The sequence below is a fragment of the Mya arenaria genome, chromosome 10, assembly GCF_026914265.1.
Source record: "Mya arenaria isolate MELC-2E11 chromosome 10, ASM2691426v1".
NCBI lineage: Eukaryota > Metazoa > Mollusca > Bivalvia > Myida > Myidae > Mya > Mya arenaria.
Window position 1 is genome coordinate 8,984,270 of NC_069131.1, and position 144,179 is coordinate 9,128,448.

At 36.8% G+C, this 144,179-nt stretch overlaps 4 protein-coding genes across 4 annotated transcripts in view; all 4 read right to left on the bottom strand.

Annotated features, from left to right (window-relative positions):
- Positions 1-15,300: 15,300 nt before the first annotated feature.
- LOC128204297 (clumping factor A-like) lies at positions 15,301-16,446 on the bottom strand. The gene is made up of 2 exons (XM_052905707.1): positions 16,268-16,446; positions 15,301-15,784 (listed from the first exon to the last, which is right to left on the bottom strand). Exons 1-2 carry the CDS (start codon positions 16,444-16,446, stop codon positions 15,301-15,303), a joined length of 663 nt encoding a protein of 220 aa, XP_052761667.1.
- A 49,535-nt stretch (positions 16,447-65,981) lies between these two features.
- LOC128206555 (uncharacterized) lies at positions 65,982-113,970 on the bottom strand. The gene is made up of 3 exons (XM_052909114.1): positions 113,420-113,970; positions 110,751-112,346; positions 65,982-67,559 (listed from the first exon to the last, which is right to left on the bottom strand). The coding sequence occupies exons 1-2, from the start codon at positions 113,809-113,811 to the stop codon at positions 111,437-111,439; spliced, it is 1,302 nt and encodes a 433-aa protein (XP_052765074.1). The 5' UTR covers positions 113,812-113,970; the 3' UTR covers positions 65,982-67,559; positions 110,751-111,436.
- An 11,627-nt stretch (positions 113,971-125,597) lies between these two features.
- Positions 125,598-131,035, bottom strand: LOC128204298 (C-type lectin domain family 10 member A-like). Its single transcript, XM_052905708.1, has 7 exons — positions 130,987-131,035; positions 130,120-130,329; positions 129,245-129,324; positions 128,844-128,937; positions 128,292-128,423; positions 126,006-126,108; positions 125,598-125,616 (listed from the first exon to the last, which is right to left on the bottom strand). The coding sequence occupies exons 1-7, from the start codon at positions 131,033-131,035 to the stop codon at positions 125,598-125,600; spliced, it is 687 nt and encodes a 228-aa protein (XP_052761668.1).
- Positions 131,036-135,666: 4,631 nt separating this feature from the next.
- The window catches only part of LOC128207006 (uncharacterized), a gene marked incomplete in the record, with an annotated part of 33,529 nt that continues 25,016 nt past the window's right edge, over positions 135,667-144,179 (bottom strand). The window contains 5 exon segments of the mRNA XM_052909790.1: positions 135,667-135,861; positions 136,463-136,600; positions 139,815-139,908; positions 142,004-142,083; positions 142,582-142,833. Coding sequence (XP_052765750.1) covers positions 135,752-135,861; positions 136,463-136,600; positions 139,815-139,908; positions 142,004-142,083; positions 142,582-142,833 — 674 coding nt within the window.

Below are 144,179 nucleotides of genomic sequence, written 5' to 3' on the forward strand. Positions count from 1 at the left end.
GGTAAAAGTGGGGTTATACCGCTTTCTGTTGATATTGAAGGTCAAAGACAAAATTACTATATATAAACAACACTACATTGGTGTATTCTATTCGATTTACCCATGAGTATAAATTTCGTATCATATACGTAACTTTCATAATTAAACTGGATGGTTTTATCAACTTCTAAATACTTATTTTAACAGCTTACATTTTATATTTAACACTAGATTCACTTATCCGCTATAAAATATTTACTTACTTATAGAAACTACAGAACGTTGATGTCAATGATAATAATGATGGTTTACAATCTATTCTGACTATTCTAAAAATAGATGAAGATTATGTTAATAGTATAGTAATTTGGTCATGTCTTCGTGCCCAGTGTTCAATTTAAAAATGCTTTCCTGCATAAACTGTTATACACCAGTCAATTGTAAACACGCCTCCTCACCCCAATAGCGGGGACTTTCGGTCAAGCCAATCCCAGGTAAAATCTCCGCCCAGTGGGGACAAATTGCTGTTCAAGAATGAGTTAATAATAAACTATAAGAAAAAAACACACTTGGAAAACTGATTTTCCACGAATGACAGTAACGTCAACAGCGCAAAACCTTGCGTATAAATCCTCCATCAAGTAGAGGCGTAGGAAAAACACTTTTCCTTTATCTATTTTTTAATAAATTAAAAAACAACAACAACAAAGCTTCTAATATAGGCAGGAAATTTGTTGATTTCAGTGTGAGTTCGTATTTAAATTCACTCGTGGTCATTGAAAAAACAATATTTTCTATTACACTCGTGAAATAAAATACGATCTTTCACTGAACAACAATTTTCCATGGAAACAAGGCTCGAATAATCATACACCAAACATATCGTTATTGTCTAGTCTTTTCGCTATCAGGCGGTAGAGTAAGAAGACGTTTTAAAGACGCCTGGTGAATGATGCTTGTCTTTAAGTGCTTTTTTTATTTTTTATAAATCTCTCGTTTAATACGCCCAATATGTGTACATACAGGTATTGGAGGACCATTTAAAGGTCGGCGAGAGTCGTTTAGAAATGTTTTTTTTATAATTCTACTATAATATATATTATATACAAATATTGTTTAATACAAATTGTAATAACAATAAATGACTTTAAAATATAATTATATGAATGTGTTTGTGAAACGTTGTCATGCCCGTGACCGCCGAGCGACCACTTTTAGCCTATCTATTCTTGACAATTACGTTTTGTCCACTTTAAAGCTGCACTCACACAGATTTAACGTTTTGACAACTATTTTATTTTTTGTCTTGAAACGAGCCAATTTTTGTGAAAATCCATGACAATCAGTTATACAAGACTGCTGACAAAAAATCAGATCGCAGATTTTAATACATGTATTTAAGTTCAAAATTTGATGTTTTATGCATTTTTCTTAAACCGTTAGTAGCGGTTTAAGCCATATAACACATTACTTTTCGAACGGAAATATTAAAATCTGCGATCTGATTTTAAATCTGAACTCTGCCCATTCGTTTAAGCAGAGATAGTGGGCAATTTGGATGGACAACAGTTTGAACAATGTTACTATCGTCTTTGTATAAATGAATAATAAATGATTAACATACACGCGAAAAATATAAGGAAATAGATTTTTCAAATATTTAAAGAAAAGACAAATGTTAGAAAACGGGTTTAAAAGGTGTCTGACGCATTCCTATACAGCTCACACCCAGCCGAAAATGATTCTAAATATTTGTAAATAAATCTTGCTGTATTTTGTTTAAGATCGTGGGTTATTCCGTTCCTTAAAGCGATAAGTTAACTGTCCCTACTAAACGAACACTAACAGCGTTATCTGACGTTGTCATGAGAATATTTACACTTATAAATGGTCAAAAATGTCAGAGGCATGCCTCCGGGAAACTATACAACAGCAAAAAGAGGCGTAATCGATATTTCTTATGTTATTTGTTTGAATATTTATCTATTTGTTTTAAAGAGGGCGTAACCGGTATTTCTCGTGTTATTTCTTTGAATATTCATCTATTTGTTTAAAAAAAGGGCGTTATCGATATTTGTTATGTTATTTGTTTCAATAATTCATCTATTTGTTTGAAAAGAGGGCGTACCCGGTATTTCGCGTGTTATTTCTATGAATATTCATCTATTTGTTTTAAAAAAGGGCGTTTTCGATATTTGTTATGTTATTTGTATGAATATTCATCTATTTGTTTTAAAAAACGGCGTTATCGATATTTGTTATGTTATTTGTTTGAATATTCATCTGTTTGTTTGAAAAAAGAGCGAAACCAGTATTTCGCGTGTTATTTCTTTGAATATTCATCTGTTTGTTTTAAAAAAGGGCGTTATCGATATTTGTTATGTTATTTGTTTGAATATTCATCTATTTGTTTTAAAAAAGGGCGTTATCGATATTTGTTATGTTATTTGTTTGAATATTCATCTATTTGTTAAAAAAGGGAGCGTAACCGGTATTTCGCGTGTTATGTCTTTGAATATTCATCTATTTGTTTTAAAAAAGGGCGTTATCGATACTTGTTATGTTATTTGTATGAATATTCATCTATTTCTTGTAAAAAAGGGGCGTTATCGATATCTGTTATGTTATTTGTTTATGTACGTGAAGTTAGCGGCCTAGCGGCCTAGCGGCCTAACGGCGTGAAGTTAGCGGCCAAGCGGCCTAGCGGCCTAGCGGCGTGAAGTTAGCGGCCTGGCGGCCTAGCGGCCTAGCGGCGTGAAGTTGGCGGCCTAGCGGCCTAGCGGCCTAGCGGCCTGGCGGCCTAATTATTTTTTCTATGTCCAAGCAATTGTTAATGCGTTTTTTTTTAAAACAATGAGAGCATTTTAGGCCGCCAGGTCGCTAGGCCGCTAACTTCACGCCGCTAGGCCGCTAGGCCGCTGAAGTGCTCGATCAATTTTTTTTGAAAAAAAAACAACAAAAAAAACGCTTTAGAGTGATAATTTGTGCATAAAAACAGCAAATACATCATTGTTTTAGAAGATCAGCCATGTTTAATGCTTTGAAATAGCTGACTGCTCAATCGACTTTTTGAAAAAAAAAATATGTTGATTATCGCTAATAGCTTCAAAGTGTTAATTTGTGCATCCAAACAGTTAATATGTCATTGTTTTAGAAGAAAATGCATGTATACATGGTTTGAAATAGGAAACCATTTTAGGCCGCTAGGCCGCTAGGCCGCCAGGCCGCTAACTTCACGCCGCTAGGCCGCTAGGCCGCTAGGCCGCTGAATTGCTCGATCGACTTTTTTGGAAAAGAATTGAAAAACGCTTCAGAGTGATAATTTGTGCATAAAAACAGTAAATATATCATTGTTTTAGAAGAACAGGCATGTTTAATGCTTTGAAATAGCTGACTGCTTTATCGACACTTTTGAAAAAAAACTGTTGATAATCGCTAATAGCCGCTAGGCCGCTAGGCCGCCAGGCCGCTAACTTCACGCCGCTAGGCCGCTAGGCCGCTGAAGTGCTCGATGAACTTTTAAAAAAAAATAAAATAAAAAACGCTTTAGAGTGATAATTAGTGCATAAAACAGTAAATATATCATTGTTTTAGAAGATCAGGCATGTGTAATGCTTTGAAATAGCTGACTGCTTAATCGACGCTTTAAAAAAATGTTGATAATCGCTAATAGCTTCAACGTGTTAATTTGTGCATAAAAACAGCTAATATGTCATTGTTTTAGAAGAAAATGCATGTATTCATGCTTTGAAATAGGATACCATTTTAGGCCGCTAGGCCGCTAGGCCGCCAGGCCGCCAACTTCACGCCGCTAGGCCGCTAGGCCGCTAGGCCGCTGAAGTGCTTGATCGACTTTTTTGAAAAAAAGTTGAAAAACGCTTCAGAGTGATAAAGCCGCCAACTTCACGCCGCTAGGCCGCTAGGCCGCCAGGCCGCTAACTTCACGCCGCTAGGCCGCTAGGCCGCTTGGCCGCTAACTTCACGCCGCTAGGCCGCTAGGCCGCTAACTTCACGTACATTATTTGTTTGAATATTCATCTATTTGTTAGAAAAGGGAGCGTAACCGCTATTTCGCGTGTTTTGTTTTTGTTTGAATATTCATCTATTATTTTGTTTAAAAGGGGCGCAACCGGTATCTCTTATATTTTTGTTTGTATAGTAATCTATTTGTACCATTGACGCCATCAGAGAAAATTTAACTTATCGAGTTACATAATTATATTAACGTCCACAGAGAGGCAGTTCGCCTTGTGGCGCTATGTCAGTGGCAATGCATGTTACACAGCGAGGCAGTTAGCCATGTGGCGCTATGTCAGTGTCAATGCATGTTACATATATTAACGTCCACAGCGAGGCAGTTAGCCATGTGGCGCTATGTCAGTGTCAATGCATGTTACATATATTAACGTCCACAGCGAGGCAGTTAGCCATGTGGCGCTATATCAGTGGCAATGCATGTTACCTATATTAACGTCCACAGCGAGGCAGTTCGCCCTGTGGCGCTATGTCAGTGGCAGCGCATGTTACATATATTAACGTCCACAGCGAAGCAGTTCGCACTCTGGCGCTATGTCAGTGGCAATGCATGTTATATATATTAACGTCCACAGCGAGGCAATTCGCCCTGTGGCGCTATGTCAGTGGCAACGCATGTTACATATATTAACGTCCACAGCGAAGCAGTTCGCACTCTGGCGCTATGTCAGTGGCAACGCATGTTACCTATATTAACGTCCACAGCGAGGCAGTTCGCCCTGTGGCGCTATGTCAGTGGCAACGCATGTTACATATATTAACGTCTACAGCGAAGCAGTTTGCCCTGTGACGCTATGTCAGTGGCAACGCATGTTATATATATTAACGTCCACAGCGAGGCAATTCGCCCTGTGGCGCTATGTCAGTGGCAACGCATGTTACATATATTAACGTCCACAGCGAGGCAGTTCGCCCTGTGGCGCTATGTCAGTGGCAACGCATGTTATATATATTAACGTCCACAGCGAGGCAGTTTGCCCTGTGACGCTATGTCAGTGGCAACGCATGTTATATATATTAACGTCCACAGCGAGGCAGTTTGCCCTGTGACGCTATGTCAGTGGCAATGCATGTTATATATATTAACGTCCACAGCGAGGCAATTCGCCCTGTGAAATAAAAAAAAGTTGTAAAAACGTTCAATCTGTGAGTGTGTAAATTTCACTTAAAACAAAAAGACAACAAAATAAAATTAAACGTTAGCTTATCCGGCCACAATCATGGATTTTGTCTATATACACCATACTTAACCCATTGGACGTATGTCCCCATTATATATTCTTTCTACTCGTTTTCGTTATTAATATAATTAAGAACTTAAAGAACTGATTACATTCCTGACCGTCTTTCAAAACACGTTAATTCCGTTTGGAAATGATTTAATTTGAGTAAAACGCAAATGTGGCTAAGTGAGCATTTCTCATCACGTGTAATGTATGTGTAATGTATGTGTAAAGTATGTGTTATGTATGTGTAATGTATGTGTAATGTATGTGTTATGTATGTGTAAAGCATGTGTTAAGTATGTGTTATGTATGTGTTAAGTATGTGTTATGTATGTGTTATGTATGTTAAAAGTATGTGTTATATATGTGTAATGAATATGTAAAGTATGTGTTATGTATTTGTGATGTATGTGTTGTGTATGTGTTATGTATGTGTAATATATGTTAAGTATGTGTAATGTGTGTGTAATGTATGTGTAATGTATGTGTTATGTATGTGTACTGTATGTGTAAAGTATGTGTTATGTATGTGTAATGTATGTGCATTGCACGTGTAATGTAACGGTAAAGTATGGGTAATGTATGTGTAAAGTTTGTGTAAAGTTTGTGTAATGTGTGTGTAATGCGTGTGTAAAGTATGCGCAATGTATGCGTAATGTATGTGTTATATATATGTATGTAATATATGTGTAATGTTTGTTAACATCACCAATAATGCAGTGACTGAAAATTTCATTTAATACAACACAAGTTGGATCAATACTATGTTGGTTGCCTTCTTCGTATATTTTATGCAGCAATTCATTATTTCTATTGATATTGTTTACACTTACAAAACAAAATCCTATTAATTGGATCGCCCAATGGACTGTTTTTTTCTTAATTATCTTAATTATTATGCAATTACAACGAATGCTATTTATATAAAATATTCATTTATAGTTTACAATCTACCTGAACTTGTTGCGTCTGGCGGTATAGGTACGGAGCTCGAATGCTTCTGCGCATTGCTCCCGGCAGACAACATCGTAGTCATCACATTGTACAAAACATTCCACACAGTCTTCGTCGTCGCAGTCATTTACACTGAATCCCCGCTCCTAAAACAATCATGAGAAATCCATGGTAACTTGTATTAGATATACAAACGGTGCGTTCAGTGATAGCGCTGGGGCACAATTCAACTAATGCTTGATTCCTACTACCTAAGCCATCTGCATTCTTTTTTCTTACAAGGATGTGTTTTAAGTGTTTCGATATAACAGTTTATAGAGACGCTATATGCCCGTGCAGAGATAAGTTTGGACAGACAATATGTGCCTCTAGGAGAAGTGAATCCTGTCAACACACACTAGTGCTAGTGATATTCGTTTTGGGGAATCTTATTCAAAAAATGCTTTGATTGCCATCTTGTTCACTGAACTGGAACCATTTGAACAACTTGAAAAAAAGTTTAATACAGTTAAACATATGAATTGTACATAATACATCAAGTATTAGGGTGTAACCCTCTCCCCTTTGTGTACCAAATACTCAACCATTGTCTATCCGAATCCTGCATATCAAATTATATTTTATTAGTCAAAGAGTATGTGTTCCAAAAAATGAATAATTTAGAGTTTCTGCGTACCGCGTAACACCTTCCTAAGTCCCAGAGGCCTTTGAAAACCGCCTTTCAAGAGGTGGGGGTGGGTGGGGGGAGGTGGGGGTGACCCGTGTGTGTAGCACAACAAAAATATTAACAAGTATTGAATTCAGATTTACTTGGCAACGATTGTGAAACAAGTTACAACATTATATTAACATTCTCGTTAACATGATACGATACGCGAGGGAGAAAATAGAGTCCCGGACAAGACCCACTCGTCCGATTTGGTAACCACAAACCAAACTCACATGTGCAAAGGCCAGTAAGCGAACCAGGACCCTTATGGTCGAAAGCAAGTGCGCTAACCACTGCGCTAATCGGATATTCTAGTATAAAGTGTTTGTTGTTACCTCTGGGGCATTGATGTCAGTCTCCAGTGCCCTTTCGACAGCTTCAAGAATTTCGAAATCCGTCAGCTTATCTGAAAATTACGCAATTTCAATGTATACATACATATCGTTCAAATAACTTTGATTGTAATCTGTAAGAAGTTGCCCCGTGCCCCGTACACGGTCTACAATGTCCAATATCTTTTTATCGTCCTTCGATATGATCGAGTATGGTTGAATAAACATTGAAATACAAGAAATCACGACCAGGGGCGGGTCCAGGATTTGAGGTTGGAGTGTCTGCTGGTTTGGAGTCAATTAGGTGTTGACTTATACTTCATCAACAACAACAAAATTATAGAATTGAATTGAATTGAATTGAATTGAATAATAATAATAATAATAATAATAATAATAATAATAATAATAATAATAATAATAATAATAATAATAATGATAATAAATAAATAATAATATTAATAAATGTCCCGATTTGATATTTTTTCACACCATACTGCGATAGCACTCGGGTATCGGCTTGAGGTGTTAATGAAGCACACTGAGCGCTTGCTGAAGAATGAAATTAAGCCCGCGTATGTAACAAATATCAGTAATATTGTTAATAATTGTTTATCCGAAATATCGTTATTCCGATTTTTTTTTATCTGGGTCTCGACAACTTCGGATTTGTTTAAATATAATAATAATAATAATAATAATAATAATAATAATAATAATAATAATAATAATAATAATAATAATAACAACAACAACAACAACAACAACAACAACAACAACAACAACAACAACAACAACAACAATAACAATAATTATAATAATAATAATGATAATAATAAATATAAATATAATGATAAAAACAAATGCTGAAATATCAAATTAGTTATAACAATTGCATACGAAAAGAAAGCAGTTTTTACCGTATGTCCTGGCTGAAGGGATGGTAACAAGCACCAAACCACAGAGCCCGAGAAGGAGTAAGCGTAACATTGCCTTTTGAAATTGTCCGCACAGAATGAGCCAACCCCGTTCTCAAATTGCTTTATATACAATTTGATAACCTAAAATTAGACGTAAATGGAATTAGTGATCCATTATGATTGATGTTCAAAATCGAGATGTGGAAAGCAGATACATGTTGTTTATTGAGGTCAATTTAAAGTATGGCGCATTTACACTGCCCACACACTATTTTCAATGCGACCTGCCTTTTAAACTTACAAACCTAACAACAACACGTGGGCGATTAGGGAATTGTATATATATATATATATATATATATATATATATATATATATATATATATATATATATATATATATATATATATATATATATATATATATATATATATATATATATATATACATATATATAAGATGCAACATAAGATATACTTTTGTCTTAAATTTTGCTAAATCAACCAATTCAAACATACTTTTTAAGGACTCATTCATTATGAGGCGACTAAGTGGCCACAAAAGAAGACACCACGGACAACAACAACTATGTAAGACAAAAAAACATTAATAGTATTGTCAGTGGCAATGGATGTTACATATATTAACGTCCACAGCGAGGCAGTTCGCATTGTGGCGTTAGTGGCAATGCATGTTACCTATATTAACGTCCACAGCGAGGCAGTTCGCATTGTGGCGCTTAGTCAGTGGCAATGCATGTTACATATATTAACGTCCACAGCGAGGCAGTTCGCATTGTGGCGCTTAGTCAGTGGCAATGCATGTAACCTATATTAACGTCCACAGCGAGGCAGTTCGCCCTGTGGCGCTATGTCAGTGGCAATGCATGTTACCTATATTAACGGCCACAGCGAGGCAGTAAGCATATATTAACGTCCACAGCGAAGCAGTTCGCCCTGTGGCACTATGTCAGTGGCAAAGCATGTTACCTATATCAACGTCCACTGCGGGGTTGTTCGCCCTGTGGCGCTATGTCAGTGGCAATGCATGCTACCTATATTAACGTCCACAGCGAGGCAGTTCGCATTGTGGCGCTATGTCAGGGACAATGCATGTTATCTATATTAACGTCCACAGCGAGGCAGTTCGCATTGTGGCTCTATGTCAGTGGCAATGCATGTTACCTATATTAACGTCCACAGCGAGGCAGTTCGCCCTGTGGCGCTATGTCAGTGGCAATGCATGTTACCTATATTAACGTCCACAGCGAGGCAGTTCGCCCTGTGGCGCTATGTCAGTGGCAATGCATGTTACCTATATTAACGTCCACAGCGAGGCAGTTCGCCCTGTGGCGCTAGTGGCAATGCATGTTACCTATATTAACGTCCTCACCGAGGCAGTTCTCATTGTGGCGCTATGTCAGTGGCAATGCATGTTACCTATATTAACGTCCACAGCGAGGCAGTTCGCATTGTGGCTCTATGTCAGTGGCAATGCATGTTACCTATATTAACGTCCACAGCGAGGCAGTTCGCCCTGTGGCGCTATGTCAGTGGCAATGCATGTTACCTATATTAACGTCCACAGCGAGGCAGTTCGCCCTGTGGCGCTAGTGGCAATGCATGTTACCTATATTAACGTCCACAGCGAGGCAGTTCGCATTGTGGCGCTATGTCAGTGGCAATGCATGTTACCTATATTAACGTCCACCATGAGGCAGTTCGCATTGTGGCGCTTAGTCAGTGGCAATGCATGTTACCTATATTAACGTCCACAGCGAGGCAGTTTGCATTGTGGCGCTTTGTCAGTGGCAATGCATGTTACATATATTAACGTCCACAGCGAGGCAGTTCGCCCTGTGGCGCTTAGTCAGTGGCAATGCATGCTACTTATATTAACGTCCACAGCGAGGCAGTTCGCCCTGTGGCGCTATGAGCATTTCTCATCACGTGTAATGTATGTGCTATCTATGTGCAATGTATGGCTAAAGCATGTGTTATGTATGTGTAATGAATGAGTTATGTATGCGTAATTTATGTGTAATATGTGTGTTAAGTATGTGTTATGTGTGTGAAATGTATGTGTCAAGTATGTGTTTTGTCTGTGTTATGTATGGGTAAAGTATGTGTAATGCATGTGTAAAGTATGTGTAATGTTTGTGTAAAGTATGTGCAATATATGTGTAAAGTATGTGTAATATATGTGTAATGTATGTGTTATATATGTGTAATATATGTTTATAGGTATATAAGCTAAAAAGTTATATTCAGCAAAAAACCCAATAAGTACCACAGCTGTAGTTTTACCAACGGTATACGTTTTGTAAAGTGTTTTTTTTTCTTATTTAAAAAAGCTTAACGTACAGCGAGAGTAACGAACCGGACAATTTGAGAGTGTTTATGCTGTGTTCCGAAAAGATTAAGCTCGACAAGTAAGGTAAAATCCGGGTTCATTATTTATACAATATTCTTTAATGTTCAAATTAAATCAGATTGCTTCCCATGAATTCACCTTGTTTTTCACAAAATTTAAACTACTATCAGAGCATGTTAAAGTTGATATTAGAACATGTAATTAATTAGCATAATTCAATGAAATGCCACTTTAATAGAAACAACTGTTTTGCAAATATTACTGATTTTGCCATTCTTCATATCAATACAGAGTGGTTGATTGTGAGCGGATCCGTGGTCTAGTGGTAACACACATGACTGTTAATTCAGGGATCCTGCAAGTTCGATTCCCCGCCTCACCACTTAAAAATACTAATCGTCTTCCGGGAGGGACGGTAATTGGGGGTCCCGTGTGACAGTGCTATACACTGGTGCACGTTAAAAAAAAAAACAGGATAGCTGTAACCAGGGTAACATTCTGTTTGTGTACTATGCTCCAAAACCTAAAATGACTAACAATCTTATTGGAGCACTCGCCGAATGGGCAAGGCTTACACACACGCACACGCACACACACACACACACACACACACACACACACACACACACACACGTGATTGTATCATAGGCGACGTGTAGCCTAGGCGCACCTTGTGCCATTCGTGTGATGATATGGTTTTCGGTAGCTTTCGTCTTAGCAAACGAATGTTAAATTTTGTTGTTAAGAGTAAAGGAAACACGAGTTGTGCGAAAAGCTGAAGCTCAAGGCTTAGATCAACCTTAATATGTGAGATCAACCTTAATAAGTGAGATCAACCTTAATAAGTGAGTGTTTGGTTCGAACTTCGGATGAGATGTCGAATCATTCCGGTTTTATTTTACAAAACAAAGGCTTCGTTGCCCACGTGAAAACATTTTCTATTTTGGCCGAACTTGAAGCCTTTCATTGAAAATTGTATACATTAAATCATTAACCATAACAATCCGTTCATGTGTCAAGTCCCATCACTCGGATTAAACAATTTGACAAGGTATGCCCCATTCTTCGAAAAGCTGACGAGCTTTTTAAATCGCTTGCGGTACTTTAGTATTTACACTTTTCACTCATGCTTGATCAAGAACGCATGCATTAAGCAGTGTCATTTAATTGCTTTCATCACTTAAGAGACTTATATCATTTTCCTTGCATCTCTTTGCTGTTCACTCGAGCATTGTTAATGCGAAGGTTTAAAATAAATAAACAAGTTTGCTTTATTTAAGATACCCGGATTTCGCTAAATGTAGAGAATAAAATTAAAACCTAATCAACAGTGATCTTAATAGAGCTAAAAAAAAATATGAGCACTTAAAGGTTCGTATTGATCAAATTGTACGAAGCAGAAACACATACTGTTTAAAAGGTAGGACACCATTTTAATGGAAAATTAGTATTGAAAAATAACAACAAATTAGAAGTAAATTGATTGTGACGCCGACGGTTACTTACCAAAACGTTCATGGATGGCCGGCATTACATTAACTTAACATTGACAAGAGCGCCAACCAAGCATTAGCTTTTCATCAATGCGTTCCGGGTTTTTTCGTCTAAGCGTTCTTAAATTGGTTTGATCACTGGACAATCAGGATTTTGATGGTATTTCGGTATTCTCCCTAACACAAAACTACAAACACAACGTTTACAATGAAGTACAGTTTCAGCAACGGTATAGGAAAACAATACGACCCAATAGGCGATATCGTAATTACATACTTGAGTTTATTTTGACTCTAAAATAACTTAATTATTTGGATGAACGTTACTGCTTTTTCTTCCCCGATTTGTTTTGTTTTTATTTTTATTTTGGGACTACTTTTTTGTAGAGTAACAAGTTTTGATTGGTTAAAATTGTTGTTTTTATTTTTGACGCGAACTCAAATTTTCTTCATTATTTTTTCTTTACATATCTTCATTATGTATTCTGCTAAATGTTAATGTTGATTATTGTATTTGTGATTCTGTGTAATGAATTAATCTTGAATAATATTTCCATTAACTTGTCTAACTTGTTTTCTTTATAATATAAGTGATTACATATAAGCATGTTCGTTGAAAGCCGGCATAGTCACCTAGTCAATATAAATATACGCACGGAGTCCTTATACAATGTTTAACTGGTAGCGTCCTAGGCATTGTACAAGATACAGAAATCTTTATTCAAAGTCGGATATATGATAACAAGAAACATTAGGTTAATGAGCTATTTTCCGACATGAATAACAAACATACATAATGTAACACAACTTAACAATGGACTGGTGACCTGAAAATAAAAGTATTTAGTTTTATATAGGAGAATATACAGAGGCAGTTTCTTTTAAACAATTACAAAAAGTACGATGTATTAGAGCATTTTAAACAATGATGACATCAACTTGTATTCCCGGCTGTACGGCCAGTCCACACGCGCACAGGTCCGCAAGTAAACATACCACTGTAGAATAGTTTGTTCATCGTCCGCCATTCAATCAATGGTGAATGTTGCGCAGCGGGTCTCAACATACCCTTAACAAAAACATAAGCAAACACACACTGCTTATGAGACTCGTTTATTTTGGGCAACAACAGATACATGGGGGTGACAACAAAACAGTAGCAAAACAAATGCTTGAAAAAACATGCATACACATATCCGACTGTCAAATATTCCGATCAACTATTATAAATAATAATCACCCCCAAACTGAGCATGTCACGATTTTATCAGAATAAAAAAAACATGGTTAAATAAACTTACGCCATGCATTGTTTAGTGATAAGATCGAATATGTATCTCTGGATTACTAGCCGCCCAGGTAAAACCCCGTTTTTGTTTTTTAAATGGACGAGGAAACCTGTGTTCGTAACAATGCGCGAAACAATTAATGTTTCTTAGACTAACCCTCCAAATATCAGATAACGCACATATCTCAACATGCTCCATTTTACAAATACAAATATGATTTTATCATCTATATAATTCTCCTTCTCGCCTATATTTTACAATAATATGAATTTGAATGTTTTAAAAACTTGATGTTCCCAAGACGAATGTCTCCGTAGAAATGACACGCAAACACCCTTTCCCACCTTTCAATTATAGCTATCACGTGACTAAAACTGCCCAAACCAGTTTTGAAATGGCCACGTTGAGACAAAGGTTCTCCCCGATACGATGTAACGTGGAGAACTTTATTTCTTTGCTATTGGTCTCAATATCTGAGTCTATTCAAGGTCAAATTTGATACAACATAACTTAATAGAAAAAGATACTTACATTTTGTTTCATTTTTATCAGCTTTAGATTCTGTTGTTCTTATCAAATACATACTGTATGCTTGAAAGCTTTTTATAATAAAATAAGACGATGTATTATCATGATTAAAGTTAACTTCCGTCATCTGTATATACATCACTACCGTCATCAGTACACACGTCACTACCGTCATCAGTATACACGTCACTACCGTAATCAGTACACACGTCACTACCGTCATCAGTACATACGTCACTACCGTCATCAGTACACACGTCACTACCCCCATCAGTACACACGTCACTACAGCCATCAGTACACACATCACTTACCGCCATCAGTACACACGTCACTACCGTCATCAGTACACACGTCACTACCGCAATCAGTATACACGTCACTATCGCCATTAGTACACACATCACTTACCGTCATCAGTACGCACGTCACTTACCGTCATCAGTACACACGTCACTATCGCCATCAGTACACACGTCACTACCGTCATCAGCATACACGTAACTAACGCCATCAGTACACACGTCACTATCGCCATCAGTACACACGTCACTACCGTCATCAGCATACATGTAACTAACGCCATCAGTATACACGTCACTACCGTCATCAGTATACACGTCATTTACCGTCATCAGTATACACGTCACTAACGTCATCAGTATACACGTCACTACCGTCATCAGTACACACGTCACTTACCGTCATCAGTACACTTGTCACTACCGTCATCAGTACACACGTCACTACCGTCATTAGTAAACACGTCACTACCGTCACCAGTACACACGTCACTACGTTCATCAGTACACACGTCACAACAGTCATCAGTATTCACGTCACTTCCGTCATCAGTACACACGTCTCTACCGTCATCAGCATACACGTAACTAACGCCATCAGTACACACGTCACTATCGCCATCAGTATCGCCATCAGTATACACGCCATCCGTCATCAGTATAAACGTAACTAACGCCATCAGTATACACGTCACAATCGCCATCAGTATACACGTCATTTACCGTCATCAGTATACACGTCACTACCGTCATCAGAACACACGTCACTACCGTCATCAGAACACACGTCACTTAACGTCATCAGTACATACGTCACAACCGTCATCAGTTCACACGTCACTACCGACATCAGTACACACGTCAATACCGTCACCAGTTCACAGGTCACTACGTTCATCAGTACACACATCACTACCATCATCAGTATACACGTCACTTCCGTCATCAGTATACACGTCACTACCGTCATCAGTACACACGTCACTACCGTCATTAGTATACACGTCAGTGCCGTCATTAGTATACACGTCACTACCGTCATCAGTATACACGTCACTACCATCATCAGTACACACGTCACTACCGTCATCAGTATACACGTCACTACCGTCATCAGTACGTCACTACCGCTATCAATATACACGTCACTACCGCAATCATTACGTCTCTACCGCCATCAATATACACGTCACTACCGTCATCAGTACGTCACTACCGTCATCAGTACACACGTCACTACCGCCATCAGTACACACGTCACTACAGTCATCAGTATAAACGTCACTACTGTCATCAGTATACACGTCATTACAGTCATCAGTATACACGTCACTACAGTCATCAGTATACACGTCACTACCGCCATCAGTACACACGTCACTACAGTCATCAGTATACACGTCACAACCGTCATCAGTACACATGTCACTACCGCCATCAGTATACATGTCACTACCGCCATCGGTATACACGCCACTACCGTCATTAGTACACACGTCACTACCGTCATCAGAACGCACGTCACTTCCGTCATCAGTACACACGTCACTACCGTCAGTAGTATTTACGTCAGTGACGTCATTAGTAAAGACGTCACTACCATCATCAGTACACACGTCACTACCGTCATCAATACACACGTCACTACCGCCATCAGTACACACGTCAAGTCAAGTCAAGTCAAGTCAATATTTATTTATTGTCGGGTACTATCATCAACAGTTTAACATAAGCTATGAATAGCGGTCATCAGTACACACGTCACTACCGTCATTAGTATTTACATCAGTGACGTCATTAGTAAAGACGTCACTACCATCATCAGTACACACGTCACTACCGTCATCAGTACACACGTCACTACCGCCATCAGTACACACGTCAAGTCAAGTCAAGTCAAGTCAATATTTATTTATTGTCGGGTACTATCATCAACAGTTTAACATAAGCTATGAAAAGCGGTCATTAGTACACACGTCACTTACCGTCGTCAGTACACACGTCACTACCGTCACCAGTACACACGTCACTTACCGTCATCAGTACACACGTCACTACCGTCATCAGTACACAAGTCACTACCGTCATCAGTACACACGTCACTACCGTCATCAGTACACACGTCACTTACCGTCATCAGTACACACGTCACTACCGTCATCAGTACACACGTCACTACCGTCATCAGTACACACGTCACTACCGCCATCAGTACACACGTCACTACGGCCATCAGTACACACGTCACTACCGCCATCAGTACACACGTCACTTACCGTCACCAGTATACACGCCTTTGCCGTCATCAGTAAACTCGTCACTACCGTCATCAGTACACACGTCATTAACGTCATCAGTATACACGCCACTACCGTCATCAGTACATACGTCACTACCGCAATCAGTACACACGTCACTACAGTCATCAGTATACACGTCACTACCGTCACCAGTATACACGCCACTACCGTCATCAGTATACACGTCACTACCGTCATCAGTACACACGTCACTACCGTCATCAGTACACACGTCACTACCGTCATCAGTACACACGTCACTACTGCCATCAGTATACACGTCACTTCCGTCATCAGTATACACGTCACATCAAAAGGCCACCACAATTGCCACAACGATGTCATGACATCGTTGTGGCAATTGTGGTGGCCTTTTGTACCACAGTTTTACAATAAACATTCGAATATGTTTATAACAGTTTAAGTCAAATATATCATACACTGTTGCTCTACTTTCACGCGGTTGCAAAATTCTGAATAGACTAAAATCATCGTCTGACAAAGTTCGTGCTGACCATAATGAGGTATCTTTCAATGAAACAATAGTTTTAGCTATATGTTTCCATTGACGTCTACAGGGAATTCGTTCTGGATTAACTAAAGCATTGTTGATAAAGCTTTGAAGCCCATATGTACATAGGATTTTACATATATCAGGAATAAAACCTAAAGAAACATTTCTATCTGTTACAAACTGAAAGTATCGTCGTAGAAAAATATTCTTAGTGGTGCATTTAGAGTCTAGACAAAGTATCAAATGTAAGAATAGCAAGTTCTTAATGATCACCGATGAATACAATTTATGAAGCCCAAGCATTGATTCACACATGAAAAAATGAAATCCCTGAATTTTCTTAACCATAAAATGCTGTAAGCGATTAACTGAAGCTATATCGCTTTGTACAATATTATTCCATAATTCACTACAAAAGAGAACAATTAGCATTATGATTTTAACATAGAGATTATCAGAAACTAATTTATTAAGACCATGTGAATGTACACCTTGAGCAGTCATTGCAAAAAATGCATTTTTAGCTTTTTGGCATCTCTCTTCAATTTGTGCTTTGCACTTCATGTTAGAAACTTGTTTCACACCCAGGTGGTTCGCACTATTAGTTTGAGGGATTATCTGGTCACCATACATTATTTCTGACTTGTTTACATTCATGTCTATTCGCCATGACTTACAGTAGCGATATACAATGTCCATCATTTTCTGAAGATTCAAGGTAGATAGCGCCAACAGGGCAATATCATCGGCGTATGCAGGATTGCCGGACTTGGTTGAAAGAACACAGCAGCCTTTGTTACTGATCTCAAGATCTCTCAGAAGGTTGTCGACGTAGATTAAATAGTAAAATGTAGATAAAACACCTCCTTGGCGAACTGATTTTTGTATGTTTATGCTATCTGATGTATCGCCATTAAGCTTAACAACGCATTTAAGATTGCTATAAGATGCTTTGACTCGGAGGGACTACCAATTGGTTGGGAAACATTTTGCTCATTTCAAATCTGTCACATATTGAAGGCGAGACGAGTCATGGTTTTTCTCTTATATATTTTACATCGGTGTTATTTCCCTTGGGTAGTGTGTTACATTGAATTCATTTTTGGCTTCCGGCCGGTGGCAGGCAACATATCGTGCATGTGAACAGTTACACACACATATACATTGGTTTTCAGGACATGAGGTTCTAGTTTACGATCAGCAGTCTTATGAAGTCTGTCCTCGCAGTAGTTTGAAAAGAATATGATACACGAACGAATTTGACGAACGAACCTGCCGTGGTATGTTGCCCTTGACGATGACCCATTTAGGGTGTTAGAACGTCACGGTCATGCAATTCTTCAGATAACTTGATCCGTGCAATAATACGAGGACGATTTATGTACGACTATGATACTTGGGTGGTGGATTGCCCTGTAATTGAGATGAACCAAGGAACAGTGTCTATACCACGTGATAAATTGCGTCATAAATGCTTCGTCGGAAGGCTATATTTTGCTTGGATTGAAGACTTTAAACAAAGATAACTTCACTATTTCTTCACCATTTTAAATACAACATTTCGTAGTCTACGCCGCTTAAATAGCCCCGCATTCGGTCTTTTCCCAGAGTTTGATTGAGAGTTAAGTTTCTTAAAACACTTCAACAAACCTTTTCACAAAACGGCCGTCTGACGGAGCACTGTCAAAATATAATTTTGGAAACAGGTTTGTCCAAGTGTTTGATGAAACTAATCACCTTATCAAACTTCGGTAATAAAACAAAGGCGGGGCTCTTTAACCGGCATAGACTGTCCTTTGTTTTATTTAAAATGGTGTAGTAAAGGAAAAGTTATCTTTGATTTAAGTCTTTATTTTAAGCTAAATGTTGCCTTCCGACGTAGCATATATGACGTAATTTATCACGTGGTATACACACACAGAAGTAAGTTGTCACAGATCGAAGTCTCACTTCAACAGTCGGTGACCTGTTATTGTGTCCGGATCCATTTTAAGGCTTATATATTTGAAAACTGTGCAACTATTAATCCATGCATTTCTTAAAACACCTTGTTTCCGACAAAGTGGCACTTATTATTTTTTTATTTGACTAACATTTCTTTTTGATTGGAGAGCGACTTGATCGAGGACCATGTAGTTGCATTACTAGAGTGGTTTACATGATCTGTGCATGACCCACATTTTATTCCGAGTAAATAGTTCGAAATTTAAGGTCCAAGTGTTGTTTTGAAAATCAGAACACATATATGCAAATAATTCGAGAACGACTTTACCATTCAAATTCAATGGCATGCTGGACTTGACCACTTGATGCTTTTGACAAAACGGCATATAGGGGAACATTATATTTTAATAAAATCTTTTCAGCAACATAATTTGATGATATCTTTGCGACGTTTCAGCTGCAAATTTAGCAAAACTGAATTATCTTTTCTTACTATGAAGATAGCAAACGTCTCTTTTGAGTTCGAACCATTTTAACGACGTAAACTGATAAAATTTTCTCCCACCTTAGATAAGTAGAAAATTTGGCCGTGCTGGAAATTCTTATCACCCACCTCAGATAAGTAGATCCAAAAATTTGGCCATGCTAGAAATTCTGATCTTGCCCCCTAGGGCAAAGATAAAACAAGTACTCGTATGGAACTTTTTTATTGTCATCCCACAATAACCTCCCTTGTTGAAGACCGTCGTCAGTAGCATCCATTCGGAACTCCTCGGCCATTTTTATCGAAAACAACATCGGATGTTTATGGACGGTTTACAAAGTCAGAAATCGGTACACTTTAAGTCCGCTGCAAATTTAGCGCGTAGAAATTTAATTTAGCAGTTAAACTTAATGAAATATTGGGAATCTTGAATATGTTTGCAATAATACACTTCACTGGCAATCAATTTAAACTATGATCAATAAATTCAAGCTAAAACACTACATATAATTATTAACGATATAATTCAAAATTTTACTACTTCTACTGATGTACCGGAATCCATCCGAGGTTGTTTTCGATAAAAATGGCCGAGGAGCTCCGAATGCTGTAGCATCATGGAAACCGTGTCTTGGGGCAATATAAAAAATCCAAATTCATTATTTCTCGCTTCAAAAGGCATCGTGAATTTTTTTCGCGCTCCATTGAGGAAATAATGCTGTATATATATATATATAATCTATATAAATCTATACACACATTATTTTCAATACGCATAAAAGAGTTCCAACGAAAAAATACATTTTTATTTTGTTAAATTGAGGTAGGAGAAAAAGCGTGGCCAATTTTTATGTATCTTCTTATCTGAGGTGGGAGTAAAACCTTTCTTACACTATTGGCCATGGAAGATACTTATAATCTTGTATTAGGACATTCCGGTTATAACGTTAGCTAACCAAATCCCCACAATTGTTACGTAATGGTGATTTGTTTAATATGAACTGATCACATTTCAATGTAAATGCAACACGCTTAAACATTGCCAATTGGTAAAGCATTTGACTAAAATTAATCCCCGCAAATTTAATTTGACCTATACACTCGGACATACACCGAGCCGCTCGTGTAAGATAGGTTCATCCCGACCCTCGCGCAGGGTGTTGTGTGGAAACTCGGTAATACTCGTTTCCGCGAAACACCCTTCGCTTGCGCTGGGATAAACCATTGTTGAACTTCTCCTATTGGTATTTAAAAGTATTTGACCAAAATTAATAACCGCTTTGGTAAAGACGTTTAAGAATGATATTTATAAGATTTAACTTCGCTCTGAAACAGATCAACAACCAAATTGCGGTACACATTATGGCAATGAAGCTTTTGTTCGTTTTGACTGCAGACGTTACGAAATGCAGCGTTTTGGTAAAAAATATAAACATATTTTCAGGACCGCAGGTAAACTCGTCCCCATAGCTAAAAACGTTTTCACGACGTATAAATGACGTTTTGACAAGCTGGAATGTTCTGACTATAATGGTAACAAGTATAAACATCCCCCATTACATAAAGAAGTTGAGCGTGTGTGAGTGCGTGCGTGTGTGCGTGTGCGTGTGTGTGTGTGTGCGTGCGTGAGTGTTTGTGTGTGTGTGTGTGTGTGTGCGTGCGTGTGTTTGTGCATAAGAGTACATTATAGGTTTCCTTTTATAGATTTAGTCGAACTAAATGTCTATATGGTGTTAATGAAATATCTCCCACGATGTTATTACTCGCTAAGATTCATACACCGCATTTGCTATGTGTGTGAAATTCGCAGTTAAACCCTGCAATTGTTAATACATATAGTCAACACCTCCATAGCTGGCAGTATGGTATAGGATGGTGAACAACATGATGTAGAGGAATGAATTAAAAAAATAGAGTTTGTTTCACCAATCCTGACCACTGGCTGTTCAGGTTAAAACGTCGCTAATTATACACCTAAAACCAAGATCGTGTTGGCAAAATCGTAAAGGCACCAAAGGAAAACCCGCCATAAAAAACGCTTTATAGAAACACAAAAAGGCGCCAAACGACAAACTCGCCTCATGGAGATTTCCAGGCGTCTTAAACAATTATTAAGGGTATGGTATAAGCGCACGAGAACCTACTATCCTATCACACAAAATGTTTTGTTAGAAACTTTAAATCAAGTTCTTGACGTACAACTTCTTTTACTTATTTCAATTTGACTTATATATTCTGACATACACCTTAAGACTTATGACTAACTGTATGAAGGTCATAAATGATTATACTAATAAACATGAACAACAATTTTAGAAATACATTTACTGCGTTTGTGTAAGCATCTGACCAGTCAACTAAATACACATCATATTATACACTTTTAGAAACAATTCACACACAGTAAATACATTTGAGAATTATAACAAAACAGTAAGATCTCTATGATATACATAAACAATTAACGTTTGAAAATATATACAATTCTATTTAATTTTGTATCATATTTCTTATTTAGATAAGCAATCGAACATGATCAATTTACACAAAAGATCCATCAAAAACTGTTGTTGTTTTTTCAACTATTTAAAAAATAGCCAAGTCTTGCCAGTTCCGAAAGTGAATGATCAATTCACTGACCAAAACCACATTTCCTCGTGCTGACTTACAGTGCCACATTGCTTTCATTATATTTAATTTGGGAAATTAATTTTCATCTAATTCGAAAACACAAACTAATAGAATAACATTTACATAAGCAAACTCTACATAAGAGCTAAGGTGTTGCTTATAAATAACAGTTAAGCCAAAGATGTTCCAAGAAACCTTGGAAACCTTGATCTGCTGCAAGCCCCAATTTCCGGAAACATCTTCAGCGTAACAAGATTAAGTATCATATTTCATAATATCATAATGGTTTGACCTCAATTCTATAATCCAAAAGATAAATTTTCAATATTATTTTTAAACTTAGTGCCATGGTAAGTCTCAAACTCGTTAAAAGCAGCTAATTTTGTTATCTACTATGTAATTGAGTGAAATTTTCTTTCACATTTAAATAAAACTTGTTTACACAGTTCCATAAGATATATATGAATTTCGACTTGGTCGTGTACGGTCAAATTGTTGCTACATCCATATATGTGTACATTGTAACCTCTCTTGATGGAGACAATCTTTAATCTTCATGGAACTTTCACAGAACGAGTGTAACAAAATCATATTGCTCGACCCGAAGGCGCGTCTATAGGGATATATGTTAAAGTGACACATTTATTCAAAATCAATATATACACATGTATAACAAACATCAATTTGACAAATAATATATTTATTGAAAACATTAAGTACTGATAACAAGATTGTAAGGGACGCAGTGCCGAAGCACTTTTTTGCTGACATATTTAAATATTGGACAGTCCATTCCTCAAATATTGGGCAGTTTAAGTAAAAATAAAGTACGGGACGCAGTTCAATAACCAATTACAGTACAAAAAGAACAATGGATGACGTCACAAACAAGTTTTAAGAATAACTTTAAGATTGTAAGAAGAGTGAATACTTTTCAATAACACATTTCCTGCAACTCTCCGACAACTATGTTGTTAAGGAACCGTTTGCAAGTCTATGAAAAGATAAACCACCGATATTGTATATATATATAAAAGGATAATTTTGTTGTTATAGCCGTCTGGCGAATAAGAAATATTAGCCAGACGGCTATAACAACAAAATTATCCTTTTCATTTAGACTGGTCGCCGGTCAGACGCAGTGGTTATTTCCCTTTGTCAAGTGAAAGCAATGTGCTTGAAAATCGCAATTTACTCACCCGCATACCGGTCGTAGCTTTTATCGATAGTAACCACATGGTTCATGTATAGCCCTTAGCGTTATACTCAGATTACTGAAATAGGCAAACATTAGGCGAGCACACACCTGGGCCCTGTTTCAGTAATGATCGTAAGGCTTAAGATCATAACTTATAGTAATTTACATTTTTTCTGACCGTTCCAAGGCGGTACCTAACAATCCCTGATAAACACACCTAGCGTTTTTATATTTAAATAGAAAATTTAAGAATTGCTAATTTAAACGAGATTATGGCAATAACTTGAGAGGCAAATGTTGGGTGAAATACCTAAATATATGATGACGTTCAAACGTTTACATTATTGATTTATTCGGGATTGTTGGGATAAGAGTGAGGTTGTGCACACAAACTGGTTTAAATCCCCAGTAAATTTACATTTTACTGACCGTTCCAAGGCGGTAACTAACCATCCTTGATAAACATACCTAGTTTAGATATTTATAGTATATATGCACTGTACTGTTTGTGGAGTTTTGTGCTGTTCTTCCATGTTTCTTGTTTGTGATTTTATGTTCTATGTCTTTGGCGTTTACCCAATGCCATTAAACCGGGTTTATGTTTAAACTTTTTGCTACTGAGCTTGTTTCTGTAGCTTTTCGTTTAAATATTAGGTTTCAATAAAAATATCGCAAGGACATTTATTGCACAGATTCTGCCCGTTACTTTACGACTGGACCCGAGCACTCTTAAGCAGCGTAAGATATCGACTAAGATTTCTTATTGAAACAGGCCCATATATCAACCTTAAGTGTATCGAACATATCTTTTAAAGTGTCCCTAATTGTATCACTTCTTAAAAGGTTTAAACGTTTGTTTACATTCATTGGAATTATGATACATATATATATATATTCTCATGTAAGCCTATTCCGCCGCGTGTTTGATGTCGTGCATCAAAATTGTGGTCGTTTATATGTCCTTTCTACGTAAAACGTTGGACAATAGGCCAATTGTTTGAAAACCATATTCATGATTGAGCCAAAAGTTTTCCCGTGTCTTCATGGAACTTTCACATATGTGTCTATGCTTTGTACTGTACGTCAAGTTTGATTAAAACAGATCACCAATACAAATATTCGAAATATATTATTAGGTAAATTTCGTTTATAACCTACATTGCAAGACAATGAAATTGCTTATCGGCCTCCGATAAATTCCACGCATAATCAGAAAGCACGCTTTGATATTTATAATACGTGTATGTTCTATCTGCTACAAGATACAAGAGTCAATTGTGGTTCTGTTGTTTTACCCATCAAACAGAGCACAGATCCAGATTTATTTCGGAGTAACATACAACACGGCAAATATAAAACAGAACAGAACATTAATTTATTTCAGTTCACACTATCAACATAATTACATACAATGAGAACAGAACTGAACATTAATTTATTTCAGTTAACACTATCAACATAATTACATGCAATGAGAACAGAACAGAACATTAATTTATTTCAGTTAACACAATCAACATAATTACATGCAATGAGAACAGAACAGAACATTAATTTATTTCAGTTCACACTATCAACATAATTACATACAATGAGAACAGAACAGAACATTAATTTATTTCAGTTCACACTATCAACATAATTACATACAATGAGAACAGAACAGAACATTAATTTATTTCAGTTCACACTATCAACATAATTACATACAATGAGAACAGAACAGAACATTGATTTATTTCAGTTCACACTATCAACATAATTACATACAATGAAATCGATCAACATGCATACTCATGAATATCTTTACAACACATATTACAATAATATCTCATTAAACAAATAACTAAAATGAAATGAACACTTGATAAATATGTCACAGAATAAAACCAACGAAACTGTATTGTACATATTGTTTGAGTTTAGTTTCTAAATTTAAGCAGAAAAAAATACTTCACACATGATGATTATTCAGGGTAACAGGGGGCGACTTAAGGTGTCTGACTCACAAGTAGACCTGGGGCCTTAATACAGAAGCATCTTAAGATAAGATTTTACCTTTTCCTTAAATTCAACAATGTTCTTAACTGTATAATTACACAGGTAGAAAGTGTTATGCATAGTATCGATTCTGCAATTAAAATATGGACACTGAAAAATTCATTTTAAAGAATCATTTTTTTGCAGGTTTATAACATTTCCAAATATTATACTTAAGTTAAAATATGTTAGAAATTACTGAAGATGCTTCTGTAATACAGACCCAGCTGTTCTCTAAAATCTTTGTTTACCTGTTTGTTAAATGTTGATTTCTGACTACCCTGTACAATGTTGGTATCTTTTGAAACGTTTGAAAATTGTGGCTTATCCACCCCGGGAAAAACCTACGCGCTGTTTTAGAATATAATATTAATTGATAATGATACTAAATTAAATGTTTAACGATTTAGAAGAACAGAGTCAGAACGATGTACATAAAAAAATATGCTCAGAAAATAACACAAATTATTGAACGTAAACACGTTTGCGTTAACAAACAACTTTGCACGCGTAATTATGAGGAATATATAAAACAGTTCTAACATCGTCAAAATTGCACTAATATTTATATTTTCGATATGCAAGATTTTTTTTGTTAACATGAATGCGGGATAGATAAAAATAAATCGACCTTCGGGTACGATGCGAGGCCGGTTACTCGGCAAGCTTAGTTACCGGTTTCTGCACGTGCCCTCGTGTCGGATTTTCTATCCGCCCGCATTCATGTCAAAGATGAAACATGAAGCTGATGATTTTGACACAAAATTGCCAAATAAATGAGCGAAAGTACATCAAATATACAGTTTTAACAGATGTGTGTGTTTGCTCTTTACTTCATTTAAATCGCTGAAGGCCAAAAAGTGTTTGACTTATTTTCCACGCACAGACCCCTTTCAAATAACAAGCTAAACCTACAAAGATCACATCAGAAAGTATTATTCCAAAAACAATAATGTCTGAATCAAATATGAAAATATAGAGACATACATGGAATTGTGAATACAAGTTAAAGACATGCGATAAGTTGGAACGGCTATTTTGTAACAATACAAGTCTATTTTATTCAAACATTCCAAAATATTCAAAAATACCAACTGATAAATATCAAAAGAGTCGAACGAGTGAACTGTATGCATTTGTAGATTGGTTTTCTTACATTATACAACTATTTTTCGATAATACATGTCATAAATTGTTTTGCTAAATAATAGAGATATATACAAGAGGTGTCAATAAAATTCTCAATTGTTGGAAACATTCATAGCAATAAAAAGAGTCATCCATTTCTTAGCTGAGCTCAATAGTGACTCGCGTTTTAGAGTTTTAAAACTCGTTAGTGTTCATACCAAAGCCTCAGCCAATGGGATCGCCGGATAGATTCACATATAACCATTTAGATGAGCTCTGACAACTAAAACACCATTCTGCCATTACATAACGAAAACAACAGCCGAATTCCCATCGGTCATATATTGGCTTTGTTATATGAGTCATTTTCTCATTTGCTGGTATAGAGGCATTCGCGAGGAATGAGATCGTATTACTAGACAGTGGCATTAGATCGTATTACTAGACAGTGGCATTAGATCATATTACTGGACCGTGGTAATAGATCGTATTACTGGACCGTGGCATTAGATCGTATTACTAGACCGTGGCAATAGATCATATTACTGGACCGTGGTAATAGATCGTATTACTGGACCGTGGTATTAGATCGTATTACTAGACCGTGGTAATAGATCGTATTACTAGACCGTGGCATTAGATCGTATTACTAGACCGCGGTAATAGATCGTATTACTAGACCGTGGTAATAGATCGTATTACTAGACCGTGGTAATAGATCGTATTACTGGACCGTGGTATTAGATCGTATTACTAGACCGTGGCATTAGATCGTATTACTAGACCGTGGCATTAGATCGTATTACTAGACCGTGGTAATAGATCGTATTACTAGACCGTGGTAATAGATCGTATTACTAGACCGTGGTAATAGATCGTATTACTAGACCGTGGCATTAGATCGTATTACTAGACCGTGGTAATAGATCGTATTACTAGACCGTGGTAATAGATCGTATTACTAGACAGTGGCATTAGATCGTATTACTAGACCGTGGTAATAGATCGTATTACTAGACCGTGGTATTAGATCGTATTACTAGACCGTGGTAATAGATCGTATTACTAGACCGTGGTAATAGATCGTATTACTAGACCGTGGTAATAGATCGTATTACTAGACCGTGGTAATAGATCGTATTACTAGACAGTGGCATTAGATCGTATTACTAGACCGTGGTAATAGATCGTATTACTAGACAGTGGCATTAGATCGTATTACTAGACCGTGGTAATAGATCGTATTACTAGACCGTGGTAATAGATCGTATTACTAGACCGTGGTAATAGATCGTATTACTAGACAGTGGCATTAGATCGTATTACTAGACAGTGGCATTAGATCGTATTACTAGACAGTGGCATTAGATCGTATTACTAGACAGTGGCATTAGATCGTATTACTAGACAGTGGCATTAGATCGTATTACTAGACAGTGGCATTAGATCGTATTACTAGACAGTGGCATTAGATCGTATTACTAGACCGTGGCATTAGATCGTATTACTAGACAGTGGCATTAGATCGTATTACTAGACCGTGGTAATAGATCGTATTACTAGACCGTGGTAATAGATCGTATTACTGGACCGTGGTATTAGATCGTATTACTAGACCGTGGTATTAGATCGTATTACTAGACCGTGGTAATAGATCGTATTACTGGACCGTGGTATTAGATCGTATTACTAGACCGTGGCATTAGATCGTATTACTAGACCGTGGTAATAGATCGTATTACTAGACCATGGTATTAGATCGTATTACTAGACCGTGGTAATAGATCGTATTACTAGACCGTGGTAATAGATCGTATTACTAGACCATGGTATTAGATCGTATTACTAGACCGTGGTAATAGATCGTATTACTAGACCGTGGTAATAGATCGTATTACTAGACCATGGTATTAGATCGTATTACTAGACCGTGGTAATAGATCGTATTACTAGACCGTGGTATTAGATCGTATTACTAGACCGTGGCATTAGATCGTATTACTAGACAGTGGCATTAGATCATATTACTGGACCGTGGTATTAGATCGTATTACTAGACCATGGTATTAGATCGTATTACTACACCGTGGTAATAGATCGTATTACTAGACCGTGGTAATAGATCGTATTACTAGACCGTGGTATTAGATCGTATTACTAGACCGTGGTATTAGATCGTATTACTGGACCGTGGTAATAGATCGTATTACTGGACCGTGGTATTAGATCGTATAACTGGACCGTGGTAATAGATCGTATTACTAGACCGTGGTATTAGATCGTATTACTAGAACGTGGTATTAGATCGTATTACTAGACCGTGGTATTAGATCGTATTACTAGACCGTGGTATTAGATCGTATTACTAGACCGTGGTATTAGATCGTATTACTAGACCGTGGTAATAGATCGTATTACTAGACCGTGGTAATAGATGTTATTACTAGACCGTGGTAATAGATCGTATTACTAGACCGTGGTAATAGATCGTATTACTAGACCGTGGTAATAGATCGTATTACTAGACCGTGGTAATAGATCGTATTACTAGACCGTGGTATTAGATCGTATTACTAGACCGTGGTATTAGATCGTATTACTAGACCGTGGTAATAGATCGTATTACTAGACCGTGGTAATAGATCGTATTACTAGACCGTGGTAATAGATCGTATTACTAGACCGTGGTATTAGATCGTATTACTAGACCGTGGTTTTAGATCGTATTACTAGACCGTGGTATTAGATCGTATTACTAGAACGTGGTATTAGATCGTATTACTAGACTGTGGTATTAGACCGTATTACTAGACCGTGGTAATAGATCTTATTACTAGAACGTGGTATTAGATCGTATTACTAGACCGTGGTATTAGATCGTATAACTAGAACGTGGTATTAGATCGTATTACTGGACCGTGGTAATAGATCGTATTACTAGACCGTGGTATTAGATCGTATTACTAGACCGTGGTATTAGATCGTATAACTAGAACGTGGTATTAGATCGTATTACTACACCGTGGTAATAGATCGTATTACTGGACCGTGGTATTAGATCGTATTACTAGACCATGGTATTAGATCGTATTACTACACCGTGGTAATAGATCGTATTACTGGACCGTGGTATTAGATCGTATTACTAGACCGTGGTATTAGATCGTATTACTAGAACGTGGTATTAGATCGTATTACTAGACCGTGGTATTAGATCGTATTACTAGACCGTGGTATTAGACCGTATTACTAGACCGTGGTAATAGATCTTATTACTAGAACGTGGTATTAGATCGTATTACTAGACTGTGGTATTAGATCGTATTACTAGAACGTGGTATTAGATCGTATTACTGGACTGTGGTAATAGATCGTATTACTAGACCGTGGTATTAGATCGTATTACTAGACCGTGGTAATAGATGGTATTACTTGAACGTGGTATTAGATCGTATTACTAGAACGTGGTATTAGGTCGTATTACTAGACCGTGGTATTAGATCGTATTACTAAACCGTTGTATTAGATCGTATTATTAGAACGTGGTATTAGATCGTATTACTAGACCGTGGTAATAGATCTTATTACAAGACAGTGGTTTTAGAGCGTATTACTAGACCGTGGTATTAGATCGTATTACTAGACCGTGGTATTAGATCGTATTACTAGACCGTGATATTAGATCGTATTACTAGACCGTGGTTTTAGATCGTATTACTAGAACGTGGTATTAGATCGTATTACTGGACCGTGGTAATAGATCGTATTACTAGACCGTGGTATTAGATCGTATTACTAGACCGTGGTATTAGATCGTATAACTAGAATGTGGTATTAGATCGTATTACTACACCGTGGTAATAGATCGTATTACTGGACCGTGGTATTAGATCGTATTACTAGACCATGGTATTAGATCGTATTACTACACCGTGGTAATAGATCGTATTACTGGACCGTGGTATTAGATCGTATTACTAGACCGTGGTATTAGATCGTATTACTAGAACGTGGTATTAGATCGTATTACTAGACCGTGGTATTAGATCGTATTACTAGACCGTGGTATTAGACCGTATTACTAGACCGTGGTAATAGATCGTATTACTAGAACGTGGTATTAGATCGTATTACTAGACCGTGGTATTAGATCGTATTACTAGAACGTGGTATTAGATCGTATTACTGGACTGTGGTAATAGATCGTATTACTAGACCGTGGTATTAGATCGTATTACAAGACCGTGGTATTAGATCGTATAACTAGAATGTGGTATTAGATCGTATTACTAGAACGTGGTATTAGATCGTATTACTGGACCGTGGTATTAGATCGTATTACTAGACCGTGGTAATAGATCGTATTACTAGACCGTGGTAATAGATCGTATTACTAGACCGTGGTAATAGATCGTATTACTAGACCGTGGTATTAGATCGTATTACTAGACCGTGATATTAGATCGCATTACTAGACCGTGGTATTAGATCGTATTACTAGACCATGGTATTAGATCGTATTACTAGACCGTGGTAATAGATCGTATTACTAGACCGTGGTATTAGATCGTATAACTAGAATGTGGTATTAGATCGTATTACTAGACCATGGTATTAGATCGTATTACTAGACCGTGATATTAGATCGCATTACTAGACCGTGGTATTAGATCGTATAACTAGAATGTGGTATTAGATCGTATTACTAGACCGTGGTAATAGATCGTATTACTAGACCGTGGTATTAGATCGTATTACTAGACCGTGGTATTAGATCGTATTACTAGACCGTGGTAATAGATCGTATTACTAGACCGTGGTATTAGATCGTATTACTAGACCGTGGTATTAGATCGTATTACTAGACCGTGGTATTAGATCGCATTACTAGACCGTGGTATTAGATCGTATTACTAGAACGTGGTATTAGATCGTATTACTAGACCGTGGTATTAGATCGTATTACTAGAACGTGGTATTAGATCGTATTACTAGACCATGGTATTAGATCGTATTACTACACCGTGGTAATAGATCGTATTACTGGACCGTGGTATTAGATCGTATTACTAGACCGTGGTATTAGATCGTATTACTAGAACGTGGTATTAGATCGTATTACTAGACCGTGGTATTAGATCGTATTACTAGACCGTGGTATTAGACCGTATTACTAGACCGTGGTATTAGATCGTATTACTAGACCGTGGTATTAGATCGTATTACTAGACCGTGGTTTTAGATCGTATTACTAGACCGTGGTAATATATCGAAATACTAGACCGTGGTAATAGATCGTATTACTTGAACGTGGTATTAGATCGTATTACTAGAACGTGGTATTAGGTCGTATTACTAGACCGTGGTATTAGATCGTATTACTAGAACGTGGTATTAGATCGTATTACTAAACCGTGGTATTAGATCGTATTACTAGACCGTGGTATTAGATCGTATTACTAGACCGTGGTATGAGATCGTATTACTAGACCGTGGTATGAGATCGTATTACTAGAACGTGGTATTAGATCGTATTTCTAGACCGTGGTATTAGATCGTATTACTAGACCGTGGTATTAGATCGTATTACTAGACCGTGGTATTAGATCGTATTACTAGACCGTGGTATTAGATCGTATTACTAGAACGTGGTATTAGATCGTATTACTAGACCGTGGTAATAGATCGTATTACTAGACCGTGGTATTAGATCGTATTACTGGACCGTGGTAATAGATCGTATTACTGGACCGTGGTATTAGATCGTATTACTAGACCGTGGTATGAGATCGTATTACTAGACCGTGGTATGAGATCGTATTACTAGAACGTGGTATGAGATCGTATTACTAGAACGTGGTATTAGATCGTATTACTAGACCGTGGTATTAGATCGTATTACTAGACCGTGGTATTAGATCGTATTACTAGACCGTGCTAATAGATCGTATTACTAGACCGTGCTAATAGATCGTATTACTAGACCGTGGTATTAGATCGTATTACTAGACCGTGGTATTAGATCGTATTACTAGAACGTGGTATTAGATCGTATTACTAGACCGTGGTATTAGATCGTATTACTAGAACGTGGTATTAGATCGTATTACTAGACCGTGGTATGAGATCGTATTACTAGACCGTGCTAATAGATCGTATTACTAGACCGTGGTATTAGATCGTATTACTAGACCGTGGTATGAGATCGTATTACTAGACCGTGGTATGAGATCGTATTACTAGACCGTGCTAATAGATCGTATTACTAGACCGTGGTATGAGATCGTATTACTAGACCGTGCTAATAGATCGTATTACTTGAACGTGGTATTAGGTCCTATTACTAGACAGTGGTATTTGATCGTTTTACTAGAACGTGGTTTTAGGTCGTATTACTACTAGACCGTGGTATTAGATCGTATTACTAGACCATGGTATTAGATCGTATTACTAGACCGTGGTAATAGATCGTATTACTAGACCGTGGTAATAGATCGTATTATTAGATCGTGGTATTAGATCGTATTACTAGACCGTGGTAATAGATCGTATTACTAGACCGTGGTATTAGGTCCTATTACTAGACAGTGGTATTTGATCGTTTTACTAGAACGTGGTTTTAGGTCGTATTACTACTAGACCGTGGTATTAGATCGTATTACTAGACCATGGTATTAGATCGTATTACTTGAACGTGGTATTAGATCGTATTACTAGACCGTGGTATTAGATCGCATTACTAGACCGTGGTATTAGATCGTATTACTAGACCGTGGTATTAGAACGTATTACTAGACCGTGCTAATAGATCGTATTACTAGACCGTGGTAATAGATCGTATTACTAGACCGTGGTATTAGGTCCTATTACTAGACAGTGGTATTTGATCGTTTTACTAGAACGTGGTTTTAGGTCGTATTACTACTAGACCGTGGTATTAGATCGTATTACTAGACCATGGTATTAGATCGTATTACTAGACCGTGGTATTAGATCGTATTACTAGACCATGGTATTAGATCGTATTACTACACCGTGGTAATAGATCGTATTACTTGAACGTGGTATTAGGTCCTATTACTAGACAGTGGTATTTGATCGTTTTACTAGAACGTGGTTTTAGGTCGTATTACTACTAGACCGTGGTATTAGATCGTATTACTAGACCATGGTATTAGATCGTATTACTAGACCGTGGTAATAGATCGTATTACTAGACCGTGGTAATAGATCGTATTATTAGATCGTGGTATTAGATCGTATTACTAGACCGTGGTAATAGATCGTATTACTAGACCGTGGTATTAGGTCCTATTACTAGACAGTGGTATTTGATCGTTTTACTAGAACGTGGTTTTAGGTCGTATTACTACTAGACCGTGGTATTAGATCGTATTACTAGAACGTGGTATTAGATCGTATTACTAGACCGTGGTATTAGATCGTATTACTAGACCGTGGTAATAGATCGTATTACTAGACCGTGGTAATAGATCGTATTATTAGATCGTGGTATTAGATCGTATTACTAGATATGTTTCGACTCCGACGCTTCCTCGTACAGTTTAAAATTTTTGTTCATCTCAATTTGAAGGAACCCCAAGGCTTGAAGGTGCTAGCTAGGTTTAGCTTGTGCAAATGCACACCAATTCGGAACAGAGCACTGCATCACTCGCACAGCGGCAAATGCTTATAACACTGGCCATGATGGCGTTCTTCTTCAATGTTTCCGCTATCCCAGTGTTGATCAACATCAGAATGCTGTGTATGTTTTGCTCAACAGCTGTTAGCTAATATATATGAAGCGCTCACGAGCAAAAACCAGCAAGTCAATTGTTCACAGATCTATAATTCCTATTGTTCTTGGCCAAAGTTAGTCAATAGGATTAATGATTGACCAATATGTATCCAATAATTATTATATAAATGGGCAAACTGTCAACAGAATAACATGTGTACAACGTATCTAAGTTGTGTAAATTTGGCTGCGGTACTACTACCTGTGTCATATTTGAGAAGCAATTAGAACATACCACTATCTAGATCCAGCCTATGACCTCCAGCACTTCATGAACAAATACACATCACTACACCATCCAATTTCATATTTTATAATTCCAATGTTTCAGCATGTTCAACTCTATTACGACGAAAACATGAATGAAGGAGTTCACCGACTTTGGATCTTACATACCGCGCATCACTCGTGACCAATTGTTTAAGATTTCTCGCTCTTGTCAGGACAATGAGCGGACTGAACAATGAGCGGACTGAACAATGAGTTTGAATAAACAAACCACGTTATGAAGGCACTGCTTTTGTTGATATCTTCGAAACCAATGAACATACTAAGAGGGATGTTGGTCAACACTGGGATAGCGGAAACATTGAAGAAGAACGCCATCATGGCCAGTGTTATAAGCATTTGCCGCTGTGCGAGTGATGCAGTGCTTTGTTCCGAATTGGTGTGCATTTGCCTCCTAAGCGATCTGAATGTCAAAGCAAGTAGAACATTGGTTGCACAGAGAGCAACAATAATACAAGACATTGCTATGCCAGACATTGCAAATTGGGCAGGAGTACTCGTAGCCACTTCACTGGTAACGCAACGTTCACTAGAATAACCGGAGTCTCGCGTGACAGCCAAGATAAAGAAAACGCAAAATATTGCCAGGCCAACTAGTAGATTGCCAGCTGTATACGATGTTTTCCAGCTTGGAGTCGGCATGAATGCTTTTTAGATATCACTTATCTCTGTATGCAAGCGGACAGCATTCATCTGACAAGAGCAATTGAAAGAAACAAGTAGGAACACGACTGGCATGCGGACGCTGAGGGGACGTTGGTTGTAGTTATCAAACTGGCAGTCAGTATCAGTGTTCACAGAATGGCGTCATTTGTTGAAATGTAAAACAGTTAGATTTTGCTTCAGAGGGTGTTCTTCCTTTCATCGATCGAAAAATGAACACCACCGTCAGGATGTTCAACTGCATGATGACGCTTCCATACAGTCGTTCAATGTATTGTTTTTGAACATCGGATAAAACAGCGTCTGTGGCGTTCTCGGACATTTTTTGTCGTTACTGTCTTCAAAAAATTCAGAAGAACATAATTTATTTCAAGATACACCATTCATGCACACCAGACAGGCATTTCCGGTGAATCTAGCCCGTGTCGGCAAATTCCGTCTAGCACCCCAATGCCAGATGAGTCACGCGCGATAGCGTTTCACTGTGAAATTGAAATTGGATTGAAATAGTTTTTATTCATATTTCGCCTTCAACATAAATGATGCAACACAATTGATCCAGGACTGGTCACGAGGTAACCAAATTTTATTTCATATTTGGTCACCAATTTTATATCGTACCAAATTGACGTCTATTTTCCGATTCCGATGAATACAATTTTAATGAACTATTTAAACATGTTAACTGGTTGTCGACGTGATATTTACGTTACGGGGTAGGTGACCCGATATGAGATATAGAATATACGGGGTGCAGTAAACCATATTCGAGTTCGAGCTTCGCTCTCACCTGATATGGTTTTCTTTGCCCCGTATATCCCATATCCGGTCTCCTACTAACCTCGTGACTTCTAATACGATGTTAATATATCAGCATGTTTCACGTGTACAGGGAAAATTGGTCCATAAGGCAATAGTAGATGGGATGAATAACTTTGTGAAAACATGTGTATTACAAAAGTATTTTCTTGTAGAAGCAGAAATGTGTAGATTATAGGATGTAACATTATGTACTAAGTTTGGGACAATAATTGAGAGATAAGTTGGTGTCATGGAATTTATCATCTATAGAACAATGTGAGTCTGTGTTGCTCTCAGCGTGACTTAAGTGGTTTTAACCCAGTCTCCATATAAAACTTATTAGTATTAACAAGTTTAGTGACATCGGTGATGATTATGAGTGCTTCTAACTACGGAACTTGTTCGAGTAGATTTTCATCGTGAAGGGTTTGATTTCCCCATACAATATCAACATAATCCAAAGTCAGTCTTATCAACGTCTTGTACATTATTTTAAGGGACTTCCTGAGAGCATGTGCTCTCTTCCAAGCCTTCTCTGCAAAAGCTAAAATATGGTTTTGCCAGGAGCCGTCATTTGAAAAAGTGATCCCGAGATATTTGTGTGAGGTAACCTCCTGTTTGTGAATTCCATTCATTAAGAAAGGAGGATGAAATGGTTTGTTATGTTTACGTGATATGATGAGTGATTCTGTTTTTAGTGGGTTGAATGAAACTAACCATCCGCAGCCCATTGGAAGATTTTTTAATAATAGCATTTAGAGATACGGAAGTAGTAACGGGGTAATCAACAACCACGTATAAGCTAGTATCGTCGGCGAAAAGACGTTTTTACTTGATTGAATTTTAGGGGAAGCTGAGGCAAAACCGAGGCTTCAGGCGAGGAACGTGTTTGCTGTAGTTGAAGGTAAAAAGCCACTTTCTTAGACGAATATACGATTTATAAAGATATCCAAAGGAAAGGTAATTGTCCCAAATAACCTATGTAAATTTGTACCTTAAAGTAAACTGGAAAACGCCACAAGTTTATCTTATGGCCATACATCATTGACACTATTCACTCCATAATTCAGTAATTAGTAACCGGTAATCCGAAAAGTTACATAGTTCTTAGACCCAATTAAGGCCAATATTGTATACCAGCCGGATTATTGTTTTGGTTATGTTTTGAAACTGTACAGCCATTAACCAATGCATTTTTAGACACATTGATTCAATCTTCAAATGTTTCTGACAAAGCGGCACTCGGGGAGCTTAATGATCATTATTTTTTTAAATAAGAGCGATTTGATCGAGGACCTTGTAATTGCATATCTAGTCAATTGTTCGTGAGTTAAGGTCAAATTTTGTTTTTCTGGAAACAAAATATATCTGCAAATAATTCGAGAACGATTTTACCATTCAAATTCAATGACATGCTAGACTTGAACACTAGATTCTATTGACAAAGCGGCACATAGGAGAAAATAATATTTTTCCAACCTTTTCAATGAAATAAAACCTTTAAAGCAACATATTTTTATGCTTTCTTTGCGACGTTTTAGCTGCAAATTTATCTTGATTATCTTGTATAAGGTCGTTCTGGTTATAAAAGTAGAAGACGAAATGCCCCCATTCTTACGTAATAATGATTTGTTTCAAATGTATTGATGACCTTTCAACGTAAAGGCAACACGCTTAAACTTCCCCAACTGGTAAAGCATTTGACTAAAATATATCCCGCTTTGGTCAAGATGTTAAACGGTGTATTTTAAAAGATTTAAGCATCATAGGGGCGTTTCGCTCTGAGGCATTCTGAAATCGGTCAAAATAACCATATTTCGGTAAACAATATTCCAATGAAACTTTTGCTGGTTTTGACTGCAAACGTTATGAATAACAAGCAGCATTTTTGTAAAAAAAACACTTGTAAAATCATTTTCAGGACCGCAAGTAAAACTTCCCCATAGATGAAAGAAAATTCACGACGAATTTATGATGTATTGACAAGTTGCAATGTTCTGACTCTAATGGTACCTTGTTGTGTGCGTGTGCGTGCATGCGTGTGTGCGCGAGCGAGTGCTTGCATTAGTGCGTACGTGCGTACGTACGTTAGAGTTCAGCACATGTGTCCTTTGATAGATTTAGTCGAGCTAAAGTTCTTTATGGTTTTAATGAGATATTTCCCACGATGTTATTACCCGCTGCGATGCATACGCCACAATTGCTATGTGTGTGAAATTCGCAATTAAAACCTGTAATTGTTTGTAGATAAAGTAGACACCGCCATAGGTGCCAGTATGGTATCGGGTGGTGAACAACATGATGTAATGGTATGACGTAAAATAATATACCTCGTTTCCTCATTCCTGTTTGATACCTAGACCACTGGCTGTTCTGGTTCAAACGTCGATTAATGTACTCCTTAAAATAACCAACGTCGTGCCGGCATAATCGTAAAGGCAACAAAAGAAAACCCGTCCCGAAAAAATGCATTATAGATGGATTTCACTTAGACCATGGCTGACTGAACAGCTTATGAATTATTTAGTTGGGGCAAAAACGCTCTGCTGCTGATAAGCCCCCAGTAGTAAATTCAATACATTGGTGTTTGCATGGTCAGTTTATACATGTTTTCTGTAAGTAAAATTGGTGAAATGGTTTATAGTGTATGTGTTGTTGGGTGTGCAAATAGACAAAACAAAGAAAAGGGAATATCTTTGCACAGATTTCCTAAATACCCATTGAGTAGACACATTGAATACATGTGTAGGCTGTTGCAGACAATACAGAGAAAAAAAGATTCTGAAGTAACATATGACAATATAGACAACACCAAGGTGACATTTTTTACAAGTAGATCCCTTGATTTATTTGTGTGGATATATTCTCAGATAGAACCCTATGTACTTAAAGTTGCACTCTCTCCCCCAAATAAGATTTATCACAATTAATATAAATGTTTTGATATACCAAAAAAGATAAATAAATGTCAAAAACAATGTTCTACAATGTTCTTATGAAGGATACCGAGTTGAGTTTGAAAGAAAGGTGCAGAAAACACAGGATTTCTACCTAATTAGACAAAAGAAGATTGCAGTAAATCTTTTAGCACTCACCAATCATTTAATATTTTTGCGTTTTCAGATATTAAATACACGGTTACAATCTTATTATCAGTTATGAATATTTTTCATAAATGCATCATTTAGTTACAAGTTAAAGGTTAATCGCTCAAAATTTAAGTTTGTTATACATGTGCATGTATTGATTTTGAATCAGAGTGTCACTTTAAAAAAAGACTGGCAAGACTTTCACTTAAAGACCACCTCTTGATTGTCCTAATGAAAATTGGAATAGGTCTTTCAAACAAAGACATATCATATAGCTTAACACTTTTGGGGGCAACAGTTCCTCGAATTTGGAACACATTAGTACCAATTTTAGCTAAATGTTTGAAACAATTAATTGTTTGGTCAGAGAGGGAGGTGGCACAATCAAATATACCTGAGGCATTTGAACCTGGTTACAACAAAGTTATTTCAATAATCTATTATTTATTTTTTTTATTTTTTATTGAAAGCCCGCATACTCTTACAACAAGAGCACAAACATGGAGCAACTACAAACATAACAATTCAATAAAATATTTGATATCTATATCGCCGACAGTAAATTTAATTACTGATGGATGGGGTGGACGTGTGTCGGACAAGCAAATAACTTTGGAATCAGGATATATGTCCATCTTTTTGCCCGGTGATGAATGGTTGACAGATAGTGGGGTCCTTGTTGCCGAGGAAATGGCAGCCTCCGGCACTGTACTGAGGATTCCTTCATTCACCGGGCAAAAAACAACTTTCTGGCAATGAACCGTCCAGAAAATTGTCACATGTGAGAATACATGATGAGCGTGTCATAGGGAGAATGAGGAAGTTTCTTATACTGGACTCAAGTATTCCTGTTAATCAACTTACTTTATTGAATGACAATTTGATGCCTTCAACTATTACATAGAACTAGGTGTTTATATCTAACAAGAAACGCAAAGCAAATATTTGTGGTCTTTATTGTTTATTTTATGTTTATCGCTATAAACTGCCAAAATTACGACTTTCTATTTTCACTCTTTTCTGTTTATATACTGTCATGAAAATACAAATACTGAAAATAGTTTAAGTTTGACTCAATTTTCTTTATTATCCCTGGGATAATATCTGACACAAACACTTTCATTTCCTTGCATAATCTGATAAATCATCTTGTTTAAATAACTCAAATCATTGATTTCTGCCATAACTATCTATCATGTAAACTAGACCATTGAACTATATTGTACTATATAATGGATTAACCTGGAGGGGCTTATCAGCAATGTTTTGCCCCCAGCTTGTACACGTGGTCAGTTAATGATAAGCAGAATCTATTTTTAGGTTATCTGAAATCCATCTATAGAACACAATCAGGCGCCAAACAAAAAACCCGTCTCACGGAAATTCTCCAGAAATATTTTTTAAGTGTATGGAATAAGCGCACGAGAACTTTCTATCCTATTACACACTCTGTTCTGTAAGAAACTTTTGATTCAAGTTGAGAGCTAAGGTGTTATGCTTTAACAGTTAAGTCAAAGATGATCAAGACGTTCCAACGAATCATGTTGATCTCCTGCAAGCCTCCAATTTCAGATTTAAGTATCATATTACATTTAGTCAAATTATCTTCCTTAAACTTAATTTTAGTTTTTCATAATTATCTTTCAAATAATTGCCTTAAAACTGCAATCTCACAGATTGGTTGTTTGACAGCTTTTATTTTCGTCTTCGAATGAGCCAATTTTGGCGTAAATGTCTGGAAACCAGTGATAAACGACTGTTGACAAAAGAGCAAATCGCAGTTGTCATATTTACGTTTGCAAATTGATGTTTTTTTACTAAAAGCCTTAACAACTTTTGAAGAAAAAAATCATCGCTCAGAAAACCAAAATAAATTCACTTGCTATTGAATAAAAGTTCACTCTTTATGGTTTGAAAGATACAACATTGAACATGAAATTATTTAAAAAGAATATTCAAAATCGAAATACGTTAAAGGGACTAATTAACAGATTAAATGTCGGCAATGCTTGAAATATTTCAAAATTGGTAAAAATACTTGCTTCTATGATATAACATAATCAAATGTTCAAATAGGAGCATATGATTATGTTAATAACTATTTAAAAATGTGACTCAAAAGTAAGTTAAATAATGCCTTTTGATTGTGACTGGTTCCCGATCAGATTCAGTGGTTATTTCCCTTTGGCAAGTGCAATCACTTTGCGTAACATATTTACGCGCATAGCGCTCGTAACTTCTATCGATATGAACCACATGGTTCATGTAGATGGCTTAACGTAACGCTCCGATTACTGAAATAGGCAGGCATTATGCGAACACATACCTGGGCCCAGTTTCGATATTGATCGGAAGGCTTATGAGGAGAAACTCTGTTTTGAGCGTAAGTTCGGTTTCAATAAAAAAAAACGTGGGGACATTAATCGGATAGATTGTGTAGAATCGCTCGTTTTAATCTTAATATGTTCTAACTGATACATAATACAGAGTCAACAGAGCAGAGTTGCAGATTTATTTCGGCGTTACATACACGCAAAGATACATACTCATGATTATCTTTACAACACATACTACAATATCTTTACGGTAAATAAACAATTAAAATATAATGAACACTTGACACATTTATCACATCCAACAACAACGAAACTGTAACGTACATATTGTTGATTGAATCAAGTTTCATAGTTTAAGCAGAAAAACTCTCACAGATTTACCGTTTTTCAACTTTTTTTATTTTTTGCCTTTGAATGAGCAAATTTTTGCGTAAACATCTGCAAACCAGTGACAAAAGACTGCTGACAAAATACAAGATCGCAGATTTGCATATTTTCGTTGTAAAAATAATGTTTTATGGCTAAAACCGTTACTTGCGGTTTAAGAAAATATATAAAACATCAATTTTTGAACGTAAATATGAAAATGCTGCAATCTAATGTTTTCTTAGCAGTCTTATATTACACATCAACTATACAGTTTTGATATTAAGACTTCATTTAAATTGCTAAAGGCCAAAACTGTTTGACATTTTTTCTCGAATAATTGACCGCTTTCAAATTCATTGTAATGTTGGTCACGAAGCATCCGAAATAGCATAATTATATGGATTTGTAAATACAAGTTAAAGAAATGAGAAAAGTTTGAACGACTATTTTGTAACAACTGAAGTTTACTTTATTCAATCATTCCGATACATACATTCATACATTGGGTCGAACTAGTGAAATGTATCCATTTAAAGATTTGTTTTCTGCTAAAAAATATACATTTGGACGTCTAAACTATCAGTAGACTCCGGCTGGTGCCCGTCCTGCCGACATCATCGTTCAGAAAACCAAAAATATTCACTTGCTATTGAATAAAAGTTCACTCTTTATGGTTTGAAAGATACAACATTGAACATAAAATTATTTAAAAAGAATATTCAAAATCGAAATACGTTAAAGGGACTAATTAACAGATTAAATGTCGGCAATGCTTGAAATATTTCAAAATTGGTAAAAATACTTGCTTCTATGATATAACATAATCAAATGTTCAAATAGGAGCTGATGATTATTTTCATAACTATTTAAAAATGTGACTCAAAAGTAAGTTAAATAACAATTTAACTTACTTTTGGGTGACATTTTATTTGAATCACATCTTACTTGAACATTTTATCATGTTCTATCAATGAAGCAAGGATTCTGTTCACATTTCACACGAACATTCTATTGCTTATGTATTACCCTGTACAACGTCAATGAGTCCCATTAACAGGCATGTTATGATACAATTATTATTTGTCCATCAAGCAATATTAAGTAAAACATCTGGGGTGGTATTCAATATTCAACTTGAGTCAACCTAATGGTCATACATCATTGACTTCACTCACTCAATAGGAACAAAACAGAATAGAACAGAACATATTTTTTTACTTAAACCAGTACGGTTTCTCATCATATTAAACGATATACACAATATATAAATACAAATGTTAAACAATATACAATAGACGAGTATGAGTTGTTACATATGACATATCAAGGGAATGATGCTTAAATATAAGGCAATGCATGAGTTCATAAATATGAACACAAGTGAACAAATACTAATAGTTCATGAAATCATGAATTTACTATGCAAAGGAATACACAGTTTTGTTAAATATGTTATTTCTAATTTGATACGCATCTCTTATATAGGAGGCAGGATAATTAAGCTCGTTTATTTTTTATAATGAAGCAGTGAAATGAACCTGAAAACTGTGTATTTCACCAATAAAACGTTGTAATGTGTCTTCGTCGTTTTCCATAAAAAGCACATTTAAACGAAAAAAGGAACTCCTCTTCAATGTCCATTGAGTTGCACACTTGGCATACACGTTCATGTTTTTCAATACGGCTTCGTCTGTATCTTCCGGTTTTTATTCTTAACCGATCTGAAGAAGTTCTTATCTGAACGACTATTAAACGTCTAAAGGTCAGTTCTTAACAACCAGTAATCCGATTAGCTACATGGGTCTTGGATCCAACTAAGGCTTTATTGAATACCGGCACAGTTTTTAACTATCAGTATCCTTAATTGTCTCTAGTTTGAATGCATAAGGGTACATCCTAAAATGATATCGTTGGATTAAAAAAGATTACACACGAAAAGGTAATTCATCTCTGTTATTTCTGCCAAGCGTTCATTTAATCACCCTATTGTCGTAACCAGTCTCAATTGTAGATCTTGATTTCTTGTTCTCAAATTATCTTTTATTATTCTTTTAAGTTATGTCGAGATTTTAAATCAGATGATTTAAAATATATAGCTCAGTGCCGAAATTTCGTTTATTCTGAGGAACGTTGCTTTAAGGTATTTAATATAGATGTAAAATAATGTGAAAATGTAAGATGTATCACAAAATAAGGAGTAAAATGACCAAGTTCTCCACGTACAACAATAACAGAAATGGTGATTTTTATGTATAGCTTAGATCGAAACGGTCCAGTTTAGATATATTGGTACTAATCCATGCACATACACTTTATGTAACATTTCTATTTTTAAAATAGAATCCGTATATGACCTGGATTAAGTAAACCTTCAGAGACTTGGAAACCATTTGGAAAAAGGTTGTCCCCGTAGCTGTTTGACTACTTTATAGTTTAGATAAGGGTTTGAGATGTGCATTTTATGTAACCCCAGCACTGTCATTTCATCTATAATTCGATGTGAAATGATCAGATGGATTATTTCCTGTCTTTTTAACAAACGGGTTAAGGGGTCTTACATCGTATTATTAGATTTGTTAGAACTCCGACGCATCCTCGTACATATTGAAAGCTTTTTGTTTATTCAAAATAGAAGTAGTCCCAAAGTTCAAATGTGCTAGCAAGGTCTAGCTTGTGCACATGTTTTGTATGTTTAGTTCAATTGAAACAGCTGTTAGCTAATATATGAATCACACTCGAGTAGAAACCAGCATGTCAATTAAACAAAGATATATAAATTCTATTGTTTTAGTTAAAGTTAGTCAATAGGATTATTGATTGGCCAATATGAATCCAATTGTTATTATTGAATAATCAATCTTTTATAAAAGTGCGATTTGTGTAAATTTGGCTGCGGTACTAATACCTGTGTCATATTTGAGAAGCAAATAGAACATACCACTATCTAGATCCAGCCTATGACCTCCGGCACTTCATGAACACATACACACCACCATCCAAGTTCATATACTATAATTCTAATGTTTCAGCATGTTCAACTCTATTACGACGGAAACATAAATGAAACAGTTCACCGACTTTGGATCTTACATACCGCGCATCATTCGTGACCAATTGTTTGATATGTCTCGCTCTTGTCAGGACAATGAGCGGACTGAACAATGAGTTTGAAAATACGAACCACGATATGAAAGCACCGCTTTTGTTGATATCTTCGAAACCAATGAACATACTAAGAGGGATGCTGATCAACACCGGGAGAACGGAAACATTGTAGAAGAACGCCATCATGGCCAGTGTTATAAGCATTTGCCGCTGTGCGAGTGATGCAGTGTTTTGTTCCGAATTGGTGTGCATTTGCCTCCTAAGCGATCTGAATGTCAAAACAAGTAGAACATTGGATGCACAGAGAGCAACAATAATACAAGACATTGCTATGCCAGACATTGCAAATTGGGCAGGAGTACTCGTAGCCACTTCACTGGTAACGCAACGTTCACTAAAATAACCGGAGTCTCGCGTGACAGCCAAGATAAAGAAAACGCAAAATATTGCCAGGCCAACTAGTAGATTGCCAGCTGCTAGCCAGTTTGTATGCGATGTTTTCCAGTTTTGAGTCGGCATGAATGCTTTCTGAGATATCACGTATCTCTGTATGCAAGCGAACAGCATATTCATCTGACAAGAGCAATTGAAAGTAGCAAGTAGGTACACGAGGACCTGGCATGCGGACGCTGATTGGACGTTGGTTGTAGTTATTAAACTGGCAGTCAGTATCAGTGTCCCCAGAATGGCGTCATTTGTTGAAATGTACAACAGTTGCAGATAATAACTTGCTTCAGAGGGTGTTCTTCCTTTCTTCGATCGAATGATGTACACCACCGTCAGGATGTTCAACTGCATTATGACGCTTCCATATACTCGTTCAATATATTGTTTTTGAACATCGGATAAAAGAGCTGCTGTGGCGTTCTCAGTCATTTTTGTCGTTACTGTCTGCAAAATAATTCAAGAACATATAAGATACACCATTCATGCACACCAGACAGGCATTTCCGATGAATCCAGCCAGTGCCGGCAAATTCCGTCTAGCACCCCAATGCCAGAAGAGTCATGTGCAATAGCGTATCACTGTTATTTGTTTGGGTTTAAATAGTATTTATTCATATCTCGCCTCCAGCATAAATGACGCAACGCCATTGGTCCAGGACTGGTCACGAGGTTACCAAATATTTTTCCATATTGTGTCACCAAATTTATATCGTACAAAAAATGACGTCTATTTTCCGATTCCGATGAATAAATGAAATATTTAAACCTGTTTACAGGTTGTCGACGTGATATATACGTTACGGGGAAGGTGACCCGATATGGGGTATAGGATATACGGGGTGCAGGAAACCATATTCGATTTCGAGCTTCGCTCTCAACAGATATGGTTTTCTTTGCCCGTATATCCAATATCGGGTCACCTACTGACCCCGTAACTTATTATATGATGTTAATATAAGAGATAATATAAAGCAAATATTAAGAGTGTTCGCCTTATTTATATCATTAATACATCGATATGGTATAGACAACTTATAGCAATACAGACAAAGATACATGAAGTAAGATGGTCGGAAATCACAAGTATCGTAATGTAGAAAAATAGCGTACACACTGATATACTTTTATTCGTAATCGAAATTTACTCAATTAGGAAAGAAACGGTAGAAAGGATAGAATGCAAAATCGGAGCAGGTATTAGGGTTCTTTATTCGGAGTTTTGGCGGGAGAGAAAGGAGTTGGCAGGAGAGAAAAAGGTAGTAGGAAGTAGGGCATGTGAACTGGTTTGCGCTCATGGTTCGGGAACAATCTCGAGTAGGCCTTTAAAATAAATTACGAAAACCTTTTCGAGGCTGAGATTAACTTGTGATCAAGGAGAAATAAATTTCGGATTGTAATAGCATCAACTTAAGGACTACCAAATAAGAGTGTTTTTAAATTTCCAGGTTGGGGTAATTGGATATTTTGGAAGAGAATATTCTCTTGATGCGATAGAGGTTACAGTGGAAGAAGTACTGTTCGGTCGTTTCTATCTGACCGCACTGACAGTAGGGGTCTGAAAGTATGTACTAAAACAAGTGCTCCTTTAAAGAACTACAACGGGTTCTTATTCTACAGTGCATTTTAGAGTCGACACGATTTTCTTCATAATAATAGGTTGGTAGGTTCGATATTTGATAACGTTTCCGACTTTCGGATATTAGAAGGAAATCGTTCCATAAGGCAATAGTGGATTGGGATGAATGACTGCAAAAAACCTGCGCATTACAAAAGTAATTTCTAGTAGAAGTAGAATTCTGTAGATTATAGGAAGTAACTGTTTTTGTGGGTTGAATGAAACTAAGCATCCGCAGCCCATTGGGAGATTTTTTGAATATTAGCATTTATACGAGATACGGAAGTAGTAACGGGGTAATCAACAACCACGATTTAGCTTGTATCGTCGGCGAAAAGACGTATTCCTGATTGAATTTGATCAACAATGTCATTAATGGAGACAATAAATACTACATAATAACGGCCCAAGTAAAGATCTTTGCGGGACACCAGCTTGAAGCTTCAGGAGTGTCGACTCTATTCCATAAATAACAACTCTCTGTGAGCGGTCTGAGAGTTAGTTCCAGAACCAGCGGAGAAGAGAGCCTGTAATTGCTTTAGATTGAAGTTTATGTAAGAGTCTTTTATGCCAAACCCTATCGAAAGCTTCTGAAATATCACAAAATAAATACTCGACCCTCTTTCCCCTGTTAATGGATAGCTTAAGTTAATTACAACAAAGCGTAATAAATATATATTGAATTAACACTCTCTATTAAAAACACAAACTAATAGATCCCACAAAACGTGTTTTTTTAAAGTTCAACATTGATAAAAAAAACTACTACGTTTCATGACGCCCGTAAACATCGTCGCACTCGCTTTTTGGTGTTTGTTCAAAACTGCGTGTTCTACGCATATTTCGAAAAATAGTTTAGGTTATGCACGGTAAATCTAGCTACCGGCTTACGCTCGTGCCCTCGGGTCAGATTTCCGATCTGGGCCGCAAACAATTCAAGTCAAAACAAGTCAAGTCAAGAGTTTATTTTGTAAATAAAGGCCTCCGGCCCAAAATACATTTCAAAATAGTAAATATCATAATTATGCAATGCTTAAAGTTGTGTCATAATACATTGATACATGAGATAAAAAAGTGTACAAAAAGTATAATTATTCTCATTCCATGATACAATTCATCAGATGAAATATGTACACTGCTAATTTTCTTATGGTGTTAAAGTCATTTGTGGATAGTAGGGCATAAAAACTATTCAGATCATCACCAGATTCATACCAATTTAACAAATATTGATTCCTTATATGTGTATATTTTTTAACATGATAGGTAGTATAAGTTCAATCGTTCATTCAATCGGAGGCAGAACAAATACAACATGACCGTTAACTAATTTTAATGCTGAGACCCCTTTATTGATTTACATCGCAAGTGATCGTGTGTTTTAATGTAACTGGTCAGCGCATTCCAAGTTCAGGCATGGTAAATTTGGTGTAGCTAATTTAGGTTAGCAATATATTACATACCAGGAGCTATTCAGATGCTGTGGTTTTACATACAAGTTTAAGTAGCATATATATTCATATTTTTCTTTGCAAACCGTTTTTTTAATACAAATTCACATTTCATTTTTACCAGTAATGAGGTCCGGTTAATTTAAAAAAACAACGCAATATAACAGCTATTCATATTTGAATCCTCTTCGTGCAGTATTTTGCAAAACCTTAAACAGAATCGTTCTATGATTATTCGATTTCAGAACAATACTAGTAATAAATATCATTTGTTTCAGGTCGGTCCGGCGCGTCGCGTGGTCTGTAACTCGACATTATAAGTATCTTCCATGGCCGAGAGTGTAAGATAGGTTCATTCTGACCCGAACGTAGGGTATTTTACGAAAACGAAGTTTACCGAGTTTCCGCATGAACCTATCTAACACGAGCGGCTATAGTAGATGCTTCTTGTCCAACCTCAGTTAAACAAAATTTAGTAAAAATGTATTGTTTTGCAGGAACTCTTTTGTATGGGATAATTCGTGGTTGTCATGGATATGCGCATAGTGATTCATATTATTTGAATAAATAATGAATATCGTGTTTGATGTCATTATCGGGGTTATAAACGGAGTTGTACTGGTTAAAGTAAGCGTAGAGTCCATCGGGCACCACACATTTTAAACAGTTTAACTATTTATTACAATAAATAGCATTCTATTGTTTGATTTGCGTCACAACTCTAAACAAATAAACAATTTGTTGAACGGTGTTTCTTTAATGTATTGTGGCCGTTAGCGTTTAAATTTGAGTAAAAAAGGGATTTTATTTTAGGACTATTTTTGTCCGTAGCAATTATATGTGCAAACAGGTCGGGTCGTTCTATTTACAGCATGGGTAAGAAGGACTTCATGTAAGGTTTTCTTTAAGGAAAGTTAGTATTTTATTTATAGTTTGGTAAAGAAATAATGAAGTATGAGTGTATAAATAGTAATGAATGGCGTGATTGATGTCATTATCGAGGATATGAACGCAGTTGGGCTCGTTAGACCGTGTGGAATCCGGAGTTCTTTATTTGACAAAAAACATTTGAGATTATGCTTTTTATGAAATGCGTACTATGTGGGGCAAGCTACATTGCAATTAAACGCAATGTGTTATCTATTGCGTTAATTCAAACTCGATTATCTTTAACTAAACCTCAACAATGTGTTTTACAGTACCTAAAGTTGAATAAAATATGTAGCAAAATAAAGCAAATATTACACACAGAAAATGTACGACTAAGATCGACTTAGATCTTTATTTGAGATATTTATAAGTTTTGCAAAGGTTAAAAATAACTGGAACTTTATGACTGCTCGGATATAAAAGTTGTGCAAAGGTTAAATCAAAAGGAGCTTTATGACTGCCCCTGATGTATAAGCTGTGCAAAGGTTAAACTTAAATGGAGCTCTTCGGCCTCCCATTATATTAGTTTCGCAAAATCAAAATTAAACTAGGAAAATAGCTGCTGTAAAAATTATACCGAAGCACGAATAATTGAACAATATCTTACTTGTCCTTAAGTTGTCCTGTTCCTCCACACCGTTCCTTCCCAGCTACATGTGTACCACTGAGCTGGCGTTGATACATATACAGTTTATATAACAATATTTCAAAAACACACGCTGTTCAGTGTCATGAAACCGCTGCATGATTTTGCAACATTTTGATTAATTGAATAACTGTAACAGGTGCGTTGAAACACACGTGTATCGTACTATTAAAAAAACATCACTGGTATGCCTAGTAGTTAAACACTGACTTTGATGAGGCTTATAAATGAACTTTTAAATTCTGTAATAACTGATAAATAATGAGACAAATGTGAGGTTATGGGTACATAAACTGGGTTAAACAACCCAGTAGACTCGTGCTCCTGTGAACGTGACCAACGAGACGTTGAAAAGCGATGATTTATTGATAAAGCTATTTTGATGCATGTGTGATCTGTTTGTGGTGCTTGTACATGCTGTGTCTTCCGTATGTTGTGGGTGCCACTGAATATTTATACTTAAAAACTGAACAACAGAGCTTGTCCAATGGATATTGAAAGCTTACGGGGTCCGCTTGATATTCTTTGATTCTGCTCTCGAACATATTTAACGATATGTCCGGTTTTCCAGTCTTCGTGCACCGAGTGTTTTCCGTCTGTTCGGTATCTCCGTGTAATCGAGGCTCGCCATGCACGTGTAAACATGAAAGTCGGCGATACAATTTAATTTGACAAGTATTCTTAATTGATTTTAATTTCATAGTAGGCTATATTTTGTTTTTATTTTATTGCAGGAATATTGCAGATTTTTTTTAATCTCGAACAGAATATCAAAGCTGTATGCCGTTTTCACACAATCAAATATGCGTATGGCTTGTCAGAATCAATGTAAAGCTGTAATGATCTGTATGGCCTAAGGTGGAAACAACGTGAAGCTATGATAGTTGCAATGATTTGTAATTGGGCCTTGGTTATAAGTATGGCGCCCTTTGAATCCACTGGATTTTTTTGCATTTCTATAAAACAATGTTAGTGTTAAAACATCGCTCATATAAAGATATCAATTCAAACAAGTCAAGTCAATACTTTCATTCGTTCAAATACATGTACAACATGTAAACATTGACGTTCATATTAAAGTCAATGAAATAAAGAGGCTCAAATCAGATATAAGATGAATATATATTTGTGATAACGTTTACCTTCATAATGTTTAACATAACTATTTAGATTTGATACTTATAAGAAGTTAGAGCATACTGTTATGTTATATTCTTGTCATAATTCTATTTTACAACAATGGGAGAATCTATTTTTAGTAAGGAACAAGAACCCCCCCCCCCCAAAAAAAAAAAAAAAAAAAAAAAAAAAACAACAAGAAAAAACAAGAATAATACAACATTGAAGTATATGAGTTGGAGAAAATAAATGCATTTTCTTACAGATATATCAATACAAGATATAATTGGAAATGTAAACATCAATGATAATATATACCACAACATACCGCGCTTACCTATTTTGTATGAGAATAACATTTGCCATTTTGCACAGATTTAAGAAATATTTAAGCATTATTAAACAATTAATCGAGTTTATAAATGTTTGGATGTCTGTCTGTGTGTGTGTGTGTGTGTGTGTGTGTGTGTGTGTGTGTGTGTGCGTGTGTGTGCATGCGTGCGTGCGTGCGTGCGTGCGTGCGTGCTTGTTTGCGTGCGTGCGTGCGTGCGTTTGTGTTATTTGATGAGTCACATAATTTCTTCTAAAAACCTGCTACGTCATACAAAGTGGGCGAATCCATTTGACAAAGCTAAGTGTTATTCGCTCGAACATTACAATATGCAAATAGCCGAAAGGGACGCAATTAGCAAATGAGGAACACAAACGTAAGTTTAACAGTTGTATCCCTTTAAATACTATGAATATTAACAACTTTTAACGTTTTTAGGACATTTTAACTAAAATGGTGACGTTTGCTTTTGAAAAGAAGCTCCGTGAAACGTCACAACTTCGATCAAAACATTTTATACGCGTTCTTGCAAAACATGTATATGCTTCATAATATATTGAATAGAGACATTTTGACCAGCTACCGTAAGGCGACACGTTTCCGTTCAGATTAATTAGTCACTAGTACATCATTGTTTTCTTTACTAAAACGAAGGCCATTTGAAATGCTAAGTCCAGTCAATGTCGTAGGGCAAATCGTCCCCATGTGAATGTGTCATAAATATGTTTTTTAATAAACGTTTTTTTTTAATTATAGCAAAAAAAAACTTGTTTAAATTTTTAAACAGCAATAGGGACGTTTTCGTGTGCTAGCCTTTCTGAAAAGCAGAATGTCTCCCATTGCTACATTGGAACGTTTGTACGGGGACGTTGCGACTGCTTATGCACAAATCAATTCTAACCACGCCCCCCACCCCTCAGGTCCGGAGGTATACCGGGGATAGCCAGGAAAGCCGTGTTTGTACCTTCCAATTGGCCCACAGTGCCTGGGAATGCGGTGGTTTTGTCTTCGCGCCAAAAATAGATGAGAATGGGCCTTACCTAGGGTCCCTGGGGCGCGGCGGCATTTGGTGGGGATTTTACCAGCAGTTCGTTCCCGCAGTGCGGGGATTTTACCTGGGCTTGGCTGGACCGAAAGTCAAAGTACCCGCTATTCCACGGACCTGGGGTACGGTGGTTACAATTGACTTGTGCATTACTTCATAGTAAAATTTCCCAATTAAAGTCAGGACGACACAAATATGTCAATAACACGTTTTAACATAAAATGAGATGTTTTGTTTGCCACATTCGGAATCAAACAGATTGGTCCAATTGTGGATTCTTTTAGGTGGAATCATCTATCCTGATTACGACATAATTTCATTTGTTATGCTCTGAGCTTACCATAAGTGGACCTTTCTTTCCATCCATTGTGTTTGGGGTAGTGAACATTTTGAAATCTGTGTAACCTTGCATTCAAGAAGGTCATTTCTCTATTGAATATACTGGGAAATGATAAGGTTTTATGTTATCTTAACATACTCTAAATACACCGGATGTAGCCTGAAAGCGATAATAAACCACCTACATGTCCATCACGCCAGCAGGCAATTATAGATTTGTCCCCACTTCCGGTGGCCTTTGTTTTTCAGTCAATCTATCTGGAACATCTTTGTCTTCTAGAGTCATTTGAAGAAATCAGCTTGTAATTGTCAGGCTCAGATCATCCCGAAGTGTGTTAATGCTCAATGTGTAAATTAACTGTATTCTATGATCGATGGCGACATTGTTTAGATTGCTGTTAAATAATGACTGCGTACAAAATGGCCGGTTCCTTATATACAAAACACACAAACTTTTTCACATGATTCCTACTGTGTTACGTTTGTCACATGCTACCCTTAATTGTCCTTTATCACTCCCCCTCCCCCTATGCTGTCTTTGTGTCACATGATACCTACTGTGTTACGTTTGTCACATGCTACCCTTAATTGTCCTTTATCACTCCCCCCTCCCCCTATGCTGTCTTTGTGTCACATGATACCTACTGTGTTACGTTTGTCACATGCTACCCTTAATTGTCCTTTATCACTCCCCCCTCCCCCTATGCTGTCTTTGTGTAACATGATACCTACTGTGTTACGTTTGTCACATGCTACCCTTAATCGTCCTTTATCACTCCCCCTCCCCCTATGCTGTCTTTGTGTCACATGATTCCTACTGTGTTACGTTTGTCACATGCTACCCTTAATCCTCCTTTATCACTGCCCCCTCCCCCTATGCTGTCTTTATGTCACATGATACCTACTGTGTTACGTTTGTCACACGCTACCCTTAATCGTCCTTTATCACTCCCCCTCCCCCTATGCTGTCTTTGTGTCACATGATTCCTACTGTGTTACGTTTGTCACATGCTACCCTTAATTGTCCTTTATCACTCCCCCCTCCCCCTATGCTGTCTTTGTGTCACGTGATTCCTACTGTGTTACGTTTGTCACATGCTACCCTTAATCGTCCTTTATCACTCCCCCCTCCCCCTATGCTGTCTTTGTGTCACATGATTCCTACTGTGTTACGTTTGTCACATGCTACCCTTAATCGTCCTTTATCACTCCCCCTCCCCTCCCCCTATGCTGTCTTTGTGTCACATGATACCTACTGTGTTACGTTTGTCACATGCTACCCTTAATTGTCCTTTATCACTCCCCCTCCCCCTATGCTGTCTTTGTGTCACATGATACCTACTGTGTTACGTTTGTCACATGCTACCCTTGATTTTCCTTTATCACTCCCCCTCCCCCTTTGCTGTCTTTGTGTCACATGATACCGACTGTGTTACGTTTGTCACCTGCTACCCTTAATCGTCCTTTATCACTCCCCCCCTATGCTGTCTTTGTGTCAAATGATTCCTACTGTGTTACGTTTGTCACATGCTACCCTTAATCGTCCTTTATCACTCCCGCCCCCCCCCCCTATGCTGTCTTTGTGTCACATGATTCCTACAGTGTTACGTTTGTCACATGCTACCCTTAATCGTCCTTTATCACTCCCCATTCCCCCTATGCTGTCTTTGTATCACATGCTACCTACTGTGTTACGTTTGTCACATGCTACCCTTAATCGTCTTTTATCACTCCCCCTCCCCCTATGCTGTCTTTGTGTCACATGATACATACTGTGTTACGTTTGTCACATGCTACCCTTAATCGTCCGTTATCACTCCCCCCTCCCCTATGCTGTCTTTGTATCACATGATTCCTACTGTCATACGTTTGTCACATGCTACCCTTAATCGTCCTTTATCACTCCCCCTCCCCCTATGCTGTCTTTGTGTCACATGATTCCTACTGTGTTACGTTTGTCACATGCTACCCTTAATCGTCCTTCATCACTCCCCCTCCCCCTATGCTGTCTTTGTGTCACATGATACCTACTGTGTTACGTTTGTCACATTCTACCCTTAATCGTCCTTCATCACTCCCCCTCCCACTATGCTGTCTTTGTGTCACATGATTCCTACTGTGTTACGTTTGTCACATGCTACCCTTAATCCTCCTTCATCACTCCCCCACCCCCTATGCTGTCTTTGTGTCACATGATTCCTACTGTGTTACGTTTGTCACATGCTACCCTTAATCGTCCTTCATCACTCCCCCTCCCCCTATGCTGTCTTTGTGTCACATGCTACCCTTAATCGTCCTTCATCACTCCCCCTCCCCATATGCTGTCTTTGTGTCACATGATTCCTACTGTGTTACGTTTGTCACATGCTACCCTTGATTGTCCTTTATCACTCCCCCCTACCCCTATGCTGTCTTTGTGTCACATGATACCTACTGTGTTACGTACGTCACATGCTACCCTTAATCGTCCATTATCACTCCCCCCCCCCTATGCTGTCTTTGTGTCACATGATACCTACTGTGTTACGTTTGTCACATGCTACCCTTAATTGTCCTTTATCACTTCCCCTCCCCCTATGCTGTCTTTGTGTCACATGATTCCTACTGTGTTACGTTTGTCACATGCTACCCTTAATCGTCCTTTATCACTCCCCCTCCCCCTATGCTGTCTTTGTGTCACATGATACCTACTGTGTTACGTTTGTCACATGCTACCCTTGCTCGTCCTTTATCACTCCCCCTCCCCCTATGCTATCTTTGTGTCACATGCTACCTACTGTGTTACGTTTGTCATATGCTACCCTTAATCGTCCTTTATCACTCCCCCTCCCCCTATGCTGTCTTTGTGTCAGATGATACCTACTGTGTTACGTTTGTCACATGCTACCCTTAATCGTCCTTTATCACTCCCCCCTCCCCCTATGCTGTCTTTGTGTCCCATGATGCCTACTGTGTTACGTTTGTCACATGCTACCCTTAATCGTCCTTTATCACCCCCCCCCCTCCCCCTATGCTGTCTTTGTGTCCCATGCTACCCTTAATTGTCCTTTATCACTCCCCCTCCCCCTATGCTGTCTTTGTGTCCCATGATGCCTACTGTGTTACGTTTGTCACATGCTACCCTTAATCGTCCTTTATCACCCCCCCCCTCCCCCTATGCTGTCTTTGTGTCACATGCTACCCTTGATCGTCCTTTATCACTCCCCCTCCCCCTATGCTGTCTTTGTGTCACATGATACCTACTGTGTTACGTTTGTCACATGCTACCCTTGATTTTCCTTTATCACTCCCCCTCCCCCTATGCTGTCTTTGTGTCACATGATACCTACTGTGTTACGTTTGTCACTTGCTACCCTTAATCGTCCTTTATCACTCCCCCCCCCCCTATGCTGTCTTTGTGTCAAATGATTCCTACTGTGTTACGTTTGTCACATGCTACCCTTAATCGTCCTTTATCACTCCCCCCCCCCCTATGCTGTCTTTGTGTCACATGATTCCTACTGTGTTACGTTTGTCACATGCTACCCTTAATCGTCCTTTATCACTCCCCCCTCCCCCTATGCTGTCTTTGTGTCACATGCTACCTACTGTGTTACGTTTGTCACTTGCTACCCTTAATTGTCCTTTATCACTCCCCCCTCCCCCTATGCTGTCTTTGTGTCAAATGATACCTACTGTGTTACGTTTGTCACATGCTACCCTTAATTGTCCTTTATCACTCCCCCTCCCCATATGCTGTCTTTGTGTCACATGCTACCCTTAATCGTCCTTTATCACTCCCCCTCCCCCTATGCTGTCTTTGTGTCACATGATACCTACTGTGTTACGTTTGTCACATGCTACCCTTAATCGTCCTTTATCACTCCCCCCTCCCCCTATGCTGTCTTTGTGTCACATGCTACCCTTAATCGTCCTTTATCACTCCCCCCTCCCCCTATGCTGTCTTTGTGTCACATGCTACCCTTAATTGTCCTTTATCACTCCTCCCTCCCCCTATGCTGTCTTTGTGTCACATGATAGCTACTGTGTTACGTTTGTCACATGCTACCCTTAATTGTCCTTTATCACTGCCCCCTCCCCCTATGCTGTCTTTGTGTCACATGATACCTACTGTGTTACGTTTGTCACATGCTACCCTTAATTGTTCTTTATCACTCCCCCTCCCCCTATGCTGTCTTTGTGTCACATGATACCTACTGTGTTACGTTTGTCACATGCTACCCTTAATTGTCCTTTATCACTCCCCCCTCCCCCTATGCTGTCTTTGTGTCACATGATACCTACTGTGTTACGTTTGTCACATGCTACCCTTAATTGTCCTTTATCACTCCCCCTCCCCCTATGCTGTCTTTGTGTCACATGATTCCTACTGTGTTACGTTTGTCACATGCTACCCTTAATCGTCCTTTATCACTCCCCCTCCCCCTATGCTGTCTTTGTGTCACATGATACCTACTGTGTTACGTTTGTCACATGCTACCCTTGATCGTCCTTTATCACTCCCCCTCCCCCTATGCTGTCTTTGTGTCACATGATACCTACTGTATTACGTTTGTCACATGCTACCCTTAATTGTCCTTTATCACTCCCCCTCCCCCTATGCTGTCTTTGTGTCACATGATACCTACTGTGTTACGTTTGTCACATGCTACCCTTAATTGTCCTTTATCACTCCCCCCTCCCCCTATGCTGTCTTTGTGTCACATGATACCTACTGTGTTACGTTTGTCACATGCTACCCTTAATCGTCCTTTATCACTCCCCCTCCCCCTATGCTGTCTTTGTGTCACATGATACCTACTGTGTTACGTTTGTCACATGCTACCCTTAATTGTCCTTTATCACTCCCCCCTCCCCCTATGCTGTCATTGTGTCACATGATACCTACTGTGTTACGTTTGTCACATGCTACCCTTAATTGTCCTTTATCACTCCCCCTCCCCATATGCTGTCTTTGTGTCACATGCTACCCTTAATCGTCCTTTATCACTCCCCCTCCCCCTATGCTGTCTTTGTGTCACATGATACCTACTGTGTTACGTTTGTCACATGCTACCCTTAATCGTCCTTTATCACTCCCCCCTCCCCCTATGCTGTCTTTGTGTCACATGCTACCCTTAATCGTCCTTTATCACTCCCCCCTCCCCCTATGCTGTCTTTGTGTCACATGCTACCCTTAATTGTCCTTTATCACTCCCCCCTCCCCCTATGCTGTCTTTGTGTCACATGATAGCTACTGTGTTACGTTTGTCACATGCTACCCTTAATTGTCCTTTATCACTGCCCCCTCCCCCTATGCTGTCTTTGTGTCACATGATACCTACTGTGTTACGTTTGTCACATGCTACCCTTAATTGTTCTTTATCACTCCCCCTCCCCCTATGCTGTCTTTGTGTCACATGATACCTACTGTGTTACGTTTGTCACATGCTACCCTTAATTGTCCTTTATCACTCCCCCCTCCCCCTATGCTGTCTTTGTGTCACATGATACCTACTGTGTTACGTTTGTCACATGCTACCCTTAATTGTCCTTTATCACTTCCCCTCCCCCTATGCTGTCTATGTGTCACATGATTCCTACTGTGTTACGTTTGTCACATGCTACCCTTAATCGTCCTTTATCACTCCCCCTCCCCCTATGCTGTCTTTGTGTCACATGATACCTACTGTGTTACGTTTGTCACATGCTACCCTTAATCGTCCTTTATCACTCCCCCTCCCCCTATGCTGTCTTTGTGTCACATGATACCTACTGTATTACGTTTGTCACATGCTACCCTTAATTGTCCTTTATCACTCCCCCTCCCCCTATTCTGTCTTTGTGTCACATGATACCTACTGTGTTACGTTTGTCACATGCTACCCTTAATTGTCCTTTATCACTCCCCCCTCCCCCTATGCTGTCTTTGTGTCACATGATACCTACTGTGTTACGTTTGTCACATGCTACCCTTGATCGTCCTTTATCACTCCCCCTCCCCCTATGCTGTCTTTGTGTCACATGATACCTACTGTGTTACGTTTGTCACATGCTACCCTTAATTGTCCTTTATCACTCCCCCCTCCCCCTATGCTGTCTTTGTGTCACATGATACCTACTGTGTTACGTTTGTCACATGCTACCCTTAATTGTCCTTTATCACTCCCCCTCCCCCTATGCTGTCTTTGTGTCACATGATTCCTACTGTGTTACGTTTGTCACATTCTACCCTTAATCGTCCTTTATCACTCCCCCCTCCCCCTATGCTGTCTTTGTGTCACATGATACCTACTGTGTTACGTTTGTCACATGCTACCCTTAATTGTTCTTTATCACTCCCCCTCCCCATATGCTGTCTTTGTGTCACATGATACCTACTGTGTTACGTTTGTCACATGCTACCCTTAATTGTCCTTTATCACTCCCCCCTCCCCCTATGCTGTCTTTGTGTCACATGATTCCTACTGTGTTACGTTTGTCACATGCTACCCTTAATCGTCCTTTATCACTCCCCCTCCCCCTATGCTGTCTTTGTATCACATGATTCCTACTGTGTTACGTTTGTCACATGCTACCCTTAATTGTCCTTTATCACTCCCCCTCCCACTATGCTGTCTTTGTATCACATGATTCCTACTGTGTTACGTTTGTCACATGCTACCCTTAATCGTCCTTTATCACTCCTCCTCCCCCTATGCTGTCTTTGTGTCACATGATACCTACTCTGTTACGTTTGTCACATGCTACCCTTAATTGTCCTTTATCACTCCCCCCTCCCCCTATGCTGTCTTTGTGTCACATGCTACCTACTGTGTTACGTTTGTCACATGCTACCCTTAATCGTCCTTTATCACTCCCCCCCCCCCTCCCCCTATGCTGTCTTTGTGTCACATGATACCTACTGGTTCTTTTATCATATCCCACCATTTGGTTCCCTTTGTCACGTGTTTCTCCCTGGTTCCCATTTTAATGAATACACAGCAAGATAAAAAATACACAATACAAGAATCTTTATTTAAAATCGGGTGTATGTTAACAAGAAACATTAACTAGCTCAATGAGCTATTTTTCGACCATTAGCACAACGATGTTGACACATGCGCTATATACAGTGTGTGTATACCACGTGATAAATTGCGTCATAAATGCTACGTCGGAAGGCAACATTTTGCTTCGAATGAAGACTTTAAACACGTAATTTATCACGTGGTATACACACACTGTATATAGCTGCTTCTAATGGTAAAACATATATTAATCCGAACGTTTGTATAAAATTCTGCGAGTGAAAAAAAAGGTTTGTTTAACTGATTGAGTTATTGCAATTCAAACAATTATTTGCGTACTGTTAACATATCGAGCGTTTTAAAACTTGTCTCATTTCCTAATAATCGCTTGGGTGTTTAGTATCTTATCAAGTAATTTACTGATATCGTCAAAAACGTTACATTATCGTTTGACGTCATCAAAACAAGATTGCCGTCAAGATTAAACGGTACGAGCGGTCCATATCAACCAAACTTATGTTTTGAGTCTTACGGGATCTATGAAATAATAGAAAAAACGCTGTTATTCAAATCGATCAGAAAAATAACCCTTTCTGACTACATTGAGGACATAGCGACTGATTCTTAATAGACAGATATACATACTGGAGGCTGGATTGAAGTCCCCTTATATTTTAGGAAGAAGCTTTATTTTTTGTCAAAATATTTAGATCAAAGAAAAAGCATTTCTAAATACATACATTATCATTTGTGTTTTCCATTTTATATTGGCTTAAGGTTTTAGAAAAGAGTTAGATGACATGAATCAAACTCTTTATGATTAAGAATGGGCTGAGCGAGCCCCTTCTTAATCATTTAGAGCTTAATTCAGGTCATCTAACTGACTTAGAATTCAACCTCATTGGCTGAAACATTTTCCACGCAAAGTCTGGCGCAGGCAGTATGTATCGGATGAATGGCAGTGGGCGGACTTTCATTGGCTGTTTATGTAGGTCGTATATTCTGAGAACGTTTTCCAATATTTTTCTAATGACATTTATAAATAACCTTGTATTTCGGTGGCACATTGGTAAGTAGCCTACAATATTGTCGTCAAGCCGGCTGTAACTAATGATGTCGTGTAGCCGGCTGTCACTAAGCTTTCTCATTATAACCCGGTATGCGAATTATTGCTGATAATAACGTTAATATGTAAAATACGCTTTTGTGACGTGTTGCGTCTCAAGACGGCCATTGCGCAGGTACTCCAAAGTACTCAAGGGTTGGCATGGAAGAGTTGTCTCAGCATAATTGGTATACAAACGGGCAATATTTTCAATGTATACAAAAGCGTGTATACGGTTTCACGTTCTATACGATATGCTATTATTGCTCCGCCATCTTTATGCAAGGATTCAATTCTTCAAGAGTATCGGATATCTTTTGTCTTTTAATATACTTTTTTTTTATCAAATATTGCATTTTACAGTCGAACCCCATTGGCTCGAACTCGCTTGGCTCGAATATCTCGCTTGCTTAAACTTGGTGTTAAGGACTGATTTCTTTATACTGAAGGTAAACATTCCCGCTTGGCTCGAATTTTACGAGGCTTGACGTATTTTCGACGGTCACTGTGGATTCGAGCCAACGGAGTTCGACTGTCGATCCGTTTCTATAGCTTTCTTATAAAACCAGCTAAACACTGATATGAAGCCATTCCCAGTACTTTTAGAGGCAAAGAAAACTGACTCTCGCTTCCTTACTAGAATGCTTTTAAAACATATATGTTTAGCTGTTTCATCATTCCCTACTACGAAATATTTAGAATATGTGTTGTTTCAATTTGGTTTCATAACATAAATGATGTTTTATCTAAACATATACTGATAAAGATATCGTAATATGTCAAATATATGTATGTTTCGTGTAGTGATGTGATTCGCTTTGTGTTGAAGCTTTGTTGATCCTTGTTTGGTTTCCACATGCCTGGTCCATGTGGCCTAACATGCTCATGTTGTCTTGGGTGGTATCTCGCGTGTGTTGTCTTGTGTGTTATCTCGCGTGTATTGTATTCTGTGTTGTATTGTGTGTTGTCTCGCGTGTGTTGTCTCGCGTGTGTTGTCTTGTGTGTTATCTCGCGTGTGTTGTCTTGTGTGATGTATTATTCGTTATCTCGTGTGTGTTGTATTTTGTGTTTTGTCGCGTGTGTTGTCTCGCATGTGTTATCTCGCATGTGTTGTGTTCTCGTGTGTTTTTTCGCGTGTGTTGTCTTATGTGATGACTCCCGAGTGTTGTGTTTTGTGTTGACTCGCGTGTGTTGTCTTGTGTGATATCTCGCGTGTGTTGACTTGTGTGATATCTCGCGTGTGTTGTAGTGTGTGTTATCTCGCAAGTGTTACATTGTATTTTATCTCGCGTGTGTTGTCTAGCATGTGTTATCTCGCGTGTGTAATCTCGCGTATGCTGTCTTGGGTGTAGGCTGGCGTGTATTGTCTTGTGTGATATCTCGCGTGTGTTGTAGTGAGTGTTATCTAGCGAGTGTTATATTGTTTTTTATCATGCATGTGTTGTCTCGCATGTGTTATCTCGCGTGAGTTGTTTTGTGTGTAGTCTCGCGTGTTTGTCTTGTGTGTTGTCTTGTGTGTTGTGATGTGTGTTATCTCGCGTGTCTTATCTCGCGTGCGCTGTCTAGTGTGCTGTCTTGAGTGTTGACTCGCATTTGTTGTCTTGTGTGTAAACTCGCGTATGTTGTCTTGTGTGTTGTCTCACGTATGTTGTCCTGTGTGTTGTCCCGCATGTGTTGTCTTGTGTGATGACCTGCGAGTGTTTTATTGTGTGTTATCTCGCGTATGTTATCTTGTGTGTTATCCCGCATGTGTTGTCTTGTGTGCTGACTCGCGAGTGTTTTCTTGTGTGTTATCTCGCGTATGTTGTCTTGTGTGTTGTCTCGCATGTGTTGTATTGTGTGTTGACTTGCGAGTGTTTTCTTGTGTGTTATCTCGCGTATGTTATCTTGTGTGTTATCCCCCATGTGTTGTCTTGTGCGTTGTCCCGCGTGTGTTGTATTGTGTGTTATCTCGCGTATGTTGTCTTGTGCATGTGTTGTCTTGAGTGTTGACTCGCATTTGTTGTCTTGTGTGTAAACTCGCGTATGTTGTCTTGTGTGCTGTCTCGCGTATGTTGTCCTGGGTGTGTCTCGCATGTGTTGTCTTGTGTGTTGACTCGCGAGTGTCTTCTTGTGTGTTATCTCGCGTGTGTTGTCTTGTGTGTTGACTCGCATGTGTTGTCTTGTGTGTTGACTCGCGAGTGTTTTCTTGTGTGTTATCTCGCGTATGTTATCTTGTGTGTTATCTCGCATGTGTTGTATTGTGTGCTATCTCACGTGTGTTGTATTGTGCGTTATCTCGCGTATGTTGTTTTTTGTGTTGTCGTGCATGTTGTATTGTGAATTGTTTCGCGTGTGATGTCTTGTGTGCTGTCTCGCATGTGTTGTCTTGTGTGTAATCTCGCGTGTTGTCTTGTGTGTTATCTCAGGTGTTGTCTTGTGTGTTATCTCGCGTGTGTTGTCTTCTGTGTTGACTCGCATGTGTTGTCTTCTGTGTTGACACGCATGTGTTGTTTTGTGTGTTATCTCGCATGTGTTGTCTTGTGTGTTATCTCGCATGTGTTGTCTTGTGTGTTATCTCGCATATGTTGTCTTGAGTGTTGCCTCGCAGTTGTTGTCGTGTGTGTAAACTCGCTTATGTTGTCTTGTGTGTTGTCTCACGTATGTTGTCCTGTGTGTTGTCCCGCATGTGTTGTCTTGTGTGATGACCTGCGAGTGTTTTATTGTGTGTTATCTCGCGTATGTTATCTTGTGTGTTATCCCGCATGTGTTGTCTTGTGTGCTGACTCGCGAGTGTTTTCTTGTGTGTTATCTCGCGTATGTTGTCTTGTGTGTTGTCTCGCATGTGTTGTCTTGTGTGTTGACTTGCGAGTGTTTTCTTGTGTGTTATCTCGCGTATGTTATCTTGTGTGTTATCCCGCATGTGTTGTCTTGTGCGTTGTCTCGCGTGTGTTGTATTGTGTGTTATCTCGCGTATGTTGTCTTGTGCATGTGTTGTCTTGAGTGTTGACTCGCATTTGTTGTCTTGTGTGTAAACTCGCGTATGTTGTCTTGTGTCTTCTCTCGCGTATGTTGTCCTGGGTGTGTCTCGCATGTGTTGTCTTGTGTGTTGACTCGCGAGTGTCTTCTTGTGTGTTATCTCGCGTATGTTGTCTTGTGTGTTGACTCGCATGTGTTGTCTTGTGTGTTGACTCGCGAATGTTTTCTTGTGTGTTATCTCGCGTATGTTATCTTGTGTGTTATCTCGCATGTGTTGTCTTGTGTGCTATCTCACGTGTGTAGTATTGTGTGTTATCTCGTGTATGTTGTCTTGTGTGTTATTTCGTGTGTGTTGTTTTGTATTTTATCTCGCGTGTCTTGTCGTGTGTGTTGTCTCGCGTGTGTTTTCTTGTGTGTTATCTCGCGTATGTTGTCTTGTGTGTTGTCTTGCGTATGATGCCTTGTGTGTTGTCTCGCGTGTGTTGTATTGTGTGTTAACTCGCGTGTGTTGTATTGTGTATTATCTCAAATGTGTTGTCTTGTGTGTTTGCTCGCATGTGTTGTCTTGTGTGTTTCTCCCGCGTGTATTGTGTTGTATGTTATCTCGCGTTGTTGTCTTGGGTGTTAACCCGCAAACGTTGTATTGTGTGTTGATTGGTGTGTGCCGTATTGTGTGTTGACTCGCGTGTGTTGTCTTGTGTCTCATCTCGCTAGTGTCGTCTTGAGTCTCATCTCGCGTGTGTCGTCTTGAGGCTCATCTCGCGTGTCGTCTTGGGTCTCATCTCGCGTGTGTCGCCTTGAGTCTCATCTCACGTGTGTCGTCTTGAGTCTCATCTCGGATTTGTCGTCTTGAGTCTCATCCCACGTGTGTCGTCTTGAGTCTCATCTCGCGTGTGTCGTCTTGAGTCTCATCTCGCGTGTGTCGTCTTGAGTCTCATCTCGCGTGTGTCGTCTTGAGTCTCATCTCGCGTGTGTCGTCTTGAGTCTCATCTCACGTGTGTCGTCTTGAGTCTCATCTCGCGTGTGTCGTCTTGAGTCTCATCCCGCGTGTGTCGTCTTGAGTCTCATCTCACGTGTGTCGTCTTGAGTCTCATCTCGCGTGTGTCGTCTTGAGTCTCATCTCGCGTGTGTCGTCTTGAGTCTCATCCCGCGTGTGTCGTCTTGAGTCTCATCTCACGTGTGTCGTCTTGAGTCTCATCTCGCGTGTGTCGTCTTGAGTCTCATCCCGCGTGTGTCGTCTTGACTCTCATCCCACGTGTGTCGTCTTGAGTCTCATCTCGCGTGTGTCGTCTTGAGTCTCATCTCGCGTATGTCGTCTTGAGTCTCATCTCGCGTGTGTCGTCTTGAGTCTCATCTCGCGTGTGTCGTCTTGAGTCTCATCCCACGTGTGTCGTCTTGAGTCTCATCTCGCGTGTCTCGTCTTGAGTCTCATCTCGCGTGTGTCGTCTTGAGTCTCATCTCGCGTGTGTCGTCTTGAGTCTTATCTTGTGTGTGTCGTATTGAGTCTCATCTCGCGTGTGTCGTCTTGAGTCTCATCTCGCGTGTGTTTTCTTATGTTCATGTATGTTTTGTTACTTATGTTTTGTTTGTGTATTGTCGCTTGTGTTTACTTGTTTGTGTCTTCTGTTTTACTAGTCTCTAACGCATTCCGCCACTGAGTAAGATCATAATATAATAAGAGTACTAGTATTGGCTTTTTAATCAATTCCTGTAGAAAATGTCTTATTATTGTATCTTGGGGTTACTTGCATCGGTCGACAACATACGATGTGTGTGTCAAGCGCCGGCGACGATGGCGCAATTAGAATGTTACCTTCCTTCCATTTCGTGAACGCGGTTTGCTCAATATCAAATATTCTTGATATTCTAAAATCTTTCGACATTTGAAATACAAATTCGGCCAGGTATTTATAATAGAATGCGGATTCAAAATACTTTAGGGGCGGTAAGGCAACTTACTTCAAAAATTGTGCAATTAATTGGGGATGGTTTTTTTTGTCATGGTATAACGCCTAAATGTCTGTGTTCTTATTTAAATATTTTATGTATTATATCTCCTGAAGCTATCCGGGAATCTACTTAAAGCGTAAATCAAATTACAAGTATTCAAGAAGAAACATTTTGAAAGAAAACGGAAGAAAAAAGAGAAGATGTTTTATTATTGGCATCAAATTAAATTTGAAAGTCCATCACATTTACACGATGGAAAACAGGTCCTGCTTGAACAAGCCTTCGACCAATACAATAATCATCACCAGATGGAATATCTATCTTATTTTTAAGGAGCAACTTCATATTCACCATAAAGCAGGTTTATAAATAGTGTTCATTTTTGAGTCAACCTGATATTTTTTCTGCCCGTTTGTAAGGCGGCAAAAGAACCATTGCTGTTTCATTATAATCATTAATTAAAATTGTGTTCCCGCTCCGCTTAGGCAAAACACAAGGACGTGATTTTTTTATAGATTAAGATTGAACTGGGTGAAAAAATAACAGAAAAAATATAAAAGCTAATGTAAACCAAAGAAATAAGAGGAGAAAATCATGTCAGATGTTACTGATCACATTGTGGCTTTGAGTGTCTTTAGTTTGTTTTCCGCTCTTTGTTACATACGCCAATGTGATATACGTATATAAAATCAAACATTAAATCAGTGAAACATCTAAACAATAGATAAGCTGAGTTTTATGTTTGATTCTTAATACACTACCGGCCTAAATTTCTCGAATTATCCTTGATTTTTACTAAATGATTTTATTTGTTTGTGATGATAATCATAAATATAGTTTCCTTTTTGAAGTCGTGGAAAATATCTTAAGAATGTGAACAATACACCAATCATAACAAACCAAAAAAAAGTGAGCTAAGCTAAATCCTGTTATGTTTCGAGAAATTGGGGCCTAGTCTACAGGTGATACTAACACAATGATATATGTGTTTACCCTCAATAGAAGTTCAATTTAGAAGTTCACAATAAAGTCCGATCTTTCATTAGTTCCACGGTTTCCATCGAACAATTATTTTACCTGTTATAAATAAATATCAACTAGCATCTATAGTTCACACTATAATGGCAAATACGCTATTTATAACAATTATAAATGAGCACATTTTCATTATTGTGTAAAGAATTCAAAGTCATCTCTGTCCATAACATCTTGATCTTGAACGGGCGAATCCACCGTCTCCTTGCTCCGCTTCCCAAGGTCTAGCAGTCTCATTCTGTTGTGAAAAGATTGCGCCTGGACACGACGTCGTCCCTCGGCGGCGAGCATGTTTGCCAGGGCCGATAAAGGGCCGGAGACCGACAGCTGTTGAGTCCGACGTCTTGAAAATGTGGGAGCCTTCGACACGACTGGTTTTCTCAGGAATGAACTACTAAATATTCTGCCAAAGTCATATTGTGGAAAACGCCATGCTCTTTTTGCGTCAATGTGGTCCGGGTGAAAGTCTTCCTTTTTTCTCTGGTTTTGTAATTTTATCATTTCCTGCTTATAGATTATATCCACAAGTGCTTGTATGTCTTTGTCGTATTGAAACGACGGGCCTTTGGTGTTGCCGTTCGTAAATCCAAATTCACTGTCGGTAAAGTCCGTAAATGGGTCGGCGTCATCGGAGCTTAATATCGTATCAGGGATTCCGTCTTCGTTGAGCATGTATTTCCCAGTTGAGAGCGAGATTACTTGAAGGAGAAACATCACAGTCATTATCATGAGCCGGTGTGCCATTGCTGTGTGCATTCTTTCAAACATCCACTGAAAAGATACAAAGAAAGAAATTGTAAAATTAAATAGTAAAAAAAGAACGCATTTTCTATTTATTATAGTACTATTAATGTTGCCACAAACTTCAGTCGAACCCCGTTGGTTCAAGCTCGCTTGGCTCGATTTCCTCGTTGGCTCGAACTGGAAGTAAAGGACCGAATTATTTATACTGAAGGTAATTATTCCCGCTTTGTTCGATTTCCCCGAAACTCGAGGTATTTTAGTCGGTCCCTGGGAGTTCGAGCACACGGGGTTTAACTGTAAATATTTTAGGCTTAACGAAATGGCATAAATTAATTCATTCGAAAATCGCCCACACTTCTAATATTCAATACCAAATCCTATCTCATAAACCAAATCATAAAACCTTAATATAGGAGACGTTAACATAAATATCAATGTCTAGATATTTTAATATTTATTAGATTATCTTTTTGTGTCCTATTGGAACAAAAAGGTGAATTTTTATTCAATTATAAAAAGGGAAAAAAACAAATATGCAAAATGTTGTTTTTCTGTCGCAACAAACGTTATAACGGCGTATAAGAGTCGCTTATTTAAGCTAATTGCTGTGTTTTGTATTTATGTTGCGTAGCAGTGCATACACTGCAAACAGGAAACCATATAAAAAAAATTAAGTCTCCAACGCATTTAGTAAGTTTTTAACTGAGCCCAGGGCTTGAAAATAATTGATAAGTATAGATGGGTTGGGTTGGGCACCTAAAATAGAGAAAAAAAGAAGTGTCTATGTTTATTCTATTTTAAAACAGTCACCATTTTTTTCTATCGATAATGAGCTTAGCAAATATCTTGACAATATCCAGTTTAAGAAGGCCATTGTAAAAAATCGCTCTTACACCAATTAATGGCATTTCTCCATTTATAAAATTGTTGTGTTTAATGTACCTTAGACACTCGAACTGACAGTAGCAGCCACGTTTGAAGGGCAGAAGGATGGGCGTGAGAAACGCAAATGAATGTTGGCGTACGAGATTCTCACTTATAGTGATTCGTATTTTGAGGGATTGGGCTCGAAAAATACGAGAAAAATCAAATGTAGTCCTATCTTAAATTGGGGGAAATCCATAACATAATCTGTTCTCGGATAATTTGAGATAGAACTTGTCTCCATGTTTATTGAATGAATGACGGCTTATCAACCTTATGAATAGTGAAGCAACCATGCTCCAGCAAACAAAATTCTGTGTTTATGTATATCTAAATTAGAACGTAGATAGTTCATAATAATGCATTCAAAACACAAGACGGGTTTATAATACATGTACATCCAAAACTCGAGACGGGTTTAAAATACATCCAAAACTCGAGACGGGTTTATAATACATAGAAACTCGAGACGGGTTTATAATACGTCCAAAACTCGAGACGGGTTTATAATACATCCAAAACTCGAGACGGGTTTATAATACATCCAAAACTCGAGACGGGTTTATAATACATCCAAAACTCGAGACGGGTTTATAATACATAGAAACTCGAGACGGGTTTATAATACATAGAAACTCGAGACGGGTTTATAATACGTCCAAAACTCGAGACGGGTTTATAATACATCCAAAACTCGAGACGGGTTTATAATACATCCAAAACTCGAGATGGGTTTATAATACATCCAAAACTCGAGACGGGTTTATAATACATAGAAACTCGAGACGGGTTTATAATACATAGAAACTCGAGACGGGTTTATAAAACATAGAAACTCGAGACGGGTTTATAATACATAGAAACTCGAGACGGGTTTATAATACATCCAAAACTCGAGACGGGTTTATAATACATAGAAACTCGAGACGGGTTTATAATACATAGAAACTCGAGACGGGTTTATAATACATCCAAAACTCGAGACGGGTTTATAATACATAGAAACTCGAGACGGGTTTATAATACATAGAAACTCGAGACGGGTTTATAATACATCCAAAACTCGAGACGGGTTTATAATACATCCAAAACTCGAGACGGGTTTATAATACATAGAAACTCGAGACGGGTTTATAATACAAAGAAACTCGAGACGGGTTTATAATACATCCAAAACTCGAGACGGGTTTATAATACATAGAAACTCGAGACGGGTTTATAATACATAGAAACTCGAGACGGGTTTATAATACATCCAAAACTCGAGACGGGTTTATAATACATAGAAACTCGAGACGGGTTTATAATACATGGAAACTCGAGACGGGTTTATAATACATAGAAACTCGAGACGGGTTTATAATACATAGAAACTCGAGACGGGTTTATAATACATCCAAAACTCGAGACGGGTTTATATTACATAGAAACTCGAGACGGGTTAATAGAACATATAAACTCAAGACGGGTTTATATTACATCAAAACTCGAGACGGGTTTATAATACATCCAAAACTCGAGACGGGTTTATAATACATAGAAACTCGAGACGGGTTTATAATACATCCAAAACTCGAGACGGGTTTATAATACATCCAAAACTCGAGACGGGTTTATAATACATCCAAAACTCGAGACGGGTTTATAATACATAGAAACTCGAGACGGGTTTATAATACATAGAAACTCGAGACGGGTTTATAATACGTCCAAAACTCGAGACGGGTTTATAATACATCCAAAACTCGAGACGGGTTTATAATACATCCAAAACTCGAGACGGGTTTATAATACATCCAAAACTCGAGACGGGTTTATAATACATAGAAACTCGAGACGGGTTTATAATACATAGAAACTCGAGACGGGTTTATAATACATAGAAACTCGAGACGGGTTTATAATACATAGAAACTCGAGACGGGTTTATAATACATAGAAACTCGAGACGGGTTTATAATACATAGAAACTCGAGACGGGTTTATAAAACATAGAAACTCGAGACGGGTTTATAATACATAGAAACTCGAGACGGGTTTATAATACATCCAAAACTCGAGACGGGTTTATAATACATAGAAACTCGAGACGGGTTTATAATACATAGAAACTCGAGACGGGGTTATAATACATCCAAAACTCGAGACGGGTTTATAATACATAGAAACTCGAGACGGGTTTATAATACATCCAAAACTCGAGACGGGTTTATAATACATCCAAAACTCGAGACGGGTTTATAATACATCCAAAACTCGAGACGGGTTTATAATACATAGAAACTCGAGACGGGTTTATAATACATAGAAACTCGAGACGGGTTTATAATACATCCAAAACTCTTGACGGGTTTATAATACATAGAAACTCGAGACGGGTTTATAATACATAGAAACTCGAGACGGGTTTATAATACATCCAAAACTCGAGACGGGTTTATAATACATAGAAACTCGAGACGGGTTTATAATACATGGAAACTCGAGACGGGTTTATAATACATAGAAACTCGAGACGGGTTTATAATACATAGAAACTCGAGACGGGTTTATAATACATCCAAAACTCGAGACGGGTTTATATTACATAGAAACTCGAGACGGGTTTATAGTACATATAAACTCAAGACGGGTTTATATTACATCAAAACTCGAGACGGGTTTATAATACATCCAAAACTCGAGACGGGTTTATAATACATAGAAACTCGAGACGGGTTTATAATACATCCAAAACTCGAGACGGGTTTATAATACATCCAAAACTTGAGACGGGTTTATAATACATCCAAAACTCGAGACGGGTTTATAATTCATAGAAACTCGAGACGGGTTTATAATACATAGAAACTCGAGACGGGTTTATAATACATCCAAAACTCGAGACGGGTTTATGATACATCCAAAACTCGAGACGGGTTTATAATACATTCAAAACTCGAGACGGGTTTATATTACATAGAAACTCGAGACGGGTTTATAATACATAGAAACTCGAGACGGGTTTATAATACATAGAAACTCGAGACGGATTTATAATACATAGAAACTCGAGACGGGTTTATAATACATAGAAACTCGAGACGGGTTTATAATACATAGAAACTCGAGACGGGTTTATAATACATAGAAACTCGAGACGGGTTTATAATACATAGAAACTCGAGACGGGTTTATAATACATCCAAAACTCGAGACGGGTTTATATTACATCAAAACTCGAGACGGGTTTATAATACATCCAGAATTCGATACGGGTTTATAATACATCCAAAACTCACATCCAAAACTCGAGATGGGTTTATAATACATCCAAAACTCACATCCAAAACTCGAGACGGGTTTATAATACATCCAAAACTCGAGACGGTTTTATAATACATCCAAAACTCGAGACGGGTTCATAATACATCCAAAACTAGAGACGGGTTTATAATACATCAAAAACTCGAGACGGGTTCATAATTCATCCAAAACAAAAGACGGGTTTATAATACATTCAAAACTCGAGACGGGGTGATAATGCATAAAAAACTCGAGACGGGTTCATAATACATTCAAAACTCGAGACGGGTTTATAATACATTCAAAACTCGAGACGGGGTTATAATACATAAATAAACTCGAGACGGGTTCATAATACATTCAAAACTCGAGACGGGGTGATAATGCATAAAAAAACTCGAAATGGGTTCATAATACATTCAAAACTCGATACGGGGTGATAATGCATAAAAAAACTCGAGATGGGTTCATAATACATTCAAAGCTCGAGACGGGTTTATAAAACGTCCAAAACTCGAGACGGGGTTATAATACATCCAAAACAAAAGACGGGTTTATAATACATTCAAAACTCTAGACGGGGTGATAATGCATAAAAAAACTCGAGACGGGTTCATAATACATTCAAAACTCGAGACGGGTTTATAATACATTCAAAACTCGAGACGGGGTTATAATACATAAATAAACTCGAGACGGGTTCATAATACATTCAAAGCTCGAGACGGGTTTATAAAACGTCCAAAACTCGAGACGGGGTTATAATACATCCAAAACAAAAGACGGGTTCATAATACATCGAAAACTCGAGACGGGTTCATAATACGTCCAAAACTCGAGACGGGTTTATAATACGTCCAAAACTCGAGACGGGGTTATAAACCATCCAAAACACAAGACAAATTTACTATACACACCAAAACACAAGACGTATTTATTTTACACTCAAAACACAAAACACACAGAAGACAAGAAGGGTAAACAAAACATTCAAAACACAAGACGGGTTTACCACATTTTAGCCTAAAATGTTATAATTATAGGAACTACTTTTATGCGCAGTCACCCATAGTCGCTTAGGTGTTAATCCGATCTGGTCATTGTTCAGTTTAATTTCGTCCCGTCCATACGTCCAGTTCTTGACTTAAAAAAACAAGGTTTTGTATCCCTGGTATATCTCAGCGCTTACACTGCAAGCGGGGAACCAAAATCGCTAACGTTAGCTATCGTGAGCAACCTGTTAGCATTAACTGAACTCCGGGCTGTGGCCTACAATGTAATCAGTTTGACATATGAGGAAAGATGAAATTGTTATCGAAAAAAACACCTTAAATTAGCATAATTTGTGTTATAAAATTATCAAAGGTGGGAATTGGCAGCCAAAAATATATCGTGGTTCAACAATTGCATAGATGGGCGACACACACTCTCCACCACAGACCGTCACTTTTGTTTAAATGATCAAAATGTAGCTTTGTGTGACATTAATAGGGATGAACGTGATCAAGTTTTAAACACTACATTTTCGCAGTAAAGTAAGAAATGTTCCAGAAAGCGGAAATCCGCTTAATTGTGTTTTGAAACGAGTTAGTTCAGAGGGCGGGCGGGGATGAAAATCAAGCAATTAATTTATAACCGTCTATGGCTACGTAATTAAAATGCATCGCCTTTGCTTCACCTAAGAGAACGCACATTCACCAAATTCAGGTATCAAGTATGGATGAACTATGTCATAAAGAAGCGCATAAACATTCATTTGCTTTATATAATAAATTAAAAGAATATAAAAAATAATCATTTTGGATTTTTTCAGAAATTATTTCTTTAATCTTATTTTTTTTCATATAATTTTTCATAAAATCTGACGTCGCTTGATAATTATCCAAACTGTTCGTGTACAGTTAATGAAAAATCTGTGACATTCTGCTTCCGTTAAGTTCATTAAATTCTATTAACATATCAACGACGATTAAGACTCTTCAGCCGTTATCAAAAGACACTCCGTGGGAAGCTGCCTCTTAATGAAAATGTATCACATAAAAGAATCCCGGCGCGTTAACACGCCTTAATGGCCGATTGTGTGTCTACTTCCGGCTTGTGTGGCGAACTGTCAGCTTTACACGCCATCTCTCCATTTTAGCATGTTCTGGGAAAGGCTGACTTTCCATCCTTATTCTAAACTTTAAAAGAACCTTTTTCCAGCATCTCAGAAGTCGGTATGATTTTATAAAATTTCAATGAAAATTAATTTTCTTCTTTTTAGCAGCTTGTTTAACAGAACTCCTTGAAAATAATTCAGAATAATTCATGGCATAATCAAAATGCTCCAAATCCGATACAACAAACAGCCGAAAATCATACATGTTGACATCATCCACAACATCGAATTAGCGTTCCATTGTAAAAAGGTCTCTTCAATCCCCAGTGCTTCCTCAATTCATATATATGTTAGCTAGAAATAAATATACAGTCGAACCCCGTTGGCTCGAAGTCCCAGGGACTGGCGAAAATACAACGAGCCTCGGGGAAATCGAACAAAGCGGGAATTCTAATCTCTTTATACAGAATTCGATCCAGTATTCGGTCCTTTACATCCAGTTCGAGCCAACGAAGAAATCGAGCCAAGCGAGTTCGAACTAACGAGGTTCGACTGTATTGTAACACTATAATCAAAACTCACATTATATATAAGCACGTAATGTCCGATTTGAAATTACGTTTGAACGCTGCATCCAGTGTAATACCAGTTCACAAAACGAAAATCATTAACACAAGCAACAACAAAATAAGTGAAACGTATGAAATGCTTACGTTTGCTTGTAACGTATTCCGTGTGAATATATAATCCACGGCGAGGTACTTGCAAATGAACAATGAGTTTATTCACATAAGACAGTTGGCATGCGTTTTTATCCGAAAAATTGCCAATGTGTTATAAACGAGAAGATACAAACTGGCATTTCCACGTATGAGAGTTGTTTGTTTATTTCTCACTCATACGAACACGATCCTGGATATGGGGAAGTAGTAGTAGTACGGAACGCAGGGGAAGAATATTGTTAGCGAGAATTCATACAAACTGTCATTCTACGCTCTAAACACAACGAACGTTTGCAAGCACAAGTCTGACTGATACAAACAACCAGCACACGATGATGATTCATTCTAAAAGGAAATCTAAAGGAACATTTATATAAGACCATTTGTTCAGTTATATACATTTCAAGGAGAATCTGATGATTTATACAGATACATAGAAATATTCCAATACGCTTATTTTAGGGTTTAAGCCATACTTTACGAAGGGCAGGTGCTGCAGAAGTTCTTGCTTAGAGCGAAAGGGGCACATTGTAACTAAGGCCAATATGGATTCGACAGGTTTCAACTGCCAAATATGTAGAGTTTTGTATGTTTTTATAACGGTGTGTGTACACCACGTGATGAATTGCGTCAGAAATGCTATGTCGGAAGGCAACATTTTGCTTCGAATGAAGACTTTAAACAAAGATAAGTTTCCTATTTCCTTACCATTTTAAATGAAACATGGCGCAGTCTACGCCGCTGACGGAGCCCCACCTTCAACGTAGCGTCCTAAATAATGTTTTGACTGTGCTCCGTCAGACGGCCGTTTTGTGAAAAGGTTCGTTGAAGTGTTTTAAGAAACTAAACGCTCAATCTAACTCGGGTAAAAGACTGACGGCGGGTCTCCGTAAGCGGCTTAGACTGCGCTATGTTTCATTTAAAATGGTGAAGAAATAATTGAGTTATCGTTGTTTAAAGTCGTCATTCGAAAATGTTGCCTTCAGAGTGTATACAGCACGTTCAAGACGTTCACACAGTGTGTATACCTAAATCTTATACATATACACATACGGGTTTACAAATGCATCATTTCATTTTCACTTTTCTTTCAAATTTGGCAAGAGACATTTTAACTATTTTATTCCACAGATAAAAAGTATCGTGCTTAATAGTTAACCTTTTCAGCGCATTTATCTGACAAATATTACTAAAGTTATACTGCAAAATGAGTAAAAATATTCTTAAGTTGTCTATTAAAGCTATCTGTTATTAGTTCTTATGTAATCTGTAATAGTTAATTGGCTGTTTTCTCACGTTCGAAGTCAATAATTAAAACATGGATGTTTGCCTTGTTGCAAAACAACATCTGCCAGACAAACCGCCTTTCTTAGAACAATACAGCGCCGAAAGCGTCTCGTGACTGATTCACAGCGCTTTAATACACAGTAATGACCGTTTGTTATGTATTTCCGGTCTCCACTTAGTGTTGTCGCCATTATACGCACGGCACTTATTCTGGGTCAGCATTTCAATGATTTGTTTCGAGTAAGGATACCAAGGTTAAAGGAGGAAACAATGTTGAACATTGTAAAAGAAACAGACGTAAAAAAAAACACAAAAAGACAAACGAAATGGCACGTACGACAAAACCTTTTAGGATCATATTCGTTGACGTTTTAAGCTGCACTCTCACAGATTGAACGTTTTGACAACATTTTTTTCTTGGAACGAGCCATTTTTTGCGAAAATCCATGGAAACCTGTTATATAAGACAGCTGACAAAAATCATATCGCAGATTTTTATATTTAAGTTCAAAAGTGGATGTTTCATGCATTTTTCTTAAACCGTAAGTAACGGTTTAAACCATAAAGCATTAATTTACGAACGGAAATATAAAAATCTACGATCTGATTTTTTGTCAGCAACCTTATATCATTGGTTTGCAGATATTTACGCAAACATTTGCTCTTTCCAAGACAAAAAAAAAAAAAAAAAAAAAAGTTGTTAAAATGGTCAATCTGTGAGAGTGAAGCTTTAAATAAGAATCGTGCAGTTTATTAACATTGTAACAAAACACACCTTTATTTTTGTTATTTAAGAGTGAATCAGCCTTATGACAGACCATAATGGGACTGCATTACTCTGTACTGCTACTGAAGATGTAAACAAACTAATAAACTCTTCTTTCGAATGTCAAAGATAAAAAAAATAAGAAAGGAGATAGCTCATAATTTAACATGCTGGTCTTAAGGGAGATATTTGATTATATTTAGGGCATATTAAAGAAGCAGTTTCGAACGACTTTGAGACGTCTGCCAACGGTTATAATTATATAGATACAAAGGCAAGAAACTCTTGAAATAAGCTGGACAAAGATTAACTGACAAAAGTGAATAGTTATATAACAATGGGAACTGTAGGGACACGCCCAGCAGACAAACAATAATGACTACCTCGTTTACAGAAAAAGTTATGCCTTACAGAGTCACAAAACACCACACGGTGGCTTTATACAAATATCGTTATCAATAATGTTGTTTTTTTTAACAAATTGGAACCGCCACGACTTTGAACAGCCATACAAACAGGATATAAAACTGTTAAAGGTTTATAATGGTGTAGTGTTAATATATCCACTTGTCACCTAATACATTTTGGGTTTAAGCCCTAACAAGTTATCTTGGCCACTATCACGGATTCATGCAAACATTACCACCGACTACGATGTATCAGTTCAACGGGTTTTGAGTAACTATTCTCGCCATTCGGAACTCCTCGGCCATTTTTTTTCAAAAACAACCTCGGATGTATGCAGGTACATCAGTTGAAGCAGTTCGTAAAATTTTGAATTATATCATTAATTAATGAAATGTTTTAGAGTTGTATATATTGATCTAAGTTTAAATTGATTGCCATTGAATTGTATTATTGCAAACATAATTAAGAATCCCAAGAGTCAAGTCACAAAGTTTAACTGCTAAATAAAATTACTACGCGATCTACTTGCAGCGGACTTAAACGTACCACTTTTTAAGTATGTAAACCGTCCAAATACATCCGAGGTTGTTTTCGATAAAATGGCCGAGAAGCTCCGAATGTATTCTCGCACTTTCCTGGTAGTAGTTGATTAATAAAAATAAACTTAAGCGTTTATATTAATTGTTCGGACTTAACCTTGTGCCTTTAACCAGTGCATTGGTTAAGTTCCAGCTACTGGGCTTGTCCCTGTAGTTTACATTGTATTTTACATCTTGTCGGAACAAACCTCAAATGTAACTACATACGAAGAAATTGTACTATGTATTTAGACACTATTGTCATAAAAGCGGGAGTAACAGCCGTAGCAGCAGCAGCAGTAGCAGCAGCAGCAGCAGCAACAGCAGCAGCAGCAGCATGACAGCAATATCATAAGCTTAAATCTTGCAGTATTGATACGAGAACTGTCAGTATAGTCATCTACTGAATAAATATCACGTCAATATGTTACGTTTTTTTAATCTTAATTCATATTATTGATGTACTATAGTATAACAGACTCATAGTATTTGGATTTCGTGCTCGTCAAAGCAGGTTTTGTCTCCATATTGGCACTAATTACTTTCATTACAATGCATACCGTCTCGATTGCATCACAGCACGGAAATTAAATGTTTCTTCGTTTGATCGCACGTGGTTTTCGCGACATATGATATGCTTTCCTAAATATGTTCTTTTACCGTGTACAAGTTTAACGGCATTTTGTGGATATATTTATAACTTGTTCAGCCTATTGTATAACACTACGTCAGGAATTGATTAAGAATAAACCAGACTTATTGGTTGAAAAATACTTCATTTTTGAAATCACCCTGGGAAATTCACAGAAATGAACTGAATACAACTATGATTTTCATTGGTCATTGTGAAATAAGTCAAATAAAATAAAGAATATCGTAAACGAGCTCTGTAGATCTCTGATTGTTGAAAAATTATAGTATATGTATGTTCTCGCTAAGTATTTTTCAAGAAAAGTGGGACAGGCTATCTTTTAAGGGACAACACAACGAGTAAAACGTTAAAAACGTATAATCACTGTTTTCGGACTTAGTTTGGTGGTAATACGACCCTGCTTTGACTTCCTACCTTGCGCTGAGACCTACTGCTATATATTAAAGTGCTGACCAATGCGCCGACGATATAGAAATATAGTGATACTGCTGACCAATTGCTGACCATATAGATAAAGAGAAGTGACTTACTAGTGAAATGAAAGCAGTATGAAGAGCTAGTGTATGTTTAATTATGCACTATTAGTTTGTTCAATATTAATTTTATAATAAACTAATTAATCAAGTTTATATTTGTATATTTGTTTGAGTGCAAAGTTGCAAGACACAAGCAAACTGGCTCACTACCTTCAATGTCGATTAGTGTAGTCTTAGACTAAACGAATGTTCCCAAGAACTCAGTTCATGTTGGTCATATATATTTACGCACTAAAATAATCTAACAATACAGCACATGGCGCTTCGAAACCCTTAAAGTGTTGAAAAATGTCCGTATTAAAAAATAACACTTGTTTAGTCAAACATTGCAATACTCTGTAATAGTGTGCATGGCTATGATATGTCTTTTAAAAAGCTCCACTGACTCAGGAATTATCCCCAACAAATAAAACCAAAACAATCTATATTGCATGTCGAACATTCAAATCATTCGGCCACTAGTCATCCCGCTGGTTTAACACGGCCGAGTATATTTTTTAAAGATACTTCTTGTTTTTATTACTACTATTTTCACTTTCATTTACACACTACCCAAACAATAGCCTGTGAACAATGATATATCTACCAGGGGCGGATCCAGGATTTGACGTGAGAGGGAGCGTAACTTAGGAGCGTAAAATTTTGACATGCGCCCCTCCCTCCAATTTTTAGTCCAGAATGGCGCATTTAATTCCTTTTTTCCTCCTATATTGAATAACAAAATCATAAAAAAGTAAAAAAACACATTAACGTTGACGATTTTAGGAAGGGAGCTCGCCGGGTCTATAATCTACCAAGCGTTACCGTTTCATGACTGACGTAATAGTTAGATGACATAAGTGAGCGTAGCTGACTTAATATTCAATCTAATTGGCTGACACATTGACAACGCAAAAGTTTGTGTATAGCATTAGTGGCAGTGGGCATATCTGCAATTTTATTGGCTGTAAATAAAGTATGTATTCTTACAACCTTTTGTAAAAAAATAATTCTTAGTACATAAATGAATTCGAAAGGGCGTACGACAAACTATAAAACGGCAGTTCCAGAACAAACAAATGTATATTCATAAAATTCTGTCGTTGACACGTTCTGTCGTTTTTACATTTAAGAGCCGAAAACCCCATTGATTTCAGCATTTCATTCTAGAGTGTCATGTATTTTTACATGACAACATTTCACGGAGCATAAAACAAACTGAAGGGCGGAAAGCCAGAATATCTTGTGATTCTCATTTTCCATTAAAAATTCATACTCGTAACAAGAAAAGATGGCAAAAGAAGACAACCATAATTAATATAAAAGGACTTAATTTGAAGTGATGGATCTCGTGTAAGGCGTTATAATGACTAACCAATGCATTATACCATTTTCAATATTAAAACAATGGCTTGGATATTCACTGAACACAAGAGAAATCCTACAAAGATGTGCGTCAAAACAAACTTGATCAATTATGTTACTTATTCTAGTTTGACCCCCCCCCCACCTCCGGTATTTTATGAAATGATGATTGTGAGCATTCTTTGACATGATCTTAAGAAGGCATTTTGATACAGTTTCTGTCCATATCCTTGACGATCTTTTGTAGGTAGCAATGCTTTCTACCAAGTTGGTCATTAGTGCGTCTAACTTCTAAGCTAGTAACTGTACGAAGCCTTGCTAGAAATGCATTTAATTGAAGAATAGTCAATCAGTATTCTATCATGTTTGATTTTGAAACATTAAATACATTGCCAAAACTGTCACGTACCCGAGGGTAACGTACCAAATACCTCGATATATAGTGTGTGGACAGTTATTAAGTTTGATCCGATGACACCTTTCCTTAGTAGGAAAAAGGATCACCAAACTAAAACTTAATATGAAAATGAATCGCTAGGAGCTCATTTATATTAATAAACATGTAGTAATTCTTTATCAAGTTCGGTGTTATCGTGGATAAAAGTGTATTCAAATATATTACATAGACACATTTTGTATAAAATCACCATGTACACTACATGGACAATCCCAGTATTTAACGTAAAGCCTATTTGGAGACTCAATATACATACAACATGACATTACAACGTGACATTACAACGTATGTGACATTCCACGAGATACACACAACATGACATTACAACGTGACATTACAACATATGTGAAACGAAGAGATACACTCAACGTGAAATTACAATACGTGTGACATACTACGAGATACACACAACGTGACATTACAACTTGATTGACAAAACACGAGAAAAACACAACGTGACATTAAGAGATGTGTGACATTCCGCGAGATGGCACAACGTGACATACCACGAGATACATTCAACGTGACATTAAGAGATACGTGACATACTACGAGTTACACACAGCGTGACATACCACTAGAAACACACAGCGGGACATTTAAAGACATGTGTGACATACCACGAGATACACACACCGTGACAATATTTTTTACAAAACGAATTCAAACACATAAGTTAATAAATACGTATATGGGGAAATGCCGACGTAAAAAGGGTTTAATTTAGTGAATAATGAGCGATACTTACAACACAATTCCGACGAGGATTTAAGTGTCATTCAGAACAATTCTCTATATCATTAGCAACAGTAAACCCCGTATCAACACTAACAACACAGATCACGTGTCCGTTCTGTGGCCTCGCTGCCGTCGCCATGAATACCGAGGGGAATTCTAACATACCGTTATCCAAACAATTACAGACGAATATTCTTATTACTCCTGGCAATATCATGTTTGAAATATATACATGAAGGTGTGTCAGTAGCATTTTTCTAGATATTATTGCAGCTGCATCAATTTACTAGTGATTAGTCTGACTTTCTGTTGTGTGAAGACGATCTTAGGAAATAGCATCACTGAAAACAATAGTGCCAATGTAGCATATCTATATAACAACGGTTACCAGACACATCAATTGCGCCTGTCCTTTTTGTCCAACTTCTTATAAGATGCATACGATGTCCGTAGCATGAATTTATTTGCAAGAATGTTTGTAATCGCTTTAATTTTTATGCCACTTAAAGGCCTAGTATATTGAATAATATGATACTTTGTCGCCTGTACCGTCAAGCCTATTTGTGTATAGAAATCAAAATCTGATAGGGGAAAATAAAGAAGATAAGGAAACAAAAACAATAATTGTATTGATGTTAGTAACTTCATATCATCACGGACAGATAAACCATATTTTTTTTTTCACATCAAAGGCTCGGTCGTGATTTTCAATTTATCGATGGTTACAAACAGTACCCCTCCGCCATGTGAATGAGAAGTTAGAAAATACGTGTATACACAACGTCTGTGTAGTGATCTTAATTTAAATGTCCTGTGCTGTCTATCAGATCTCAGATCTGAGTGTCCTGCTGTGAAGTACTGAGGTTTCATTAAGGAAATTAACAAAACATCTTATCTTTTAGTATTATGTTGAGAAAAGGAGTAATGTAGTATGTTATATACAATAGCCCCATTAACATGATTTATATTATAAAACAAATGCAATGAAACACGTTTTACTCTTTTTTATTCATCTGTCATATTAAATATAACATTGGTTATTCATATTGTTTATACAAGAATTTGTTATATTAGTGAGACAATGAGATGATCTACTTTAAAAGTGTCAACTCTAAATGGCGCTAAGCCAAAAAGAACAAATACACACACAATTTGACCCCTGTTGTGACACATTTCAATAAACAAGGGATGCACAGCAGGGAATTGACATGACATACATTCCTTAAACTAGGCCTTTAAGATATTCCCTTCTAAGACATCTTGTTTCTACTACATAGATATATGGCTTCGTTTTTGTACTTTTCCTTCCCTTTCAAAATATTGCAGAACTGTTAACATACTTTAAAGAAATAAGTCCCTGAGAGAATCTGTTTTTATGTTTTATGTTCCTCCTGGTAAATGAAATTTATTTACATTCTTAAGTTTATTTCCATGGCAACCATTACAGCAAATTTGCCTTGATTGGTGTGACCACATTTGACGACAGGTACGTATAAAAATGACACTATCATAGCTGAAAGCTGAAAAATCCTCTCCCGACAGGGACGTTAAATGGGGGTCCCGTGTGACAGTGTTATAACGCAGTCGGATGTGACCCCCAATGGCCTGCAGAAACTCTTCGACCGTCTTCTGTCCATTGGATAACTGCTGGCACAGGGTCTTCAACGTCTTCTGGTATCGTACTGTTCCCTTCCTCGCTGGCTTCTTTGATGGCTGGCCTCTCTGGACACGGAGGATCTCTGCTTCCACCATTGCAGCGTCCTTCTCGAAGCAGGAGATGACAGTCCAAAGCGAGGGATTGACGTGGCCGACGAGACACCGGAACCCATTGTTCCAGGCGGAGGGGGGCCAAATGTCCGCCCCCTCGAACATTGAGGGGGGGCAAATGTCCGCCCCCTCGAAAACGGCGGGGGGCAAATGTCCGCCATGGTCCAAAAGGGGGGCAAACATCCGGGGGGGCAAATGTCCGGGGGGGCAAATGTCCGTTTACCCGTTAAAGAACCAGGGTAGCTCTAACCAGGGTTATATTCTGTCTGTACACTATGCTCCAAAAACCTAAAATGATTATTATTCTTAAAGGAGCACTCGCCGAATAGGCAAGGCCCGAGTGCAAGTATAAATAAGTTTACATACCACCACCACCACCTGAAACCTTTTTTAACTTTCAGTATATACATATAGAGATGAAGAATAATTCTTTACGTGGATCTAAAAATAAATAAGCTCTGTATTTCACTCATACATACGCAATGCTCAATGCATTAAACTTAAGTTTCGTTCCGAATTGAGTGGAATTGTGATTAATTTATATCGTATTCTTCTAACGTCAATCACGATGACGAAAACTCAATATCAAATATCATCAGGTAGCTTTAATCAATGACATCATTCTTATATTAAAAACGCTATTGCTGAAATCCAACATTTTTCATAAAATACGTGTGATATGATGTCATACCATTACATGTACTATTGTATTACGTTACGATACTGGTCGTTGGTGATCCTCATTCTTAATTAGGAAGAAGTGTAATTGTATCAAATTTAACTATATATATGATATTTCCTTACTCAATGAACTAATGTAGATTGCAATGAAAACGTTAGAATGGTTTAGTGTTACTAATGAATATATAAACTGTGTTTGAACTTTGATTAATATAGATATAACATATAATTTGGTATAGTATTTTAAAGTGCTGTGGTTTCGTAACGCACTTAAGGTCAACGTATAAACATGTCTTAAAATGTTTATAAGATGATACACTTTCATAAATTCATGGTCCACAAAATTCCACCTAAGGGGGGAAGGAGTGGAAGGCGGTGGTGCAGAACCATTTCCCCTCCTGATAGTCTATATTTAATTAAGGTTGTATTTATAAGAAACATGTTAGATTAATGGTTAAAAAATACCAATCAGAAAATTCCTTCTTATATCATTGTATTCAAGGGTCAAAAAATAAAACCTTATAAAAGGACCAAAATCTTAGGAGAGACAAAGGAGAGAAGAGATATTTGCCTGACACTGACAGCTGGTTAATATTTCGTCACTGTCTCAGCAGAGTTTACCCGTTCAAAATAGCGTATAATGAATTTCTAGTTATATCGAGTAAATATTTAGCATAGAAGAAGAAGAAGAAGAAGAAGAAGAAGAAGAAGAAGAAGAAGAAGAAGAAGAACGTGTATGTAGGTCACGTGATAAGTACAGATACATATACGGATGCTATTTTTAAATTTACTGGAATATACATGGTAGACAAACCCGGTAAATTTCGAGTTGGAAAAATACGCAAAAACTGTGAAAGATGCGTGTGCCGTAAGCGATGAATTAAGAATATTAAATGCGTTGTTCACAACGATATCAATTTTATGTAAGTGTTTGACAATTTTCTTCTTTTTTTCTTGCAAAGGCATCATCTGGTGTCCAGTCCCTTTCACAATATTACCATGGAAACTATGGGGACAGACCCAGTAGTTAAATAATCAAATGAGTATTCTGTTTAGAAGCACATGGCTAGAGCCCAGCAAACACTTAAATAGATATGACACAAGCCGCCACCATACGACTCATATGCATCAAAGCGCCTTTATTATTTACAAGTCAGTAAATGCTACTGACAAAGCTATATATTTCAAACATGATATTGTCAAAACCAATAAGAATATTGGCCTGTTACGGTGTTAATGACGGAGTGTTTTATGACGCCCCTGTGTATTCGCGTAGACACTGGGGAGGCGATATACCACACGTGATATGTATCGTTCGTTTGACATATGGTTTACTCCAGCTAATGATCTAAAAGAACTCTTCTGTCTGCCACTTTTATCCTCTTTGGACATTTTTTGTGGTTATCTATCATAGCTCATTTTACTCTTTGTATTTGGAATACGTAAGAGACCCAATCAATCGTCATCTGTTGTCTGTATGAGTGTAATGAACATTGCATATTATATATCTGCAGAGTAGCGAACTTGAACATGAAGTGCTCATTTTTAAAAAAAATATTTCTGGGTATAATTTGTCCGTTGTCGGGTTAAATAATCGGCTCCTAAATGTTTGAAACCATTTGCAGGCCAGTTTACCAAAATAATCACCAACTCAATATAAAATAGATAGTTTATTAAAGTCTCATCAATACAACATATATACATCACATAATAAATATACCTTAAAACATGTATTGCCACTCAGTGTATGAGTTATAAGAGACTAAAGCACACAAAAAATAAATCTAAAATAGATAAATACATCTAAAATCAATACATACACATAACACATAGTATTGCACACATATTGGATACCATATATCTATTTACAAGTAAGAAACTAGAAACCAAAGCTAATCTTGTTTTAAAACTTAGTTAAATCAAACAAAGTAAAATACTGAAAACATGAACGCGCACAATCATACTTAAGAAATTGGTGTAGAAAATCGATTATCACCCCTGTCAGACCGTAGATGAACTGATTAGCATTTACTTCTAGCTATAGATACATAAAATACCACAAACATGTATGTTTAAAATAACAACGGCATTACTTACACAAATAAAACATCCTATGATTAAGAATATCGTTGCAGGTTTTGGCACTAAATCTTGACAACATGTTATTTGCTAAAATATAAGACAACTTATCTTTATCGGACATACTTTGAAAAACTGGATTAATTGTGTTCGCCCTTTCTAATAATGGCATTCGTATATTATAATACAACAGACAATATAAAAACACATGAATTTCTGAGTCAATAGAGTTGCAACAAGGGCAAAGTCGATTATGAAGAGTAAGTTTTTCATATCGGCCCGTTTCCACTCGAATAGGGGCTACCCCGCATCTAAATTTACTTCACGCTGCCCTATGTTTTGGTGGCATAATCAATTTACAATAATTTTCAACAGAATAATCAGTTTTATACTTGAAATATTTTCTTAACTTATTTCCACCCCTTCCACGCATACCTTCTGGTCTATTTATAGAATCGAGCCAATCATTGGCAAACGCTGACATCATTTTATCATATAATTGGCTTACAACGGTGGATTTTGGTAAATTGTCATTCATATTAGTATATATGTCTAAGTCAAGGCTTATCATTTTCTCATTTACATAAAAAACAAGATTTGTATGTACTACATGTTTTGTTGTTTGCCCAAAGTGCTATTCTTTTATTGATACGTGTCTCAGGTGTATTACACAATCTAGACCAATGTCCGACTATAGACTTCCACTGACGGAAAATCGGTGGTACCCATGCCAATTCGCCTGAAACAACATCATTAGGTGTGTATTTCCCAACGCCGAGAAAGAAACGCATGGCTCTATTATGCACGGCGTTGATGCAGGAAAACGATTTTACACACCAGATAGATGCACCGTAACTTATAATTGGTCAAAACAACAGAGTCATATAATTTAGTAAATGCGTCATACGGCATACCACCAACGCTTTTACATTTAGCAATGAGAAGTCCTAGCGCACGGCTAGCGCTTTGAGCAACGGCTTTAGCAGTCACATTATAATCAAGAAATTCAAGTATAACTAGTATGTTATCGAAATTGTTGTAGAGAGCGCATTTTAAATATTTAAACATTTGGACACCGTAGCTATTTTAATAATCATTTTTTTTTTTGGTTGTATCAGTATTAACTTTTAACCCGGAGTTTTGCCGTATTTGCTTAATTTTCCTAATGGGTTTGAATTCCATCAGGAGATTTGCCTACAATGGCCATGTCTTCAGCAAATAGTAATAAAATCAATACAATATCATCTATATGTAATCCTGAATTAATATAACTTTGCAAATATAACTCACTATCTTCTGCGAAGAGTTAAAACAATAAAGGGGACATAATTTCACATTGCCGTAAGCCTACATCCTAGCTTAAATGATCAGAATATGATGGCACAGGTTGTACACATGATTTTACTTTTTGATGCATGTCCCGAAAAGTTTCCCCCGTATTCCACATTTAGACATGTTCAGCCGTTAACAATATTTTGTAAATAGAATCAAACATTTCATTGTATCTTATTTGGAAAGGAAGTGGTTTAAGGCCTAAACCATAAGCGCGTGAATATCTGTTCACAATTTTATTTTGCGGCCATTTGGACGTTGTTTAACAAAAATACACAAAAAATGCACCTTTAAAACACTATGTCCATGTATTTGTTTTTTGTTATTTTTAAATTCAATTGTCTTTAAGATTGATGCATGGCTCCGATAAAAGATACATACACACTCTTTATTTCCAACCGGAGGTGATTTAAATGTTAAACATTTGAAACATACAAAGAAATCCAGGGAAGTGCTAAGTACAGCCTATCAAGTACAAAATTTACATTATTTTATGATCGTAGTATATTTCGTAAACAAGTTCATGTATATAACTAAATAATAATGAATATTTGATTACAGAATAAAGCTTTTTTAGGCTGATAATAGTATCTTTAAAATGAGAAACATACTAAATTTAGCCATGATAAGATAATACAAGATAATTTACGTAATTGTTAAACCATATATAGAAGTATCATTTGCCGTCCGAAGGCGTCAGGCAGCCTCAGCATTTGTAATGAATTGCAACCGCACGCCTTTAGGAGCGATAAACCTGTCATTTTGGGTGCAGACAAACTTGGGAAATATCATGGATGAAAACAATAATTTGTCCGTAACTTAATTCATTTGTAAATACTGCATCTTATTGATAACGATTACCAGACACATTTATTTATTATTTTTCTCATCTTTGTCTTATTCCGAGCAATAGAAGTCCTGTTATGTCCATAGCATTTATTAATTTGTAAGAAAGCAATCTCTTCAAGTGTGTGTCAAGTGTGTGTATTTTGTAGTTTGATATTCGACTTCTTTTATGCATGTTTATTTTCAAAGTGTTTTTAAATGTTTAGCATTTCTTATCTGACAAAAACAAATCTTATCCTGGTTATTTATCAATTATAAAAGAATAATATAAATTATATAAATTGTTTTGACATATTTGGGAATGTTGGTATAAGCCACGTTTTACCTTTCCTTTAATCTCCAAAAACAACAACAATAACAAACTTAATTATAACATATAACAAAAGCCTATACAGCCACAACACCGGATGCAACTATTTCACTTAAGACGGTCTAAAACAGACTGATGAGTTCCTGTAAGAAGTTCGTACATGTATCTTACCATGATATACTTGTGAACATGGATAACGATTTCTCTATTTTGTAATAATTACACAAATAATCTTATTTTAGGTACTAAATATAACAATAATTCCCACGCTTTCAGCTCTCCTAAGATGCTGATTCGCAGCCAGAATTGCCTAATTTGTTTTACATAATGAAAAACAAACACATTACTGGGTATTGCACAATGATGCTACAAAGTACAAGGAACTAGGAGGTTCGAGTCTAGGAGGAATTGCCTTGTAAGCAAACAATAAGGTAGCTCCCTAACGTGCTATCTCCTTAATTGGAATTACCGTACAAAACGCGTTATTTTGATTATATTTCCCATTTTTGAGGGGATTTGCAGTCAGGCCAAATAGGTATTTTCGGTTTGAAAGTGTCCTTGTAATGAATGGCGTCTGGTGTAGTATGAAGCCACGAATCTTATTAACAGTCTTACCAAAATTACCGTTTTGGAGTCTAGAATCAAATCGTCCTTAGCACAACTGTTGACTTCCGTTTCGTCGATACTACAAAGACCTTATTCTTAATTTTTTTCTTTAATATTGATAAAATTGAATCGGTTACTTCGTTATTTTCAGATGGTTGGTCATTTTAATCAAATCGGTGGAAGAATTTCAAATTTTTCAAACAACCTCTATTTATATTGCAAAATGAGGGCTTAAAATGTGTGGGCTTAAACTGGTTTTGAATGTGTGGGTTAAAAATGTGATAAATAAAACAAACAAAACATGGCCTCACGGTTTTTCTTAAACTGGATGGAATACCTATTAAAAGAGACTTCGACCTTTAATTGCTATACTTCCAACGTTGATGATAAGTGTCATTATATTAATGCATTGTAATAACTTTTTATTGGACAAAACATTAATGGAAATACCATGAAGATTGTAAAAACGTAATTCCACAAAAGGACACATTAAGGTTTAAAATAATGTCAAGTGTAAGCCGCATTTCTTTGTCCAATATTGAATTATGCATGTGCACTATGGGGCATTCACTACATCCAGAGAAGGAGAACGAATACGTTTAAAAATATTTCAGGTTTAAATAAACAGCTGCAATTCTGCTTTATAAACTGACCTTTATATATCAGCACATTAAATTGTATTTAATTAATTACTCCCATAATGTACATATTAATGAACCAATTCAATTATAGAATAATTTATCCAATGAAACAGGAATGGTGTTGATAATAACATGTATTATATAAGTGTACATTATAGTATGTGTCTTGACACGTAGCATGAATATATTTCCTTATGAATGTATTGGGGCGATATTCTGTTGCATTAGCTTGAATGAACTGTTTGTTCTGTTCTGTTCTTCTCCCAGTCTTTGCCGAAAAGCGGACACAATATAATAAACCAAACTTTTCTACGTTTAAAACATTGACTCAAGTACCTGAGCAACAATGCAATATTGTTTATTATGCAATGGTAGTATTCATGCAATGTTATCATTCATGCAAAATAAAAGTTACACAGATTGCGATAATGACAGATTGTGAAAAGACGTACACAAAGTTTCCAGAGGTGTGCATCGCAAACAAGATCGCGTCTTCTTAATATTGCAAACAAACGGTTTCAGATGCTTTCATATGTCCATTTAAATGCCAATACTGTTTTACTTCTCAACAGAACTGGGAACTCTCTAACAGAAAGCAACGTCAGAAGTAATCTGGATCAAAATGTTGTCTAACTGAAAGTTGGAACCCTTTAAGAGTACACGACCAGCTTCGTTATAATATCAGTATATTAATTTTTTACAATTTATCATTATAACTTGCGGTCTATTTCATCCGTCTAGTAATGTGAAAATGAAGACTGGCGATTTAGATATGTTTAATAAAAGCAAATGAGGACCCACTGATTTTCTCTATTTCTGTTAGTTTTTATAGCAATTGGTCTCGCCTTTTCATACTCAATTATATAAAAACTAAAGGCTAGTTGCAACATATATTTCAAGCCAAAAGTACATAAGTACATCTAGTATATAAAACAGACAACGCTTGTACAGTCGCGTAGATCATTAATACTACGTCGGAACCTGTTTCCAAGTTTAACAATGCTCCTTTAGGCGGCCCTTTTGTGAAAAGATTTGTCGAAGTGTTTTAAGAAACTTAACACTCAATCAAACTCTTGTTAAAGACCGAAGGCGGGGCTGCGTAATCTGCGTTATGTTTCAATGAAAATTTTGAATACAAAGTAAAGTTATCTTTGAAAAAAGATTTTATTAGAAGCAAAATGTTGGCTTCCGACGTAGCATTCATGACGAAATTTATTACCTGGTATACACACATTGTTTGTTATTTGTATTGAGGTCTTATTACTTAAACTAGAATTACTTTTAAGACATTTTCCCTTCTTTTTCGCATTGTATCCAGTCACTGTTAAAAAAAGAACAATAGCGAATAGCGAGTCAGATTATCACTTTAATCTTTTGCTGTTATATGTTATCAAAACAGGGCAAAATTTGGCAGGGAACATCATTGTATCCACTTTTGTAAATCCATGGTGATGACAAGCTATCTTCTGTTTGATGTGTTATTAGGGAGACACTAAGGCGATACATGCAGACAATAAGCTTGGCTATGTTTTAACCAATATTTTTCAACATCGTACATGAAAGTCTACTGAAAACGCACATGCGCTTCGTTAATCGGAAGGAGCGGTGAATGTCTGATTTTTATAAACATTAAATGCCTCACATTGGTTTTGCAATATAACTGAAATGTCAAGGGACATTGTTTCTGAAACACTAAGGCTCTAGAGGTTTTGTTCCTATAATAAGTCAATGAAGTAGCAGTTACATAAACAATATAATGGATATTGGACGGACAAGCCAAGAAGTCTAAATAACCAGTTAAAATCACTGGGATCCAGTCCAAACAAGCAATGAACAAAAACTAGAGGGAAAGGCCAAGACGAACGAACAAAATTATATTCAATAAAAGACCTCCAGCCCGTAATACAAGTTACAATGTTTCCAAGAAGTCTAAATAGCCAGTTGAAACCACTGGAATCCAGTCCAACCAAATAGTGAACAGAGACAGTACAGAACATTTATTGTTAACGTTTGTTAACATCACAGTTCATCGTTGTTACAATAGCGTTAACCGTTTGCATGGTTAAATGCACGACAGTGCAATATACATATCGATAAAAGAAACACTTCAAAAAAAAAATGAAAAAGGTACGGTATCTGTTCTATATATTGCGTAAATAAAAGGCATGTTTGCATATAAATACAACTTTGGGAAGGTGCAAATACACCTATCCTACTGGATAAAACAACCTGTGTGACATTCATTCATTTCTCCATAAAGCGTTCGTGTATGCTAATCAGCTGATTAATATTCATAACCGGACTACTTTATTTTAACAAGCTATGCCGTCAAGACATAGTAGATAGTAGGAAGTTGTTTACATTAGTTAGCGCATTTAATATGTGTATTTTCTTCTTAAAATATTTCGGATTAAAATAAAACAACAATTGAACAATAAACCTTATACAAATATTGTTCTGGTTTTATGTTTTATTATTTATAACAATAATTTGATTGCGGAGAACTTTCAGCTTACAGTTCGTCTGCAGCACAGATTCAACATGGCGGGTGATCTGTCACATTTCGACTTGTTTAAAGATGTTTCTGGTAGTTTGGAGTTGTAAGAGCCGAAACTGAGTGACGAAACTGCTGATGCTGCTGAGAATCCTCCAGAAATTGAAGAACTGATGAACATTTTTTTGCATGATTTTACAAATAAAAATGAAAGTGAAAATGAAAGTTTAGATCTAGGTCAACAGCTAATTGAAAGTAATGACATGCCAGCTATTCATGAATATTAACAACAGGGCAGTATGTTAATGGTAAAAGTACTGTCTTAGGCAAGGAATAATGGAAGATACATTTTAGAGTTTAAACAAGTCGTTTTTACATAAATATCATACCTGAAAATTGCTGTTAATCCGTTTCGAAATGGTAAAAATGAGGAGTCGGCAGCCATTACTGGTCTCATTTTAACTAAATTTAGCCCCACGTGTATCCAAGTCGACGATGTATTCATACGCGCGGGAAGGCTACATGCTACTTGAGAATATCGAGTGATGAGTTGCGGTTCTTGGATCATAGCAAAATAAAAATGATCTTTTAATTTTTATAGTTGTTATTATAAGTATTGAATATTATTTTTCTGCGTGTCATTGATGTATGAAGTGTCGGAAAAAATTACACCTAATTTATACATAAAACCTTCGGTGTTTATGCAGGTGTAATTTTTCCGTCACTTCATACATCAATAAAACGCAGACAAATAATGTTCAATTCTTAAACAAAGACATGCTGTATATTCAGAGGTTGATGATTCTACAAAATTAATCATATATGTACATGGTCGTGAATAATGCAATTTATGAAAAAAGGGAGATTCCTTACATCACATGACAATAAAATAATATATAAATATTGAATATCGCTACAATTAGTTGTCAAAGGCGCACACAGAGTTGAAAGCATTATCATGTTTAACTCATTTGATTCTAATGATGGAAAAAAGGTATGATTTAGGTAAAACAATGAAAAGCTACTGGCATAAGTCCCTAAGTTTGTTTCGCCGACAAACCATATTATGGGAAAGTTAAAGCATTGGTGTTGTGTTGTTTTACGCAGAAAATATAATTTGTTGATTTGATCGTATTAATTATGATATGTTAAACATTCGTCACGTATGCGAGAATTATTTATGAACAGTTGGGACATATGGACAACAATACGGTGACTCTGCGAGAGTTTTAAAATGACGACGAAAATAAATGCACACCCTGCAATAAATATGAGTTATCTGCTTCGTGATCTTTGTCATCCAGTTCAGTGTTTGGCAAAACACGTGAAATTATAGAAATTATATTTATTTCTAGTGTGAACTTGGCCTTTTTACTTTGAAATATATATTCAAAATAATAAGTATATTATAACCTTTGATTTCTTTCATTCAGTATCGTTTAGGCGTAGAACCACTTTCTTAAGTCTAGAAAAAGAAAACATAAAAATGCAAAAATAAGAAACAGATTTAAGTTCCTAAAGTAAAATATAAGGAAATTGGTGTACTGGTAGAAAAATTTACTAGTAGGAAATATGCGCCCAAACTTGCCTCTTACAATGTAGCTGAAAATTCTTATCCAAGAGGCATTCCACAACCGGGGTACACTATTTATATATTTGTGTGACTACAAGACAAGACACACTGTTCATCATTTCTTTCTCATTTCTCATTTTACTTCTCCCAAAATCGCCATAAACCAATAGTACGTTAATATCTGCCCAAAAATTATTTTTTGCCTTTCAGGTCATTTGGATGCAGTTTAATTCAAATACGCATTTTGTTGTTAAACGCTTCGTGAAATTAAGAAATTGCATCTTTAAACCTATATGTCCATGTTTTTGCTCTTTCTTATTGGTATACTTATTGTCTTAAATATAGTATGCTGGGTCCGATAAAAGATACATATATACTCTTTATTTCCATCCGGATATTTTTTAAATGCTTAACAATTAAAACAATGATATGAAATATATCCAGCAATGCCAAAAAATCTCGAGAGGTATTAAGAACAAAAATTACACTATTTCATGACCGTAGTAGTATTTCGTGAAAATGTTCATGTAGAGAACGAAACAATAATGACTATTTCATTATAGAATAACGCGCTTTTTAGGCTGAAAATAGTATAATTTTATGTAATGAGAAACGTAATAAATGATTAAAGATATGATACAAGACAATTTACCGAATTGTCAAACCATATATGAAAATATCATTTGCAGTTCAAAGGCGTCAGGCAGCCCCAACATTTGTTATTAATTGCAACTGCACGCCTTTAGAAGCGATAAACCTGTCATTTTGGTGCAGACAAACCTGGGAAATATCATGGATGAAAACAATAATTTGTCCGTGACTTAATTAATTGTAAATACTGCATCTTGTCGATAACGATTACCAGACACATTTATTTATTATTTTTCTCATTTTCGTCTTATTCCGAGCAATAAAAGTCTTGTTATGTCCATAGCATTCATTAATTTGTAAGAAAGCAATCTCTTCAAGTGTGGTGTGTGTCAAGTGTTTGTATTTCGTATAATGATAAACGACTTCTTTTATGTATGTTTATTGTTTTTCAAGTTTGTTTATATGTGTCGCATGACTTTAGAAATGCACAATGTATATTTATTTGACAGAAACAAACTTATCCTGGTCAATTATAGATAATAATAGAATTATATCAAACATATGAATTGTTCTAGAATGTTGGTATCAACCCCATTTACCTAATCCCTTAATCGACATTTTCTTGCAAAAAACAACAATAACAAACTTTATCATTTCATGAAATAAAAGTCTATAAAATAACAACAACGAATGTAACTTTTTCACCTGGGACTGTATAAAGCAGACTGATGAGTTCCTGTAATAAGTTTGCACATGTACTTTACCATAGAAAACTTGTGAACATTGAAAAGGATGTCTTTAGTCTGTTATAATTACACAAAGAATCTTATCTTAGGTACTTATAATAACATTAACATCCACCTTAAATGCTGATTCGCAGCCAAAATGGCCTTATTTGTATTACATAATGAAAATTAAACACCTTACTGGTTATTGCAGAATGATGCTACATAGTACAAGGAACTACTCGAGTCTAGGAGGAATTGACTTGTAATCAAACAATAACGTATCTCCCTAACGTGCTATCTCCTTAATTGGAAGTACCGTATAAAACGGGTTATTTTGAATATATTTCCCATTTGGGAGGAGATTTGCAGTCCGGCCAAAAATCCAGTCAAAGATATATCAAGATAGAACAAACGAGATGGACAGATATATTAGTTCGGTTTGAAAGTGTTCTTGTTATGAATGGCGTCTGGTGTAGTATGAAGCCAAGAATCCTACTTAAAGTGTAACCAAAATTACCGTTTTGGGGTCTAGAATCCAATCGTCCATATCATAACAGCTGACTGCTGTTCCATCGATACTACAAAGACCTGCTTTTTAAAAACCTCTCTTAAATTTTGATGATATTGAACTGGTTCCTTCGTTATTTTTAAATGGTTGGTCATTTTAATCAAATCAATGGGAGAAATAAACAACCTTTATTTATGTTGCAATATTTTATTATTTAACACACAGACTAAACTCACGGTTTTTCGAAAACGGGATGGATACGTACAAAAAGATACTTGGACTTGTAATGGCTATGCTCTCAAAGTAGATGATATTTATCATTATATTAAGGAATGGTAATAAATTTAAATTGAAGTTATACATTTAATCAAAAGCATTAGTAGGAAATAGCTTTCAATGGTATGAACAATTTTATTTCATAAATGCAAAGAGTAAAGTTTGAAATATTTTGTCAAGTGTATTCTGCCTTTGTTTGTTTAATATTAAATTATGCATGTGAAGTATGGGGCATTCACTAAATCCAAAGAAGTAAAACGAATACTAAATGATAACATTTCAGCTGCAATTCTGTAGTATGAGCTGTCCTTTATAAATCAACAAACTATGTTGTATTTGATTACTCCAATACTGTACATGTTGACGCATAACACATTCCAAAGACAAAAATATCAATCTTCAATACATACAAATCAAAGAATGAATTTACCAAAACATAAAATGAAATGTAACTCAACATATTATAACAAAAAACCCGTAAAAACGGGCGCTTACCTTTGTAAACTTTTTCTAAATTTAAAAGCCTTATCTACGTATGTACATATCTTTCTGAGTTTAGAAATATTAGTACTTTCGAAGAGTTGTTTCAGTTTTTGCCATCGACCTGCTTCAATAGACAGATTATGAGATGAAAGAGGTAACCTAGACATTGCGATAGTTAAATTATTATATACGTTACACTTTAAATAATACTGAAAGCCAAAGGAAACAATTGATTTAAAGAAAGTGCTTCTTGGTGAATTTCCAATTCTAGCGTTCAGTTTTGTACATTTGTATGATACAAACGTTGTTTAAAAATACTAACAAACACATTTGCATTACGAACACCTTAAGCTAGCCAAACATCATGAAATCCTTGTGACAATAAATGTTGAAGTAATGTTACCCACGATACCTTATTTGGAAGCAAATCAACATCAGCTTTTAGACAATTTTATAATACTTCAAGCCGTCACTAGTCTTTAGCCAGTACCCTACAATTCTAATATATCTATTGTAGGCTAAATCAAAGCTATCGATTGCACCTTAAACATTCTGAGAGCAGTGTTTTACCTGAATAATGCGTTTACAATACTGTGTATGAACACGTTCGATAGTATTTGCCTGATAAAAAATCCAAACCTCACTAAAGTTATTCAAAATGGGTAAAATCAGTTTGTCAAAAAGGTCGAGTTATAAAATGTTTCATATTTCATGCATATTTCAATAATGCAACTCAAATAATAGGGAAGATTAACAAACTCACTATGACATTTTTGATTTGCAAGTGAATCTCGTGCATAATGCATGGTGTGTTTTGGTATTTTGGTTGATTTTGATCATTGTTAAAAAATCTTATGAAGTAGTTTTTATCAATTAGGAAAAGATAAATATATAAATTCAAATTCCACCGCGTGTGCAGCAAAATAATCCGGTTGATTTTTCACTTACTCATAAACGTTTAAAGTTTCAGAATTCAAAGATTTTCATGTAATTTGTACCATAAAAGAGAAAAATAAACAATTTTGCTGATTGTGTCAGCCGAATTCAATAATGAAAATGTTCGATTTTTTTCTTTAAAACGTTTTGTGATCTTGTGCCACTGTATTTCGTTGTTATTTATACTGAATGACTATGACGTTGCTATAACATCAATGCTGTATAGATTCTAAAAACAAAATGGAACGGAAATGGGCGATATAAAGTCACGTCAACGACAGGAACATGCGCAGCTGCAGCTGCGCAAAAACCGCAAGGCTGTTTGTTATTTGTATTGAGGTTTTAGTACTGAATCGTTACTTATTTTTATAACATTGGTATAGTTCCCATCTCTTTTTTTTTGCATTGTATCCAGTCACTGTTAAAATAAAGAACAATAGCGAAAGTTAATACTAGAAATTTATGAGAAATGTTAAATTAAGTTCCGAGTCAGATTATCACTTTAATCTAACTCTATTATGTAATCAAAATTAGGCAAAGTGAATGTTGTACAAAACTTGCTTAATTCGGCAAGGACAGTTAACAATGGAGGATCATTGTATCCATTTTTATAAATCCTAGGTGATGACAAGCTATCTCCTGTTTGAAGTGTTATTTGAGAGACACTAAGGCGTTATGTGCAGACAGCAAGCTTGGCTATGTTTTAACCAATTTTCTTCAACATCGTTAATGAAGTCTGCTGAAAACGCACTTGCGCTTCGTTAATCGGGATGTGCGGCGAATGTCTGACTTTGAAGAACGTAAAAGGCCTTATATTGGTTAAACAATATAACTGAAATGCCAAGGGAACATTGTTTCGGAAACATTAAAACTCGAGATTTTTTTTCCTAAAATAAGTCAACGAACTTGCAGTTACATAAACAAGACGATAGAAAATAAAGGGATAAGCCAAGAAGTCTAGTGACCAATTAAAACAAACAATGTACATAATCTAGAAGGAAAAGTCACGTGGTCTAAATGATCTGTTAAAATCACCAGGATCCAGTCCATACAAACAGTGAACAGAAACTGGAGGGGCACACCAAGAAGTCTAAATATCCCGTTAAACTCCAGGGTCCAGTCCTAACTAACAATGAACAGAAACTGTACAGAACATTTAGTGTTAACTTGAACATTACAGTTCATCTTTGTGAAAATAACGTTTACAAATGACATGACAATAACAGCTATAGACGAGAAAGTGCAATATACATAACGATATTAGGAAAAGTTGAACACTTGTTAAAAAAAAAAATGTTCAGTTAAAATCTTCAAAGCGTTATATCGCGTAAGTTAAAGGCATGTTTGCAATGTTAAGATATGGAGTATACACCGACATTAATAAGTCTACAAAATATTTTTACTTGGTCGTGCATTATAAAATTTATGAATGAACGAGACATTCGTACCGTCACATGACATTACACATTGTACAAATATTGAATATCGTTACTAGAAGTTGTCAAAAGCGCACAAACGGTTGATGTAAAAAAGTTTTTTTTTTTTTTTTTTTTTTTTGTTTTTTTTTTAATTTGAATGCTTTACCGTGTTAAACTCATTCGACTTTATTGATGCCAAAAGGATATGATCTAGGTACATATATTTTTCAGAACAATTATTAGCCTTCATAAATAAAAAAAATGCTACGATGCCACAAAGTCCAAAGTAAAAGTAGTGATAAAACATTGCTTATGTTTTTATCTGTACCTAAACAAGATGCATTTTTTATCATTTAAGCCAAATGATCATTATTACGATTTATTTTTCATCAACCTTTAAAGTGCACCAGCTTCAAGGAACCGCATTAGCACGGCTAGTTGATACTAAGTTAGACCTGACCCACATGATTTAATCAAACGAACTTGTATTGCTTGAAAATTTACGTGTCAAATTAAAAATGCTACCCACGTTAAGATGAAAATAAATCCGTTTGATGGTGGTAATCATTCAATGGCGGCTTTATTGATAAATTTCCTCAATAAAACACGTATGAAATTTACATCATCAACATCCGGAAGTAGTGATAACATACATGTCTGAATCATTCGGCCGCTCTGATCAGAGTAAATGAGGTCAATACAGTAGACTTGTACCCTGATTTACTTTTCCTCAAAAATATAAAGTTATACAGGTACGCGGCATATGGGTTTTAGTTAACATTAATAGTAGTTGAACAATAAAAACCAAAAATCATGTTGTGTTTGAAAAAGTGCTTAGTGCCATGCAATGATTAGTTAAAAAATAAACTTTGTATCGAAAAGAAAATATCACGGAAACATGCAAATTATGTCGAAAAAAAGAACAGGGACCGACTTCGGATTTTTTTTATTAACAATGGATATCGTTTTTTATAAATAAATACCAACATTCTATACAAAGGATATTAACAATACTTTTTTAAACAAACTTTCCTGGTTGTTTTCTACTTAGACCGCACGCTTTATTCGCTTTACGTATGAATTCACAAGACATTTCGAATGCGCGATGGGCACCGCGGTTATCTGAAACTGGTTTATTTTCGGATAAAAGAGAAAGAGGGTACCAGTCTATCAATACAGAGCATTGAACGGGAAAATTTCGTTGCGTACTTTTCCAATATGTTCATATTCTTATTGCATATAATCTGACCGTATGCAAGAACATTCATATAGTTAACCCGATTAACTCACTCGCTACGTTTGACTTTCTTGTGCTTCATTAAAAGAACATACGGTTAGCTTGAATTGTTAGGAGAACTATTTTTATTGGATTTTTTCATTGTTATCACTTCTGGTACTACTTTGATTATTCAAATTCGCTAACGACAATCCAATCAAAATACAGCGTATGAATACATTACGTCAGTGAACCCCCAGATGCGGCTTGAGAATGCAGATATCGTGAGTATCGCTATGAACTAGGCCACAAGTGCCCTAGTCCAAAAATCATCCTTATCTTTAGACATGCCTAGGTTAAAAAGATTCAGTCCAATCTAAACACTCAGTTTCTACTCTTCAATTTAAGCTGAGTCGTAAAAAGAATATTTGAATATCTTACGAAGGAATTATCGTTTTTATCCTTGTAGAGAGCTGTGTTATCTCTGTAAAAATATTAACTATTCAAACTTTTGAGACAAGTTTGATATTGAAGATGAGTTCCATTTTGTGTGTTTATGAACATGTTATATACTAGTAGTTATTAGGCAGAAATATATATTAACAAAAACGTTGTGTGCATATACGCCCCTCTGTGTTGAATTACCACCGACAAAGAAACTCAATTATTAATGTGCGCTGATTGGGATCTTAAAATAATGATAGAAAATAACTGTGTTTTTATAATGCTAATCTTAATAATTCATCTTAAAGATTTTAGTCCTCGTTACCGCACTGTTTCCCATACTGCAACATTACTGCAGTAAAAGCGTGCTTGTATTTAGACACTTTACAACTTTCCGACTTTGCACTTCTGGTACAACTTCAGTAGATAAAGAACAAACTATTAAGAATTTTACCATATACGAAAGTGTTATGTCTGTTTTCGTTCATAAATGAACTCTTATATCATTATGGAAACCGGAAGCCAGATATATTAACGTGTAATAAGTAACGTGTGGGTAATTAAAGCGTTGTTCTCTTATAAGCACGCTATTTGTTGAACAAGTGTCATTGACAAACAATTACTACACCCGCTAGACTCATTATTGAAATTAAACAATTCCAATACCTCCTCTTTGTATCGAATAAATACAACCAAAGTTGAAAGCTTCTACGGTTCAGAAAATGAAACGAAATTACCATGAACCATGATTGTAATAGAAAAATATATTGCCTTTGAAGAACAATATTTCAAGAGAAGGAAACAAATTCAAGGAGACGTGTATAGAAATGTGACTGTTCAACATTCCTAACGTATTAATAGTGCCACACGGATGTGTCATGCTCTCGTATTTATTAAGATATATGTACACACGATATGCAACATGTCTTGATCAAATACGCTTGTGCGAAATCAAACTCTGTGGTTTTGAACGACATGAAACAGCAGGGGGGATATGCCATTTTGTGATAAACTTCGCTCTTATTGTTAATTGTTGGGACAAGGGCAAGTTTTTTCGTACCATTTAATACCCCATCCCCTCTCCCCGGATCTTTTTTTATTTTACAGACCATGCCAATGCATTGTGAGAGTTATAATGGTTTCATTTTTATACGGCGTTGATTTATCCATGGGTTCAAATCTTTTAGTGTAGTTTCGTCAAATAGAAAATACTCATTTAATGATAATTGTATTGTTATACGAATACAGAATATGTTTGTTGTCTTGTGGCGTAATGTGTCTCATGTTTGTAAGGCATATCAGTGTGCCGTTATTAAAGGTTTGACTAATGGGCGTGTCTCTATAGTCCTCGAAATAGAAGCTGCTTTTTAAATTCAACTATCAATTGAAGATTGATGGAAAACGTGCGTAACACGTGGTATATATCGTGATGTGTTGGTGAATTTCTCACAACCGATTACACGGGAGAGCTACAATCCCACAACGAGCGCATACATCGGTGCTTTCACGTCGTAGACGGTTTATTTTAAGCAGTCACATTATGATAGTCATATTGTGAAAACAAATCCGTTCCTTTGATCAATATTACAGACAAAGAACATGCGTTTTTTCTATTTCATTAAAATACGCTAAAAGTTTCAAGTCAATGAATAAGTCAACGCCATATGCAAAAGAAATCAATTATAATCCCCCAAAATAACGGTTGACGGGCAGTTAAACGTGTTCCCAAATGTATGACGTAAGGATTTACCAACACATTACTGAGTATTGCACAATCATCCTGCAGAAAACATAGAGCTACTCAAGTCTAGGATATTTCCCTGCTAAGCAAACAATTAAATATCTCCCAAACGTGCAATCTACTTAATTGAACGTACCGACAAAACACGTTATTTTGAATATATTTCCCATTTTGGAGGAGATTTGCAGTTCGGCCAAATATCCGGCCAGATATACGTCAAGATAGAACAATAGAGGGATAGACAGACAAATTAGTCCCGTTGTAAGATGTTCCCGGAATGAATGATTTCAATGTTTTTCACTTTTGGAGATTCTGTGTATGAACAATGCTCAGCTTAAGACACTGATATAAATTCAATTTAAGAATAAGCACTAAACCTAGTATTTCTTCTGTTGTCTAACATTATCAATAATACCAAACCAAACATGAAAGCCCAGAAAGCGTCGAAAGGCTGTAGGCGCGACAAGACTGATTTTACTTTTCTCTAAAAGCCAAAAAATATTTTGTGAGGCCGCAAACTGTAGCCGATGCTTGTCATTACCTAAGAATAGTTTATGTAAATTGTTATGTTTTAAACTCGCTAGTTTCATAGCACTGGCCTATATGTATTAGGACATTTAAGCATTGCTTTCATATTACAAGTGTATTGCTAGTGTCATGAAACCCGATATTGGCAGAGGACGTTTTGACGCTTTGTAGTAGGTAAGGTAGTGTCTTTTGTCAACACGTTACCAATTTCTTGTATTGTTATCGATACTTTTCTATTCCAATCGGTTCCTCCCAAAGATTTATTTAAGATTCGTCGAGTTGCTTTAAATGTACATATTCATTGCAATCTAATGATCGTATTTAAACATCAATCATATGTTTGGGGGCAAATTACACCAATGTAGTGAATCAAAGCATGGCTATACCATCTCAGACCATTTGCTTCCTTCCATAATTATAGGTTTAGTGCTTTTAAAAACAGGCTAAATATGCTGGATCTACTTCATCTACTTCTTATTGTTTACATTTTCACCGATTTTTTTGTCCTCGTACACCGGATATGGTCATTTTACAGAATCTATACAGTGGTTACGTTCACCCAATTTAATTTTCTTAGGAGAAACGTACCTTTTTTCTAAGGTTGTTTAATGTTTAGTACAACAGTGTAGCTTTCTCCAAATATATGGTGTTGGGGGTTGTGAAGCACTAGAAATCAGTGTTATCTGACATGCAAATTGGTCAATTGACTATAGAATATGTAGAACATTATTTAGTGGTCTGTGACCTTAAGGTGAAATGTTGTTTTTCTCACTGAAACTTGGAGATTTGTTTTCAACGGCATTTTTTGTTTCTAAATGTCTATCATTTGATCGTGAAATGTTTGTCATGATGATATAATCACAAGTTGGCCCTTGTCCAAGCTTTTCACAATTTAAAGAGTATTATTGCTCAAAAAGTTTATATACACATGTCTATAATTTGACCAGATGACGTCTCTGATGTAGAAGATAGCCTTAACTCCCCAAGAATATGTTTCATTATTTGGTATGAAATTATGCTTGAAAGTCATTTTTGACCAAATACTGACAATAAAATCAATTTCGAACAAAACTCTAGTCACAAAAGCGATCAGTATAGAAATTTCCACTACTTCGGACCGACCCAAAAAGAAGTAAGCCTACTTTAACACCTGATTTTTTACAACGAAATCCTGAATGACTAATACAACTCCTAGACCTTAATAGCATTCTGAAAATATTCTTGCACTGTTCATTTTTGTAAGCACATGCAATTGAATTTACAGTGTGTGTTTTTTAAATGAAATTGAATCAAGAAATTGGAATAAATATAATAGACTCTTAAAGCTGCCTGCGTAAAATGATGCAAACTTTTCATACGGTGAATATCCAAAACCAGTCACAATAAATGTCTATGTACAATTGTAAATGATGTTAAAGTGATTCAGGTATATTATTAGTATCTTTCGTTTGGCGAGAATGTTAGATAGGTTCAAACCAACCTAAGCGTTGGGCGTTTTGGGGAAACGAGGTTTACCGGCAGATGGTAGATGCTTTTACTACCACCCCTCTTGATCAAAATATAGTTGAAATGTATTTAATTATTTTTTACCTTTGCCCGTTGGCAAGATAAGGATTTCTATCCTGGACGAATTTTGATTTTCCAAAAACATATGTCTGTGTTTTATTATGTGATCTGTATGTACTGTTTTGTATGTGGTATGCCTGTATTGTTTGTATGTGGTATGCCTGTACTGTTTGTATGTGGTATGCCTGTACTGTTTGTATGTGGTATGCCTGTACTGTTTGTATGTGGTATGCCTGTACTGTTTGTATGTGGTATGCCTGTACTGTTTTGTATGTGGTATGCCTGTGTTGTTTTGTATGTGGTATGCCTGTGTTGTTTTGTATGTGGTATGCCTGTACTGTTTGTATGTAGTATGCCTGTATTGTTTTGTATGTGGTATGCCTGTATTGTTTTGTATGTGGTATGCCTGTACTGTTTGTATGTGGTATGCCTGTGTTGTTTTGTATGTGGTATGCCTGTATTGTTTTGTATGTGGTATGCCTGTGTTGTTTTGTATGTGGTATGCCTGTGTTGTTTTGTATGTGGTATGCCTGTGTTGTTTTGTATGTGGTATGCCTGTATTGTTTTGTATGTGGTATGCCTGTGTTGTTTTGTATGTGGTATGCCTGTATTGTTTTGTATGTGGTATGCCTGTGTTGTTTTGTATGTGGTAAGCCTGTATTGTTTTGTATGTGGTATGCCTGTGTTGTTTTGTATGTGGTATGCCTGTATTGTTTTGTATGTGGTATGCCTGTACTGTTTGTATGTGGTATGCCTGTACTGTTTGTATGTGGTATGCCTGTATTGTTTTGTATGTGGTATGCCTGTACTGTTTGTATGTGGTATGCCTGTGTTGTTTTGTATGTGGTATGCCTGTACTGTTTGTATGTGGTATGCCTGTGTTGTTTTGTATGTGGTATGCCTGTATTGTTTTGTATGTGGTATGCCTGTGTTGTTTTGTATGTGGTATGCCTGTGTTGTTTTGTATGTGGTATGCCTGTGTTGTTTTGTATGTGGTATGCCTGTATTGTTTTGTATGTGGTATGCCTGTGTTGTTTTGTATGTGGTAAGCCTGTATTGTTTTGCATGTGGTATGCCTGTGTTGTTTTGTATGTGGTATGCCTGTATTGTTTTGTATGTGGTATGCCTGTGTTGTTTTGTATGTGGTATTTCTGTATTGTTTTGTATGTGGTATGCCTGTGTTGTTTTGTATGTGGTATGCCTGTGTTGTTTTGTATGCGGTATGCCTGTGTTTTTTTGTATGTTGTATGTATATGTTGTTTTTATGTGGTCTGCCTTTGTTGTTTTGTATGTGATATGTCTGTGTTGCTTTGTATGTGATATGTCTGTGTTGCTTTGAATGTGATATGTCTGTGTTGTTTTGAATGTGATATGTCTGTGTTGTTTTGTATGTGATATGTCTGTGTTGTTTTGTATGTGATATGTCTGTGTTGCTTTGAATGTGATATGTCTGTGTTGCTTTGAATGTGATATGTCTGTGTTGCTTTGTATGTGATATGTCTGTGTTGCTTTGTATGTGATATGTCTGTGTTGCTTTGTATGTGATATGTCTGTGTTGTTTTGTATGTGATATGTCTGTATTGCTTTATATGAAATATGTATGTGTTATTTTGTATTTGATATGTCTGTGTTGCTTTGAATGTGATATGTCTGTGTTGTTTTGTATGTGATATGTCTGTGTTGTTTTGTATGTGATATGTCTGTGTTGTTTTGTATGTGATATGTCTGTGTTGTTTTGTATGTGATATGTCTGTGTTGTTTTGTATGTGATATGTCTGTGTTGTTTTGTATGTGATATGTCTGTGTTGTTTTGTATGTGATATGTCTGTGTTGCTTTGTATGTGATATGTCTGTGTTGCTTTGTATGTGATATGTCTGTGTTGTTTTGTATGTGATATGTCTGTATTGCTTTATATGAAATATGTATGTGTTATTTTGTATTTGATATGTCTGTGTTGCTTTGAATGTGATATGTCTGTGTTGTTTTGTATGTGATATGTCTGTGTTGTTTTGTATGTGATATGTCTGTATTGCTTTATATGAAATATGTATGTGTTATTTTGTATTTGATATGTCTGTGTTGCTTTGAATGTGATATGTCTGTGTTGTTTTGTATGTGATATGTCTGTGTTGTTTTGTATGTGATATGTCTGTGTTGTTTTGTATGTGATATGTCTGTGTTGTTTTGTATGTGATATGTCTGTGTTGTTTTGAATGTGATATGTCTGTGTTGTTTTGTATGTGATATGTCTGTGTTGCTTTGTATGTGATATGTCTGTGTTGTTTTGAATGTGATATGTCTGTGTTGCTTTGTATGTGATATGTCTGTGTTGTATTGTATGTGATATGTCTGTGTTGCTTTGTATGTGATATGTCTGTGTTGCTTTGTATGTGATATGTCTGTGTTGCTTTGTATGTGATATGTCTGTGTTGCTTTGTATGTGATATGTCTGTGTTGCTTTGAATGTGATATGTCTGTGTTGCTTTGAATGTGATATGTCTGTGTTGTTTTGTATGTGATATGTCTGTGTTGTTTTGTATGTGATATGTCTGTGTTGCTTTGAATGTGATATGTCTGTGTTGCTTTGAATGTGATATGTCTGTGTTGCTTTGAATGTGATATGTCTGTGTTGCTTTGAATGTGGTATGTCTGTGTTGTTTTGTATGTGATATGTCTGTGTTGTTTTGTATGTGATATGTCTGTGTTGCTTTGTATGTGATATGTCTGTGTTGCTTTGTATGTGATATGTCTGTGTTGTTTTGTATGTGATATGTCTGTGTTGTTTTGTATGTGATATGTCTGTGTTGCTTTGTATGTGATATGTCTGTGTTGTTTTGTATGTGATATGTCTGTGTTGTTTTGAATGTGATATGTCTGTGTTGCTTTGTATGTGATATGTCTGTGTTGTATTGTATGTGATATGTCTGTGTTGCTTTGTATGTGATATGTCTGTGTTGCTTTGTATGTGATATGTCTGTGTTGCTTTGTATGTGATATGTCTGTGTTGCTTTGTATGTGATATGTCTGTGTTGCTTTGAATGTGATATGTCTGTGTTGCTTTGAATGTGATATGTCTGTGTTGTTTTGTATTTGATATGTCTGTGTTGTTTTGTATGTGATATGTCTGTGTTGCTTTGAATGTGATATGTCTGTGTTGCTTTGAATGTGATATGTCTGTGTTGCTTTGAATGTGATATGTCTGTGTTGCTTTGAATGTGGTATGTCTGTGTTGTTTTGTATGTGATATGTCTGTGTTGTTTTGTATGTGATATGTCTGTGTTGCTTTGTATGTGATATGTCTGTGTTGCTTTGTATGTGATATGTCTGTGTTGTTTTGTATGTGATATGTCTGTGTTGTTTTGTATGTGATATGTCTGTGTTGTTTTGTATGTGATATGTCTGTGTTGCTTTGAATGTGATATGTCTGTGTTGCTTTGAATGTGATATGTCTGTGTTGCTTTGAATGTGATATGTCTGTGTTGCTTTGAATGTGATATGTCTGTGTTGCTTTGAATGTGATATGTCTGTGTTGCTTTGTATGTGATATGTCTGTGTTGTTTTGTATGTGATAAGTCTGTGTTATTTTGTATTTGATATGTCTGTGTTGTTTTGTATGTGATATGTCTGTGTTGTTTTGAATGTGATATGTCTGTGTTGTTTTGTATGTGATATGTCTGTGTTGCTTTGTATGTGATATGTCTGTGTTGCTTTGTATGTGATATGTCTGTGTTGCTTTGTATGTGATATGTCTGTGTTGTTTTGTATGTGATATGTCTGTGTTGTTTTGTATGTGGTATGTCTGTATTGCTTTATATGAAATATGTATGTGTTATTTTGTATTTGATATGTCTGTGTTGCTTTGAATGTGATATGTCTGTGTTGCTTTGTATGTGATATGTCTGTGTTGTTTTGTATTTGATATGTCTGTGTTGTTTTGTATGTGATATGTCTGTGTTGCTTTGAATGTGATATGTCTGTGTTGCTTTGAAGTTGATATGTCTGTGTTGCTTTGTATGTGATATGTCTGTGTTGTTTTGTATGTGATATGTCTGTGTTGCTTTGAATGTGATATGTCTGTGTTGTTTTGAATGTGGTATGTCTGTGTTGTTTTGTATGTGATATGTCTGTGTTGCTTTGTATGTGATATGTCTGTGTTGCTTTGAATGTGATATGTCTGTGTTGTTTTGAATGTGGTATGTCTGTGTTGTTTTGAATGTGATATGTCTGTGTTGCTTTGAATGTGGTATGTCTGTGTTGTTTTGTATGTGATATGTCTGTGTTGTTTTGTATGTGATATGTCTGTGTTGCTTTGAATGTGATATGTCTGTGTTGCTTTGTATGTGATATGTCTGTGTTGTTTTGTATGTGATATGTCTGTGTTGTTTTGTATGTGATATGTCTGTGTTGCTTTGAATGTGATATGTCTGTGTTGCTTTGAATGTGATATGTCTGTGTTGTTTTGTATGTGATATGTCTGTGTTGTTTTGTATGTGATATGTCTGTGTTGCTTTGTATGTGATATGTCTGTGTTGTTTTGTATGTGATATGTCTGTGTTGTTTTGTATGTGATATGTCTGTGTTGCTTTGAATGTGATATGTCTGTGTTGCTTTGAATGTGATATGTCTGTGTTGCTTTGTATGTGATATGTCTGTGTTGTTTTGTATGTGATAAGTCTGTGTTGTTTTGTACGTGGTATGTCTGGGTTTTTTTTGTATGTGGGATTTGCATGTGGTGTTTGTATTATTATCTGTTTGGCCACGTTCTTGTGTCTCTAAATAAGGCCATCGTTAGAGGTATGAGTACTGGGCTTGTGCCTGTGGTGTTTGTTGTTTTGTTGAAACATTCAGGCTTTGTGCCATCAGTCAGTAGGTACAAGAAACAAACATATGTATTAACACTTTATCAAGTTATTTCGCCTCAAGATACTTTTAGAAAATGTACATCACCTTTTAAAAGCTGTTGTATGTCAGCGATACACCAAGCCTTCTTGTCCATAATATAAACCATAAAATATTGGTTGCTTGGACAAATACTGGAAATAAATTTAAACGTCAGACAGCCTGTCTCTCATGATTACCACATGTTTATGGATGGAGCATGTAGGTGCATTCCGAAAAATGCTTTTAACATGTTATAGAAACAAAAAATAAATTCTATAAATAAAGTCCTTCAATAAGCTAGTTTATTTTAAGTCTGGTCTGTTTTCGCCCAAACTATTCAGTGTCATTTATATCAATTAGCAAAAATAATGACGTAGCCATATGTTTCTGAACACCACAAAGTAAAACTTTGACAATTATTTCAACTATTTAACTGAATTAAGCAAAACACCTCTAAATAATCAAACCTCTATAATCACAAACGGACCCAATTTTTTTGGGTTTTTTTGTAGGGGGGGGGGGGGTCTGGTTCGCCCCTTCCCCCCTAAAATCTAAAGTCTAAGTTTACGTTTTATTTCTAAATGGAAGTTAAAGCGTAATAAAATACACCCAAAATGCACAATTTCGTACTACAAATTGTTAAAATGTTAATGGGGAGTACCCCGTGAACCCATGCCAAGATTTTAAACCAAATAAATTTTGGTTCGGGGGAGGGGGCGCAAGTCGAAAGCTAACGCCCCTAAGTAGAGAAAATAACACAAGTCTTAGTGGTTTATTTCAATATATTACAAAATTAAAGAATTTTACCAGAACTTGTATCAAATTTATTTATCATTTGATAATGACTTGTGCCATAATTCAAGCACGGTGAAACTTTAAGCTTCAATGATGTTTAACTAACGATTACAAGAAAACCATGAGTTATTTCTTTTTGTTATTTTCTTTCAGGTAATCTTTGTAAACTCATCAGTGAAATTAGAATTATAGCTCACTGTTTCAAAACAGCATAAATAACAGTTTGGTATGTTTAACTGTTTAACCGCTCTCACTTCCAAATCAAACGCACCGGTCTTGGGCACAATTTCAACATACCGTTACGTTCACAAACAAGTGTGTCCCTTAATTCTTCTTAAATACGTCAATAAACTGTCATCTTATATCCTATATAGACAAAAAAAACAACAGAAAATAATATTTATTTGAGTGTACGATCAAAATATAGTTCACCGCGTGAACCCAAAAGTAATATTTCACTCTTGGCTACGCCACTCATGGAACATAGCATTTTTGGGGCTCTCTCGGCGAATTACAAAATCGTTCAATTAATCTTAGCTTTCTTTTCGACGCCACTTCACCGCGTGCTATTTTATTTTTTTTTAAATATTTTAGATAATCGTCTCATTGCTTTTGTTAAAACATAAATAAAACCAACTTTCTTGTTTCACTGAAAATGATTAACCTTTATTTGAGATGATTATTTTCAGTGAGACCACGGAACAAAGGTGATCACCTGGCCTGGCCCGCCTTTAGTAAACCAGAGCTTGCGTACTGCAGCACATATGTTATAAAACCAACTACCCATATTTCCTCTATCCTTTACTGAGTACATATTTTGAAACGAATATTAATACACGTAATCCTTGGAAAACTGTGATTAGTATATAAATATAATACAACACATTTTTGATATATGCTGTTTTTAGTTGCTTAAAATTAAATTGCAAAGTAAACATAACAAACCCAATCAAACATGTATTTCACAACGACGTACACTTACCAATAAAATGTTGAAAAATTCTTTATCAAAGCTGTTTATACTGTAAGTCCGTGTGGAAAGCAATGTATTTATGGCTGAATTGTCTTTTACAAATAAAATAAAATAGTTCTATATAAAACTTTCATAAACAAAAATGAAGAACCATTTGAAATAGAAGCTTTAACCAGCCAACGTCAAGATAAACCGTGTACGAGTTTATTGTTATCCATTATCCGGGGACTGCTCATCATTATTGAAGACCTCTCTACGTCATTTCAAGTGGTATTCCTACGCCGAGCGCAGTGCTTGCCACTAACCAATAAGTTCGTTAGCATTGCTAGAATATCCATGCTGGAAAGTGATGCCGGGGCCGAAAGTTGTAATGAATGTGGTATTATTTTGTGGCTTTAAACACGAAACACAATCTTACTGCATTACTATTGTTTTTAATGTGTATTGCCTTCAAATTAAAACTCTGCGGGCCTACTTTCTGGAGAATAAACAAGCCACTTTTAACATATGAATTATCATATTATTGATTGCGACAAGAAATTTGTTAAACTGCTTTTAGATGACTTTGGTTCAAACAACACAACTGGTAGCACCTTATGTTGGTTGAGATCGGTCTGTTTCTAGAACAGTTATCACCTTTGCCTTCCAAATGCTCATTTTCTACAGAATTGTTTCATCCAAATAATATTTCGTGGTTACCTCGTAAAGTAAATTTGGAAAACCCTCAAGTCTGTATTTTCATCCCCGATGATAAGCTGGTCTTTTTCATTGTCGTAGCATATTGCCCATGGTCGATTCAAAATCCCGCTCTCTCTGTCAATAATCTGATATATGCTGTTCCGATTACTGTCCATTGCTTGACATAAAGTGTTTGACTCACTCCCACATATATATAATGACTTGTGTCGGTCAAGGCACACTCCGCGGGGAGTTGTTAGAGCAAGATCGTCTTTCAGTCTACAAAGAATATCACCATTCAAATTCAGGCTTGTTATTATATTTTGCTTACAGTCTGATACAACGATAGCTTGAATGTCCGGGTCAAATGTCAAAAACCATGGCGATGTAAACATTGGGTTATTGTCTGATTGTTGACACAGTGTTTTAACGACACCTCCTTCCATATCAATGATTTCTATCCCACTGTTTGGCTCCTCAAACGATACAATAAAGGTCCCATTGGAATACACTAATCCGTAGCAGTGGCTTCTTGTCTTGATTACTTTATTCCTTATGAAGGTACCATCAATGTCAATGTTCAGTCTATGGATAACACGAACGTGAGGGTAGGTGACAGCTATCTGATTGTCAGACAGTGTAGTGACATCCCAGGGGCTCGACTCGGAGGTCAACGTCTTGATGATCCGGTTGTATTTGAGGTCTACCAGTTTCAATGACCGATTTTTACAATCGGCCGCTACAAGTCGATTATTTGAAAGCAAGGTTAATCCCGATATCCACGGACTTGCATCACCAGGCATTCGGACATTGACATTCCCAGCTTGTTTGACTTTATTTGGACGTTCTACTATCTTTGAGATAGTTCCAACCGAATGAAGGTTTTCTAGTATACTGTTAGATTCTTTCGAAGGAATGAACTGGTACCTGAAAGAAACATTTAACGGCATTCAATAATTAATGCCAATGTAAATTTGACTGAAATACTGAATGAAACAATTCTCGCAATTGTACAAAATTACTATGAAAAATACGATTTCAGTAAGACCATTTAAAATTATTTTTATGCAATGTACTTGTTTACGACATTGTGCAATGTACCTGTTTACTACAGTGTGCAATGTATCTGTTTACTACAGTGTGCAATGTATCTGTTTACTACAGTGTGCAATGTACCTGTTTACGACAGTATGCAATGTACCTGTTTACGACAGTGTGCAATGTACATGTTTACTATAATGTGCAATGTACCTGTTTACGACAGTGTGCAATGTACCTGTTTACGACATTGTGCAATGTACCTGTTTACGACATTGTGCAATGTATCTGTTTACTACAGTGTGCAATGTACCTGTTTACTACAGTGTGCATTGTACCTGTTTACTACAGTGTGCAATGTATCTGTTTACTACAGTGTGCAATGTACCTGTTTACTACAGTGTGCAATGTATCTGTTTACTACAGTGTGCAATGTATCTGTTTACTACAGTGTGCAATGTATCTGTTTACTACAGTGTGCAATGTATCTGTTTACTACAGTGTGCAATGTACCTGTTTACTACAGTGTGCAATGTATCTGTTTACTACAGTGTGCAATGTATCTGTTTACTACAGTGTGCAATGTATCTGTTTACTACAGTGTGCAATGTACCTGTTTAGTACAGTGTGCAATGTATCTGTTTACTACAGTGTGCATTGTACCTGTTTACTACAGTGTGCATTGTACCTGTTTACTACAGTGTGCAATGTATCTGTTTACTACAGTGTGCAATGTATCTGTTTACTACAGTGTGCAATGTACCTGTTTACTACAGTGTGCAATGTACCTGTTTACGACGGTATGCAATGTACAAGTTTACTATAGTTTGCAATGTACCTATTTACTATTATGAGCAATGTACCTGTTTACTACAGTGTGCAATATGCATGTTTACTACAGTGTGCAATGTACCTGTTTTCTACAGTGTGCAATGTACTGTTTACTTCAGTATGCAATGTACCTGTTTACTCTTGTCTGAAATGGATGTACTCCTTGTCCAGTTTCCTTGGCAACAAGATTTAAATCAGTCCTTGATTTCATCATTCGAATAAACAGTTTATTTAAATCAATGTCTGTACCAGGAGAGTTGTTGACTGATTTCCGGACGCTGTCTAAACGTTTGTTCAGGTCAGATGCATTTTCTCGAAGACTTTCATTAACTTGTTCATTTTCACCACTGAACAATTCAACTTCCTTTTCAAGGTCGTCAAACAGTTTTGTAATATGAGCAATTAAACTGTCCCGATGTTTTCCCATTGCTTTTTGTGCCTCGCTCTTGTAAAATGCGATATTGTGTGCTGTAGTATCTAGTTCATTCAACGTGTCCTTCAGAATGGAGGCAGTTTTGTCCATCCTGGTTTTGAACTGAATAACTCTTGGGTCAGAGTCTATATCCTTACATATGTCTGTTATTAGTTTGACATGATGGCATCCTCTGTGTCTAGTACGGTCGCACTCGGAGCATAATAAGGTATCGCAGGATTCGCAAAAATACTTATATTTTCGATTGTCATGTACGGAACAATGATACATGCTTTCCGGATGGACTGACGTTTGATGAGTATTAAACATTCCATTTTCGTCAGCCTCCATTACAGATGAAAAATCGGAGGAATTTTCCAAACTCTGATCTTCCATCATTAGGTCCAAATTTCAAATGTTACTTACTTTAATGACACATACAAATTTAAAGCATCCATATTGTTATACAATTCAAAAGTCAATGTCAATTTCGGTGAGAAGCTGAAATGCGATCCTCATTACTGTGCATATTTATTATGGAGCGACTCGACTCATTTAAAATCAACAAATCATAACCTCATTTTAAGACAATAATTCATTTTATAACAACACATCATAACACCTTTTCTAACCTGATGTTGTCTTATCTACATTAACTGTTATGTACATTAATTACAATATGCAAACAAGTTATCTATTTTCAACCATTGATAAAGGGTAAACCTAAGATTACAGTGTAGTGCAGTATATCTAATTTATAAGTTCATGGCAGGGTGAATAATAGATACAAATGTTATCAATTTTGTTCGTCTTTATACTCTATGATGAATAAAATAATTATGTGACATTTGTTTGTATAATTTATTGTAAAAAGTTAAACCATACATATAAAAGCATAAAATGCTTTTGTGACAAAATCCGACATCTTTCACCTTAAAAGAAAAAAAACAGCCTGTAAACTGTGGTGTGTTGTTTTACACAATGTCACCCGAACATTTCGTATGTTCGAAACAGAACAGAACAGAACATAAATTTGTTCGATACAACCGGTTGGCATTTGTATTTCAGTGATTTAAATTTGTGTTCGTATTGTGAGCGAAACATGCTTATCCTCAAATAATCTTATTATCAGTTTAACACTTGCATCAAACTTTAAGGGTTTGTCCGAAGGTACTACAGCTATCATAAGATGTAGAGAGATTCTTAGATATGTTTCACTCTAAATGCTAAAACAAATTCAGGCGAAAATGTATGTCTAATCTATCTATTGTTGTTTTTGCATTAAAATGTATAGAGAAAATAGAGGTTTGCAAAGAATGCAATCTTGTGTATTGTACGGCAATGCCATATTAACGTATCAACTGCATTACGTATAATGATTGTGATCATAACTGTACATTTATAGCGTAGCATAACGGTGACATATAGGCGCATGGGGCCGGGTTTTCTACTTTTGTCGTTGTCTTTTTCCATTTACTGATATATGCATATAACTCGTGTCACGACGCACACCTACTTATACATGTTTTTGTTAAGATAGATTTTTCATTAACAAGTTTTGTTTGTCTTTCTGGTGTTGGATCTTCTATTTCACACATTTTGACATTTTTCCTAAAATAATTTGTTTCTGTTTTTCTATCATTACATGGTTTGGATCATACGAGAAGTATGCTGACAGGATTCTTCAAATATTATGTTTTGAGTAAAGATTTGGTCTAATTACACGTTCGACGAAGTTCCACTTTTAGTTTGCAGTACAAAAAAACACTATCACCTTGATATTATTTTTATAATAATGTTAGGATCAAGCGAATCTTAGAATCTAAACTCATTCATTAATGCTATGCTAACGCGATACTAAGAGTCTAAACGCATTCGTTACTGCTATTTTAACGCGATACTTAGAGTCTAAAAGCATTCGTTAATGCTATGATAACGCGATAATTAGAGTCTAAACTCATTCGTTACTGCTATGATAACGCGATACTTAGAGCCTAAACGCATTCGTTACTGCTATTATAACGCGATACTTAGAGTCTAAACGCATTCGTTACTGCTATGATAACGCGATACTTAGAGCCTAAACTCATTCGTTACTGCTATTATAACGCGATACTTAGAGTCTAAACGCATTCGTTCATGCTATGATAACGCAATACTTAGAGCCTAAACTCATTCGTTACTGCTATGATAACGCGATAATTAGAGTCTAAACTCATTCGTTACTGCTATGATAACGCGATACTTAGAGCCTAAACGCATTCGTTACTGCTATGATAACGCGATACTTAGAGTCTAAACTCATTCGTTACTGCTATGATAACGCGATACTTAGAGTCTTAACGCATTCGTTACTACTATGATAACGCGATACTTAGAGCCTAAAAGCATTCGTTGCTGCTATTATAACGCGATACCTAGAGTCTAAACTCATTCGTTGCTGCTATTATAACGCGATACCTAGAGTCTAAACTCATTTGGTAATGCTATTATAACGCGATACTTAGAGCCTAAACGCATTCGTTGCTGCTATGCTAACGCGATACTTAGAGTCTAAACGCATTCGTTACTGCTATGATAACGCGATACTAAGAGTCTAAACGCATTCGTTGCTGCTATGCTAACGCGATACTTAGAGTCTAAACGCATTCGTTGCTGCTATTATAACGCGATACTTAGAGTCTAAACTCATTCGTTGCTGCTATTATAACGCGATACTTAGAGCCTAAACACATTCGTTGCTGCTATTATAACGCGATACTTAAAGCCTAAACGCATTCGTTGCTGCTATTATAACGCGATACTTAAGAGTCTAAACTCATTCAATGCTGCTATTATAACGCGATACCTAGAGTCTAAACTCATTCGTTAATGCTATTATAACGCGATACTTAGAGCCTAAACGCATTCGTTACTGCTATTATAACGCGATACTTAGAGTCTTAACGCATTCGTTACTGCTATGATAACGCGATACTTAGAGTCTAAACGCATTCGTTGCTGCTATTATAACGCGATACTTAGAGCCTAAACGCATTCGTTGCTGCTATTATAACGCGATACTTAGAGCCTAAACTCATTCGTTGCTGCTATTATAACGCGATACTTAGAGTCTAAACTCATTCGTTGCTGCTATTATAACGCGATACCTAGAGTCTAAACTCATTCGATGCTGCTATTATAACGCGATACTTAGAGCCTAAACGCATTCGTTGCTGCTATGCTAACGCGATACTTAGAGTCTAAACGCATTCGTTGCTGCTATGCTAACGCGATACTTAGAGTCTAAACGCATTCGTTGCTGCTATGCTAACGCGATACTTAGAGTCTAAACGCATTCGTTGCTGCTATGCTAACGCGATACTTAGAGTCTAAACGCATTCGTTGCTGCTATGATAACGCGATACTTAGAGTCTAAAAAGATTCGTTACTGCTATGATAACGCGATACTTAGAGTCTAAAAGGATTCGTTACTGCTATGATAACGCGATACTTAGAGTCTAAACGCATTCGTTTCTGCTATGCTAACGCGATACTTAGAGTCTAAACGCATTCGTTACTGCTATGCTAACGCGATAATTAGAGTCTAAACGCATTCGTTACTGCTATGATAACGCGATACTTAGAGTCTAAACGCATTCGTTACTGCTATGATAACGCGATACTTAGAGTCTAAAAGCATTCGTTACTGCTATGATAACGCGATACTTAGAGTCTAAACGCATTCGTTACTGCTATGCTAACGCGATACTTAGAGTCTAAACGCATTCGTTACTGCTATGATAACGCGATACTTAGAGTCTAAACGCATTCGTTACTGCTATGATAACGCGATACTTAGAGTCTAAACGCATTCGTTACTGCTATTATAACGCGATACTAAGAGTCTAAACGCATTCGTTACTGCTATTATAACGCGATATTTAGAGTCTAAACGCATTCGTTACTGCTATGATAACGCGATACTTAGAGTCTAAACGCATTCGTTACTGCTATGATAACGCGATACTTAGAGCCTAAACGCATTCGTTACTGCTATTATAACGCGATACCTAGAGTCTAAACGCATTCGTTAATGCTATGATAACGCGATACTTAGAGTCTAAACGCATTCGTTACTGCTATGATAACGCGATACTTAGAGTCTTAACGCATTCGTTACTGCTATGATAACGCGATACTTAGAGTCTAAACGCATTCGTTGCTGCTATTATAACGCGATACTTAGAGCCTAAACGCATTCGTTTCTGCTATGCTAACGCGATACTTAGAGTCTAAACGCATTCGTTGCTGCTATGCTAACGCGATACTTAGAGTCTAAACGCATTCGTTGCTGCTATGCTAACGCGATACTTAGAGTCTAAACGCATTCGTTGCTGCTATGCTAACGCGATACTTAGAGTCTAAACGCATTCGTTACTGCTATGATAACGCGATACTTAGAGTCTAAAAGGATTCGTTACTGCTATGATAACGCGATACTTAGAGTCTAAACTCATTCGTTACTCCTATGATAACGCGATACTTAGAGTCTAAACGCATTCGTTTCTGCTATGATAACGCGATACTTAGAGTCTAAACGCATTCGTTACTGCTATGCTAACGCGATACTTAGAGTCTAAACGCATTCGTTACTGCTATGATAACGCGATACTTAGAGTCTAAACGCATTCGTTACTGCTATTATAACGCGATACTAAGAGTCTAAACGCATTCGTTGCTGCTATTATAACGCGATACTTAGAGTCTTATCGCATTCGTTACTGCTATGATAACGCGATAATTAGAGTCTAAACTCATTCGTTACTGCTATGATAACGCGATACTAAGAGTCTAAACGCATTCGTTACTGCTATTATAACGCGATACTTAGAGTCTAAACGCATTCGTTACTGCTATTATAACGCGATACTTAGAGTCTAAACGCATTCGTTACTGCTATTATAACGCGATACTTAGAGTCTAAACGCATTCGTTACTGCTATGATAACGCGATACTTAGAGTCTAAACGCATTCTTTACTGCTATTACAACGCGAAACTTAGAGTCTAAACTCATTCGTTACTGCTATGATAACGCGATACTTAGAGTCTAAACGCATTCGTTACTGCTATGAAAACGCGATACTTAGAGTCTAAACGCATTCGTTACTGCTATTATAACGCGAAACTTAGAGTCTAAACGCATTCGTTACTGCTATGATAACGCGATACTAAGAGTCGAAACGCATTCGTTACTGCTATTATAACTCGATACTTAGAGTCTAAACGCATTCGTTACCGCTATTATAACGCGATACTTAGAGTCTAAACGCATTCGTTACTGCTATGATAACGCGATACTTAGAGTCTAAACGCATTCGTTACTGCTATTATAACGCGAAACTTAGAGTCTAAACCCATTCGTTAATGCTATGATAACGCGATACTAAGAGTCTAAACGCATTCGTTACTGCTATTATAACGCGATACTTAGAGTCTAAACGCATTCGTTACTGCTGTTATAACGCGAAACTTAGAGTCTAAACGCATTCGTTACTGCTATGATAACGCGATACTTAGAGCCTGAACTCATTCGTTGCTGTTATTATAACGCGATACTAAGAGTCTAAACGCATTCGTTACTGCTATCTATCTATCTTCTTTATTTCCTCCATTACTGAAGATATACAAGTTATGTACAAATTATTACAATAAACATATTATAAATGGAAGGGTTACATAATGTTTAAATAAAAAAAACAACAACAACAAAAAAATAATAAAAAAAAATGGTGATGTACAATGCAGCATACATGTAGTTAACACAATATGTGTACAGCTTTTGCGTGTCGGTCAGGTACATGCATTTACATATGTATACATGTATATATTTCTATAAACGTCAGCAACATGTCTTGCGTGCCCTACGCATTACCTTCCCTAAAGGGGAACTTTAACACAGTCGAAGATGAACTTAAATGATCGTTTGAGGAAAACAAGGTTTTCCTCTTCATTCAACAGTGGTAAGATAGGAGCACCGAGGAGTCTTAGTAAAAAGAAAGTTCCATCTAGATGCAATAAGTCTGCTAGGAATTGCGTCCCAAAAACATGAACGTCACTTATAAATGACGTGCGTAATGTCGATTTCGCAACGCATACATGTACACTATGTACTAGCACATCTGTCATTGGAAAAGAACATTGATCGCAAATATTATGCTGGAGTTTGACGCTGCGGCACCAATGCCTTGCAATAGTATTCATTATACATCTGTATCCGCTGTGAAAACACACTTTGTATACAATACATGGACGGACGTTTGGGTGAAGAACCCTAAAATATTGAAAACTGTCATCACAAAGCACACGCGAGTTCCACTTGCTCTCTTCAAACTGGTAAACTAAGGTCTTAACGTGGCTCTTCCAATTTGATTTGCATGGCAGCTTTGATGGATTAACAATCACATCGTTAACAGTTGACTGTAAACCATATTTGCATAGGATAAAACATATATCAGGTACAAAGCCATACATGTGAGTTCCAACTTGTGATAAATATAATAGATACCTACGAATAAACAGATTTCTGCTAATGCAGTGGACATTTAAGCTTAGGAGTTTGTGCAAAAACAGAAGCTTTCTAATTTCAATGTCGCAACTAAGCTTATGCAAGCCAACTATCGCTTCACACATATCAGATCTAGTCAATATCGTAAACCCCAGTATCTTTTTTACAATAAAGTGTTGAAATCTATTGACTAAGTTAGCATTTGTCGTAGACATGTTACACCAAAGCTCACAGCCATATAATGCTATTGGTTTGACAATTTTCTTATATAGATCTATAAAGATCGGTGGGTTGATTCCATGGGGACTAACTCCCTGCGCAGCCATAGAATAAAATACGTTTCTCGCCTTCTGTAATCTTTCTTCAATGCGAGTGGTATATTTTAAATTATAGTCCTGCCTTATACCAAGGTGGATTACGTAGCTTGATTGTTCAATGTACATGTTTCCATAAAGTATTCCAATTGGTGGTGCAGTTCGTCGTTTTGTAAAGACAACCGTGTTTGATTTCTTGACATTGACTTCAATTTTCCAGCTCTGGCAATATGTGTATACAATGTCTACTAGGCGTTGTAGATTAAGGGGTGTGACTGATACTAGTGAGATATCATCCGCAAACGATGGATTACCTCCCTTGACTGACATAACCATACTTCCATAATTGCTTCGTTCAAGGTCGACGAGAAGTTGGTCGACGTAAACCAAATACAAAAATGTTGACAGGACCCCTCCTTGCCTAACAGAACGCAGAACGTCAAATGGCTCTGATTTAAGTCCTTGCACTCTTATTACACATTTCAGGTCCTTGTACGAGCTTATTAAGAGTCTCAGAAATTTCCCAGTGTACCCCAATTTGCCTAACTTGAAGAAGAGTCCCATGTGCCAAACGGAATCAAAGGCAGCTTTCTGGTCCAAGCAGGCAACGTAGGCATTGCTTCCACTTTCAATTTGATGGTAGATCGTCTCTTGAAGGTTAAACGAGGTAGTTATGCAACTGAGATCTTTTTGGAAGCCTTGCTGCTGAGCTGATGGAAATTTTTGACTATGCACATTGGTGTTTGTATTTATCCTTGAAAGAAGCATCTTTTCAAACAATTTACAAAAACACGGAATTAATGAAATCGGACGATAGCTGCTTGGATCTGTTTTTTCTTTTCCCTTTCCCTTGAAGAGTGGTACTAAAATGCTTGTTTTCCAAGTTCCCGGTACATTTTCATGGAATAGTATTGCGTTAAATAACCGTACTAGCGCTTCCTGGATGATTTGTCCTCCCTTTGAGTACGTGCTCGTTGAGGATATTGTCAACCCCAGGAGATTTCTGTGCTTTAAGCGTTTTGGTAATTTCTTGAACTTCAGTCAATGTAACTTGCTTCGTAAGTATATGATTATTGAAGAGTTCGCAACCAGAATACTCGTTAACATCGTCTATTATTGATTTGTCATTTTGCAATGTTTCGTGGGGTCTGCTGAACACAGTCTGAAAGTAATGCCGAAAACCGTTGGCTACTTCGTTGTATTTATATGAGAGTTTGTCAAGTATTATTTCATTGCATCTTTCGGATTGTTTCCCATTACGTTTTCTAAGTAACTTCCAAAATTGTTTGTAGTCCATTTCAGCGGTTCTGTTTAACTCATCCAACGAGTTATTCTCATATTCATCTTGCTTTTGTCTTTGGATGCGCCTGAAGTTTGCTTTTGCCTTTTTATACAGATTGTATGACGGGTTTCCATGTCCGCGCGGCTGGCCGTCTTCAATCCACAATTGCCGTAAATGTCTAGCGTGTGTATGAGCGTTCTTCACGGTTTCGCACCAGTAAGGCTTTGCGCGTTTGTTAAACTTGCTAACTGGGAGGCACTTCTCAGCAGTATACAACGATTGCACGATTATCGAGTTCAAAAAATCAGGGTCGCACTGCTCACTGTTTGTTTCTACAATACATTTAAGATTTTCACACAACACAGCTTGGTATTGTGAACAATGTTCTGCCGTGCATTTGTTCCAGGCTATGGTGGTCCGTGGGGGACTAACTGGGGTGAAACGCATTCGTTACTGCTATTATAACGCGATACTTTGAGTCTAAACGCATTCGTTGCTGCTATTATAACGCGATACTAAGAGTCTAAACTCATTCGTTACTGCTATTATAACGCGATACTTAGAGTCTAAACGCATTCGTTGCTGCTATTATAACGCGATACTTAGAGTCTAAACGCATTCGTTGCTGCTATTATAACGCGAAACTTAGAGTCTAAACGCATTCGTTACTGCTATGATAACGCGATACTTAGAGCCTAAACTCATTCGTTGCTGTTATTATAACGCGATACTAAGAGTCTAAACGCATTCGTTACTGCTATTATAACGCGATACTTAGAGCCTAAACTCATTCGTTGCTGTTATTATAACGCGAAACTTAGAGTCTAAACTCAATTGTTAATGTTCAGATAAAGCAACACAGCGTCTAAGTCCATGTGTTTATGTTGAGATTATAAGTATCCTTTTGTTGTTATTAGGTAAATAACAATGTTGACAAATTCAATGAACTACGTGTTCTTGTATTTCCGATTTATGTCCATGTATTATTCTTCTGATTAAAAATCCGGGATTGAACATAAGCCGCGGATGTGTCAATGAAATTAGAAACGACATACCCCGCTAATTAGGCGTTGGATATAGACAGTCGCGCGGGCACGTACGGCTTCCATGGGGCCTCGAAGCAACCAGATGACATACAACAACAAATATTAACGATAAGAGCTCATGCTGCGAATTACTTCTTGTTAGAGTGGTTTTCCTTCATAGGTATTCGGTGACATTTCTTTTGTTTTTAGTAAAAGATATTTTGCTAATGTACACAATACATTGATACAGTCTTAAGAACTGTGCTGCAAGATTTGCAGTTTGCTTTGCCCAAAGCCTTTCATTTCGATAGAAATTGAAGCATGAAATGATATAGTTCTAATATAATTAATTGTATACTAATTAATGATATACTCTACATTCTTTGCCTTTGTTATTGAAAAAAAAGTTTTCAAAATATTATTTTTGTTTCGTTACTGTTAAAATAATAATATTATGTAAACTATACGGACAAGCCTTTTAGTAAGAAATCATAAATAACCCCCGTGTAGGGGCAATAGGTTAGGGTATACATGGCAATGAACAAGAGATACAGACATACAAATACCACAAACAGATCACACAAGCTTCAATATAGCTTTATTAACAAATTAAGGTATTACCGCCTTGGTACTGTCTGTAAACACCATCCTGTCGGTTTTATTTATAATGAAATATGTTGCAATGTTTTTTTTGTAAAAAGTATTGTCTGTGATTGCAACCTTTTTTGTTGTTTAATACTTCTACTTGATAAAGATTTTAAAAAAGGGAAACAAATCAATAAAAATGCAATTTATTAATGTTTATTCCCCTTACTAAGTTGATTACAAACATTTTACTTTTCAAAATAAGGACTGATATAACATCCAACATTAGCTATCGATACCAAAATTATTTTGCTATGTGCAGTGAAAGCCGTTTTAAAAAAAAACAAAAAAACAACAACAACATAAAATCACGCACACGCACACGCACGCGCGCGCGCACGCACAGATAAATATGTAAAACACATTTGTTGTTTAATAAGAAAATGCAATTGAAATTTAAATTAATCAGAACGGTTTTTTTACTCTTGACTTTAAACTTATCATTAAACATCCAACTGAACTCAGTGCAAGTTACGGTTATATATTCACTGGGCCCCGTACATTTCTTTTGCGTACGGTGAACAACTTTTTAAGGAAATCAGTGGTATCGAATGTGTCTGTGCCATCATGATAAGTGGTCACTTAGTCCATGTGACCCTCACGGCAACCTTTCAAGGTTTCTTTGCTCTAATCGCGAGGCGCCATTTTTTTAGCCCTAATGGTACCATGATATAATCCTGTCAGTGTGTTCCCCGCACGCCGTCCCTGTAGCGCCGTCCCTGTAGCGCCGTTTGCCATTTTTACCATTGAACGGTGCCCTCGAAGCACTCGCATGGACGTCTTAACATACTTGAGTGATGAGTTTGGAAATCGTTCGGCTGTCTTACAATTTGCGGGTCCCTATTTTCGGCCCAAACTCGTACACCATATACTTGTTACTCCGCATTAATAGCTACCAATGCGCCTTACTGAAAGAACGCAACGGCGCCCGCAAGATAAATACGATACCTTTGCCGCCGCGGTAAGACTTCGCAGATTTTCCACGAAATACTAAATCGTACGGGCGCCATATCGCGAATTGTTCAATATATGACCTGGGTTGAATCAAAACAACAAAGAAGAGGTTCAGACCAAATTATATTTGAATCTGACTGACATAGACACAGTTATTTCGCCCTACATATAACTTTACTGTTTACATTAATGGTCATTATACAACTATGGTGGTATTTAATATTCAACTGAAGTCAACGTTACGGTCATACATCATTGACTTCATTCACTATAATGATTCAATTAAGAACAATATTGAATACCAGCCCAGAACTATCCAACATTTCAACCAACTAGGCCTTAAATGGCTACAAGTTAATCACCTGTAACAACGACTACATTCCCCCAAAGCAGATGTGTTCACCAAGACACAAACACCCAGACTAAGGAAGAACTGATTTAAAACACCGTGCTTTGCCTTCCAATGCAAACAGCTCCAGAACCAGGCTTGTGGTATCGTTGTCCTACCCAAATGGGAGGCATATAAAGTTGATATCCGTGCGCTTGTATTTCCGTATGTACGTCCCGAAACTTTTTGTGTCAAGACATTTGACATCATTTGAAGAATTTTCTGGCCATGTATGAACAGACTGCATCTGCAGATTGTCTAATAAACTTTGGACCTTTTTATCAACATAAACACCCTTTGCCCCTTTCTCATTATGGTGTAAAGTAAAAATAAAGTAAAAAGTGAAATAGATTTTTGTCAGTTTCCATTACGTATTTGTGTTACTTGGACAAACTTCAAGTTTATGCAAAATCAACACCAACAATGCTGGCCTTCCTCTCGCAAAAATGGATAAGTATAAAGCTTATGTAAAACATTCAATCTTAGACACACTATATTGCATAAGTTTCAATAAAAATAGCCAGCCGAAAATCTGCATATATTGTTTACTTGTGACTAAGCTATACTAAAGTTTCATAAGAAAACGTAGTTTACACTGCCAGAATGAAAAGAGACTGAAAACACAACACTGGAAAATAAATATAATTATGGTTAAATGGTTTATTAAAATCGACTCCATAGCCATGGAAGCATTCTCTCCCTTTCATTGGCAATGGTTCTCTCTCTCTCTCTGTCCTTGGTTAGGGCAGAGATGGATTTCTGAAATGAAAATATGTGCCGTAGTTTAACGGTATAATATGCATTGAGAAAACACACTTCGCTAACCTCATATCATTTGGTAGTTGAACTATTATCACATGTTAGGGATAGGTAGAGATGTGTTTACAAGATAAGCGTGTTAACACCAGGGGCGTCGTTCAGAGAAAAACACATTTAAGTATTTAGACATAAACACGATAATTATTAAGTGCTCGCTGACGTCACGATTTTCCCATAATTCTTAGGTAATAGCTGGCGCTGTTTTTTAGCGCCAATTTCATTGTTTAGCGCGCCGCCAGCTGAGCGGTTAATGTTTATAGTTTAAATTTAACAATGCATCGCTTGTAGATAAATTTTCATCATGATACACATTCATATCAAGAACTCACCTCATTTCACAGATGGTCTCAGCCATTTCGTAGGGGGAACATCCTTCGTCCCGCCACTTGAATCCCACATAGGGCGACATCACGGCGCAGTTTGCTATGTTGTCTGAAGAAACAACGGTATTAAATTGTTACCAGCATCACAGCACCGTTCCACGGGTTGGGTGTATGATGAAGGTCAATGGTTTGAACTAACAAAGGGCGACATAACGGCACAATTTGCCGCTAGTAAAAAAGCAGATATAGATCACACGTTTTCATAGAACTTCTACTTAACTATATCAACAGATTTTGTCTGTTTAAACAAAAGCAAATACACAATGTTAAAGTACCTATAGCCAGAACTTTTGTAAAAAGGGTTTAACTTTTATTTTATGTTATTTATTTTTTAAATCAGGTAAACGCAAACGTTGTTAATTATTGTTGTTGTTTTTTCTTTTGTAAGTTTCGAATTCACAATTGCATCTTGAAAGCAGTAAAATGTTCACAAATAATGCTTCACAAACGTCTCAGTGATGTGCTTATTTTACACGAGAGAATCATGACTGTCCAAAATCTACTGCTGTCCGAGATCTACACCCCGCCAGGTAACGCAGTGTGCTTGAGTCTTAATTAATTATGTAAAGTTCTTGCTAACATATGATCTGCTTTCACTTAATATAGGTTAGTTCAAACTGAACAAGAACGAACTGTATTTATATAGTATTTAGTATCGAAATACTTTCATAACTTTCATTCGTAGCCTTAGGTTTCATTAGCTTAGGACATTAAACAAGACGTGAACGATCTGTTTTATCTCGTTGCTAATTGAAATGGAGTTGGCATGTATTTTGTTTGCGACCTATTTTGTGGTATTTGTAGTATCTTAAATAAATCACTTCACGGGCAATGATTTTGAATTCATGTTAACAAATTAAATTGTCGATAAAGTTCTTCTTCAAGGCAAGTTTTTATTAACTCTAGTATTAAATTATCTTCTAATGAAACGCATATTGATATAAGGAGAGCATGTACGGAATATAAGGTTAACAACGAAATGGGAACAAGAGCGCCGTGAAGCGAAGATCAACGCTCATCTGTTGATAACGTTTTTCATGCAACAGAGTGCATATTTAACTTGACAATTAAAATCATTTGTTCATACAAATGCATTATTGCGTATAACTCATTTGACTAAAATGACAACAAAAGTGATTATAATTAAGATACAGATAAAAAATTATTATCGATGTTTTGGCGCAAGTTTAACTGGGAATTATGTGGCCAGGTAGCTAGTAATTCAGTAAAATATATAATATTTAAAAAGGCTAATATTGTTGTTTTTGTATTAAATCATATGCTTGCTTTTGTTTTTTATGTTTTAAGTCAAATGAGCAATAATGCTAAAAAATAACGTTTGGCATCAACCTGTATTTTGCGCCTTCAAAGCCTGAGTTATCGGCTTTTTACCTATATTTTGCGCCTTCAAAGTCTGAGTTATCGGCTTTTTACCTATATTTTGCGCCTTCAAAGCCAGAGTTTTCGGCTATTTACATATATTTTGCGCCTTCAAAGCCAGAGTTATCGCCTTTTTACCTATATTTTGCGCCTTCAAAGCCCGAGTTATCGGCTTTTTACCTATATTTTGCGCCTTCAAAGCCTGAGTTATCGGCTTTTTACCTATATGTGTTTTATCCGTCAACATTGGTACCAGATTTCGTTTAATTACTCTCAAAAGTTATAATCATGGTTTTATACATTTGCATGTCGACCACGACGTTGATTACATCAATTACACTTTCAACGATTACACTTTCATCGATGACACTTTCCCATCTGTTTTTAATTATAATTTCTTACAATTTTTCTCAGATATAATATATTATTTTGATACCTATTATAGCAGAAGGAACGAAAATGAAATAATCAAAACGAAAGAAAACCTGATATTGACTAGCTACAGCACATATAGCATATAAAACCCACAATTGACCAAATATTGATATTGGAGGGCAAGTAATTATTCAAATTATTTAATAGTTATATTTGTTCGAACTTTACTTTAGAGGCATGAAGCTATAACAAAACAAAGTTTACGGTCAATATTTATAAAACTGAGTATTTTTATTTTAATAATAAAAATGGAATAGAAGCAGGATCGGTTGTTAAGAAAGTGAGACATATAAAAACATATGTTTCGATTACTTACAAGCTAAATGTGATTAGTTCTGACTAGACAATTACGCAACACCCACCGAAAAGAATCCGAATGAAATAAAATAATGGAGTGATCAGACGTCAGGTTATTACCGTCTCCATCTAACGTATGTTTGCCGTCCGGTTCATGCGGCGCCCATTCGGCGAACGTTGACGTTACGTTAGTTCCGGTGTAATACCAAACTCCTCCGGATACGTTGATACCAAGCCAATACTGGACCCAGCCTGGAGGGAAGAGAAAGGAATATATAAACCCATTTTTATCAGTGTTTTTATGGCTTTATAATTATTTATATTTGAGTACGTTTAAAGTTAAAATAGTATTAAGTGCCTTTGGAAAAAAATATACTACATTGTATACGATATTCCCTTTAATTGATGTATATGTTATAGTTTTATTTTAATCGTTTTTTAGAAACATGAGAGTAAGCACAGCAAGAGAAGCCTCCTCTGCACAATATGCTATTTTAACTCGAACATTTGAACGCTTAAAACAGCTAAATATCGTCTCGTTTAAAGGTGAGATAATCATGTCGATAAAGCAATGGTAACTACAGGGATAGGCCCACAAGCCTTAAGGTTATCCAATCTCTAGTTTAAGGCACAGGAATCAAGGCCAAACATTGCGAATAAAACATTAATGACCTTTGTTTAAAAGCTTGATTTTGTTTGTCAGGAACATATTTTCACCGGCGGTGTCAACACGAACTAAATACGCCCGCTGGTGTGCGCAGAACGCCTGAAATAAAAGGGAAAGCTATTCGTATGTGTAACGTTTATACTTGTTAAGATTTAAGGTACGCCTCGAAAACAGCCCTAAATATAACACTCCATTAATTCTTGTAATAGCACTTTTTCATGAAAATAATCATGCACACAGCAATAGAATACCTTTCAAGGATAACTCGTTAAATTTTGTTTCAAAAACAGTAAACAATATAGTTTCGCGAAAACAATCTGCAGATGTTTTTTCCAACCCGGAAAATAAATATCATATGTCAGCGAAGTACGTAAAATGTGATGAATACATTAAATGCAATACATACCTTTGCACTATCAAAACTCATTTCCCTATGCGAGAAGATGTAGCACGATGTTTGGTACGATTCTAGTCTGTCCCCGCAACCTGCATGTTCAGTACATACTCTCTTACATTGAAAAGTAATTGAATGGGGGACCATGGACATTTACCGTCATCATGTGAGTTATATTTGATATGTTTCATTGAGGAACTAGCGTTTAAAAATTGGTAGGTTATTAACAATTGCAAATCTTTAATGCAAAATTTGTTTACTATGAGGTCCTAGGATACTCAAATTTTGAAAAACCAGTTTACTATTTTTGTGTCACTGTTTATCTTTACTGTAGTTTAGGTCTGATACAAGTCAAGAAACGCGAGACAATAGATATTGGAAGAAATATTATAATTGTTTTACTTAGATGCAATGCAGCCGTTGTAGAAGTAGAAGCAACAGAAGGAACATAAGAAGAAGTAGCGGCAGAAATATTGGTAATAGAAGCGGAAGAAGCAGTGGTCGAAGTAGCGTTAGATGTAGCGGTAGGAACAGCGGTTGAAGCAGTGGTTGTAGAAGAAGCGGTAGGAGCAGCCGTATGAGCAGCCGTAGAGGTAGCGACAGGAGCAGCAGTAGAAGCAGCCATAGAACCAGTGGTAGGAACAGCCGTAGAAGCAGTGGTTGAAACAGCGGTAGAAGCCGTCGTAGAAGTAGCGGGAGGAGCAGGGGCGGCAGCAGTGGTTGAAACGGTTGTAGAGGAAGCTTTAGGGGCAGTGGGAGAAGCAGCCGTAGAAGCAGTGATAGAAGCAGCTGTAAAGAAATTATAGAAGCAATGGTAGGATCAGCGAAATCAGCAGATATAGTAGCAGCAGCGGACGCAGCGTTGGAATTAGTAGTACCATCATTACCTGAGGTAGTAGGTACATCAGTGGACAGTGTCGTAGACGGCTTTGTTGGTATTTTTATGTTTGGCGTAGTTGCCGTTACTTGCGATGATGTATCTTTTGTTGGGGAAGGATGCGGTGTTTGTATGGGAGCGCTTGTGACAGTTAAGGATGTCTGGTTACAACCGACGTTACATAAATCTTGGTCGCAGCACTGGACAAGACAATGTCCCTCTGAAGCATACAAAAGTGTCGATTTGAACAAGTTCCAGCAACTGATGTCATATGTTTTAAGAAAGCTGGAAGCAAGGCTAAAATACATATACAACATTCACAAGAAAACTTCTCCGTCGTCCCCCTTTCCTAATGTTTCTAGTACTTACTACTATCATTGATGGTAGCTTAGTTATTGTTCATTACAATATGCAGAGTTTTTTCAGTAAGAAAACATTTTGAATGCTGATATAACCTAACTTTGACACTCTAGCTATCATAAAAACATGGTTGACACCTTATATTGATTCATCCTAGTTGGTATTTCCTACTGTTCACTGTTTACAGAATAGACACCTCATCCATATTAACTTATTAATGAATTACTTATTGGTCTATTGTTTTATGCTTTTATCGCCTTGTAAATGACAAAATACCACATAGACCATTCGTATTGCAGTGAGCATACCATCCGCTTTAGAGTGTACAGGCATTAATCAACATGAAAGGTAGGACCCTAGCCGTAGTGAGCCCATCTAGCGAGAGAAATCATTGCCAGTCACCTTCTACTGTATTTTAACCCGATTCGTGTGTGTGTTTAACTGAATCGATCTTAAATCAGAAGTCAAATCTTTTGAACGAATACTGATTTTAGATGTAATGTGTATTGGAACGTACGGATGTATAAGGTAGACATCAGACGTTTCCGTCCAATAAAGGCCGTCATCGTTCTCGTTTGGTAAGTGTCCATACATGTCTGAAAAGTACTTGTGTAAAAGCATACGAACGGTTCATAACTCTGTTATTTTATTTTCATAGCTATAAAATTATCAAAACAATTTATTCACTTCATTCCTAGGGATTGAAATTACACTGTAGACCACTATCAGGCATAGCTTTAAAAAATATTTAATACCTCTAAAGTGCATACATTTTACCACATGAGATGATTATTCTGTTCTTTGTTTCAATCTATCACTGTGAATGTGAATTTGAAGAAGAAGAAAAAGACTTTATCATGCAAACAAATCTGACAAGATCCATATCATAGAAGAATTAACAACAAGTATAATAATATACTGGTACAGCAAGATGTCATCTGGAATAGTAAGTTAACATAATAACTTCAAATATCAATATGAGATTTATATACTTGAAGGGAAAATTTCATGTCGGGAGAGACAACATGTATTTGATTCAGTTCATATATGTAAAAGCACGTCAGTCATATACTAAATGACGTCTTATTTCAAAAGCCTTAAAAGTAAATATGTCGAGTTGAATCCCTTGCGTATATTGAATGTTTTGATAAAATTTGCTGGACTTGTATTGGGCGTTTAAAATATGACCAGGTTCTCGACTTATTCTAGTAGACTAATCCGGCGAAAGTGTTGAAATCCCTAGACTCAGGTCTACGATGAGCACTTTATGGCCTTAGTGTACTCGTACTGAAGGATCGCACGGAACAAACACGCGGTCCTTTATTTTACCAGGATCGGCAGAAACCATTTATTTGAAGAAATACTTAATATGTTGCATATTAACTACGGCCTTCCAGCTACACACGACCTTCCGCAATATGGCTTTCAGGATAGGCCGCTAATTAATGCCATTTTATAACAGTCATGTCCTTGTATTGTATTAAATGATACGATACATTTTCATATCTCGCAAATTGAAAGGAAGAGAAATGATTAACAACGACTATTGTAAAGGCAAGTAAACAACATACATGGTGGAGTATACATTTAGTCTCGTAGTAGACCTCAGATGTCAGATGACTTTGCATTTTCTGCAGCATGCATACCTGAAATACAAGAATACAAGGCAATATGCAGCTGACTGCTCAATCCTTGCTTATGATTAACAAATGCAAAGATATGTCTGCGTCTGAGTCTCAAATTCGGGCTCAAGACGTCAGTGGATACGGGCCCAGGCCTTCAACATCTATACATACTAAATCTGTAGTTTACATTGATTACGTGAAGGACAAGTATTACGACATATATTTCGATTGCATTACACTCATATTTAACACATGTTGAAATGAACAATATGATCACGTGTTATCACCTCTCCTGGTTGACATGTGGTCGTCTGGTTGCACGTGTCTTCCCCTGAACTGCGATTACAACTATAGCATTCAAGGCCACGGACACCTAAGACATAAGAATAAATGTACTCTTTAAAATTTTGACAAAAAAATCAATATAGGAGTTGTTTATTATTGTTAATATTTTGTACTATTTTTGTATATTTTTTTTCTAAAATAACATGTCGGTTATGAGTTAATAAGGAATTCAAAATAATGTGAGGATTGTATATAAAATATTTTAGTATGACCAAGTCGAGTAATCAAAATATACTTATTTGTACTTCAAGGAAAGTAGAAGAGAGTCAAATGTTGTTGTTTTCGGTAGACATTAAATGGACTCGTTCACAGGTTTTCTGGTGGTAACCTTTCTGTTTTAATGTTGTTCAAATCTCACTTATTTTCATGAACGAACACACACCACACAACAAGTGGTAGGTACACATTTGATCAGGTTTATGTTTAAATCAAAGCTTTATTAAATACTTATAATAAGAGCATTTCTGACGCAGTTGGGTTAACAAACTATTTTCTGTTCTGTTTTAACAATTGATACACAAGATCTCTTATCTTAACCGTTAATTGTGTTTGTTATCATTGTTACAAGCATTGCAAAACATAATGTTACTTGCAATCACCTTTATGCGATTTCTAACCCTAAACAATATTGCACAAGTACCTTTAAGGAATGGCGACCAGCAGCCAATCGAATATAACTTGAAAACTCTTTTGTTTGGTCAAAATAAACGATAACATTGATTGATAAGTCAAAATTTATCCAATATTTTATATTTACCAAAACAATCACTTAATGTTGCACAATAACCAATAACTGCATGAGGGAAACTGTTTCAACGTTATCTTCATTTAGCTGCTGTTGTTATCACAAAGCCACAAACTAAACGAAAGTGTGACAAAAGTTATTTCAGACATGAATAAAGGGTGCAACACCGACATTTTATGGCTTAAGTGCTATTCTTTTTTTCAATAATCGTCGTTGTTACTTATCTCATTTTTCGTTTGTATTGTTCAAAAACAAATTTAAAATATACCTTGAAATACCGTTGCCAAAACTACAAACACAAACAAATTAGCGTTTCCAGCTGACATTGATGTCCACAAATATTTAATATCTTATGATAAAGGTCACTTGCCGATGTCGATTATGCATGTATAGTTGTATATGGTCATGAACTCTTATGTTTTCTAGTCCATAAGTAGTTCTCTCCTTATCAGCTAACTCCCGTGTGATGTTAAGGTTGCAGGGCCCCGTTCCAATAAGATATCTTAGTCGTTTACTTATCGCTGCTAAATGATCAAGGGTCATGTTGATCTATTTTAATGTTAGTTATTATGTTGAATGTTTTAACTGAAATAAATTTATGTCATGTTCTGTCACCTTAAAGCTGCACTTTCACAGATTTACCATTTTTACAACTTTTTTTTTGTCTTTGAATGAGCAAAATTTATAGCTAAAAGCGATACTAAAGGTTTAAGAAAAATGCATTTAAAACATTATTTATTGAACTTACGAGGGCTGTCCCATTAAATCATAGACATTCTATAAGGCTATATAAGAATCTTCGATCTAATTTTTGGTCGGCAGTCTTATACGATTAATTTACATGCATAAATTGGCTCGTTCAAAGACAAAAAAAAGTTGTCAAACGTTCAATCTGTGAGAGTGCGACTTTAAGAGTGATCGGGTTCAATGTAAAGTTACAGGCAGCAATCTATCCAATAAATGCCCGTACGATATTTTTTTGGAAACGCAGCTTACGCCAAAAAAAAATGGAGTGACGCAGAGAAAGTTACGATATTAAGCCTTTCGACCTATGTTGAAACCCGGTCCAGATGTATACAACATTTATATTCGTCTTTGATGCCTGCTGACCTCATATTGCTGTGTTATCATTGAAAACGGCCTTATGAGCAGATAAAGAACAAGTGTGTGTAACTTATACTGGAAACATACTTTAGATTGAAATATTGAAAAATATTCCGATTTCTGTGAAATAAAGGCTAAAAATATAACTGTTTATAACTTTATCCATTATGATTTTTTGTGACTTATTTAACATATTAAAAATATGCATTAAATATCCTTTCAAATTATGCCAACATCATGTTGGTTACCGGGCACCAGAATAGTCCAACCAGTGACGCGATAAAGCGATAAACATCTTTGTATGTCGGATACCTTAAATGACCTGATTTACTTATAGAAACTTAATATCTATGTTTAACTATTTCTAGTGACTGTATGGAATCGGTTCAAGATTGACTATCGATAATAGCTTCCACACACGTAACCGATTATCGATAGTGCTGTTGGTTTATGACAATGCCCTATATAATTGTAGTTTTATTATTTTACAATAACAAGTAGTTCATAACTATGGTTATATTATGTGCATGCTTGAATTTATTTTGTGTTGTTTTTATTTTCGACAATTATGTTAACGATAACAAGTGAACACGTCCCAAAGAAAAAATAACACGCCAGTTGAATCGATGATCGATTATAACCCAAAACAATCGATTGTCGCCAATTTCACGCCCAACGAATCAATTTACGATTATATTCGATCATCAGAGCAACATTTACTTTTTCCGTTGTCTATTCTGCATATGCTTAAAACTTAGTTTTGATCGACGAACTATTGCATTACTGCTAAGAATATTATATTCCTTTGTTTGTTTCTTCTTTCCTTGGAGTGTTGGCGCATGGCGACATTACACTAGATTTACAAAATACTCCTGCTGAAACAGATGTGACATGTTCGTTTTGAAAAAAGGTTAAAGTGATACGTTTATTTTACTGAATTAATAATGTCAAAATAATAATTTCATTATTTTAAAAAAGGTTCAAAGCCGTTCATTTTCCTTTAGGAGTGTTTTTGAAGATGGAGATAAAATAAAAGCGATTGCTCCTCAGTTCTCTGACCGATAAAACAGGTTATCTTGAGAATAGTTCGTGTCCATGATTAAAGTTTAAAGTATGCTTACATGCAAAGTGTTTGTATAGATTTCACAAACATAGCCGAACTAATATACAGGCTATTGGTGCACAAAGTGTCTTCTAACATTCACAGACGTATTATTCTTGCCATACGTGTCATTCATCTGACGTCTGACATCGTGAAGACATTGGATTTGTGCGCATTTTGTTAACATCAAACGTGAAGACATTTCTGAATGCCGTTCTGGTTCCTTTATAGAATATATTTCTCAAGTGGGACCAGATAACATATTTCCTTACGGGCTTTTTCAGAATATTTAGACATATTTATTTGCTCTTTATCAAATAATTTCATGCACCGAATACATAATGAATCAACCGTGTACAATTCAATGCCTCTTTTCACAAATGGGCTCGGCCATTTCATAGGGGGAGCAGCCTTCATCCATCCATTGATATTTCACATACGGCGACATAATGGCACAGTCCGCTGTAAAATCTATAAATAAACGAAAAGTACATTACTGTTACCATTGACTCACATTCGAACCAAAATGCACGTGTCTGTTCTGTTCACGTTTGGAAATCATACAAATATTCGAGACAGTATTCACAAATATCTTAGAGAGAAATTTCAAATTAGTAAAATATCCATTTATTTACCAAGTTTTTTCAAGGGCACCTTGACCTTTATAAAATTGTATGCATATATTAAACATGACATTTTTCTTGCTTATATGTTTGATTAAAATATGTTTTTGTATTCTTTTGAGTCATCTTAGAAAACGGTTAATTTGGCACTTACTCAAGAACTTTTGTTGCCAAAATGTGTTTATCAAAACAATCTATGACAAAATGTTTTTTTTTACAAAGAATAAAAACCTACAAGTGTTTTTGTTCATACATGTACTCGTACAAAGCTTTTTTATGTGGTTGTTTGAGGTTAGATTGGGGCTGATATTTGACTTTAATATGGTTTGTTATATTTGAACCTGAAATATCAGTTACATCATTCACTATTCGCCTTTGAATTGTGGCAAACGAAATAGCGTCAACAACATATATAACTTAGTATACTCGAATACAGTATGTGAACGCACCATCCCCATCCAGGGTATGTTGTCCGTTGGGCTCATTGGGAGCCCAGTTCGTGAAAGAAGCCGTCATGTTAGTCCCTACATATTGCCACACCCCTTCATTCAGCTTGTCGTCGATACCAAGCCAAAACATCAGATAGCCTGAAACAATGACAGAGCTGTTATGAAGGAAGATATAATGTAAAATTGCAGAGCTGTCACAAAGACGTCTTATAGGGTAGATCATTGAGGTAGAGTACTTCAAATCCTCCAAAATGAGCAGTTAATCATTTATTAATATATATCGGAATTCTAGGTGCCAGTGTAAAAAAAACTGTAAGAGTGTGCGTCATACCAAATGTCTGTAAGAGTCAGCATACTATCAAATGTCTCTAAGAGTCTGCGTACTTCCAAATGTCGGTAAGAGTTTGCGTACTATCAAATGTCTGTATGAGTCTACGTACTACCAAATGACTGTAAGTGTCAGCGTACTATCGAATGTCTCTAAGTGTCAGCGTACTACCAAATGTATGTAAGTGTCTGCGTACTTTCAAATGTCTTTAAGTGTCTGCGTACTATCAAATATCTGTAAGTGTCAGCGTACTATCAAATGTCTGTAAGTATCAGCGTACTACCAAATGACTATAAGTGTCAGCGTACTACCAAATGTCTGTAAGTGTCAGCGTACTACCAAATGTCTGTAAGTGTCTGTGTACTATCAACTGTCTGTATGAGTCTGCGTACTACCAAATGACTGTTAGTGCCAGCGTACTATCAAATGTCTATAAGTGTCTGTGAACTATCAAATATCTGTAAGTGTCTACCAAATGTCTGTAAGTGTCTGCGTACTATCAAATATCTGTAAGTGTCAGCGTACTATCAAATGTCTGTAAGTGTCAGCGTACTACCAAATGTCTGTAAGTGTTTGTGTACTATCAACTGTCTGTATGAGTCTGCGTACTACCAAATGACTGTTAGTGTCAAATATCAAATACCTGTAAGTGTCAGCGTACTACCATATGTCTGTAAGTGTCTGCGTACTATCAAATATCTCTAAGTGTCTGTGAACTATCAAATATCTGTAAGTGTCTGCGTACTACCAAATGTCTGTAAGTGTCTGCGTACTATCAACTGTCTGTATGAGTCAAATGTCTCTAAGTGTCTGTGAACTATCAAATATCTGTAAGTGTCAGCGTACTAACAAATGTCTGTAAGTGTCTGTGACTATCAACTGTCTGTATGAGTCTGCGTACTACCAAATGACTGTAAGTGTCAGCCTACTATCAAATGTCTCTAAGTGTCTGTGAACTAACAAATATCTGTAAGTTTCAGCGTAATACCAAATGTCTGTAAGTGTCTGCGTACTATCAACTGTCTGTAAGAGTCTGCGAACTACCAAATGTCTCTAGGAGTCTGCGTAATACTAAATATCTGTAAGCGTCTGTGTACTATCAAATGTCTGTAAGAGTCTGCGTACCACCAAATGTCTGTAAGAGTCAGCGTGCTACCCAAAGTCTGCAAGAGTCTGCGTACTACCGAATGTCTGTAAGTGTTTGCGTACCACTAAAGGTCTGTAAGAGTCAGCGTGCTACCCAATGTCTGTAAGAGTCTGCGTACTACCCAATGTCTGTAAGAGTCTGCGCACTACCGAATGTCTGTAGGTGTTTGCGTACCACTAAAGGTCTGTAAGAGTCTGCGTGCTACCGAATGTCTGTGAAAGTCAGCGTACTACCCAATGTCTGTAAGAGTCTGCGTGCTACCGAATGTCTGTAAGTGTTTGCGTACCACTAAAGGTCTGTAAGAGTCTGCGTGCTACCGAATGTCTGTAAGATTCTGCGTACTTCCCTATGTCTGTAAGAGTCAGCGTACTACCCAATGTCTGTACGAGTCAGCGTACTACCCAATGTCTGTAAGAGTCTGCGTACTACCCAATGTCTGTAAGAGTCTGCGTGCTACCGAATGTCTGTAGGTGTTTGCGTACCACTAAAGGTCTGTAAGAGTCTGCGTGCTACCGAATGTCTGTGAAAGTCAGCGTACTACCCAATGTCTGTAAGAGTCAGCGTACTACCCAATGTCTGTAAGAGTCTGCGCACTACCGAATGTCTGTAGGTGTTTGCGTACCACTAAAGGTCTGTAAGAGTCTGCGTGCTACCAAATGTCTGTAAAATTCTGCGTATTACCCAATGTCTGTAAGATTCTGCGTACCACCAAATGTCTGTAAAAGTCAGCGTACTACCCAATGTCTGAAAGATTCTGCGTATTACCCGATGTCTGTAAGATTCTGCGTACCACCCAATGTCTGTGAGAGTCTGCGTACTACCCAATGTCTGAAAGATTCTGCGTATTACCCGATGTCTGTAAGATTCTGCGTACCACCCAATGTCTGTGAGAGTCTGCGTACTACCCAATGTATGTAAGAGTCTGCGTATTACCAAATGTCTGTGAAAGTCTGCGTACTACCAAATGTCTGTAAGAGTCAGCGTACTACCCAATGTCTGTAAGAGTCTGCGTACTACCAAATGTCTGTAAGAGTCTGCGTATTACTAAATGTCTGTAAGAGTCAGCGTACTATCCAATGTCTGTAAGAGTCTGCGTACTTCTCAATGTCTTTAAGGCTCTGCGTACTACCAAACGTCTGTACGAGTCAGCGTACTTCCCAATGTCTGTAAGAGTCTGCGTACCACCAAATGTCTTTAAGGCTCTGCGTACTACCAAACGTCTGTACGAGTCAGCGTACTTCCCAATGTCTGTAAGAGGCTGCGTACTAACAAATGTCTGTAAGAGTCAGCGTACTTTCCAATGTCTGTAAGAGTCTGCGTACTACCAAATGTCTGTAAGAGTTAGCGTACTTCCCAATGTCTGTAAGGGTCTGCATACTTCCCAATGTCTGTAAGAGTCAGCGTACTGCCAAATCTCTGTAAGTGTCTGTCTACTACCCAATGTCTGTAAGAGTCAGCGTACTACCCAATGTCTGTAAGAGTCTGCGTACTACCCAATGTCTGTAAGAGTCAGCGTACTACCCAATGTCTGTAAGAGTCAGCGTACTACCAAATGTCTGTAAGAGTCAGCGTACTACCCAATGTCTGTAAGAGTCAGCGTACTACCCAATGTCTGTAAGAGTCTGCGTACTACCCAATGTCTGTAAGAGTCTGCGAACTGCCGAATGTTTTCTGGTTTAAAGCCACCTTCTGAATATATTTTATAAAACCAATTAACATGGAGCACCGATAAGAAACTATCATTTCGTTGTCAAATGTTTGATCATGCTGAAATGACAAACATCAATTAAAATCATTTAAATTGCTGTCCTTTATAAATTAAACTAAGATCTTACGTTCGTTACCTTTGATATATTTTCCTCAGTGTAACAAATTACCTCTTCGAAGTTCTCTTATTTTATTTGCAAGGAAGTCGTTTTCCTCCCTGGTCTCCACCCGAACCATGTACGCGTTTTGTTTCTCACAGTATGTCTGAAACAAGTGTAAAGTATGGTACTCAGTAGTTTGAACCGCTTATGTTATCCTGTAACGCAGACCGTTCGAAGACGGTTACCCCAATGTTGGGACAAAATTGAGGTATGGTACTCAGTAGTTGAACTCCTTCTGAACTCCTATATCTCTGACTGTTCCAAGGCAGTTACTCCAATGTTGGGACTAAATTGAGGTATGGTACTCAGTAGTTAAACTCCTTATGAACTCCTATATCTCTGACTGTTCCAAGGCGGTTACCACAATGTTGGGACAAAATTAAGGTATGGTACACAGTAGTTGAACTCCTTCATAACTCCTATATCTCTGACTGTTCCAAGGCGGTTACCCCAATGTTGGGACAAAATTGAGGTATGGTACTCAGTAGTTGAACTCCTTTTGAACTCCTATATCTCTGACTGTTCCAAGGCGGTTACTCCAATGTTGGGACAAAATTGAGGTATGGTACTCAGTAATTGAACTCCTTATGAACTCCTATATCTCTGACTGTTCCAAGGCGGTTACCCCAATGTTTGGACAAACTTGAGGTATGGTACTCAGTGGTTGAACTCCTTCATAACTCCTATATCTCTGACTGTTCCAAGGCGGTTACCCCAATTTTGGGACAAAATTGAGGTTTGGTACTCAGTGGTTGAACTCCTTATGAACTCCTATATCTCTGACTGTTCCAAGGCGGTTACCCCAATGTTGGGACAAAATTGAGGTATGGTACTAAGTAGTTAAACCCCCAATGTACTCATGCATAACTGACCATTCCAAAGCGGTGACCCCAATGTTGAGACAAGGGTGAGGTATGGTACTCGGTAGTTTGAACTCTTTTTGAACTCATGTATCATTGACTGTTCCAAGGCGGTACCCCCAATGTTGGGACAAGTGTGAAGAATGATACACGTTTGTTTGAACCCACAATAAACTCTTGTATCGCTGACCGTACAAAGGCGTGCCACAATGTTAAGACAAGTGTGAGGTATGGTACACGGTAGTTTGAACCTCCTTATGTACTCCTGTATCTCCGACCGTACTTACACAGTAACCCCAATTTTTGGGCAAGTGTGGGGTATGGTACTAGGTAGTTTGAACCCCCAAATGAACTCCTGTATCGCTGACCGTACTTACACGGTAATCCCCAATATTTGGGCAAGTGTGAGGTATGTTACTCGGTAGTTTGAACCCCAAATGAACCCCTGTATCTCTGACCGTACTTACACGGTAACCCCCAATATTGGGGCAAGTGTGAGGTATGGTACTCGGTAGTTTGAACCCCCAAATGAACTCCTGTATCGCTGACCGTACTTACACGGTACCGCACAATATTGGGGCAAGTGTGAGGTATGGTACTCTGTAGTTTGAACCCCAAATGAACTCCTGTATCTCTGACCGTACTAACACGGTACCGCCCAATATTGGGGCAAGTGTGGGGTATGGTACTCTGTAGTTTGAACCCCCAAATGAACTCCTGTATCGCTGACCGTACTTACACGGTAACCCCCAATATTGGGGCAAGTTTGAGGTATGGTACTCGGTAGTTTGAACCCCCAAATGAATCTCTGTATGGCTGACCGTACTAACACGGCACCGCCCAATATTGGGGCAAGTGTGGGGTATGGTACTCGGTAGTTTGAACCCCCAAATGAACTCCTGTATCGCTGACCTTACTAACACGGTACCGCCCAATATTGGGGCAAGTGTGAGGTATGGTACTCTGTAGTTTGAACCCCAAATGAACTCCTGTATCTCTGACCGTACTAACACGTTACCGCCCAATATTGGGGCAAGTGTGGGGTATGGTACTCGGTAGTTTGAACCCCCAAATGAACTCCGGTATCGATGACCGTTACAAGTGCAGTAACCCCAATATTTATCATAATGAATGTGATATCATTCTTCATATAGTATTGTGACACCGAAGGGTCGGTTCTGTGTTTAATTGATCAGTATTGTATAAAACAGTATGCAGTTGAACTCTCAATAAGACGTCTTACCTCAGTGATTTCTATTGTGCATTCATAGAGCACTACGTCGAAATCAAGTTATTGACAGTTTGTCGCTGTGTCAGCACTTGTATTGGATATATTACCTTGGCAGTATCGAAGTCCATTTCTCTGTCAACAAAGGAGTAACACGAGCCCCGGAAGTAGTCTAGGCCATGCTCACAACCTGTTCCACAAAAAACAACATCAAACAAGACTACCATTCGCTGTTGGAATACTATACTTATTGGAATACTTTCAGCTGTTTGAATACTGTTGACTTTCAAAGGCCTTTAGCTGTTAAGATATAATACTTTTAGCCGTTGGAATAGAACACTTTTAGACGATATAATACTTCCAGCAATTTGAATACTTTAAGCTTCTAGGGCGTTTTAAGTTCTTCGAATGCTTTTGGCTTTTAAAATCTTATTGGTACTATGTTAGGTATTCGACGATTACACAGATGTTTTGGGAGCCATTTAGCTACGTTTGGATTTCGCCGTACGATTGGGAGTTACTCGTAGCATTAGAATCTAACCGCAGCATCCGATATTCAACCGTCTTCTTTTGAAACCCATCATACAATGGCATTGTGTATTAATTCAATCCAAACCAATTATAATAAAACCACACATATAGTTTGGCTGTGGTTGATTAACATTTGAAGGCTGTATTGAATTCTTACTTGGTGTTGTCGTAGTTGGCGTTGTAGTCGTCGGAGTGGTTGTTGGCGGCGTAGTGGTAGTAGAAGTTGTTGTTGGTGTAGTTGTTGCTGTAGTTGTTGTTGTTGGAGTTGTTGTTGGAGTAGTTGTTGTTGTTGTTGTAGTTGTAGGCGTCGTTAAGACCGTCGTTGGTGGTGTGGGCAGTGCTTTATCTGTCATGTTACATCCATTGTTGCATAAGTCCTCCCCACAACATTGCAGCAAGCAATGGCCACCTGAAAACAACAAATATGGCATGACAGCGAATATGTCTAGATAATGTGCCTCATTCGGACTGTTTTTATAAGAATGTATATCAGTAAATTTAAATCAGCTAAAATGCATCAAGCGTTTAAAACGGCAAATTATGTTTAAAGTGAGATTTCCTGGAGAGTCCCACTATATAATATTACTAAGAAGCACATTTGCCCATCCATTTTTGAAACTGTTTAAAATTTTACCAGCTTCTTAAACAATTTAATGCGTATATAAATCCGCATCAGTTATCTGTTATAAGATATTTTCTGATGAAGAATGTTGCAGGCCTTCTACAAATCCACTCATATACAAAGACATCATGTTTTGTTGCACTTCTAACATTTAGTTTTTAGTTTGTATGGTTACGTGTTCACGTAAAATTAATTTATTTGAGAGAAACAAAATGGTAGAAACCTTAAACGTTCTGCTGATATCAAAAGCTGGAAAACTGTCAGATTCATAATAAAGCTTATATGATTCTTATAAAAGAATAATTAAATTGTCTAATAAAACGTGAGCGCGCACGGGACTGGGACACAATTTCAAGGACGTCATTTCCGAAATGACGTTACGTTCGCATACAGTTTGGCGCGCTTTTCTGAAAAACTACAATTAACTGTCATTTTATATCCTTATTTATGGATATAATAACCCTCTCGTGAACCCCAAATGTTATTATTTCACTCGTGGCAACGTAAAATAGATTTTAGTGCTCATCCGGTGAAATACATTACGATTTTAGAATTAATTAAACAACTATCCTCTATATCACTAGATGGAAATGAAAAAGGAGACATAAACAATATTCTAATTATAAGCACAATGCAATTTTACCATTTTAAGTTATTTATCGTTTCTATTATACAACTATGTAGCCAAATTTATATATATATATAATAAAGAACTTGTTGTTTTATCAGTTTGGCAAATCACTGGAGAGCCATTTTGTCTTTGGATTGTAATATGAAATAAATGTAAGAACAATACAGATTGGTTTCAAATTAAATGAAATCATGCAGACTTCACTTCAAGGAATGTTTGTTACCCTGGGGTTAATTCATTCTGATACTGAATACAAATTGAAAACATATCAAATCCACAAAGTCTCAAATCAAACCTTCAAATTAGACTTTGTGTCTGTTTTTAGAAATATTTGTATAATATAAATTGAACCCAGGAACTTCTGTGGAAAGTTCTACTTAATATTTTCATATCATATGAATCGTTTATTGTTTATTTGGAGGTGAGTATGAAAAAAAAGTTCAAGTCCGGCGCAGCCAGACAAACCAAATTACTTTAATGTAGACAACCAATTAGAATGATA

What these genes read in the sequence shown, in the direction of transcription:
- LOC128204297 (XM_052905707.1), bottom strand. Translation starts at nt 16,446, where the DNA reads ATGACGGCAAAGGCGTGTATACTGGTGACGGTAAGTGACGTGTGTACT. An exon ending in GTGTGTACTGATGACGGTAA is followed by an intron (nt 15,785 to 16,267) that starts GTGACGTGTGTA and finishes TGATGGCGGTAG; the next exon opens with TGACGTGTGTATTGATGACG.
- LOC128206555 (XM_052909114.1), bottom strand. Translation starts at nt 113,811, where the DNA reads ATGGACAAAACTGCCTCCATTCTGAAGGACACGTTGAATGAACTAGAT. An exon ending in TTTCAGACAAGAGTAAACAG is followed by an intron (nt 112,347 to 113,419) that starts GTACATTGCATA and finishes TGTTTCTTTCAG; the next exon opens with GTACCAGTTCATTCCTTCGA.
- LOC128204298 (XM_052905708.1), bottom strand. Translation starts at nt 131,035, where the DNA reads ATGACGGCCTTTATTGGACGGAAACGTCTGATGTCTACCTTATACATC. An exon ending in GATGTCTACCTTATACATCC is followed by an intron (nt 130,330 to 130,986) that starts GTACGTTCCAAT and finishes TGTATGCTTCAG; the next exon opens with AGGGACATTGTCTTGTCCAG. An exon ending in ACATACGTTAGATGGAGACG is followed by an intron (nt 126,109 to 128,291) that starts GTAATAACCTGA and finishes TTGTTTCTTCAG; the next exon opens with ACAACATAGCAAACTGCGCC.